The 123295-nt window shown below is 38.4% G+C and overlaps 5 protein-coding genes and 1 long non-coding RNA gene across 17 annotated transcripts; 3 read left to right on the top strand and 3 right to left on the bottom strand.

Moving 5' to 3' along the window:
• Positions 1-39: 39 nt before the first annotated feature.
• slc7a2 (solute carrier family 7 member 2) lies at positions 40-23347 on the bottom strand. Of its 2 annotated transcripts, none has more exons than XM_088344374.1 (12): positions 23205-23347; positions 18568-18945; positions 18341-18496; positions 17890-18055; positions 15977-16113; positions 15614-15836; positions 13369-13508; positions 10409-10511; positions 7159-7373; positions 6919-7085; positions 5111-5219; positions 40-2777 (listed from the first exon to the last, which is right to left on the bottom strand). In XM_088344374.1, the coding sequence occupies exons 2-12, from the start codon at positions 18935-18937 to the stop codon at positions 2614-2616; spliced, it is 1950 nt and encodes a 649-aa protein (XP_088200500.1). In that variant the 5' UTR covers positions 18938-18945; positions 23205-23347; the 3' UTR covers positions 40-2613. The 2 variants fall into 2 exon arrangements, with proteins under 2 accessions (XP_088200500.1, XP_088200501.1); XM_088344375.1 differs by lacking the exon at positions 13369-13508 and adding an exon at positions 12129-12265.
• Positions 23348-31898: 8551 nt separating this feature from the next.
• Positions 31899-33976, bottom strand: LOC148359184 (uncharacterized). The gene is made up of 5 exons (XR_015851377.1): positions 33896-33976; positions 32595-32663; positions 32278-32347; positions 32089-32149; positions 31899-32016 (listed from the first exon to the last, which is right to left on the bottom strand). It is a non-coding gene; the product is annotated as an uncharacterized LOC148359184 (long non-coding RNA).
• Positions 33977-34485: 509 nt separating this feature from the next.
• LOC148359183 (phosphatidylinositol-3-phosphate phosphatase MTMR7-like) lies at positions 34486-63789 on the top strand. Of its 6 annotated transcripts, none has more exons than XM_088344367.1 (15): positions 34486-34632; positions 36438-36560; positions 37899-38061; positions 41815-41972; positions 42064-42192; positions 47909-48043; positions 48243-48375; positions 50650-50759; positions 52238-52363; positions 54186-54235; positions 54313-54513; positions 54590-54724; positions 57875-58001; positions 58069-58327; positions 62384-63789. In XM_088344367.1, the coding sequence occupies exons 1-15, from the start codon at positions 34495-34497 to the stop codon at positions 62392-62394; spliced, it is 1998 nt and encodes a 665-aa protein (XP_088200493.1). In that variant the 5' UTR covers positions 34486-34494; the 3' UTR covers positions 62395-63789. The 6 variants fall into 6 exon arrangements, with proteins under 6 accessions (XP_088200493.1, XP_088200496.1, XP_088200492.1 ...); XM_088344370.1 differs by adding an exon at positions 35268-35487 and having other exon boundaries at positions 58069-63789; XM_088344371.1 differs by lacking the exon at positions 34486-34632 and adding exons at positions 34931-35164; positions 35268-35487 and having other exon boundaries at positions 58069-63789.
• Positions 63790-66137: 2348 nt separating this feature from the next.
• cnot7 (CCR4-NOT transcription complex, subunit 7) lies at positions 66138-74208 on the top strand. 2 transcript variants are annotated; one of them, XM_088344365.1, is made up of 7 exons: positions 66138-66209; positions 66758-66881; positions 68486-68679; positions 68788-68949; positions 70382-70526; positions 70620-70730; positions 72482-74208. In XM_088344365.1, the coding sequence occupies exons 2-7, from the start codon at positions 66765-66767 to the stop codon at positions 72614-72616; spliced, it is 864 nt and encodes a 287-aa protein (XP_088200491.1). In that variant the 5' UTR covers positions 66138-66209; positions 66758-66764; the 3' UTR covers positions 72617-74208. The 2 variants fall into 2 exon arrangements, with proteins under 2 accessions (XP_088200491.1, XP_088200490.1); XM_088344364.1 differs by having other exon boundaries at positions 66161-66347.
• On the bottom strand, positions 74088-104705 carry zdhhc2 (zDHHC palmitoyltransferase 2). 5 transcript variants are annotated; one of them, XM_088344359.1, is made up of 14 exons: positions 104386-104705; positions 99369-99395; positions 97536-97630; positions 94927-95047; positions 93873-93942; positions 93772-93804; positions 93220-93340; positions 93060-93098; positions 92772-92904; positions 82196-82322; positions 79195-79281; positions 76932-77047; positions 76792-76851; positions 74088-75880 (listed from the first exon to the last, which is right to left on the bottom strand). In XM_088344359.1, exons 1-13 carry the CDS (start codon positions 104510-104512, stop codon positions 76811-76813), a joined length of 1137 nt encoding a protein of 378 aa, XP_088200485.1. In that variant the 5' UTR covers positions 104513-104705; the 3' UTR covers positions 74088-75880; positions 76792-76810. The 5 variants fall into 5 exon arrangements, with proteins under 5 accessions (XP_088200485.1, XP_088200486.1, XP_088200489.1 ...); XM_088344360.1 differs by having other exon boundaries at positions 76932-77044; XM_088344363.1 differs by lacking the exon at positions 79195-79281.
• An 8105-nt stretch (positions 104706-112810) lies between these two features.
• eif4ebp3l (eukaryotic translation initiation factor 4E binding protein 3, like) lies at positions 112811-118749 on the top strand. The gene is made up of 3 exons (XM_088344358.1): positions 112811-113262; positions 116684-116857; positions 118188-118749. The coding sequence occupies exons 1-3, from the start codon at positions 113136-113138 to the stop codon at positions 118214-118216; spliced, it is 330 nt and encodes a 109-aa protein (XP_088200484.1). The 5' UTR covers positions 112811-113135; the 3' UTR covers positions 118217-118749.
• Positions 118750-123295: the final 4546 nt, after the last annotated feature.

Here is a 123295-nt window from a genome sequence, read left to right as displayed (position 1 = left end):
TATTTTGTGAAAAAAAAAAAACACAACACCCAACTGTCATTTGTGTATAAACTCTGTTTCTTTAATTCCCTTAAATAAAAGATGTGTTAATAGGACAAAGCATTATTAAAGTATTTAAAAATACAAATCAAACACAATTAAAGTAAGACTTAATGACATGGTTCATCATGACTGTAAAAGTTGAAATACAAAAAAAATGCTGTTAAGACTCAACAACAAAGAATAAAAACTCATAACACTGAAATTAAGTTTGTCTTTTTTTTAAAATTACATGAGTCAACACATGTATGCTTTCTAAACTAATACTGCAATCTAAAAAAAATATTTGCATGGCGCAACATGAAGAAAATAAAAACAAGCATAAAAAGTGCTTTAAACTAATTCACTTATCACAGTTTTGGACACATTTTGCTTTGGAATTGTCAGTGTTTCTGTGGTCATAGTGTGAAGCAGGTGTCCCTAATGTTGTCACCTACAGCACAAAACCTAAAAATAAGCTATGCAGTGACGTGCAGCAGTCAGGGGAGGCAAGTGAAGCAGTGCCTCACCTGTCATCAAAGAAATATAAAATTAGAAATGTATCAAATGGTTTTGTTGTTCACTGTTTAAGTTCTTTCTCCTTTAGCTTCACCAATTTTTTATTTTAATTTTTCAAAATCACTGAATTTTTTTGTTATGAATGTTATGAAAAAATAGTTTTGGTCCTATATTTTCGATACATAAGGCGCACCGGATTATAAGGCGCTACAATGGGAACGTCGACAAAACAGTCAGATAGTTCAGTCAAACTTATTACCCACTTAACATTCCGAAAGCTTGCAAAGAAGCAAATACGTGTCTCAGACATGCACGGAAACAGTGTCTGTACGATGTCACCAATCACTCAAATGCATCGTTCCAAATATCTTTCGGAAGGTTAAGGTCTTGGGATTCAAAAAATGCCAAACATTTCTCAGTTTCCATTTTGTTTTTTGCTGGCCACTGTGTGGACAGCAAAGTAAGAATTTTATTGTGCAGGGAAACAGGGTTCTTTACTGTCCATATGGCAATAAACACTTTGAATTGAATTTAGTTTAAAAATAGACTCATCACAGAAACATCAAGATCGTTCTAAAACAAGATACCGGGAAAATATAAAGCCGCATAGCTCACCTAAGTTCTCTTGCAGCCATCACGTTCAATAATGATACGTAACCATGGTCTTCTTACAACCGTGAGTGGAGTAAATCCAGGAGAGTAAAATATTTACAAATACAGAATAGTAAAAAATGTTTTCTCTATGCCGTAGTGCAACCCAAAGTGTGATTCACATTCATCTTTTTCGGCCAATTGCAGGCTTTGTTTCGCCCCTTGAGCCTATGCGAGCCTGTAAATGATAAAAAGGATCCGCCCCCTTTACCTCCGAATAACTTTAGCCAATAGTGACTGATTCAAATGATGATTGACACATTGGTTAGGAAATGAAACGCCGGTATATAAATCCTAGTATACACCACGGACTACTTCGCCTTCGGGGGGAAATCTTTGCAAGACTTTGCGACTTAATATTGATCCATATATAAGGCGCACTGTATTCTAAGGCACATGTTCAGCTTTTGAAAAAAATAAAGGCTTTTAGGTGCGCCTTATAGTGCGGAAAATATGTTACTTACTAATCTGATACAGGGTACTGATAACTCACTAACTAACTTCTTTTAATACATGACATTTCCCCTACTCAAAACAAGATCAATCATTTAAAAGAGATTATTGTATGGTGCAGCATATTATTACTTTTAATTGCATTCTATTATTTGACTCCACCTGAGCATCTCTTTGTCACATCAGCCACTTTCAAAATTAAAAAAAAGGAGCATGTATCAGCGTGATGTCAACACGCACGTTGTATCTTATCCAGTAACTTGCAATCAGGGGAGGCTATAGTATGTATACTATGAATACAATTGCTATGTTGCGTATTATAGTGCTGTTTAGCTGCAGATGCAGAGTGAGGCAAACAATTCTCTTGCCTCATGGCAAATTGTGATAGTGAGACCAAGAATTATGTTTTGGCGCACACCTCAGCCCAAAATAATAAAATTTGTGATAGTTTCAGCAAAGAAACAAGCCATCTAGATATTTTTTTTTCTCATAGCATGGACTTTTTTCGACTACACATATATTTGTTTTATTCAAAAAGAGTCGTGTATAGAATTTGTTGATAAACATGTTTTTCAATGCTACAGTTTATCCATTACTTTCTTGCTCTGCCAAACGAATGACGAATAAAATGAAACTTCAATATTTGTAAAGCTATGTCTCATTCAGGTATGAACTTCACCACATGCCACTGATGTTATGTGGCATAAAATGAAGAGAGGAATTAAAATCATAATTAAAATAAATGTAACAAGTAACATCCTATAAAAGAATCATCTCCGTTTTAACGAAAGTTTAATTTTTGGAAAGTCACTCCAGTGTCATACTGTGGGCATGGTTGTCATGTGACCACTGATGCTAAAATACTGACTTGATGTTTGTAGACTGCATGTAATAAGGCCCGCGTTGATGGAAGTTCCCCAACTTTGCCTTCCTGTCTGCGTTTCGCTTTAAAGTCTGTTGACACTCGAACTTTCAGAAGTGACTGGTCTTTTCTGGGTGGATGAACTGCTCTCGCTGATTGTTAGCTGTGTTATAGGCGGTGCACGCCTGCTTGGTGCTACTGCCGCTTTTGTCCTGGATGAAACGATGGCGCTCCACGCTGTGCCGCATACCATAACCAAAGTAGATCAAGAAGCCTGGCACAAGAAATATAAATTGATATTGTCACTGGCAGGACAAAGGCTAAATCCCTGATCAGACCCCCTACGACCGAAAAGGAGAATTCCGCAAACCAACTGGCAGTGATTCATTCTTTAATTATTATTTGAAGGACATCATAGGGGCATCAAAAGTTATGCCGAATTTATTTTTACATGTACAAAAGTGACTTTTCTTATTTTATTTTGAAAATGTCCTTAAAATTCCCAAAAATGAACGGCCAATTTTAATATCAGGTAGTGGTTAAAGCAATGTTTCTCAACCCATTTTGAGCCAAGGCAGAATTTTTCCCCTTAAAAATTCTCAGGGCACACTGACTGTCAAAATATTTAAAAATGAATTTCATGTTGTTGTTTTTTTAAACCATGTTGGCCAAATTGAATGTATGAAGGTTTTCTTATCATTTGTGTTCATCCTTTTAGATAATATTTGTTTTGTTTTTATTTCTATTCATAATATTTTTACAGTAATTTTCATTTAATATATTTTTTGGAACGTTTTCCTACAAAAATGACAAACATACAATGAAAAACTGAGCAAAAATTATCTGTCAGTGGAACAAAACAATGATGTTCTAGGAGAACCCAGGAGATCTCCAATGTGGTGCCCTTATGTATCAGAGTGCCCCCTAAAGACAGTTGAGGAGCCAACAGACCTATTTTCTAGTAAAATGATTTTTTTGGGGGGGTTGATGAGTTCATTTTATTCTACTTTCAATAATTAACGTTATAACAACATAGGGGTATTATGATAAGTTGTTATTTTAGAAACATATGAAACTGGAGCCCTTTGCACTAATTAGTAACAAAAAGTAGCTATCTGCTTGAAAAGCATTTGAGACCCCTGTTTTAAACTTTTTATTTAGAGTTAAACAAAATACAATAATAATTCTGATTAAAATAAACAAAATCAACTGATGGGCACTGCATCTTGGGAAGTCCCACATGCATGCCCAAATTTGCCGACACTCGCCGCATTGACACCTTGCACCATCCGCCTTCAAGTGGAGACGTATGATAATCGTGAAAAAACGTTAAGTTTCTACTTCGCGGATTTTGCCTATCGAGGGTCCTTTTTGGATCGCAACCCCCGCGAATAATAAAGAATACTGTTATACATAATGTCCTTGTAATTAAGCACTACCGACCTCACATTTTCTCTGCTCTATTTTTACATATGCACGCTTGCATGTGTGTGTTGTGGGTGTAAGGTGAGCGGATTAGAGGACACCATGACAGTAAAGGACACCATGATAAAATTAAATTATGGAGTTTTGCAAAGTATTGGCGCATGGATAGAATTTAAGGTTCCTGACCCATCACCAGTTGTGTCTTATGTGTGTGCAATACACAAAAAATGATCAGCTGTTATTCACTTCCATAAAGGTGAACTCATTTTATTAAATTTTCATTTTTGAGTGAAATGGTAAATTTTCTGCATTTATATAGCACTCTTTAAGTCACTGAAATCAAGTTTTCAAACTGCTAAAATTATTTTCAATATTTTTTTTTATTTCTACAGGTTAACTGTTTCATACAATCGAATGACGCATGACCTTTTGTCTTTTATTTCAATGAGCAATTGTCCATAAACAATTCAGAGAGCTCCTTTATTCAACATTGAAACCCTGTAACCATGAATCAATTTCCGTCATCTTAATTTGCTGAAATGAAACAACGGAAAGGCAGCACGGCGGCGCACTGGTTAGCGCATGTGCGGCACAGTTCAAGTCTTGGGAACCTCCTGCGTGGGTTCAAATCCAGCTCCAGACTTCCTGTGCGGAGTTTGTATGTTCTCCCCGTGCTTGCGTGGGTTTCCTCCGGGCACTCCGGTTTCCTCCCACATTCCAAAAACATGCATTTCAGGTGAATTGGCCGGTCCAAATTGTCCCTAGGTATGAATGAGCGAGTGAGTTGTCTGTCCCCGTGTGCCCTGCGATTGGCTGGCAACCAGTTCAGGGTGTCCCCTGCCCACTGCCCGATGATTGCTGGGATGGGCTCCAGCACCCCTGCGACCCTACTGAGGATAAGCGGTGTAGCTGATGAGATGAGATGAAACAACGGAACCTATGAAAATGAATTTACCTACATATAAACCTTAAAACATACTAACTGAAAAAATATAAGCTTTTCCTTTTTATGCGGGGTGCGAGTAAACAAATAATTTGCTTGATGAAGCTCAGAAATGCGCACAAAGTAAAAGCATTTATGCCAAAGACGGACGATTTTTAAATGTTGTTACAAAATTTAAAAAAAAAGCAACATTCTGGAAAAAAATTCATGTGGTTATTTCTAAGGACCGAGAGACTTACCTATCGCCATCCACACGGAGAAACGTATCCAGGTGTCTCCACTCAACTGAACCATCAGGTAAATATTCACAAATATGCTCAGAATGGGCAGAAATGGCAACAAGGGAACCTGTTTGGAGAAATACATTTCCACACCATAACACTTGATAGTCAGTGTTGGGATTAACGCCATTATTAATAGCACCTTTATCAATAACACCGTTACTTAACACCAGTGACCGGGTAATATAACTTATTATTTTTTCTGCTGTTACACCTCTTGCACCTCCCATGTTTCCACAGGCTTCACATTTAAATCACCCAACACGGGCATACTCTCCATACCATCGATCGCCTCGAATCTCACTTCTCTCCCATCCTCCACATTTAGCAACTCCTCAAAATACTCTGCCCATCTCGTCCTGACTGCACTACCGCTAACCAGCAATCTACTATCCTTATCTTTCACTTTCTCTTCCTTTCCAGACTCACTGTTTCTTACTCTTTTCACTTCATTCCAGAACACTTTTCTCCTTTCCACAAAGTTCACTCCTATTTTTCGACACCATTCATCATTTGCTTTCCTTTTTGCTGCTTCCACTGCCGCTTTTACCAACCTTTTCTTTACTTTATATCTTTCATACGCATCGCCACTCTTATCATGCAGCCACTCCTCAAAGGCACGTCTCTTTTCTGTCACAGCCTCTGATACCTCATCATTCCACCATTCACTTCCTTTCCTAATACCTCGACCAACTTTTCTCATTCCACATACTTCTTTTGCACTCCTCAACACTTCCTTTTTAAATCACTTCCATTCAATTTCCACATTCTCCATTTCTCTTCTACTAATCCGTTCATACTCTTCCCTTATCCTCTTTTTAAACTCTCTTTCCTTTTCTGCCTTCTTCAACTCTGACATTTTCACCTCTTTCCTCACACTCTTCTTATAACTAGCCCTCCATGATCCATCTATTCTCAGTTTTCCTTCTACATAAAAATGATCAGACATACCACTAATTTCACCTCTGTAAACATGCACATCCAACAATCTACTTAACATCCCTTTCTTAACCACTATATAATCCATTAGTGCTCTGTCCACCATCTCTGACAAAGGTATACTTATTCACGTCCCTCTTTTTAAACAATGTATTTCCAATCACCAACTCATTTTCCACGCGTAACTCAATCAATTTCTTCCCACTCTCATTTCTTTATGGTACTCCATATCTACCAATCATATTTTCAACCGTTCCATCACCCACTCTAGAATTCAGGTCACCTAGTATTACCACTTTCCACCCCTATAGCTCACCCTATCATAATAATCCTGGGGCTTGGCTAGTGTTTTTGCGTGTTTACAGTTTTTTGTTCATCATAAAGTGTCTCAACAGTGAACATACATTGTTTAACTTCCCAAGACCTGGCGTCCACATGTGTGGAAATAAATGCACATCAAACAAGAAGCTCAGGTCTTTGGAGGTTAATGAGCCTCCATATACAGGATTCAATGGAGACGTACAGCCAAAAAACAGGGTCTGTTGGTGTAACACGGTGACTGCAAACTGTAGTTGAGATACAATGTTGCTTTGGCTTGGCATATAGTAAGATTAGAATGCCTTAGAGAATGTTTGCATGTCAATTTGATCTCCGAGCCAGAAATACTTATGAAAAGAGCCATATCTGTCTGGTTCTCAACCCCTGGTGAGAACATCCAACCAAGTCAATTGGAGCCCTCCAGTATGTCTGACCGATACCATTGAGACGTCAAAATAAACTATCAATATGCCTTTGTGTTGCACAACTTTTGGACTGCCGGCACTTACCATGAAGGAAACCTTGTGAGTGGTCTGCGGCTGTCTGCAAATGACACCAACGCAACAACAAAAGGCGAGGATGCATGCCACAAGCGCCACCAGAATCCAAACTTGGATAGCGACAATGGAGTCGATGAAATAAGTGGTCAGGTAGCTGATCACGCACACCAGTAGCACTGTGTTTACACAAACATTTTTTTTTAAATGAAAAATGAGACCGGGCATTGCATTTTGCTGCGTGTAGCCTACCTAACACGCAAATGAAAATGTTGACGGCACTGGACGATTGCTCGGAGGGGGCGCATGGTGGGTGCAGAACTGCTTGCAGAACTGAGCCCTCCGCCTTCAGCGTGTTGAGGTGGGACTCGGATTCGGTCAGTTCGCACTCGGCTTCCTCAGAAGACAGACGGTCCCTTGTGCAGATGCTTCCCCCTCGCCGCTGCAGAACGCCGTCTGGCTGATACCTACGGGTCAACATTTTTAGATTAGCATTGGCATTTGCAATGATAGAAACAGACAGTAATCATTGCAGTGTCAATTTGAGTGTTTGTTTGACAACCAAGACAAGTTGAACCTTGCCCCTTGCCCAAAGGCAGCTGGGGTCACTGCCTTCTTCAAGAGTTTAGTGCAGCGGTCGCCAACCTTTTCTGTGCCACCGACCAATTTAATATTTGGCGATACTGTCGAGACCAGGCCCAATTTTAGCATTTATAAAATTAACCTCACGATAATAATGAGACAACAAGGGATTTAGATTACACAGAAGAAGGTATTCGATTTCATATCATTATGAAAGTATTTTTACTCATGGTACCACATTGTACAACGGTCTTTTGGCGGACCTCTTTACCATGAAGCTCCATTACGTCACACAACGTGGTGCCGTGAAAAAATAGTGTAATGACGAGATAAAAATCTAATGCCTTTTCCTTTGTCATCTACAATCCTAATGTACAAGCGGTTAGGAATGGGCGTTTTCGGGTTCGATTCCTGTTTCATCCAATGCTGAGTTCGAGTGGTCACTGGTTTTTTTTCAACTGATGAATGACAAGCAAAATACATGTATTTACACAGTACATGCATTTTCAAAATACTCCTAAGTGGATGAATTTGTATTTACGTGACATAACACGAGGCTCACATACAGGGAGCTTTCATGTCTGCCTTTTTGATTCTCATGGTATAAACAAACCACAATCCAAAAACCTTATACCGGTAGATAAAAAGATTGATTGATTGATTGATTGATTGGTTGATTAAATGATTGATTGACATTTTTATTTTTTTTCCCACTGGTCATCATATACAAGGTTACAATAAGTTGAAAATCAACATCTTGAAAATTGATAATCAATTTTCATAAAGAAAGGAATAAAGGCCAGGGAGGAAAAAGCAGAAGCTTTTCACATTGTTTTTGTCATGCAATGAGACCTAAACAAGGCATTTGTAGTAAAATCGATCCCGTCTCATCATCACACAAGAGAAATAATAGTATAAGTAAAATCTAGATGTTTAGCATATGTCGATTTCATGTTTGCCTTTACGTCTCCCCCTCATTTTTGATTGTTTGGGTTAAAATTTGGTATTTGTTTAATATCTGGTCAAAACTTAATCTTGATCCGATGAAACCTGTATAGCTGGTCTGTCAGGAATTAGTTTCCATTTTGATGTTAAGGACCTCGAACTTGTCGATTAATTTGTTGTAGAAGTCAGCTTTCAGCTTTTCCAAGGCGTTTTCAAGGGTGGTGGTCTATTTGGTGAATCTGTTGGCCAGGAGGGCATCACGGCATAGAAGTAGGACCAAGTGCACCAGTCTGATCTCCAACAAGTTGGTCGGACATTTCTTCAGCCGTGTGCTCAAATTCCACATAAAAACACCAGCACAAACTTCTCCGATGAGAGTAAGGAACAAGAGTTTCACGTCCTCAACATCTTCAATGTTGAGTTAGGTTAAACACAGGGATTTCCAAATATTCCCTGAATCTTAATTTTACCTGCTAGGGTACATGCCCTTTGGGCAAGGTCTTTCATTACTTTCAGCTCTCCTAGTAGAATAGATCCTATCAATTCTACTGAATGCCCAACTAATAAATTCCACTTGGCAGCAGTAACTTGAGATGTGAGGCAAACTTTGTAAGTCTGTGGGTCAATTTTCTGCGCTCTGTGCAGCGGTCAGCGCAGATGTATCATACCAGTGATAAGACGTTATGTATATTGGTCTGGGTTCAACAATAACATTTTGTGTGTGTTTAATCAGGTTTACCCTTAATAAAATACACTCTGTTGTATAAAATAGACAGTATCAGGCTTTTAACCTTGTTTGGGTTTATATAATGATTAAGTAATGATGAGCCAAATAATTTGTAATCACTCGCTTTTATGAAATCATTTTGCTCATTGAAGGATTATTTTACTCGTCTTAAAAAAAACGACTTGGGTCGTTAGGTGGGTGGATCCCTTAACTACTAGGATTCTGGGGGCGCCAATTTCTGTGGTGTGTCTTGGGCAAGTAACGCCTGGTGGCGCTCATCCCTCTCAAGGCCAACAAATGTTTCCGACTGGTCTCAAACCCAGAACTTAGGCGAATATGTTAACCACTTTACTACAGAAACACTACATACAACATCACAGAATTGATTTTAAAATATTGTAAGATATAATATTTTAACTATATTTTTATATTACTTGAGAAATGAGTTGAACAATTGCACTCTTTTCTATTTATTTTTTTTTCTTGCTGTGTTTCCGCACCTGTAAAAATCATTTATTAATGAGCAGAATTATCCATGATCTACTATCTGCACTGGGTTTGATCACTTTGAGTCACCGTAATTTGTATTAATTTATTCCTACATTAAGCGTTCAAAAATTACAAACTGTCCCTTTCACACAATTTATTGAAATTTCACAATGCATTTGATTTTATTATGCTTACAGAAAATGGTATGGAATCACAGAATCCATGTAAAGCGGTAAATTACATCACAGTGGTTCAGCTCCCAAATAAAAGCCAATCATAAGCTTTAGAAAACAGGTGGGCTGCAATTGGTTGTTGCTCAGCCATATGTTACAGTATATCATTTTGGCTAGTTAGAAAACGACTGTCGTTGATAACGTTTCTAAGTGTGGCTGTTTCAGCAAAGGAGACATTTACACAAATAAAATAAGGTGACCCCTAAAAATGTTTCTTTCGAGAAAAACTATCTTCCTTGGCATTATTAATCTGGATAATAAAAGTTATTTAGTACTAGAGCACTGAGTAAACACTTCCTCAGACAGCCCTTTCACATGGGGACAGCAGTGACATTCACAGCCTCTTACATCACAAGTTGTCCCTTAACAAAATAAACATACCTGTGACTTGTCGAGCAGAAAATATTTGACCGAAAAGTTTGTTGTTTGTTTAGATTGCAAATGTGGTCTGTGCATCCCTTTGAGACTTCTTGTGATTAAGGCTATACAAATAAACATGACTTGACTTGACTTGAAATGTGCCCACCTGAGAATCAGTACGCACACAGCAACCAGCGAGTAGGCCAGCAGAGTCCCAATAGACATCATGTCAACCAAAGCTTTTAGGTCAAACAGGAAGGCCATGGCCGCTAAACAGCAAGGAAAGAAAACAGCACATTTCATGTCAAAAAATATTATTAGTCATAGATAACAACACGTGCTCGTGTACAAATTTGACCCAAAACGGCAAATTACAACAAACACCTTAATACAACAAAACCACACATTTACAGACTTTGTTCAACATGCAGACGTTTAAACTTTAAAAATGCAAAACATTTCGTTGAGAATTATTTAAACCAGCTGGCATCATCTCCACATTGGGTGGCGTCTGATTTGTTTGTTGCTGCATGGAATTGATATCGTTTTTTTACTGCCATGATGCAGCAGAATTGATACTAAAGCATTTGCAGGGGTAAATTCTCAGGTTGCACTCAAAGATAAGACAGGGAACCATTTCCATTGGCTGTGAATGAAACCAGCTGTTTATGACCACTATGGTGCAAATTGTCTGTTTTGGACTATTCTAAGCTGAGTGTGTTGGGGTGGGCAGCCAAATCAGAGTCCCACCAGTCAACATGAGCCTACTGTCATTATTAAAGACTACATAATATACATGTGGATATTCTCAACACAATCAACACTATTACAACTTGACTTAGATTCAGCAGTAAGACTTTTAGGTGACTTGGGCAACGGTAACAGCGGCACACAGTCTAAATAGAAACTATTTTCGCGGTGGCACACCCAGCCTCACCCCGGCGGGTCACCTCAGCTGCCGCCTAGCAGATGGCTTAGAACTGATGCAGACCAGGGAATGTGAATGTTTAATTAAAACAAAGCATCGTAAGAGCACATGGGATGGGATTTCTGCCCAATGCTCTGAATGACAAAGTGAAGACATTCAGTGAAGCGCAGATAAATGGCAGGAGTAACTAAAAAATCAGCTTAATATGACGTCACAGTTTCCGGCCCAATAAGAATAATATACCCAACCTGCTGTCACACTACAATATTCAATCAGCCGACACACTTGAGCATTTAAGGATGATGATTTTTTTTTAAAGTAACAGAATCAATTTTTGATCTCTTATCTATCACATTGACATGTGGGGAAGGAATGGGAGAGGTTAAGATTAGTCGCAGGGCTCAGCACGTGTACAGGCTATTGTGATTGAACAGGCTTCGATATTTTACTCAGCAGAGTACAGTAGAGGTTTTTTTTGTCGCACTGCTGTGTATATGTTAATGCCAATTGAATTAATATTGATTGCTACGCTAGTTTATTAAGATTGACGGCTGCGTACACAGTCAGCAAACAAGTGTCTTAACTGTAGCACAATGTGTTAATTTTCTCTACTAGACAATTTTTAAAGTAATGTACATCAATTAGTCAATTTATATTGCTGTTTAAGTTTATTTTTTTCCATCAATTTTTGCATGCGGCTTTTAATTAGGTGCGCTCTTTAGTCCAGAATTTTAGCTACATTCAAAAGAGTAAAAATTCTGCCATTAGGGTAAGACTTTCTCCTGGTGTATTCTGTAAATATCTGAGACGGAAAAGTCTCCTGTTTCCAGTTTAGTGGTTTTTTATACATGCACTCCAGGAAACAAACACAAACATGCAGCCACCACCACGGACACAGCATGACGATTTGAAGGCGGACAAATTTAGCAACGTGCGTCCCTGGTTCTTCGCTGCTTACCCGCGGTGGTACCAGCCGCCATTGTGGCAGCCACGGGTGACTGCCGCTTACTCACTTTGGACATAAATTTGAACAGAATGCCATCTCGTGCCATGGCAAAGAGAATGCGTGGTAGGGGGAACATGGCGCCCAATAGGCTATGAAGAAGAGGGTTCATGGTTAAGTGGAGGACATGGACCAAAAGACACATTTCACCGGCACAAGTGTGAAAGCATTTGGATGAAAACAAAATGTAAAATATGGAATCAAAATTCGCACACATACACGACCGTTCGAAAGTTTGGGGTCACCCAGGCAATTTAGTGTTTTCCATGAAAAAGTCACACTTTTATTTATCAAATGAGTTATCCAATGTCTGTGTTCTTTTGCCTACATTCATGTCTTCCTTTTATAGGCCAGTCTCTGATATGCCGTTTTCTTTGCCGCTCTGCCTCGAAGACTAGCGCCTCAGAGTCACCTCATCACTGTAGATGTTGACACTGGTGTTTTGCGGGTATTATTTTGGAAAACCGCTAGTTAGCAACCTGTAAGGCGTCTATTTCTCAAACTAAAGATTCTAATGTGCTTGTTATTTCTCTTGATTGTGCAGTGACACTTTTCTTTCCACTCTGGTTTGTGCTGTTCTTTGAAGCTAGTAGAACACGTTGTAGGAGACCTTCGTTTTTTTGGGCAATTTTTCAAAACGAATAGCCTTCATTTCATAGAACAAGAATGAACTGTTTAGTTTCACATAAAAGTTTTATTTTTTTTACCTTTCTGAAAGTTTAATCACACCCCCATAAGTGATGCTCCAGATACTCGTCTAGCTCAAAGGAAAGTCTTTTTTGTACCTTCTCTAACCAGCTTAACTGTTTTCAGCTGTGCTAACATAATTGCAAAAATGTTTTCTTATCCATTATTCTTATAATGCAATTAGCAAACACTATGCACCATTAGAACACTGTAGTTTTGGTTGCTCATACCTATGTAGATCTTGACCAAAAAAACAGACATTCATTGCTAATATGGTCATTTACCATGTTAACAATGTTTGGGGTGGATTTCCGATCAGTTTAATGTTATCTTCATGCCAAAAACTGTTTTTCCATCAAGAATAAGAATATTTCTAAGCAACCCAAAACCTTTGAACAATAGTGTCTACCGTGCCTGGTTTGTGGGGCTGACAGGTTGTGTTCTTAGTTTACGGCTAGCGTCTTTCACAGTTGATTGGTGGAAAAGCTGGACACTGCCCGACTCTCACCTGCTACTACACTGGAGCTCATAGTGGCAATAAGGGGTGTCTTCGTCTTAGGATTGATTCGGGCTAAGGCTTTGAAAAGCACCCCGTCCTCTGCCATAGCATAGATTATACGAGGCATAGGGAAAATGGAGCCCAGCAGGCTGCATGAGATGAGACAGCAGAAACATGCAAGACCAACACGTTAGTCCAAAAGCACACACAGGAAACACAATCACATCTTTGCAGTGGGAGGGTGTGCTTTTCTTTTCTGATTGTCTCTACAAATATCACCAATTAGGTGGAGGGAAAGCGCCAATTGATGCTATTCTTAAAATAACATTTTACTGTACTTGAAGACAACACCAATCGATTAACTCAATAGACCCCAAATATTAACATTGCCAAGGACCAAATTTGTACAAGGGCGTAGTTTTGGCATGGACGTAGGGGACCCGTCCACACCTATATTGAGCAATCATTGTTTTGCCCCCACAAATATTTTGTGATCACTTAATAAAGAATATCCAAACCAAAACTACGCAGTGCACATCCCATAACATGAATGTAAAGGACAATCAGTCAATTCCAACCAGAAGATTAATTGATAAAAAATTATAATCACCTTGAACCACCACAAAAAAATGAGAAAAAAATTCACGATGGGCTTCAGAAGGGTTTGCCATTTTGTTCCAGGGCCTTCATCAGACTCAGACTTATTTATGATCATGTATTTATTTTGCCTTGCTTATAAATGTTGACTTAGAGGATTCAATTCATTTTTGAAGGTGTCTGGACTCCCAACCGTTTAGGAACGAAGAGCTAATTCTCGGCTGAGGCTTAGTGCTAATTTGTTCCAGTTTGATGTACATTTCTGAAATAACAAATATATTCAAGTAGTGCCTATATTTATCCATATAAGATATGATAATTATATTGTTTTGTGATTATTATGATTCACTATTAATAATAAAATAACAATAATTATTCATTATAACTGTTATAATTATGCAGATAACAATAATATTAATAAGAACAAAGATAAAAATAACAGTAACAATAACAGTAACAATAATAATAATAATAATAATAATTATTATTATTTTTAATTAATGTTAATATCTACATTACAAAAGGAGAGGGGATAGACAACGTACATAAGCTGCCAACAAAAATAAAACACCCACCATAAAAAAACGGAGTCAGTTACGAGAGTAATAATTTGAATAATTCTAAAAAAATGCTAAATGGCAACCCTTGTTTTATTTTAGGTTTTCATATTTCGTGAATAATACGTTCTTGTGATGCGCAATTTTTGAAAGTGGTTCTCATTCTACTTTGGGTTCTGTTTTTATGGTAATGCTTGGCATATAATGTAATGTTATGAGATGTCCCTCACTTTCACAGTCAGAGATGCATTGGTGAAAAGCAAAAGTGGCTTTTTTTTTTTTAATGTAAGTTTTTTCGAATGATTGGATTGAAACTCTCCCTCCTACCTCACAGATTTGTACTTTTATTATCAAACCTAAGGAATTCAACATTGAGCATGCCAAATGTGATGCCGGTGTGCCTTTTTAATAATCATTCTAACTTAAATAGGAAACTTGGTTAAAAGACTTACAAATTGGGCAGAAATTAAATTTTGCAATAGAGGAAATCTGCATTATTCAACTACACTATACATGCATATTTTTGTAATTACCATATTTTCTATATGACCACATTACTATAAGGCGCGCTGGATTATAAGTATTAATGTATTAAAAACATTTTTTAAAAAAATCAAACAACATTATTATATCTGGTGCCACCATTAAAATGAATTACTTAATTCAGAAAGGCGTACTGTATGCAGTGTCTTTTAACTGCAACTATGCATTTACAATTTTATCCACTGTAATTTCTTGTTTATAAGGCGCACTTTCAATTTTCTGGCTAATTTTTTTGGGGTAAACCTTAGAGTCCGAAAAATGCGGTATATTTATACAGTAACTATATGCATTATATGTACTGGTAATAACACATTTACAACGCACACCTGTATACATACAAATATAGCACTGTTTGCACATCAGATGCAAAATTCAGAGCCAAACCCGCCGTTATTTGAAAGGTAAACATGAATGGTAATTTAGATTTCTCCCAGTCATTTCAACTTAAATGTAAAAAAATTTCACCCATAACATGCCATTTAGTGGAATATATTTCAACAGCAAGATGACCAGCATGCACACTCACAAAATTGGAGGGGGAAAAGTCCATTACTTACCTGGTAGACAGTGCACATAGTGAACCTACAGCAACCACATATTTGGCAGGGCTCCATCCCACATATTCAAAAGCCATGGGTAGAGGGCTTTTCTCATCCAACAGGTAGTAAGGCATCATGAGTGTGAGCGCGGCCGACACACCGAAGTAAGCCAGGAAACACACAGTCAATGAGACCACAATGCCGATGGGGATTGCCCGCTGAGGGTTTCTTACTTCTTCACCTGCGGTGGCAAACAACAAAAACAGTCTCGATAAATCGTGCAACAAGTACTTTCGTGTACAAACCTTAAAAACGACTTATGAGGCAATTTGGCACTAAAACTGTCAACCAACAACTGAGAACCCATGGCCAAACTCTTACCTGTCGTGGCAATGCAATCAAAGCCAACAAAAGCATAGAAGCAAGTGGCAGCTCCAGCCAAAGTCCCACTGAAGCCGTATGGCATGAATCCTCCAACCCCATAGCCACTGGTCACGTTGCCTACCACTGATAAGTTCCTAGAAAATACAGTGATGTAATTATAAAACATTAAATACTCGGGGTACTGTGCTTTAGATTAGAAAATAATCAAACAACATTTGTACTTGGTGGCACGCACTGAGATAAAGTACTTTGGGGACGAATGGTATATTGCTTGCAATAGAGAATCAGTGTTGTTGTTTGCCCGCGTCCCTGCGTCCCTGCGTCCTACACGCATAATTTTTGCTGGGGACGCATTGTGTCAAATCAACGTGCGTCCCCGGGGCGCAACTTTTTTGACACCAAATCGTCATTGTTACCCGGTTACTTTTTTTTTTTTTTTAAGATTTACCGCACTCCAAGCTTTTCGTCAGGCAGATCCACCATTGCTGTTTTGGTCTCGCGCCGATCTCAACTAACAAGATCTCGTTGCTTTGAGATGACGTCATTGTTTTGGTTCGTTGTCGAGTGAAAGAGAAGTATGCCTCCGTAAAAACAGTTGGTATTAGGTGCAAATCAACAAAAAATTGGTAATTTCTTCAGTGTCTGTAATAAGTCGAAACATAATACAGAAAGTGGTAACAACAGCAATAATTCCGGCACGAAAAAACGGCGGAGAAATTCTTCAGAATACCGCGAAGGCAAGGAAAACATGTGTTTTGAAGCGAATGATTAGACGAAAGATAAACAAAAGAATACTCCTAGCAAGAAAAGGACTTTTCTGCCAAAATGGAATCAATTATATTCCTGGTTACGCTGTGAGGAGGATGATAATGGAGGCTACATGTTCTGTGATGCGTGCACCCAGCGTGACAAAAAAACTGGATTGCATAAATCATTTCGCAAGACGAACTTTCAGAAAAGCACATTGGATCGGTACCACGACAATGAAAACCACAAATTAGCTATGGAAATTCGGTTGCTGCAATTGGACCTAGAGAAGGCATTAAAACTGGCGGGACAGCAAACCACGAAGAATATATGAACTGAAAAATCTGAAGGGATTAAAACTGCATGAATATATAGACTAATACTTCAGCAACATTATTTTGTATAATGTACAATATTTTTGTGAACTGAAAAATTTGAAGTGATAACTGCTTTGTATTACCAATTAATTGTGATGATTAAAACTGAATGAATATATAGATCTATATATTTATATATTTGTCGCCGATTTAAAATTTCAACATCGATAACACAAAATTTTGGGGACCCATAGATTTTTGAGCATGCGAGTCCCCGCGGACCCATCACTTTCCAGAGGTAAAATGAACACTAGAGAATACGTATAATGCCAAAGTGGTTGTTTTGACAATTATTGAGTGCTTGTGCACTGTGGTTCTCTATTTGACTATTGAACACTTGCAAAGAAGATTGCTTACAATGCCGGGTTAAGTTAGTTTGACTGGTATTGAGCGCTTGCACACCGCATCATTGTCACTGTCTGACAATCTTATTGCGGTTCTTTGATTTCCCACACCCTTCAGTGTCAATCTACTTTTTGTAATCTGGCAGATTTAGATAAAAAGAGAGTTCTCGAGAGGTCCTAAAACAGGCTGGAGATCTTAAATCTTAAGAATTTTGTCTTGTTCTCTCTTGTTCTCTTTGCAAGCTCAAAATTAATTGATGTATTCTACTCATATTTTGAATGTCTCTTAAACTATAAACTTATCAAAGGGCAATGGGGCAAATACCTCAGCATTACCTGGGGTCAATTTGTTTAGGTCTTTTTTGGTACATTTAGATGACATATATACATTGATTTCCTCAGTGAATTGAGAAAAAAATGTCAAACTTAAGGTAATAATGACCTGGTAAGAATAGTGGCATTTACAAGAGATTGCTCAGTTATCTTCCAGTTGTTTGCATTTCCCTTGACAAAGCCAGAGACGATGACGAAGAGCAAGACAAGAACATTGACTGAAGTGAAGACTTTATTAACCCAGGCGGACTCCTTCACTCCAAAGGAGAGGAGACCTGCATGAGCACAAATGAAGCACATTTTAATTCAATTTAATTCAATTTACATATGTTGCTTTTGCACTTTTTGGGTCGGAGGAAATGCAGATGTCTGATGATTACATGCTCATTAAGTCAGTTATGGCATCTTTTCTGGTATTGTCGAATATAAATATGTGTGATGGATGGTGCATGTTAAACACACACCAAGAAAAAACTAGTTGAAAAGACGTAAAAAAAACAACATACTCATAGTTTGATTTGTGTGTATCATCTGGTTGATGAGAAAATACATTTTCTTACCAGACAGCAGTAAAATCAGACAGACTGCAAAGAAATCGGGATACTGAGCAAGGCCAGGAAAGTTCATGCTGAAGTAAGTTTTACAGAATACTTCAATATGTCCTCCTGTTATCTCATCAAATGTTCCGCTCCAAGCTCGGGCTACTGAGGAAGTACCTGAGAAAAACAAAAAAACAAAACAGGAATTATGTACACCATACAAACATAAATATGTGTCAGTTACTCACCAATCACATAGGAAAGAATCAAGTTCCAACCGGTGATGAAGGCCCAAATCTCTCCTACAGTCACATAACTGTAAAGGTAAGCAGAGCCGGTCTTTGGGACACGAGCTCCAAATTCAGCGTAACAAAGGCCAGCCATGACAGAGGCCAGGGCAGCAATGAGGAAGGATATTACGATGCTGGGTCCTGAGTCCCCTTTCGCCACTTCTCCGGCCAGGACATAGACACCCGCTCCCAGGGTGCTTCCCACGCCAAGTGCGATCAGGTCCACAGTTCCCAGGCATCGGCAGAGTTTGGACTCCTCTAAACTGCTGAGGTCAACCAACTTTCGGCGTACCAGGGAACGGCCAAATGATAGCACATGCTCGAACATGTCGACGCCTGTTGAGAAAATATAAGTCCAGTAATTGCTCAATCTATGGCAGAATACTCTTCGTGGTATTGCTACTTTACAAATTTTCATCGTGCATTGTGTTTTGCATTCTCATTGGCTGAACAGTCGCCCTATCCCTATTCTGCCCGCGTCTGCCTGTTCGACAATAACGTTGCGGTCAAAGCTGTACAGGTACGAACAAAAGCTTGATGAACCTACATTCACGGTTCAGGAACCCCTTATCCACCCAGGTCATAGGGGCACCAATTCCTGTCGTGTTTCTTGGGCGAGTACAGCCTGGCGGCGGCCATTTTTCTCCGGGCTGTTTTTATTGGATAGGGGTTAGCACCCCCCACATGACACAGAACTGTTTTCCATGGTTACCAGTAGCAAGAGAGGCCTCTGGATCTGACTCAGATACAGGACCTTCATCATCTGGTCGCTGTTGTTTTTTTTGGTGTAAAGCATCATCCAGCTCATCGAAAATGAGTCCGATCTTGGCATTAACGGGCAGTAACTTGTGTGACAGATCCTAAATCACTGGTGGAAAACTCTTTTCTTTCGAAATTTAGCATATGCACATTTTGTTCATATTCAGATAGTACAATACGTAAAATATCACTGCTGGTATATCATTGAAAAGTATTTAGAAACATTGCATTATCCAATCCAAAGCGCGTTTGGGAAATTTATAATAGACCTATGATATACAGTATATTTTTATTTTGCAGAAATTCACTTGTTTTGCGGGTTATGGAACGGATTAACTGTGATAATAGGGCGAATCAGAGAATCTTTTAATCGAAAATAAATACTTTACTCTTGGATGTTTGAAAATAGCACTTTAGCTTGACAACAGCTCAATAGTTAGTCATATAACGTATGCAGAAATATAGAACAACAAAAGCACCTTATAATTTGACAGTACTAAATGTGTTTGTGAAAAAAAAAACTTTTTTAAAGTACAGTACTTTTACTTGTTTACTAAATGTTTGAGTTTGTAATTTGGGTTTGTTGTTTGGTTTCAATGTATAAACAAGTATTCAAGAAACAAACTAATAAAGGTTTATACTTTGGGGTTTTGACTATCCCAGGAACTTTTTAGAATACAACCCCCGCAAAAAACGAGGGATTACTGTAATTAGTTACACTCGAAATTTGCCAGCAACTGATGGATTTCAAAGGTACTTTCCCAGAATAAGGTACAGTTTGGAATGCTACCAGCCTTGCAGGGCCAAATCAATTGTGTTGTGGAACAGATCGGTCCATTCAAAGGACTGCATTCACTCACTGAGTATGAATGCATCACTTTGACCCAGCATTCACATTTCAGTGATGCTCATTATAAATGAAACTATAGTAGGCCAGATACCAGTAGTGTGTACAGATAGAAACTACTTGGTGATTGAAATCGTTTCACTTTTAACACTGAAAAAAACACTAGGAAGTTTGAATTTTCCATTGTTCTTTAAAATTGCACCAATTGCAGTTGGGAAAAAAGCTTGTTTTCTAGCATAAATTTATATTGTTTATCTTAATTTTTCATTTACTTTAAACCTGATGTGTAATATTCAAAGAGATTCAATGTTTCTAAAAAACAAAAACAAAAAAAAGGTAAAAAATTGCGTACTCCATTTTTTTTTCATTCAAATGTGCACTTTTATAAGAATTTACTCAAAGCACCCTATACACACCCAAATATCTAATAAAAAGTAGGACTGTTCAACACCTCCTTTTTTTCTAGACCGGTAACAATGCGTGTACTTGCAACTTTTTTAGAAGTATTTCTCCAAAAGCAAACACAAATATATCAAGATAGAGCAAATAACATTGAGGTTAAATGTGAAGAATATAGAAAGCTAAAATATGTTTTCTTAGATAATTGATATTTTCACCAGCTCTTCTTTTTAAATACTTTATTAAACAGAACTTCCAAACAAATTTTCCACAGCAATGTTGCAGTAACATTTAAAACAGCCTGTACAAACAAGCCAAATTAAAGGAAGTCTAAATAAACATGCCAGAAGGTGGAATAGTTACATAGAATACCAAAATGTTTACAGATATAATAAATTGTAATGGCCCTCTGATTTATTGGAAAGCTTTAAAGACAAAATGTACTATTTAGAGAGGCACTTGAGAATATTTGATCACTAAATGTTTTTGTAGTGCAGTTCGCCCATCACGCGAAATTTCCCCAGTTCGCGACGGGTGGAACATGTGTTGGCCTGGAGAGGGACGCCTGTGTACAGGCTGTACTTGCCCAAGACACATCACGGGAAATGGTACTCCTACAACCCTAGTGCTAAAGGGATCCAACCAACCAAATGTTGTTGTATTGTGTGATACTACCGAAAGCGAGAGCCACAAAGCACAAGGAAAAATATGAACAACGGAGACTTTAAGTGGCCAAACTAAATAATTTCTTTCTTGTGTTTCTTGCCTATTCTTCTAAAAGATTTTGCATTTTTCAACGGGTACCCTAAGCAGCAAGTTGGCAGACAATTATGTCAGCTCCCTCCTGGTGAACCTCACATTATGTAAAAAAATACAAAATTTTAAACCTTATGAGTATTTTAAAGAATGCATTTTGTATGATTGGTTATGTATTATTGAATATTATTCACATTTCTATTGTTGTTTTTTTTTAAATAAATTAAGTCTTTTTTACCAGTAGGGAGAGCTCAATAACTTCAAAGTTGATAAAATAATAAATCCCAAATGTGAAATGCCACTTGTTAATGTAAAATTTAGCTATAATGATTCACACCAGAAACTTCTGACCAAGGTGTAGTGCTAAAATAAACACGTTACAGTTTCAGGATCTGCAAAACGCAACGTACATTTTACATTGATGTGTTTGTTAATTTTTTTGCAAGGGTAAATCATATCAATTATTTTAAATAAAATTCCTCACACTGTTTTTTGCAGTTGGGTAACAAACAGACTGTATCCAGTCAATCAATTGTACATATTTTCTCCAGAAATCCTTGACGAGCACATCAAGAATGTCAGTCATATGTGCCCTCCGTTATGGTGGCAGGTACCAAAATCAATAGCAGTTGCTGATATCTGGAAATATGGACTGGTATCAGCCTGTTACCAATACCTGTTGGAACACTGTTCAATACGGAAGACAGTATACATTTTTTCTTCTTAGAGTTAATTTACACATTTTTTGCGAGCATTCATAAAATGATTAATCTCTGTAGCAGAACCATTATAAATAGATTTGGAGCATGATGGCTCATTTCCATGACAATATCAACAAGTTTATGCAGAAAAAAGACTGTAAAGTACAACTTTTTTTAAAAAATCTTGTTTTTTATTGGACTTACATTTTTGGCAGATTTTTCTTTATCTTTAAAATTAACCTGCCAAGGATCTCTTTACTCACAATTTGTGTTTAAAGCATTCATATTCGTACAGCTTACATTTATATTCATATAGCTTTTTATACACCTCACCTGGATTTTGAAAAGAGAACAGTGTTAAACATTAAAATAGATTGAAAAAAAAACATAATTTCTGGACGATGAGGCTCACTGGATTATATAGCACACCATCCAAAACCGTACCTTGTGAGATAATTTTGTCAAATGAGGCACAGGAAATCGAAACTATTCTTAGACCTAGGTTGCATCGAAAGAAAGCTCAGAAAAAGGTATTTGATAGAAAATAATTTTTATGAAATGTGGTATCACCACTAAAATACATTTTTACTTAAGACACATTGTTTGAACTTTTCAACACGTTTTTATTTTGCATTTTCAAGATTTTTTGTTGTTGAAAAAGATCAATAAAAGAACATTTTAGAGAAACAAGTATTCCATTATCTAAAACTAAATAAAGGTCACGTGTGTTATAGTCATACTTTGAAGAACAATAGTTTATATTTCAAAGCAATGCCAAAATCTTTGTATTCTCTGAAGAGCAAGATGACGCTTAATACGGAAAAACAACAGCAAACAGATTATGGAGGTGCTTTATCTGAGTAAGATCCGGGGGCTTCTCCTGCTATTCGTAACCATGTGCCCAGGATGTACTTGCCCAAGAGACACCAAAGGAAGTGGTGCACCGACAACCTTGGTGGCTAAGGGATCTGTGAACCCTGAATTTAAGTATGCATCTTCAATTTAATATATTATATTTCCCGGTCTATGAAGAGCACTGTACTATTAGGGGCACTTTTTTAATTGAACATTTTGGAGGTTATTGTCCCAAAATATTTTTTTATCTATCAAATTGATCAAATATATGCTCCTACCTGGTATTGATTTAACAATGATAGTTCCGAATTTTGAAGAAAGAACAAAAATTTGAATTCTTCCGCATGGAAAAGTCACTGATCTGTTACAGTCCGACTGACGATCCCTTGTGTCTCAGCCTGAAGTTGTGACTGTGTACTGACATCAAATTCACATCACTGACTGCAAACCACAGAGCAGGTTTTTACTCCTCCCCTCTCTTTTTAGTACTTCTTCTTAGGATCAACCCATTTATGTCCTGCAGAGTCCTGTCCTCATTCCTCATTTCCATGCTTGTCATTTAGAATATTCACACAATGCAACACAAGTTTTCTAAAGTGCAGAAAAAAGTTGGCGCGAAAGCTGTTATTCGAGTTTAAAGAAGGCCTACGGTTCAAATGCAGATGCTTAGCAAGCACTGATAAGTGACTTGACAAACAATGTATCAAATGTTTGTGTTTACCCAGTGCAGGCAAGAGGAGTGCTGCTAAAAGCATAGCAGCTTGTTGGTCACTGAGGGATGGGAAAGAAACATTTAAGGGGAATAAAAAATGGATGCCAGGTATGGCTTAATGTTCATTAAGCTATTGGACAAGTGGAAGTAAATTATTCACGTCAAATTTTCTCAACAGTGTCAATTTTGGGAATTACATTTTTGGAGAGAAAGTGAAGTCTTACTGCAGGGATGTCAAACTCACTTTGGCTCTGGGGCCAGATACAGACTTTCTTTTCTCAAGCGGGCTGGGTCAGAACAAGAATGTCAACTTAAAATTTTCAGTTTACCGTAGTTTTTCAATATTATGCTTTTATCAGTTAGCCCACTTTTGTAGCTAACCACACATAGTGTGATCATGGATGACAAGCGATCTTTTCTAGGTATAACACATTTTTCACAAAAAAAATGGGAAAAAAACAGATTCAGGTTTGATGTTACAGTTGAATGAATGCAGTTATACACCTGAACCATGCTATACAAACTCAAGGGGAGCTATGAAGGAATATATAAGGCTTGGTTCACACTGCAAAGCTAAATGGTAATTTCTGATATTTTGGGTGAAACACAATGTTTTTGAGGGATGGTTCCCAATTCCAACTAAATCCGACTTGTATGCAACTGTATGAATGCCACAACTAATTCGCATGCGCAGAGGAGGAAATGTGACGTCACTCGCACAACACTTGTGTTTGCGGAAGTACTCCTGGATGTTAATAGCAGAGCGTTCCCCCCACCCAATTAATAATTCAATCTAAACCTCACTTTTCCTCCATTGAATGCTGTCCTAGTATGTGACTTAGATGTAAATAGTCAAGTCAAGTCATGTTTATTTACAGTTCACCATTTTTGTCATCTGCTGCAATGTCACTCTCTGTCCAGGAGAAAGTAGTGCTGAGCAGTCGATTTTGACTCTCACTCATAGGCTTGAAAGGGAAGTGGAGACCGTCTGTGTTGCTGCTGGTAGACAAATACATAAAGAACAAAGTCAAGTCATGTTTATTTGTAGAGCCCCTAATCACAAGCAGTCTAAAAGGGCTACACAGACCATGGATTATCGCAAACTCCAGACTTATTACACCATACCCTGATCTAAAACCTTCAAGAGGGCAAGGAAGAACTCAAAAACCTCAGCATGAGGGAAATGAAGAAACCTTAAGAAGGTTAAGGATGTCATGCAATCTACAGTGTGACAAATACAAATCTTTTTCCAATAGTATTTTTATTGGTGGGCTCTGTCTTTTTCTGCTACTCATTAAATGCAGAACATATATCACAAGTCCTCTAACTGCTGAACATTCATGCATCACTCATGTTAAATAGTTTTAAATACCACTAGATGATACTATCTCTTTATTAATGAGCACAAGCTGTCATGGCCAGCATGGTCACCGTGGCCACGCCCCCTTGGCACTGGCTGGAGCAGATCGTCTAATTTGCGTGTGGGCTTCTTAAGGGTGGGTTGTGGGTATTGCGGGTTGCTGGTTCATTGCATTTTCTGTTCTGCATTTTCTGTTCTGTTTTGCTCTGTCCTGTTTTGTTTGATTCGGAGGAAACCTGTGTTTGCACGTTTTGAGAAAAAGCCTGTTTTGTGAGTATCCCTAGTCTTAGTTCCTGTTTGCTTGTAAGCCTGTTTTTGTTTTGTTTTGTCCCTGAGTGTTGGACGACTTTTATTTCCTTAATAAAAGTTACTGATCGTTACGTGATTGAGTTCATCCTTCCTGCCCCCTGCCTCCGATCCGGTCCGGTCCCCTGACACAAGCAACATGATAGGAATACAGAAGTGTTCATCTTCCATTGATAGGGGAAATCATGACACAACGTGTTTTCGTCCGCCGTGGTTGTTGAATTCCCTGCCTCTTTGCGCCTGGTTAAAGGCAGAATAGTGACGTCTACCATCTATCGATGATGTGCAGGTCACATGAATGCGCCTTGACCGATCAGATAGAAATCACATACCAAAATATCAGATGTGAGTGGGACTTAGGACCACATATGAAAGTGGCCAGGGTCTGGTATGTTTCATTCAGACAGACTTTAACAGATCGGAGACAGGTCGTGTCAGTGCAAAAAATCACACTGGTTTGAAAGGAATAAAAAAGAAATACACACAGTTTTAGTAGTGCGTGTGCAATAACAATAGAATATATGAAATCAAACTAAGAGGCTGGGCCTACAAAAGCTGATCATATATCCTTCACTGCCCTTTAGTTTGCATTCATCCCAACAATCATAAATTTGATAGAAATTACCTAAAGACTCGCTTCTTTTTTTGACATACTCAGAAATGTATGGCGTGCTGGACTAAGTCAAGTCATGTTTATCTATATAGCCCTTAATCACAAGGAGTCTGGGAGGGCTGCACAGACCACAGATTATTGCAAACTACATACTATTATTACACCACCCCCTGATCTAAAACTTACATGAGGGCAATGAAAAGCTTAAAACCACAACATGAGGAAAATGAAGAAACCTTGAGGAGGGACCACACATGAGGTGATCCCCCTTCCAGGATGACCAGGCTTCAATGGATGTTGCAATAACAAACAATACACAGATATTGTCAACATGAAATAAAGATCATTCAAATGTTCTAGAATAAAAGTGTGTTTTAAGCCTAGATCTAAACAGTTCCACTGAGGTTGCAGATCTAAACTCAAAGAGCAGAGCATTCCACAGCACCGGGGCGCGAATTGGAATTTTGGGATCACTAGAAGACAATCATTTTAAGAGCAAAGACTCCAGACTAAGTCATCCAACAGGCCAAATCCAGCCTGCGGGCTGTGTGTTAGACATCTAAGGTATCAAGTGACAAATTTGCTTGATTACAATCGTAAATTTTATCATTGAAAACAAAATTAAGAATTTATACCTTAGCGTCTCCTTCTTCCAAAAATATGTTTGGGTATACCTTCACTTGAGTCATAACCTCAGCAAGAACAGGCTGCGGAATATGTGTGACAACACTGATACTAGACCTTAAATCACTGGGTGAAAACTATTTTGTTTTCATTTTACAACACCCATTGCATCATTTGTGGCTACTATATTTTTGTTTTTATGACAAAATAAAAGCTCTCTGGGTCATTATCTGATATATAGCACTTGAGCCTGTAAAAAAGGTGATTGTTCTTTGGTTTTGGTGTATAGTATAGTGTTTTAATGTATAATCACGGTTCACGGTTAACAGATCCAATGATGACACAACTCTGGACAGCCTTGCATAATTCTTGTAGAAAATTTAAGGTTTTACTTGAGAGATTTTGCCTATTAAGGATTTATTTTGGAACCTAACCCCCGCGATGAATGGAGGGATCGCTGTATTTAAGTGAAGCATGGAAATGGTCACCCACCACTCACCTTCTGTTACCAAGGAACAGTCAAAAAGTATCGGGTGCTCTACCTATTTTGTTGTTGACTTGCACTAATTGTGTGAAGCCAATTGAATTCATTTGCCCACCGATCGCTGAGCTTGAAAAACGGGGATATGGTCAACAGATTGAGTGCTGTTCACTTTGGTGCGCAAATGTAAACACCTCGACGTACTGCTCGCTCCAATTAACATCGGTATTATCTGTAAATGCTCAAGTAAACTTTTACCAACATGGTAGATGTTAATTTCTTTTTCAAAAAAAGGACAACTGAAATCAAAGTAAACACATCACTATTCCTAAATGTATACAGTACAAACTCCCTAAAATAATTCTCTAGATATTAGAGATATGCGATAGTGTTCATTTTTCTATCAATTTGATCAAAGTAAATACATGGTAGTATCGATCTATACCGATCTCATACTTTGGAAATGGCATCACAATCGATAAGTTGAATCTTTCTGTCATGGTTGCCATGGCGCCCAATTGGCCGCGCCCGTGTGTGTCAGGTTGCCGTGGTGCCCAATTGGCCCCGCCCGTGTGTGCCACGGTTGCCGTGGTGCCCAATTGGCCCCACCCGTGTGGTGCCAGCTGCAGCTCATTGAGAGATTGACTTTCTGTTTATATAAAGCACAGCGCTCTCTTGCTTCGGGGTCAGCCCATCAAACGAACTTCTTCCCCACAAGACATGAGTTCTGACTTGGTCCAGTTTTCCTGTGATATCTCCATTGTTCCCGTTTATTGTTGTCCTGTTTAATTTCAGGTTCCAGTTTGGTTTCCGTCTGTTTTTGTCCTGTTTATTATTTTCTCCAGTTTTTCGTGCCTTGGGAATTTTCCACTAACTTCTGTGTTCCGCCCCTTTGGTATGTAAATGATTGTCAGACACTTTGAATGGGCATTTTTGACATCATCACAGCCTCTTTCTGTACTCACAAGCCCCAATGTGTTCTGTTGTATTTATTTTGTTTGTTGTATTGCAATATAAACATCAGACTTCACCACCAGCCCTTGTTTTTAACCATCTCGTCTCGCTACCCATATGTTGAGGAAGGAAAAGTCTGTTCTTCATTGGCTAAGGTCAAAACAAAGAACTAACAAGGGTTTTAGGGGCGAGTCTTAGCTCATGTGATCAAGTCAACCTGCTGAAAAGGAGACGCAAGACAATTAAGAAACCTTCCAAATAAAAAAAAAACCTGCACACATGGTCATTACAGCAGAGCTATACATCAAAAATAATCCGAATACCTGCTGTACTTTATGAATTGAGATAGGAAAGTATCCACAAAGTATTTTTCAATATCAGCAGGGTAGCCCGCAGACATTATCTGTACCTAAGTTAATTCTTTTTTTATTAAGTGGGATGAAGTCTTTATCTGTACATTTGTTTTTCTTTATTTTTCTCATTGCAATGCTGAAAATGATTTCCTGTATTTATATAGGTCACTCCTGGAGGGGGGATAGAAATTCAAATGAACACTATTGAAAGGCGTTTTGCCATTTGGCATTCACATTAGACCCATGGCATGTAGAGACATCTAGGGGAGCAAGTCTCCAGTGGGTAAAATATTTACTTTTTTGTAAAACATTGGAGCATGTACGTATTGAAGTTTGAAATCAGTTTTAGTATACACGCATTTTGAAATTTGTTCGACTTTTATGATTTAAAATCTTCGCAACAATGATAAAATTCGCCCTATGCTGTCTCAGTCGGATGCGGAGATTATAATTCACGCGTTTGTTACCTCCCGTCTCGATTACTCTAATGCACTACTCTCCGGTCTCCCGAAGTCTAAAATCAAGAGACTTCAGCTGGTACAAAATGCTGCAGCGAGGCTTTTAACTAAGACAAGAAAATTTGATCACAATACCCCGATTTTAGCTAACCTGCATTGGCTCCCTGTTAGCTTAAGATGTGATTTTAAGGTTCTGTTGGTAGTATACAAAATCATGCACAGACTTGCTCCCTCATATCTTTCAGATTTAATTTCCTCCTATGTTCCGGTCCGGAGCCTTCGCTCTGAAAATGCTGGTCTACTAGTGATCCTAAGAGCCAAGAAGAGATCCGCAGGTTCGAGAGCATTCTCCATTCGGGCCCCAGTGCTGTAGAATGCTATTCCCCCTGAGATTCGCTCTGCAACCTCGGTGGAACTGTTTAAATCTAAGCTTAAATACACTTTTATTCTATAGCATATAAATAACCTATATTTTATGTTGACAATGTCTGTGTATTATTTGCTCTCATGTAGGTTTTAGCTCAGGGGATGGTGTCATAATAGTCTGTGGTTTGCAATCATCTGTGGTCTGTGCGCCCCTTTGAGACTCTTTGTGATTAAGGGCTATACAAATAAACATGACTTGACTTGAAAAGATGTTTTTCGATACTGACACTTTTTGCTTAGAGACGTCATGATCATTGGACAATTGAACCCCCTTGCGTTAGTTTGAACGATTGCAAAATGTTTTGAAAATAAATTCAGAAAGTGCAAATTGTGTAAACAATCCAATGTAAAAAAAACATTTAACACTCTAAAAAACATACTTTTACTTATGGACAAAATGGGTCAAACCCCAAAAAGCAGCAATGTAACAAAAATACAAATAATGTATACCAATGTTAACTCAATAATTGAAGCCCCCTCAATTGCACAATATTTTGAATATAAAGTATTGTTGGAGAAAAAGAGTGCACACACAATTTGATAACATTTGAAAGATATATAGTATGTATAATCTTACGATTCACTAACAACATTATTATCGTGATTGTTTAAATGAGATGACAGTATTGATCCCAGGACAATAGTATCGATCCAGTGCAAGTACTCGCTCAGCATTCTTAATATGGATAGTTGGATCGACCCACCCTTATCACACACTACAACTGTTAAAAATGAAATAAAAAATGTTGCAACAAAAAGATTGTCACTACTTCTCCATACTATGATGCTGATATGTCATCGTGCAATTGCTTAAATAGACTTTACACACCAATGCAATCACAGAACGCCAACAAACCACATTTATTCAAATATTTGTAGGATAATTTGTTTATTTCTTTATTTACTAAAGTGCCAGATGAGAGATCTGTTTTAAGTAAATGAAAGTCGTTTTAGATTCATGTAGGTCATTTAATGTAGGTCATGTTTGTCTAAGATTACCGCTGGCTAGGTTAGCGCACCCAATAACCAACTGAATGGGGATTTATGACATTACAACCCCAAGATAATTAAATATTTGTTTTAGGTGCTCACTCAACTCTACTCTCTTTTCCTTTCTTGACCTTTTACACATGACACAATATTTCCTAAATTTCCTGGTGATGCAACAAATACTGATCATAAAACATGTTCTGTCAGCAAGCTCAGACTGTTAATTCTGAATCCCATAATATGCTTATGTCAGCAGGTACAAGGTGTTACGTAATCGAAGCACAGACTTAAAAGAATACTGTAATCTTTGACCACTAGTTGTCACTATATTGTGCAGTGCAACCAAAAACTAGTGCTACAAAGAAGAATATAAATTATGGAGATGCAAAGTGACCTGACTGGACTATGTTTCTTTTCATTTTTTTGCCTAGCTTTTTGCAAGGTTTTTGTTTTTCGGGTACTCTTAGCAGCAAAATAAGAGACAAACGTGTCAGTTCCCTTTAGGTGAGGCTCATGTTTTGTCAATTAATTCCAATTTCTTGACCTACATGTATTTTAAAGAAAATGCATGTTTATTGCAGAGTCTAATTTAATTGATAAAATGACTAGCTGTCGCTGTCCTTCGCAGTAAGCTTTAGTGAGTGGACACATGGACTTTTGCGCCTGCCCAACTGTCTGACTGACAGCATTCAAAACCATATCACAGTTCCGGACACATACAGTCATGCCCACCCAAAACACACACACACACACACACACACACACACACACACACACACACACACACACACACACACACACACACACACACACACACACACACACACACACACACACCTCCATAACCCTGCTCCTGACAGTATTTACTGTGTGTTGTCTGCTACAGAACACATCACACAATGAAAATCTGCAAAGTAAAGGCGAAAAGTAAAACCCAATACAGCAAGGGATTACTGTACATTGTATTCACTTCACTGGCAGAGTCAGGGCAAGAGAGAAGTCAAGATAGATCTCAATATAAAAACTTTCCTCTCAGTTTTTATTTTCCGTTGTGGTTTTTTAATTTCAAATAAGTGTAAAAAATAAAGGTCCACCCTTAAAATGGTTGAAATTAGTGAGGCAAACCTGTCAACCCCAAAATAGATGTGACACAAATGTGCACAGGACAAACTAGAAAATCAGGCTTTTATTTTTTTTTTGCAGGGAGGTTTTATTACAGAGTGTTGAAAATTCCTTCACTTATCTAATTTTTGTGCATGGTCTTGTTGATGATCCTTGTTTTAGTTCCATTATTCATGTCAAATGTTCGTACTAGGACTGCAAGGCGCTTGCCAAATTTCTCATTTTGATGACTCGATCATGCCTTTGTTCTCATCGCCCCTCTGCACTAGATTTTTTTGACTTTGCAAGATGTAAATCTATCTGTTTTTCTTTTCTTAGCTCTTGTTTTTGCAATGTTTCAACTCATAAATCTATACCTCCATGTCCACTTTACGACAAAGCACTAAAATAATCACAAAAATGAACAAATAACAGATCCTCGCAAAATCTCTTGTGATTTAGGAGATTTTGTGGACAATGGCTGTCAAGAGGTGTCTGACAGACCCAAATTCAGAACAACAAGTAGACAGAATACAAGGAACGTGATCAAACCCCAATATGGGGCGTTTATTTAACAACAACAAAAAATACTTTACTGGGGGAGATAGGAGTGTGGGACCGGACCTGCTGAGGAGGAAAACTTGAGAGGGAGTCTAGGGGTGTTGAAAATCTTGAAAGGGTACCTTTAAAACGATTGCAGAGGTAGCAGCGCCTGCGAAAGAGAGGTAACTGAAGAAGGCTGGGAGGGTAAGCTTGAAATTTTGAGAGGAAGATTTGGGAGTACCTTTAAAAAGGTGGTTGGAGTGGGAGGTCTTGGAGTGGGTGAACTTGGAGCGAGCAGGTAACTGAAGAAGGAAGTGGTGGGAGAAGTTTGTAGTCTTGGAAAGTGAATGTCTTCAGGAATCAAAACGTATATGCAGCAAGAGGGGGGAGTATTTATTATAGAGGTGGCAAATTGTCTGATTGGAATTACCTGAGGAGACGAATAGTGAAGGGGACTGGAAAATGGGGTAATGCTGCTATCTTTGGAGAAATAGAGGGACCTTTGATAAAATGAAATAAATTTTATTCATGATAAAATAATATGATATCATATTGAAATATTTTCACAAACATTTGTATAAATTATAATAAAATGATAAGGGTTCCCCTATTGGTAAACTTCATTCATAATAAAAACATTATTTATTAGAATAGTAAGAAAAACAGATTAACTATAATGTAAACATGCAGTTTTTAATTCACATAGGTAGATAAATGTCTATTTATTTTATATAACATGAGCCTCACCTAGAGCTGACAAAATTGTCCATCATGTTGCTGCTACAAGTGCTCAAAAACCGAAAACCCCTCAAAAGGCTGAGAAAAATACAAGAAGAAAATGGAGCTGAATGATCACTTTGAGTCTGCGTAGTTCGGGTTCTTCTTTGTGCTTTTTAAACATTCCTATCCAGTTGCATGACACAATACAGCAACATCTAGTGGTTAAATCATACACACTGTCCCTTAAGGGGGGCCTTCGTTTTGTCCATCATGTAAATACTGAATAAAATAATGTTTGACACCCTAAAATCTCAAATGTTAGTGACACACTTAAACCCTCAAATATTAGTTTGTTGTTGATGCACTAAAATTAAGCATGCCAATCACACTCTAAAGACAGGGTCTCAATGGCCAGATGCAGCCCGCAGAATGATTTTGTGAGGCCCCCGCCTTGATATTGGAGTGTAATGTAAGAGTATCGATTAGAGGTAAAGTCGGGCCTAAAAATTCAGCCCAACCCGACCCGAGTCGCGAGTATATAAACCTGTACCCGCCCAAACCCGACAGATTAACTTGATTTGATAAAGGAGCCAGAAATAAACCCGAAGATATAATTGACCGCAAAGTAAACAGGAAGCTTTACTTCGGCCGTGGATACTCTAGCAACGAACTGTACGTTGCTGCTGAACCACGCAGTTTGGGGTGTACTTGGGGCCGAGTCCCTCAAATCAAGTGTGCAGTGCAGAAATGAACGGTTTGGCGCTAACGTGCGACGTGCAGCAAACAAAAGTGAAACTGAACAAAATGGCACCGAAAAAAGAATCAATTATGAAGATTACAAGCTGGAAACTGTGAGAAGTTTGGCCAAAAAGCAGAACTTTTGTGAGAGCTGGCAAGAAGCAGAAATGACGTCTGACGTGAGGGAGGTGGAGGGAGCAAGCAGCGCCTCTTCTACCCCAACACAAAGGAGGAATTTTGGGGGGGATTTACTCATTTTGAGTTAAACTGATTGCCCCGCGACTGGCTGGCAACCAGTTCGGGGTGTCTCCTGCCCACTGCCCAAAGATAACTGGGCATCCCCACGACCCCACTGAGGATAAGCGGTCAAGATAATGGATGGATAGAGTTATACTGATAGTTTGGTTAGCATTTTCTTTAGCAAAATAATAACTTGAGTAAAATTAAGTGCATGCTGTGTAGATCCTCCATGAGGGGAAAAAAGGGGGAAGCCCGACCGGTACGACTTAATGATTGACATTTTAAGTCTTAACCCGGCCAGAAATTGTGGCCGGGTTCGGTTCTGGTTTGGGCCCAGGCCAAGATCTTACCCCTAGTATGGATCCTCCCTTCAGAGAGTAGATCATCGTTGCGGTAGAACTGAAGGAAAGTAGATGCACCTAACACATAACCTTTGGTGAAAATGAAAGAATGAAAGGCTAGAGACATACATCATAATCGGAATTATTATAATTACATTTCTAGACTCACATATGTACTCGTTCTTGATTGGTTTATTTAATTTGTATTATTTATCTATTTTCTTTCTAATCCTCAATTATTTTAAGAACTTATTTTCTATTTTACAAAAATAAATTTGATAACAAATGTATTTTTTTTATCAGGGCTTGTGTAAGCGGCACCCAAGAAAATCGAGTTTGAGACCCCTGCTTTAAAGCTAGAAAAACTTGTGTTACACAGAAGAAAAAAATGTCTAATATTCTGACAGTGCAACATATTCAATGTTTATCTTCTTCCACACCATATACCTGCAAGCGCAATCGTTTACATTTAATCGTTCACTGTGCATTGTGTCTAAAGTCTTCGCTTGCGTACACTCAAAACCGAATAAAGGGTTTTTATTACCCTCTGCTGGTTATGTTTAGAATTAACTTTGGTTGGGAAAAAAATCAGAGCACTGGTGTTCTCAATGGAAAACGTTTTCCATTTGTGTGAAATCAATGTTACTGCACTTCCCAATACAACAATGTCTCCTCATAAATTGCTCCTCATATTTATGTACTCTGAGAGACAACAAACTGCTACCTTTTGGAAGAAAACGGCGCAGGTATCAAACATATTTGATTATTCCTTTAATGTGGAGGGACAGAGGGAAACTGCCAGATTGTTTGAAACGTTGTCCCGAGTCAATCACGCTGCGGTCTAAGTTGTTCTCGTACATACAACAGATTGACAAATCTACATTCTTTTCAATTTCGAGTTTTTCTAACCCAAAAGGAATAAGAATATGATTTCTATCGCCGACATAGTTAAACTTCTCTACATGCTAAAGGTGAAAAAGAACCCTTGTTGTGCCCTTAGCACAACACCTGTGCTTGGAATCAAATGGATTGAACCATTTCAAGGCAGTAGAGTATTTCCGACGCTGAGACGTTTTACTTTTAAATATATTTTAGTGTGTGTGAGTGTTTTATCATATTTAAGCCTGTCCTGTTGTTTGAGCTTGAACACACCTAAATACAGGCTGTTTACACCCATGAACGTATTCATTATTTTAACTAAATTAACCTGTAATTTAATAATATATATTTTTTCTGTTACTGTATCAGAATGCATTCACATTTTTTAATCGTAAAAAGGTAACGCTGTTACTTGTATTCCGTTATTCCCCAGACCTTGTGTCTTGCGGCACTTGTTTTATTTGGCCCTTGCCTCTATTTGACCATGTCACTTTTGTTCCAGAAAGGGGGCCTTAGGACCTGGAGGAGCTCCCTTCCACAGCACATCATAATGGCTATATGCTAGTCAAGTGTTTATGGTTGTTTACCGGAGCCCCACCGGCGTCGCCTTCTCTACTGAACAGAACCTTTGTGCTCCGTTTTGATATTGTCTGTAAAATAAATTGTCACCTTGCTCATGTTGTGCTTTACACATTCCAATGGAGCACATCCGACTTCCCAAGGTAACGCCAAATTTGAAGGAGTAACCATTTCTGCAGTGCACCTTGCTGTCACTTCTCACTCGTTCTGTATATTTTATTATTTTTATTGTAATATATATATATATATATATATATATATATATATATATATATATTACAATATGTGGTGTGGAATATGAAAATTTCAAAGTCATATAGCATGATGGTTTGGGAAGCGTTTCAGTGCTAAACGTTTATCAGTGCAAGTCAATCCACTCGTATGCAAATGACGTCATCCGTGGTTTGCTTTTGAATGAATGATTAAATGGCCTTTTATTTTCATTATCCAAGTGCAACAAAATTGGAGGGCTTTTTTCAGTGGCAGTAACAAGGTTTGATTCTTGACAAGGCTTGAACTTTTGTGTGTTTTCAAGGATTTAAAAGTGCTTGAATTATGGGTGAACTTCTTGTCAATGTTTGAAATTGTTTCCATGTTTCTCAACAAGTCGCAGGCATTGCATTCTGGAGGCTTGGCTTTGCCATTGAATTTCTTTTTCCCTTGTAATTAACGGCAGCTGGCATTATCTTGTATTGTCTCATGAAGCGCCCAAGATGGCAGGTGCATACTACACCTAAACAGGATACTGTAAAAAGTGTACGAGTGCAAGCGATATGGATAAATTATGGAGATTTTTTAAGGAATATGCAAACATTTAAGGTAGCATTTCCCAGTGCTAAATAATACTTCCTGCAACTGAAAATGTAAGCTACATATTACAGTCATCAATAACGGTAAAATACACAATATATCAATGATATATAATAAATGTAAGCGTATTTACAGTGGCAGTTGTCTAGAACATTATGCTCATTAACATTGTGGATTGAAGTTCAAGGTGGGAATGGCATTTGGGAAGAAGTTGTTTCTCATACTGTTGGTTCTTGCTCAGATTGAGGAACGGTTTTTGATGACACGTATCTGCTTCCACTAGGTAGAGAAGGTCAAGCTTCTCGACAGAGTGTTCACTAAAAGGAGCAGAGTGGGCACCCTCTATCTTACAGCCACCCACAGCATCTTTGTGGAGAGTGAAGGTGACATGCGCAATGAAACATGGGTAAGTAAATGATGCTTGGTTTCCTGATAGGACCAGATCTGTATTTCAAAGGGGAATTAGAATTTGAATTGTCTTTGTTGTCATGGATAACCAGTGCTGAGCTTGTTACTGAGAAAATAAGGAATTACCGGAGTTACAGTAACTCGTTAATTCAATTAAAATGTTATTCAATTACCCCCAGATCACTGACACTAAAAAATAGCGTGTTACTCTGAAAGTAGCAAATTATTTATTACAAATTGCAGTATATACCCAGATAGACGTAGACCCTGGCTAAAATTTTAAAATAGCCACATAATAAAATAAATAGAACAAAACATGTACACCAACTTGTTGAATCGGTGAACCCTTCATATTTCTTGTGTAATCTTGGGAGCTTGCAAACGAACACTTAGCTGAGACCCTCCATATCCATTTTGTCTATGGGCTTCAAAGCACTCGATGATTTCCTCTTTAGTTGCTGAGTACTGGCAAATACATCTATATTTCCTGGCTTGAAGAATTGCAAAACATTTTTTCAAATTAAGAGACAAAAATAAACCACTCTTTTACCATAAATTTTGTGCTCACATCTGCCCCATCGATTGAGTTGGTTTGTTGTACCTGTATAAGACATGCCCTCCCTCCTACCATTCGCTACTGGTGACACACAATCAAACCTGTTCATTTAAGCTGACCTCCTGGTTGCAATATTTTAATTTATAGTTTTAAATACAGGTTAGATGTGAGTATATATGGAGAGACAGCAAAGGAAGAGGAAAAAAGGTTCCTATCCCTTTTGGCAGTGGACTTCACGGCGGTTGTTCTCATCCAGACGACAGGGATGGAGGAACCACAGGCTCTCCAAGCCTCATAGCTCTGGGGTGGCCTGGCCGCACGTCCTGGCCCGCTTCACATCTTTATAATACAGATGGAGAGTCTGGTCATTGAAAGATAAATTAATTATGGGTCTTTTAAGGTGTTGGCAGAGTCAGTGGTTGGAAAGGGGTTAGGGGAAATGGATTTGTGGCAGTGTAGTTCCTTACAGGAAGAAACTGTCTCTTAGCCTGTTAGCCCTTGTTTTAAGGGACCTTTTAGCGCCTACCAGAGAGCAGCAGGTCAAAGAGTTGCTGGTCGGGGTGAAAGGAGTCCTTCATAATGTTGTTTACTTTGCTGCAGTATTGCAACTGGGCACTGTCTTTCAGACCGGGCAGAGAGCAGCAAATGATTTTCTGTTCTGTGTTGTTAACTCTCCATGTTTTGCCTCTCTGCTGTCGTGCTCCCGGCATACAATGATTACATTAGTCTAAAAAAAACTAACAATATGTTTAATTGTTTATGTTTTATTTGTTTTGCAAGTTGCTTCACAGTCTGATATTCAGTGTGGAGAGAAAAGGGACCACGCCTGCTGGATGTCCTCTTCTTATACGATGCAAAAACTTCCAGGTGCTTCAATTTGTCATACCTAAGGAGCAAGAGTGCCAGGATGTCCACGTGTCCCTACAGCGTCTCTCCCAACCTGGTGATTTGCTTACTTCATGTGTTTTTGATTTATTAGAGGGTCATTGTGTAGTATTTTGCCCCTCCTTGTGGTAAAAAAACACTTCATTTATTTAAAGAAAAATACAATATTAATTAGAATAATAAGCAAAAATGCATAACAATGCATTTTTTTTAATACTATACGTTTGAGAATTATTTATTTATTTTACATAACATAAGGGGTGACATGGCAGATGCTCACATGATTTTCCTGCCATATTGCTGCAATGGATAACCCAAAAGCCCTGTGAAAAAGGTTGGGGAAAAAATCTGAAGGAAAATAGTGCAGTTTGGACACTTTAAGTCTATGTAGTTTGTATTTGAATTTCTGTGTGCTTTTGTAGCACTCAATTTTGGTTGCACTACACGTACAGCAGCATTGAGTTGTCTAATATTACACAATGTGCCTGTAATGCCACAGTGTGTGAAAATATATTTTTTTAATCTTATGGAATACATTTTTTAAATGAGTAACTAAAATAACCACCTGCTATAAAGATGTTTTTTTAAAATTTTGCTGGTTACTTTTCTTATTTTACTAGAAAAAAATGATCAAAATTATCTGCCAGTTTAATAGTCCAGATTTAATACTCTACCAAATAATCTTACCCCATTGTCAGAAAATGTTCATTTTAAGTGAACATTTTTTAAAATTTTAAGATACCGTACTTTCCGTGTTGTAAAAGTATTCGTCATATACTGTATTTCTTATAGATAAGACGCTCTGAACTATAAGGTGCATAGGATTAAAACAACAATAAGAGCCATATAACTCACGCACATTTTATACACTTTCGGTATTCATTAGTACAATGATTGATCAGTTGAAAAATGACGCTGACCATAATCACAAAACATTGTATGTAACGGGAATCAAACCCAGGTCGCGGTGGTGAGAGGGCTGCAATCCAACCATTAGATCACCAGTGACATTTATATTTCTTTTTTTGGTCTAAAATTAAAGAATTTAAAGTAATTGGTTTTGTGACGCTCAGGTATAAAGCAAGGTAATAAATGATATTAAAAAATAAAATATTTTAATATTTTATTTAAGTTCTAAATTTGATAAAATGCATTAAAGATATAAATGCAATACCTGTCACTAAATTTAAACATGTTGGAGCTGTCAGAGGAGGGGTCAGAACCAGAACTCATGGCTAGGATAGTTCAAACCTCAGCCATACTTGCCAGACTTAAACCCATCTGGAGGGACAAGAACACAGCAGTGAAATCAAAGATCAGACTCATGCAAGCCCTGGTTACTTCCATCTTCTCTACGCTTGCAAGACCTAGACTTTCACAGCAAGACTGGAAAAGAAAATCCAGGCCATTGAGATATGATGCTACAGGAAACTTCTAGGCATCAGCTACTTAGCTCATGTGATAAACAAAAAGGTGCGCAATGCCATCAGAGGGCACATTGGCCCTACGAAGACCAGTTGTCAACTGTGCGCAACTTCAGTGGTATGGTCACGTCACAAGATCATCAGGACTGACCAAGATAATTCTCCAGGGCACAGTCCAAGGAGGCAGGAGGAGAGGAAGATCTAAAAAAACTGGGCCGCCAACCCTAGGGATTGGACTGGTGCCAACTTTGCCACGGCCTTAAAACAGGCCAGGAACCTCTACAGTGGAGAAAGCTGTCCAGAGTTGCGTCCTCATTGGTGCCCCTATCGCCCATGAGGTTAAGGGATCTGTGAACAGCTAGATCAGAAGGTTTGGGATTTTTTTCCGTTAAATTTGATTTTAAAAAGCTTGCTAAGTAAAATAAATAATACAAATATGGGGAAAAAAAGCAGGTAAAGAAGAACATAAAGCTATTCGAATGTTGGGGTCACTGGGGACAAGAGTGGCACCAAATCAACACATTTTCATTAGTAGTGCTTTTTTTAACCATTTTATACATAAGGAATTACCATTAGATCTTTCCATTGAGTGTCTTTACATTACTCTATTTAGGGGCCCGGTCACACAGCCGTTTGCATCTGTATCGAGGCTGAATCACGGCCAGAAATTTCTGCCTGTGAAGCGGACGTTATTAAACGCTTTGAGATCGCCATACAGACGAGATACAGCAGTGCTTTACACGCGGTCGGAAATTCACACGCGGTTGGCAGCGCGAAAAAGTTTTGCGCTGCTTAAAACTTTAGGGCCCGGTCACACAGCCTTTCACGGGCGTATCGAGGCTGGATTATGGCCAGAAATTTCTGCTCGTAAAGCAGACGCTGTTGGACACTTTGAGATCGCCATATAGACGAGATACAGCAGTGCTTTACTCGCGGTCGGAAATTCACACGCGGCTGGCCGCGCGAAAAAGTTTTGCGCTGCTCAAAACTTTAGACCACGTGTTAACCGCGGGCGGCACACGAGGTAATGACGCGGAAATGACGCGGAACGACGTGATACGGCCGCGGCCAGGGCATGGTTACACATGGGTAGGACGCGAAATTTCAGCGGGTAATCGTGGGTGGAGCACGGTCATAGCATGTTCTGCGCCTGTATCGCGGTGTTATTACGTGAAATTAGCGTGTTACGCGTGTGACGGTCAAACGCCTTTCTCCGCGTATATACAGCGCGATTTGCCGAGCACACGTCAGTTGTGCTCAAGACGTCAAGGGGTGAAAATGGATCCCCGTCACCGTAGTGACCTCGTCTTAATCCATTTTTATTTCTTGACATTTATTTTCATTTCATAACAAGATAATAAAATAAAAATGAAAAACTATTACAATAATAACATATTGGCTTCTTCGGTGCCATAGCTTGAAATCTTGATCTTCACGGGACTGTGTCTTGAGCGGTTATGATTTCTACAGCCCGGTGTTATGCCGAGAATTGCATCCCTGCTGAGATTTGCATCCCCTCGCTACTACAACCACTTTTACCTCGTTTTATCTCACTTTTACATCAGTTTTAGGGAATATAATGGCGAACATATAACCAAATCCACTTCGTCTTGCATTTGTTGAGAATGTAATACAACTTAAACCATTCCGTCTTTGTTTTTGTTGTGAACGTAATCGAACGGTAATGCACACCGTATATAAATCACTTTTGAGAACTGTTATGCACTCTACCGTAAAGCTTATTATGCAGAAATAAGCTTTATGGTAGAGTGCATAACAGTTTCAATACGAGCGATTTGAAAAGAAAAAGGCAAAATAAACATGTTACCTGCTCAAAAGTGATTTGTATACGGCGTGCATTACCGTTCGATTACATTCACAACAAATATAAAGACGGAATGGTTTAAGTTGTATTACATTCCCAACAAATGCAAGACGAAGTGGTTTTGGTTATATGTTCGCCATTAAATTCCCTAAAAGTGATATAAAAGTTAGATAAAACGAAGTAAAAGTGGTTGTAGTAGCGAGGGGATGCAAATCTCGGCAAGGATGCATTTCTCGGCATAACGCCGGCTCGGCAGCTTTTATACCCGTGGTCCACACGAGAAAATGACGTGGAAATGACGCGATGAGGAAGCGGAACAGTCGCCGGCGTCTGTTTTGCGGGCATACCACAGATGAACAGCGGGTTGGCCAATTTTGCACATTTTCCATCGCGGGCAACCATGGGCAAAAAAAACCGCAAAATTTTACCCGCGATACAGACGCAAACGGCTGTGTGACCGGGCCCTAAGTAGCACTGGGTTATAAATGTGTTTGTCTATATATATATATTTTTTAAGAATATAAGATTTTGTTTCTCAAGCCAGAATATTTCAACTATTTAGAGCGCTACAACGAGCTGTACTGCTTTTCTTACAAACCAAACCTTGAAGAAATGGAGCGACGGCAAGAGTGGGACTTTTTGGACCTCCGAGCTGAGTACAGCAGAATGGGAATCCCGAATTCTCTGTGGAAACGCTCCTCTATCAACCAGCACTATAAGGTCAGCATGTTCTGAGATCTCAGTGAGCAAGCACGTGAGTCTCAGATTCATGTGTAACTTGCGACAATCCAGGTTTTATTTATTTTTGTAGGTGAGTGACACTTACCCCGCTGAACTCTTCGTCCCAGAGTCAACAACTCCATCAGTCATCACAGGAAGCTCCAAGTTCAGGAGCAGAGGACGATTTCCTGCTCTTGCATACTACTACAAAAAAAATCATGTAAGTTGATGCTTTCCGTGTGATCCTTTGTAATTATTTTTTATTTTGACAAGCGGGACAAAGTTTGCTTTGGCTTTCTGAGTAAATACATATTTTCTTAGTTAAATAAGAAGTCCCATATGTCTATTAAGATAAACCATCTCATAATTGCTCAATTTTAATGTTCATAAATCATTGTATTGCCCTTAAAACAAGATTTGGGAGTGTTTTATGAGGTCAACTTCCCAGGGTAGTGCGTTAAGCCCAAAACAATCCTTCAGTCTGCAGGGAGGACTGAGTAATTCTTGCTCTTGTCCCCTGTGGCGAATAAATTGAGATATGGGAAGATATTTCTTCTTTATATTGCTACACATGTCTTGTATTTGTCCCCAAGGTGTCCAAACTTTATCCTTTGAGGGCTGTAAAAAAATTATGGACACAAGGGTCACTCTTATTTATTGATGTATTCTTTTAAAGATAGAAATGTCTTAACGTAATCCCCCGCAATATCAAGGTTTACTTTTCACTGTTTTGCTACTTCACTGATTTGCATTGTGTTCTGTATTATGATTGACTAAAATGGCTTCCCGCTTATTATTTGAGAGTACTGTAGTTATCTGTGGCACGGGGACGCGGAAGTGGCACGCAAGCGCACGCTAAATGCGGCGGGTCCTAAAATGCCGTATTTTGAAGTCGAGTCGAAGTTTTTGTTTTGTTTGCTCAATAATTGAACTGAGTTTTTGATTTATTCGATATGGCGCCTCGAAAGGCAGTTTCTAAACCATGTTTTTGCGGTGCCGTGGACCATGGAGCGATGATTCAATGTAGCCACTGCAAGCACTACATTGATTACGAGTGCTCTGGGTTGTCAGTTCAGGACCTAAGCCTCGCGATTCAAGATAAGCAAGCTACTTACATCTGCAAGTCCTGCGTCCCCGGCTTATCCGCTGATGATAAGGATTCTTACGCCTCTCTGAGTAGCTCTGGAACGGTGTCACCTACGTGGATAGCACTCCAGTGCCTTTATCCGGGTTGTCTGGGCCGTGCGGTGCCCTGAACTCTGCTGATTTGGTCTCCACTGTCCGTGAAACCGTGAAGGCCATGGTACCAACTCTGGTCCGAGAGATTATGACGCAGATGATGCCAGAAGTTGCCAGAATGTCGACTAGCCTAATAGAGGAAATGCTAGCAAAGGAGGCTAGGAAGCATAATCTCGTGGTGGTTGGAGCAAAGACACATCGAGAAAATGGTTGAAGCTGTTCAGGATACCCAGCTCTTTCAGGAAGTCGCCGAAGCAGTTCCGGGAGTAGAGAAACAGGACATTCTGGAGGCTTTTCGTGATCGAAGGCCGAGGAATGATGGTAAACCCAGGATTGTGAAGATCCGATTCCGGAATACAAGATCAAGGCTGGCGTTTATCCGTGGATTCAATCGGGTGAAAAGTACCTTTCCGACGTTGTCTTCTGGATTTGACACCAAAAGAAAGGGAACGCGACAGGGAACTACAGGACGAACTTAAGCGCCGTCGGGACGAAGGTGAAGTAAACATTATTATACGGGACGGGAAAATTATTGTCAAGCCGGGAAATGCCTAAGGTCGCCTTCGCCTTTATTGAACAGCCCCTTGATTAATCTCATTAATGCCCAATGTTTGACTTCTAAGGCAGATGACTTGGTCTCGTACATCAATTTCTACACCCCTGATATTTTGGCAATTACAGAAACTTGGTACTCCGCTGGTGACACAGGGCCAACTATAGCAAAATATCATACCATTAGAACTGACCGAAAAAATGCTCAACATGGAGGAGTTTTGCTCATGATTTCTGATGGTATATCTGTGTTTTCTGTCGCTAATTATCAATTCGATAGAATTGAGTTATTGAGTTGTGATATTCTTATTTCTGGGGTGAAGCTGAGAATAGTGCTTGTATATTGCTCTGGTCTGAGCTCTTTTCAGGCCAACGTCGCTATGTTCGAACATCTGAATTCTATTTTTAATACTAAATTGCAAATTCTACTTATGGGTGAATTTAACTTTCCTGACCTTCACCACAGTTTTCTTCAAAATTCTGATACTAATCTAACTTCAATGTTCAAAAACTTGGTTTCAAATGCAGGTTTCTTTCAGCATGTCGATAAACCAACCAGGTGGTCCAACGTATTAGACCTTGTGTTTTCTACTGACAGATATCTGATTAAAAACATTGACGTTGGGCAGAGTTTCTCTACCAGTGATCACGATTCTGTTACTTTCCAACTTAACCTGGCTCTTAAAAAAGACACCACTGCTCAGAATTACATAAATTTTAAAGACTGTGATCTACATGGCATGAGATACTTTCTGTCCAGTGTCAACTGTTATCTCTTTTTTGATAATTGTGGGAATATTGAAGAAATATGGGCAATTTTTAAATCTGTTGTTTACACTTTGATATCGGTATACGTACCCTCAGTTGCTGTTACACCTCACGTCAACCGGGATATAGCTGAATTGCATAGGCGAAAGCAGTTTATTCACAAGCTTTATAAATGTGATCAGTTGGCATACTTGGAAAGTTATCAAGATGCTTCAAGGGAATTGCGGAGGGCCATCAGGCAGGAAAGGGTGGCTGAGGAAAATAAAGTTTTAGAGGCTACTAATACTCGTAAATTCTTTTCATACATCAACCGTAAACTAATTTCTAGGGCATCTATTCCCAACCTGAAGTTATCTGACGGTACCGTTGCTACTGATGATGTTGATAATGTCCGTATATTAAATGATCAGTATGCCAGTGTTTTTGGTCGTGACAATGGTGTTTCACCCGACTTTCCCAGCAGAACTTCAGCTGTTCTGAATTCTGTGGAACTTTCAAAGGAGTTAATTCATAAATACTTGATAAAACTTCCCAGCAAATTTTCAGCCGGCCCTGACAAAATTCCAAATTTCTTGCTTAAAAAGCTAGCTGACTTTTTATGTGAACCATTATTTTACCTGTTTTCTAGATCTTTTGAGGATTCAGAGCTGCCTGAGGACTGGCTCAGTGCTATTGTCATACCCATTTTTAAAGGGGGGAGCACAACAAGTGCAGCCAACTATAGACCAGTTAGTTTGACGAGCTGCGTCTGTAAAGTGTTTGAGAAAATTATCTCAGATGCCATATGGAAATTTATACAGGAGCACAATCTTTTTACGTTTAAGCAACATGGGTTTTGGTCCGGACATTGTACCATGACTAACTTGATAGCTCATTTGAATAATATTACCAGTATGTTTTTTGTTCACGATATGGCTGGTCATGTTGTTTACTTAGACTTTTGCAAGGCTTTTGATAAAGTGTCTCATGACAAGCTTTTACAAAAATTGAAATGCTATGGTATTAGTGGAAAACTGCTTGAATGGATAACTGCATATTTGTCAAATCGTAAACAATGCGTAAAAATTAATGATGTTCTTTCAGCCTGGTCGGAAGTTTGTAGTGGGGTACCGCAGGGCTCAGTACTAGGACCATTATTATTTCTGTTTTTTGTGAACAACCTACCTGAGGCCATTCAAAGTAGTGACATCTCAATTTTTGCCGATGATGCTAAACTGTCGGCTTTCTTACCAAAAACCCAGGTTGCAGGAACAATTGATTCTCTCCAAAATGACATTAAATCAGTTTTTCTTTGGTCCGAACAGTGGCAACTGCAACTGTCATCTCATAAATGCTTAGCACAGTCGTTTTTTCATGGTTCTGTTCCGCTGTATAACATTAATGATCATGATTTGCATGTTGTTACTGAACATAAGGATCTGGGTGTCACTCTTACTTCAAACCTAAAGTTTATCACGCATATCGCCAAAATTACCAACAAAGCCAATAACATAGCATCAAACATTTACAGACACTTTTACAACAAGAACCCAGCATTCTTAGTTCGAATGTTTTGCGTTTATGTTAGACCCGGGTTAGAATATAATAGTGTTGTGTGGAACCCTTACTTACTCAAGGACATAAACCTACTGGAATGAGTTCAACGACGGTATACGAAGCGGATACCTGGGATGCACAACTTGTCATATCCGGAAAGACTACAAAGACTGAACTTGGACTTTTTGGAGCTCCGCAGAATTCGATTTGATTTAATTTTTTTGTTCAAAGTACTGCATGGAATGATCGATGTGCCTTTTGATCAATTTTTTGAGTTCTGTCGTGTTGATGGTTTACGTGGTCACAGATATAAGTTACGGGTGCCTAGACCTACCAGCAACTTGCATGGAAACTTTATTTCTTTCAGGATACCAAAAATTTGGAATTTTTTGCCTGACCGGGTTATTAGTGCAAATACGGTGCAAACCTTTAAGCAAAGGTTGGTAGAAATAGATCTGTCAAATTTTCTTAGGGGAGGGGGGCGTAAGGTGACCATATTTGGCCATGCTCACTCTCAGCATTAGTTTTTTTTGTGTCGTGTTTTGATTAATGTATCCAACAATACCTTCAATAAACATTTCATTTCATATCTGTGAAAAAAAGCTTATACAGTACTTGTATTAGTCAAACAAAGGCTTGAGCCTGTGGGAAGGTTTTTTTCGGTTTCAGTTAAAATAGAGTATTCAATTGTATAATAATTGCAAAAAATAAAGGTTTTTACTTCATGGATTTTGTCTGTCACAGTTTTTGGAACATAACCTTCGCAATAAACAAGGGATTAATTAGTGATTACAATGTAGCGAAAACTGTTCGGAGTGACATGGATGTAGCACTTGAGAAAACACAGTACAAAAATACTTTTTAAATGTTTTTTATTATATAGATAGATAGATAGATACTTTATTCTTATAGGATATATATATATATATATATATATATATATATATATATATATATATATAGGTTATATTTTCAAGGTAAGCCTTGTTGACTGGCTTAAGTAGTAGTAAATCATAAAAAAAGTGCAATGATATAACAGCAGTGTTCTCCAATCTCTACAATTCGTTTCTGACATCGTAAATATAGTGTAATAAAGACGTAAGATATAATTCCCTTTGTATTTAATCTGCGTCACAGATGGTATAATGGTTAGGTTTCAGCGCCTTCACTGCAGTGCCCTCGGTTCGATTCTTGTTGCATACAATGTTTTGCGCTTTTGGTCTGCAATGTATTCAATTGATCATTGCACAAATACGGTAGTATACCGTAAAACCTCATACCACCACACACAAATAAATACCTTATGTATTTTATCCACATCTACGGCGCACCGGGTTATAAGGCATACTTTTATAAGGCCAATTGGGGATTTTAGATGCGTCTTATAGTCCAGAATATTTATCTATCTACCTGGGCCATATCCCTCAAGAGGGGTGACCGACAGCAAGACAAACACATACAGTAACGAATAAAATAAAAAGAAAATAAAGAGAAAATAAAAGGGGAAAAAATAGCAAAAAACACACACGCATTTTCTGGGGACCATGGCCAACCCAAATGCCCAAACACCCAAACTAGTTAGGCACCTCGGCACCCAAGTTGGTCATGCTTTTGTCCCTCCAGAATATACATCACATAAATTATAATTTTTGTGTTGGGGGAAGATAGTCCTTAAACAATTGTAAGCAATCAACTTCTTGGGTGTTATTGAATGGTGTGGGCCAAAAAAGTAGCTATAAATGGCCCCTGGGCCATAGTTTGGATACCTCTAATTCAAAGTCCGAACTGATATATAAGACCTCAGTGTAATTGAACCCTCCACATGAACGGCCTCCTCCCAGGCGAGCATCTGCCGAAGCAGCCAACCCCTTTCGGGCTTCAAAGCTCGTTGTCCAGAGGATGAACAGATGCTGGAGGCCATTCTGAGGTCCAATCCCCGCAGCGACTTCATGTATGTGGTGGACACCAGGCCCAAGGTGAGCCCCGTCATGCAGTATTGTGGTGTGTGTTCAGGTGGGCTTTATTTTTCAAACACAAATTTTTGCAGCTGTATATGTTCTTAGATAAAACAGTCCGAATAATAGTGGTGTCAGTGTTATGTAACTTGGTTTGTTTCAATCATTCAAAAACAAACTACAAACTAATCTTCTCACAATGAGCTGAATGTCTTTCCAGTTAAATGCAATGGCAAATCGAGCAGCAGGAAAGGGCTATGAGAATGAAGAGAACTATTCCCACATTAAATTCCAGTTCCTCGCCATTGAGAACATCCACGTGATGAGGAACAGCCAGCAGAAATTGCTTGAAGGTACAATGATAAACGATTACATGCAGAGAATAGTCCTACTGGAAGTAGACTTTGGATTTTTGAACCATTTTTTGATGAACCCCGGTACGTTGTGCTATGACGGAATGCGACGCCCTAGGCACCCGCCAAATGCCCCTGACCACTAAATCCCGTCGATTAGGCAAGCGCGGGACGCAGAGAAGAAATTGTCCCGGGGTGGTATGTTCAATTACTATTTTAATGTGTTTTTAGTGTTTTCTAGCTGTTTGAGGTTATCCTGGATTCCTTTGCGAGACCGGGAATGGATTATAACTGGTTTTCAGTTATTCGGTAGTGATGAAACTGGCCCGAGATTCTATTTACAAGCATGATCCAGGAAGTCATTGATCTCGTATGTAGAGTTGTCACTGTACTGTTTACAATTAATTTACGTTGTTCCAAAAATCAGAATCCTGATCCCAGTTGAACTATTCCCTGCATGAAAATGTAATCACTGTTTCTGAAACTTTTCATCACTTCAGTGTTAGAAAAAAAAAATGTTTGGCATCATCTTTTGAACTCATTTCACATTTCTACAGTACAACATTAGCTGCTTGGGCCAGACTGAGCTGTGCTGCTATTAGGCTTCAGATTGAGCCCACAGGGGAATTTCTGGGTATTGTGCTGGGGTGATACCAGGGAGACTTTGAATCATCTGGGTTTTATTTCTGAGCTATTTTGGTTTTCCTGGAGTGCGCATTCTCTGACCCACCCCCACATAAAAACTAAGGCCGTGAGAATAATGTGATTCTTATACTGAAAAGTCGGAGCTGCTGGCCACTTCTTATAATGGTTTGCCTCCTGGCAGTTCGGGGTAGTCTTAAAATGTTATGACAAATACTTTGCCCCACAGAAACTGCTTGTATGGCTGATCGCATACTTAAATACAATTTTGAATCCTCCCCTGCTCCCCCACAGTTAATACCCACACAAATCACCACTAGTGAAAATTATTATCACCCACTGCCTGTATCTGAATTGCTAGCGTTCATTTTACATTTACAGTTTTAAAATATAATATATTTACAAAAATAAAGTTACATGTAGTTGGAAAATTATGATCTATATAATATTGATAGAAACAAGTACGTTCTACTAGTATATCTATGGAGGAATATAACATTTGATCAAAATAAACTCTATCCATACCTTAACTTGTGTCAAATTAATGGAAGCTTCTACCAAGTTCTGGAATGTCTCATGAGACGAAAGCCTCCAGCATAACCAACCTCCCCTGACTTTTGGTAAATTAGAGTAACTCTGAAAAATCAATACAAAAGGTAAATACGTGTTAAAAATGATTTGCTTTTTTTGTTGTTGTAAAAAAGCCATCCCCTAGGTCTGTTTACACCCTTTTTGTTTAAATAACAGTCACTAATGGACGCAAGTGACAACAGCATGTCAATTATGCAATTTCGCATCCAACCTAACTCCAAATTCATCAAAGGTTACAATTTCTGGCCGCACGGAGAAAAAAAACATTTCCTTTGAAAAGTCTCTGTATCCCTTCTGTTGCATCCATCGTACCTTTTTCAGAAGAGGGATAGGGGAAGCAAGAAGCATGGCTTGCTTTTGCCGTGTTTCTTGGCTGGGCAGACGAGGCTGTGGCTTTCAGCCTTCTCGGTCCCCAGCCAGGGGAGGTCAAAATACAAATATCAGATAAATGTGCATTTTTCCAACACTCGTATGTTATTTTACTTAACATGAGGCTCACCTCGAGAAAGCTTACATGATTGTCCGCCATCTTGCTGTTCCGAATATCCCGAAAAACCAAATAGCTTATGAAGAACTGGGCAAAAAAATGAGAAGTAAATTGAATGGTTTGGTCATCTGAGTTTTCGTAGTTTGTATTCTTCATTGTACTTTTTAGCACTCATTTTGGGTTGCTACATCTACAACAGGGACATCTACCGGTCAAATACTTCAGTGTCCCTCCAGTGAATTATATGAATGTATGCTGATTTATTTATTCCTTCATTTATTTCAGCATTCGTTTTCACTTGTGTACATGTTCCTCTCAGGACCCTACAATTGGTTTATTATTATTTTTCTGTTGTTGTTCAAAACAACCAGGAAAGTGAGATCAAATTGATCCAAGTAATGGAACGGTTGACTACTTTCAGTTTCTTTTTTTTTTTTTTTTTCCTTTTTTTAACTAAAGTGTGGTTTTGAAACAATATTGTGCAAGGAGTCCATCTCCCAAAAAAAAAATTCTTCGTGTTTCCTGTGTCTGAGATAGCTGTCTTGTGAATGCAGTGTGTGAGCTGCGTTCCCCTTCAATGTCTGACTTCCTGGAGGGTCTGCAGAACTCGGGCTGGCTGAAGCACATCAAAGCTGTTTTGGATGCTGGCCTCTTCATTGCCAAGGTCAGTCTGCGGATTTATCCCTGCTAGCTTCTTCTCGACTATTCCAAATATTAGCTTTTTCCTGTGTTTTGATGCTGTGCTGAGTTGATAAATGATGTTGTGCAATAACCAAGGTAATCATCATATATGAATAAACTGTGCTAAACTCATCAATTGCTGAAGTCAAAACAGACCACAGTCTTTTTGTGCCGTACGGATGCTGCGGTGTAACGTCATCACCCTTTAACAGCGGTGGCCAATTACGCCCTGAGAGCCAAACCTCAAGTCATGTTTAATTGTATAGCCCTTAATCACAAAAAGTTTCAAAGGGCTGCATAGACCGCAATTACAACACCCCCTGGTCAGAAAACCAAGGACAAACTCAAAGACCTCAGGATAAGTAAAAGAAAGAAACCTTGAGAAGTGGTGGCACATGATGGGATCCCCCTTTCAAGATGACCAGGCTGCGATAGATGTTACAAGGGCATCAATCGACAATACACAGACATCATCATAACATATCAATAATAACAGAATGTCCACTTGACAGTTTCCTGCCCCAAACTTTTGACAGATGCACTAGGTTCTGGATGATTGTGTACATCAGGTCCAAGTGCTGGTACGATAGCTCATAATGCATGCACCGTGCAACAAGCAAGCTCGTCTTTCTCCCGCTACGACAAGAGAAGAGGAGTATGAGGTTAACATCACTGATAAGATATGAAATGTAAGTGTGCCTTATGCCTAGATTTAAACACTTCCACCTAGGTTGCAGATCGTATCCCAGACGGAAGAGCATTCCACAGGGCCCAAATGGAGAACCCTCATACATGCTGATTTCCTCTTGGCTCTTACAATTACTAGTAGACCAGCATTTTCCAAGCAAAGGCTCTGAGCAGGAACATGGCGGGATTAAAAAATGGGCTTTTTAATCCGGCCTGCCAGACATAGTAATGAAAAGTATTACAGATAAAAATGTGTTGTTGTTTTGGTCCCATGTCCCTATGTGCCCCTTTGTACTTGTCTGGAGTCTATTTTTCATAAAACTTAATTGTGTACTACGCCACTATTCAGATAATGGAAATGTCATGACTCATTTTTTTCTGTATTTGCAGATACTTTTAATCATATTTTTTTGTTATCAAATGTTGTAAAAAAATTTGCATTTTGATTTTTCTCAACATATATTATCAAATTTAGTGCTTAAAACAGAAATAAACCTGTAAATTTGCTTCAATTATGATTGTTTCATAACCATTTTGATGAAAAGGTTTATTGATAAATAAATATTACAAAAAAAAAAAAGAATATCTGTTTGCTCATCCATTATCAAGGTTTCAGATCAAGAGTCTGAATGGGCAAATACAAAAAAATAAAACTAATCATTTTTTTCCTTGGTGCCCATCCCCCTTGCCAAGTTCTTTAACCCAATGCGGCCAGCGATTCCCCCCCCAAAATTGCCCACCCTTGTTCTAAAATCATGCACATGTGCGTTACAGTCCGTGGCAGAAGACGGTGTCAGTGTCCTGGTCCACTGTTCGGACGGTTGGGACCGGACTGCTCAGGTGTGCTCTGTGGCGTGTGTGCTGATGGATCCGTACTACCGAACCATCAAAGGACTCATGGTACAGAGTGACTCTGAAATAGACGTGCTGTATATGCATTTCTGATGTGAAGTATCCATCTAACCAAGTGTTTCACAACCAGTTGATCCTGAATGGTTTATACAAATCCATAGTTGTTTGCTGGATGTTGAGTATCCATGCTATCTTTCATTGACACATAACGCATTATAAACAAATGTTGTTGATGAAAACATTTGAGTTTAATCCAAAATAAGTAACTATATGAATAAATGCAAAGCAAATATTGTCTTATAAGGACATTGTGTATTATTTAGTGCCTCTTAGTGGTAAAAAACATCATTCATTTAAAAAAATGTATAGATTTAAATCGTTAACAAAAATACATAAACAATTATATAGACTTGCATTTCTTTAAATACACGAAGGTCTAGAAATGTGTTTCTATTCTACATAACATAAGGCTCATCTAGCCGGATATTACATGATTGTCGGCCATCTTGCTACTAAGAGTACTCGCAAAAACCAAAATCCTTGTGAAAGAAGGTGCAAAAAGTTAGAAGAAAAATTGTGTGGTTTTGTTACGCGTAGTCTCCGTAGTTTTTATTATTCGTAGTGTTTTGTAGCACTCTGTTTCCGTTGCCCTGTGTGACATTAGATGATTTGATACAATTTATGAAATAAAAATAATGCCATATCCTGTTTCCCATATCAACAAATATACCACTTTAAACAGTCTCCCTCCCGCAATTTTTTTAATATAAATAATGGTTTCCAAACAATGTGCAAGCAGAGTTCTTTTGTAAAAATGTCACAAACTACTTAAAACAAGGATACTGATGTATTAACCTTCAGGTTGAGGGCTCTAGGCAAAGAGAATTGCGTGTGTGCATAGCTCCACCAACCCTTGCCGCCCACCCAATCAAATTGTTCTGTGTGATTGGCGTGCGTTTCTGGGTGTTTACTTTTTCTTTTGAGAGTTTTCATCATAAAGTGTCAAAACAATAAACATAGGTTGTTAAATGAGCCACCTTGACACTTGGATGAACCTTGACTGTGAACTATAGTTGAGAATATGCTCTTTAAATACTGGACCAAACCATTGACTATATTAGCAATATGTTGGCTATGATCTGAGAGTGCCGGTCTTCTGGTGATCCCAAGAGCAAAGAAGTGTTCTGCTGGTTCAAAAGCGTTCTCTATCCGGGCACCGGTGCTGTGGAATGCTCTTCCCCCTGAGATCAGATCTGCAACCTCAGTGGAAACGTTTAAATCTAAGCTTAAAACTCACTTCTACTCCATAGCATATGTAAAACCTACTCTTCTCATCGGCTGAAAAATAGTCTGTGTAATATAGTGTAATAACCTGTAAAGCCCTTTGAGGCTCTTCGTGATTTAGGGCTATACAAATAAAAATGACTTGACTTGACTATGTGCGCACTTGATGTGACTTTGCGCTTATATCAGGATTGGAATGCTTTAGACGAGATTTGTGTGAGGATGATTTTATCTCCGAGCCATATGTACTCATATAAATAGCCACATCTAGCTCACGAGCCATAGATTGCCGACCCTTGCTCTAGGTGATTCTTGTGCTATGTCGAATAAATACAAAATTTCTCGACTTATGAGTATTTAAACATATGCACGTTTAATTTTTAGTTTGTGTATTTTTTACTTAATTCAATCAATATTGTTTTTTAGATTAATTATATTTTTTACCACACTGGTTGCTAGATAATACACAATGCCCCTTAAAGAAACATTGGACAAACTGCCAAGCAGCCATCAAATTTGTAGGGGCTCGAAAGTGTTTATTTTCAAATGTACTTAACACAACTTCGAGCTACTGTTTTGCACTTAGGTTCTCATCCAGAAAGACTGGGTTGCATTTGGCCACAAGTTTTCTCACAGGTTTGATCGATGATCAGTTTCTTGGCATGATGCTTTTAATGTTGAGGTCCGTCCAACACACCTTCACTTCCTTTTAGATGCAAGCACCTAAGTGGGGACCCGAAAGAAGTGTCTCCTGTTATTGATCAGTTCTTGGAGTGTGTGTGGCAACTGATGGAGCAGTTTCCTTGTGCCTTTGAATTCAATGAGCGGTTTTTAATCACCATTCACAGTCACATATACTCTTGCCAGTATGGCAACTTTATTGGAACCAATCAGCGGGAAAGACTAGAACTCCGGTAAGCTTTATTCCTCCTGTATTTTACTCTTTGCACATTTGACCATTTTTACTACATTTTATTGTATGTGGAATAGGCTTTCTGAAAGGACTCACTCCCTGTGGCATTATTTGTGGTCAAACCGTGCCGACTACACCAACCTCTTGTACAGACCAGACCACATCCAGACACAGGGAGTTCTTCGGCCATCTACTGCTCCCTGTTGGTTCAAGTATGGCAGAACATTTTTAAACGTTGCCTAAACAAATCAGTCGTTATCCACAGACTGGCAGAAAACCTTTACAGTGCTGACATCTTTAACGAAAACATGAGTAATACCCGTCAAGCTCAGCCAATTGCTCCCCGTATTAATGATTGCAATTACCTGATATTATTTTATAAAAAACCTTACAAAAACAACGTGACGCCTATTTACTCACAGCAAGACAGACTAAGTAGATTAAAAACACAAATAATTTGTGTAACAAGCTTATTTTATTTACCAATTAAACAACACAAACAATTCTTTCAGCATCTTTCTTAGTTTTTTTTACCTACTTGTAGGACATTTAATGTTGCTCGTTATACGTAGCAGTGCAAGATTTTGCAGACTTCATCTTCATTAGCAATCTAGGATGATTTATCATCTACTATCAGTGAATGAGACGATCCGGATTACAGCCGAAATAGGCAAGACAAGATATGTTGTTTATTAAAAAAATCCCCGGACAAATATTGTTATACCGTGTACACAATTTGTAATGATCAGGTTAACTGGCCAATGGGCCCTAGGTGTGAATGAGCAAGTGAGTTGTCTGTCTCTGTTGGCCCTACAACTGGCTGGCAACCGGTTCAGGATGTCCCATGCCCACTGAAGTTACAGACAAAAGCTTCAATTTATCGGTGCCTTTCAACACTGCAATCTATTATTTAAAACAAAGATTTGAGGTAATCAAAACAAATTGACCATCCCCCCATTTATGTATCATGTAAAACATGTTTGTGTTATTTGTGCAAAACAAGGCAGGCAGGCACGCAGAATTAAATTGAGTCAAATAAGTTACAGTAGTTCATCAATCCGCTATTCTCCCACATTGGGTCATTTATGACCCAAAGTTTTAAAAATATTTAGGACGAGTGGTGTGTTTCAAGATTTTAAGGATAAAGTGTGCCTCAACTCCAAAAAGGTTGGCAAGCACTGCTCTTGCTTAGCGAGTGATTACAGTAATCCCTTGCTATATTGTGGTTTGCTTTTTGCAATTTTGCTATTTCATGGATTTTCATCGTGCATTGCGTTATGCATTCTGATTGCTAAACAGTTGCCCCGCCCTTATTTGCCTGTGTCTGCATGCATGCCAATGATGTTGTAGTCTGAGTTGTACACTAACACAAAACAACTTTACAAACCTACATTGTACCAGCTCAGTAGCCTAGATGGTAAGGCGCCCGCTTTGAGACTGGGAGGTCGGTGGTTCGCGCCCCGGCCGAGTCATTCCTAAGACTTAAAAAGTGGTCGGCGGCGCCCTCTGTTGGCTGCGGCTGCATCGGCTCGCTACAACGGGTCAGGTGCAATCGACATTTCGTTCTGTGTACATTGTTACACAGAATGACAATACAAGGAAATTATTGTTATTATTATTATTATTATTACAAATCCTTTTCAATTTCAAGTCTCTCTAAAAGCCACCATGTCAACAAAACGCTCTGGACTGAAAAAAGAACCAAAAGGCAGAGCAAGATGCTTTCTATCGCCAAGAAATTTTGAATTCTCTACCTGCTAAACTTGCTCTGGAGCTGCATGCAGCTCTTTAGCGCTCCATAATGGCTTGCTCGCGATTTTTCGACAACGTTTTATAATTGAAAAGTATGTGGTTTCTGTAGGACAAACAGGAGGCATTCTTAATATTTTACAACGACTATAGATGTATACAGTATCTGTTTCCTTCCTTATAAGGCGTTTATTTTTTAAGGCTCCAGACATTATATATATATATATATATATATATATATATATATATATATACATATACAGTGCATCCGGAAAGTATTCACAGCACTTCACTTTTTCCAAATTTTGTTATGTTACAGCCTCATTCCAAATTGTATTAATTTAATCTCTTATCTCAAAATTCTACACAAAATACTCCATTATGACAATGTGAAAACGTTTTTTTTACTTTTTTTGAATTTATTAAAAATAGAAATCACATTTACATAAGTATTCACAGCCTTTGCCATGAAGCTCAAAATTGAGCTCAGGTGCATCTTTTTTCCACTGATCATCCTTGAGATATTTCTACAGCTTAATTGGAGTCCACCTGCAGTAAATTCAGTTGATTGGACATGATTTGGAAAGGCACACACCTGTCTATATAAGGTCCCACAGTTGAGTGTGCATGTCAGAGCACAAACACCAAGCATGTAGTCAAAAGAACTGTCTGTAGACCTGCGGGACAGGATTGTCTTGACGCACAAATCTGGGGAAGGATACAGAAAAATTTCCGCTGCTTTGAAGGTCCCAATGAGCACAGTGGCCTCCGTTATTCGTAAATGGAAGACATTTGGAACCTTCAGGACTCATCCTAGTGCTGGCCGGCCTTCTAAACTGAGCGATCGGGGAAGAAGGGCCTTAGTCAGGGAGGTAACCAAGAACCCAATGGTCACTCTGTCAGAGCTCCAGCATTCCTCTGTGGAGAGAGGAGAGCCTTCCAGATGGACAACCATCTCTGCAGCAATCCACCAATCAGTCTTGTATGGTAGAGTGGCCAGAGTCCGGACTTGAATCCGATCGAACATCTCTGGAGAGATCTGAAAATGGCTGTGCACAAACGTCTCTCATCCAACCTGATTGAGCTTGAGACTTATTGCAAAGAAGAATGGGCAAAACTGCCTAAAAATAGGTGTGCTAAACTTGTGGGATCATATTCAAAAATACTTGAGCCTGTATTTGCTGCCAAAGGTGGATCAACAAAGTATTAAGCAAAGGCTGTGAATACTTATGTAAATTTGATTTCTTAGTTTTCTATTTTCAGTAAATTAAAAAAAAGTTAAAAAAAAAAAAAACGTTTTCACATTGTCATAATGGAGTATTTTGTGTAGAATTTTGAGATAAGAAATTAAATTAATACAATTTGGAATGGGGCTGTAACATAACAAAATGTGGAAAAAGTGAAGCGCTGTGAATACTTTCCGGATGCACTGTATATACATATATATACAGAGAGAGGGAGAGAGAGAGAGATGGTCCAACGTGGCTTTTATTTAATAAATAAATGTTTCTACTTAATGCGTTTTAACCATCGCGGTACCTTTTTTGAATGCAACCCTCGTTAAAAACGAGGCATTACTGTATTATTGTTGTTGGATTTGCTGTTCTGTGTAGATTCTGGAGAGGGTTATACAACCGTTTTGACCGTGGGATGCATCCTCGACAGTCTGTAGACGATTACCTGCGAGCCATACAAGAGGAAAACAATCAGTTAGAGGAACTGCTCGCCTCACATAAACGGGTGAAAAGTTTTAGCAATATCTTGATAGCTTCAATCAGTGTTAAATATTCCTTTTTATGATTATTAGAAAATTTCCAAACTGGAGGAAAAGCAAGTGTGGAAATCTAACTCTAAAGCAGCCACCTTTGATAAGAGCCCCACAGCCTGGGTTTTGGGTAAAGATCTGGGACTGGCAAACACCCCTCAAGACTACACATCAAGCTTCCTGACCAGCAGCCCCTGTCACCTCAAGATTCCACACAGCAGCGGCTTGACACTCTCACCTCAAGACCTAAACAAAACATTGGACTCTAGTATCCACTCCAACGGCAGCGGCCTGGAATCTGGTATAGCAGACCTCAGCTCCCGGTTGCCTTTTAGTGAAGGGAGTATCAAAGACTCTGACGATGCTGCTAACTCAGTTTCTTAAAGGCCTGGATGGCAGGGGTCGGGAACCTTTTTGACTCAAAGAGCTAGGAAAGTAAAATTTTTCGAATTTTTCCGGGGAGAGCTACGTCATATATACTACTGTTCAAAAGTCACCCAGACAATTTTAAACTTTCTATGAAAAGGTAACACTTATTTACCAAATGAGTTGTCCGATGTCTGTGTTCTTTTCCCCATATGATTTTTTTCCTTTTGTTGGCCAGTCTCTATATACGGCTTTTTTGTTGTCACTCTGCCCTGACGGCCAGCAACTTGGAGTCACCTCTTCACTGTAGATGTTGAACTGGTGTTTTGCTGGTACTATTTAACCAACCTGCTAGTTGAGGACCTGTAAGACATTGATTTCTCACACTCTCGTACAAACTAGACGGATGTACTTTTCATTTTGCCACCTTTTTTCTACTGTGGTTAGAGCCTGTTTGTGCTTTTCTCTGGAAGGAGTATTAAACAATGTTGAAGGAGATCTTGAGTTTCTTGGCGATTTCTCGCATGTAAAAGCTTTCCTTTATTAGAACAAGAACAGACTGTCTAGTTTCACACGAAAGTTCTTCATATGGCCCTTCTGAAAGTTTAATCACACCCACAAATGTTAACTCAAAGGAATGTAATTTCTATAGCGTTTCCAACCAGCTAAACTGTTCCAGCTCTGTCAACACCAATGCACAATATTTTTTGAAACATCATTATTACAACACTAGAGATGTGGTTGCTAGAAAGAGCCTCTAAGCGCCTACTTGGATATTGTATGAAAAGCGTTAAACATATAAGGGGTATATTTTTGATTACTTTTTTTTCGTCAGCTTTTCCTTAGAAAAAAGACATTTCAAAGAAACCCCTGAACTTTTGAACAGTAGTGTATTTTGAAACAAAATTCAACAAAAACACAAAACCTGCTCTCCAGACAAAAGCTTGTTAAGCGCATTTTATTTCACGATGTGACCTTTGAGTATATGATAAAAACTATGAAATAATTATTTCTGAGCCTGTGTCCAGTATCAACAAATATACCACTTTAAATTTTTCTCCATCCTATAATTTTGCTCCGTCCCAAAGGTGCGGTGTTCATCTGAGTGGGTCCGGAAAAAGTTTAAAGTTAAGTTTTTTCTCTATCAGGTATCTGTTAACAATGCCCAGCTAAGTTTAAAGAGCTATTTTCTATTGCGCCCACCTGCTTTTATCTTACTTTTATCAGACCTGTTCGAGGCAGAACACGTAAGGTTCGAGGAAAGGCTGCTCGGGGCAGTGCTGGAAAGTAACGTCATGCTCGTCGCAGCAGTTTTTTTTTTTAATTTGTCAGTGAAGCATGAAAATTGTGAAAGTAATTAAAAGCCTGCTTCTTGTAACGTCTCAACGGCAACCAAACCCCCTAAGAAATATGAGAAGAGAGTATTCGAGCACATGAGAAATTCACGTACAGTACTTGCACGTGCATCGTGAACTAGCTTATTAAGGCTGCAATCATGTCTTTAAGCAAAGAGATGGCGGCAGAGAGTAATTCTGTATAACTCTTTTAAAATCGTAGATGCTCATTTTGACTGTCATTTTTTTTTTTTTTTGAAAAAAATTTTTCAAAACAAGATGCAAGCAGACTTATTATCTAAAAATGTCACAATTTACTGTAAATGAGGATACGGGTGTATTTACCTACAGCTGATTGGGTGAGCAATTGTGGTGGGTAGTCAATCAAATTGCTCTCGGTACATGGCCAGTATTTTCGGGTGTTAATGTTTGTTCTGTGGGCTTTCATCATAAAGTGTCTCAGCAGTGAAAAGACATGAGCTTCCATACACAGTATTCAAGACGTGCAGCCAAAACAAAACAGAAACTGTTGGTGTAACACCATGACTGTAAATTGTAGTTGGAACTCTGCCCTATATAATCCGTACCGAACCATGCAAAGACTGTGTTGCTTTGGTTTCGCATATACCAAAGTTGGAATGCATCAGAGAAAATTAGCATGACCATATTTTATCTCCGAGCCGGATGTACTCATGAAAAGAGATAAATCTGGCGTGTGAGCCATATGTTCCCGACTCCTGCTGTAAGGGAAGGTAGTTGCTTCAAGTGTCCGTGCTGCCACTAAACAACCACTACCTATGTATGCACTAAAAATTAGCAAATTTCCATCCAAACAGTTGTTTAGCATGTGATGTGGTGTGATGGTGGCACCTATCTGCAACAAGCAAGGTCAACTTTGTTCACTTTGGTTGACAACATTTTACTTGAAGGGTTTAATTGCCTCTTGTCTGGAATGTTTGGGGTCATCTTATACTGTTGTGCAGACAGTTAAAATATTTCATTGTGTGCTCTCTGTGCCATTTTGATGGGCCATTTCCCACTCCAAAAACACAATAAGCCTTACATATTCCATTCAAACACATCAATTCCATGAAGCCAGATCACTTTTACAGAAAGGGCTTTACTCATTTTATGTATGGAGGATATAGAGCAGGATGAGCACCCAATGGAAAGCACACTGAATAAATCAATTGAGAAATGTATTTAGTTAGGTAATCCTAATATTAACCAAAAGACACATTTGAACAATAGTCCCTCCATTGAGATAAACAACTTGAAATTTGATCACAGAATGAATGTGTTCAATATAACTTTAAATTGGAGGTACAGGACCATGTTGTTCAGCTCTGTATTTATTACAGGGTTTGTACAGCTGTTTGAAATCCTTAAAAATGCTTGAATTGTATTGCTTTCAAGGATTGAAAATTGCTTACGTTTTGGGTGAAATGCTTGTAAATGCGGAAAGTTGTTGCCACATTTCCTAACAAGTCTTTGAAATTACATTGACACTGCTCTGGCTTGGCTTTGCTGTTGCATGTCTTATTCCTTTTGTGATGAACTGCAGCTAGCATTAGTTTGTACAGCATTTCCCTCTGTGTCATCTCCCTCTACGGGTTGCGCCCAAGAGGATCGATAGATTCATTCTACACCAAAATAGGGCACTCTGAAATGTGTATTAGTGCAATTATTGACATTTATAATGAACTATGCATAAATATAAAGTCGTGTTTCCCAGTGGTGAATTGGAAATAACTTCCTGAGACTGAAAATGTAAGCTACATATTACTGTAAATTTTACCCAACACCAATACTGCCGTCCCCCGCCCCCTTCCTGATTTCTGTGTTTTCTTGCATATTTACCACTCACAAAGGATTCAGATCATCGAACGAATTTTAATATGACACAGAAAACTCAAGGAATTACAAACTGCAGTTTTAAAAAATTAACTTATCTGGCCCTATGTGGAAAAGTAATTGGCCCCTAAACCTTATACTAAATTGGGCCACTTTTGGTAGCAATAACAGAAATAAAAGTTGCGATAATTGGTAATGAGTCTTTCACATCGCTGTAGAGTAATTTTGGCCCACTCGTCTTTGCAAAATCATTTCAAATCTGCCATGTTGGGGGGTTTCTAGCAGGAACTGCCCGTTAAAGGTCACACAACAGCATCTCAATAAGACTTAAATCCAGACTTTGAATTGGCCACTCCAGGAATTTCATTCAGTTTTTTGAGCCATTCAGAGATGGACTTGCAGGCATGTTTCACATCATTGTGTATGATCCAAAAGAGCTTGAGTGTGAGGACAAGAACTGATCGACGGGCGATCTAGTAAACACCAGAATACATTATTCTGTCAACCACAGAAAGTTGTCCTGGTCCTTAGGCTGCAGTGCAGCCTCAGACCATCACACTGCCACCACCATGCTTTACTGTTGGCATCATGTTCTTTTTGTCAAATGGAACGGGCTAAACACATTCAAAAAGTTTAATTTTTGACTCATTAGTCACCAGAATGTTTCTCCAAAAGTCTTGAGGAAAATTAAGACGTGTTTTGGCAAATATCAGACAACTCTTTGTGTTCTTTTGTGACAGCAGTGGTTTTTGCCTGGTAACTCTCCCATGAATGCCATTTTGACCAGTGTCTCTTTTTTATAGTGGAGTTATGAACACTGACCTCAACTGAGACCAGCAAAGCCTGCAGTTCCTTGGATGTTTTTTGAGGTTCTTTTGTATCTTCCTGCATGAGCCCCCGTCACACTCTTGGACTAATCTTAGTTGGTCGACCGATTCTGCGAACGATTGCCACTTTTCCCAATTACTTTTTCACATAGGGCCATATAGGCTTCAATGGTGCCTTAATAAATGGAATTAACATTTCAAAACTGCATTTTGTATTTCATTGGGTCGTCTCTGAGTGATATTAAAATTGGTATGATGATCCAAAACCGTTGTGATAAATGTAAAAAAAAAAAAACATTCAGGAAGGGGGCAATTACTTTTTCAAGGCACTGTATATGGGGAGAGGTTTTTCTCAAAACAATATATTTGCGATTTACTCAAGATCTAAAAATCACACGTCTTGATAAATGCACACGCAAGGTTAAAAATTGCATATATATATATATATATATATATATATATATCTTTGGCTGTGCAAATGACATGTTTTTTTTCTTATAATTGAATGGGAGAAAGTAGAATATTGGCTTTAAATTTTTTTATAGGGGTTTAGTTTAGTCATGAAAAAGGGGTACGACTCTGTTTTTTAGAAAAGCGACAGTGAGTGAAATAGTAAGCACCAGCCTCAGAGATATTAAACATATCTTATTTTTCAAGCTTAACGACGGTCGCATCCCCAACTTTGGTGCATTACCGCCCCAAAGGGATGAGCACCACCAGGCTTAACTAACCCAAGACACACCACAGCAAATGGTCACCCTACGACCCAAGTGGTTAAAGGATACATCACACTCGGATAAACCCATACACCACTAACATACTCCATTGACCCTGCCTCCTCTACCCTGCTCCTAAAAATTATATTAAAAAAATACTCGAACTTCTTAAACATTGTAAAATAATCCTTTGTTGGGACATGTTACTCATGTCCAACAATCCTTTTAGCTGTATTCCCTTTACTCCTTCTACAAGCCACTTCATCTTCTCCCTCTTCATTTCATACCTCCTTGGACTCTTACATGCTGCATTGATTTTTCATTCTTCACATAACCCAGTGTTATGTTTCCCTTGCATTAAACATATTTTGTAAATATGAGCTCTGCACAGTGACAGTGGATGAAGACGGTTGAGAGAACTTCCCATGTGATAGTGTCATATTTATGTCTGCAAGTCAGGTGTATTAATAAATCCTGCCATTGAACACTGCTGCGTTTAAATATACATATATTTGTATTCATACTTATTGTGTTTTGCACGGATGGAATTTATTATGAATAATGGAAAAGTATTTTGAGTCAAATTATCTTGTCTACAGATTTACTTGTGGGAATGGAAGCTCATTTTGGTTGTATTGTGCTGCCTTGTTCAATTCTGAAGTTGTGTTTATTGTCACTTGTTGAATAAAATAATGTATTGCTTTTCCCTGTGTTTTTCTTAAAAAGATATTATGATCATGAATGATTCGATGGCAACAACTTCAATAACCTGTTTTGTCCGCCGACTTGTTTAATTCAGGAAGAGCGTTAGCAAGCTTGATCAATTTCTGAAAATGATTCTGCAAGTCCGTACCATATTTAAATATATTTAATCTACCATTTAGGGCCACAACACACAATGCTGCATACAGTATTATCAGTGTGAATCAAAACTGATATAGTATATGGTGTGTTACTACCTTATTCCGCTACTCATTAAATGCAGATCACAATGTTCCCTGACATTTGATCAACACTGCATCATTTTCGTTGTGACATACAACTCTCGATCTGCCAGTAACAAATTCAGCAGGTGGGCAAGTTCACATTTACCTACAAAGTACAATTGAATACAGTTATCTTCAGGTCAAATCAGGTCAGCATGCATATACGCACATATTAGGTTGTGTGTCACCAGTACCGAATGACAGGCAGTGTGTGGCTTATACAAGAACAACAGACCAACGGAAAATAAATACTGCATATATAAGCACAGAAATTACTGTAAATGCGCGCAGAATTTTGGTAATTTTATTTGTAAAATTATTTTTGTAATACACTACGCCTGGAGAAAAAAAATGACAGTGCCGGGAAATGGAGAAGGGGATATTCGAGTTGTTTGAAGCCAGGACACAAAATTGATATGGTGTGTCTCAGCTAAGTGTTTGTTTGCAAGATCTCCAGATTATACAAGCCAAGGAATGTGAAGGGTTCACTGCTTCCGAAGGTTGGTGTACACCCATCCATCCGTCCAATATCTGCACCACTTATTCTCAGTAGGGTCGCGGGGGTGCTGGAGCCTATCCCAGCTATCTTCGGGCAGTGGGCAGGGGACACCCTGAACTGGTTGCCAGCCAATCGCAGGGCACATAGAGACAGACAACTCACTTGCTCATTGACACGTAGGGACATTTTGACCCGGTCAATTAGCCTGAAATGGATGTTTTGGGAATGGTTGGTCAACACGTTTTCCCCCATTTATTTATGAATGTGGCTATTTTAAAGCATTTTAGGTTGTCTGCTTCTTTCTGACTAAAGACGGTATTTGATAACTAGATGGCCACTTGCGGAGTGACGCGATTCTTTTTGTTGTCAGTAATCTAGGGGGTAACTGAGTTACTTTTTAAATTAAGTAACTAGTGTTAGGAATTAAATGTTAAAATATACCGTTTACCAAATTGTTCAAATTAGTTTTCTGACTCCATTAACCAAACACAACCTACATTCACCTAACAATGCGCGCTCGTTTCTTGATGTGAAAAGATGGACAAGAGACCGGCATTTCCACACGCGGGCAGATTTAATTTCTTAAATAATTTAGCTAAGTGAACTTCATCGAATATATGGCTGAATTAGTGTTGCTCGAGTCTCTGTCAAGCCTCCTCTCTCGATCTTCTGCTTCCTCCTCGGCCCACGTTTTTTCCGCAAGCTGGTGTGCCGGCTCCTTCTATGGGCGTGCCAATGAAAGCCCCCACGTGGAGTCCACCTCCTCGTCTCGATGTCTGGAGAAACTCAAAACAACACTGAGCGTTTATCAAAACAATGCCTGATGTCCTTCGTCAGAGTCCTGTTATCAAAATTCCCCAGCCAAAACATTCAAAATTTGGAACAGCGTGACCCGAAGCCCACTCAGTGAAAATCTTCAATGCACTAAAATAAATAAATAAATAAAATAAAACACAGCTGAAGTTTCATAATTATAAGTAAATAAATGAAAAAGTTATAAATGAAGAAATTATACAAGTACTACTATATATGGTCAAATCCTCCAATGCAAAGTTTGTATGTTCTCACTGTGCTTGCGTGGAAATCATCTGGGCACTCTGGTTTCCACCCACATTCCCAAAACTTGCATGTCAGATTAATATGCCGGTCCAATTTGTCCCTAGGTGTGAATGAGCGAGTGATTTGTCTGTGTACCATGCAGCCAGTTCAGGGTGTCCCCTACCCACTGCCCGAAGATAGCTGGGATGGGCTCCAGCACCCCCGTGACTCTACTGAGGATAAGGAGTGCAGATAATTGACTAAATATGGGCAGTGACATATTTCAATATTTCAAAATAACAAATGGAAACAAAAGTGTAAAATAAATAAATGTTTTCATTGAAGATATATAAATAAGTAAATGAAATTTGAAAAAATATATAAATATAAATATATTATGAGCAATGTTAACAGTATTATTATTGCGCATAAATAATTTTCATCTCTGGCCAACGAAAACCAGTACAGTATTCTCAAAAAATGCACGTGACCATCGTACGCACGCTGCGTAGCACTCTACGTGATGACGACACGCACTGGTTTGGCTATGATGGCATCTGCAGGTTAACATCAATCCAATGCCGAATTTTAGACCATTTAAAAAGTTACGGGGTAAACCCACGGCACAGTAACTAAGTTTAATTTAAGATTTTGAGGTATTACACGCTTAAAACACACACAGTCGCACGTTTTGGGGAAGGGTAAGTTCATGTAGCTTCACAGAGTCAGTGCGTATGAGAGATGAGTGTGAGCGTGTGTGGCTGAGTCTTGCTCCAAACTTGCCTTCTGACGTTAACACACGCTTATTTTTCTTTCATGTGACAGCTGTAAACATAAAAAACATGCACCAGAGTTAACTGTCTTGCAAAAGTTAGCAGCAGCTTAGTGTGAAACCTGCTAACCGCTAGTTATTAGCCCAGTGTTTTTGCAAGCTAGCAGCCAGCTCCGTACAGTACAGTCAGCTGCACTCCACAGTGTTGCTTCACTTTGAAATAAGATTAGCAATCTACTTAAAGTTTCCCTATTGACCGTCAACTGATGGACGAACGATAATTACTTTGTTAATATCTATGCATCTGTTAGCATTCTAAAAACTGGATGTATTTTTCAGTGGCACTATGCCCGCTGCTACTGTGGATCACAGCCAAAGAATATGTGAGGTATGGGCCGACAACTTGGAGGAGGAGTTAAAGAGAATAAGACATATCATTCGAAAATACAACTATATCGCCATGGTGAGTGATACTTTTAAGTGTTGTGAAAAGAACATGTGGCATCCTTTGTAGTACAGCTTCAATTGATGATTTTTTAATAAGTAAACTAGTCACCGACTATTAAATCGATAAGTCTTGGGGTTAGTAAAAAAGCGACCCTCTTGCGCTTCCTAGTGGTTCCCTGGTGCTTTTCAAAAATGCTCGATAATGGAAATGTATTGGGTTTCTTTTGGACAAACGAGACACAAGCGCTCCTAAGATTTTCCTAAATATATTAGTATGTTTTGCCTTCCTCATAAGCATTATACAAAGCTTTTAATTTTTTTTGCGGCTCCAAACTGATTAGTTTTCTGACTACGCCATTATGTGGATATAAAAATCTTTATCGTGCTTTGTCCATGCAATCAAACTGTGAGGTGTAAAATATTCTCGGAATATACAAAAAATATATTTGAAAAGTGTTTAGAGCGTAAGAGTGTATCATTAGTCTGTGTTACTTTGTGCTTTTCCAACAAGGGAAAAAGTGAAATAAGGAGGTAAAATCAATTGCTTCTTATTTTTTACATTTTTTTCCATAGTCGTTGCACCGATGCAGTTTCCTTTTTGCAGAGAATTCCACTTGCTTTTGAAGAACTGTCACATGGCACGGATGAAGCATAGATTTGTGATAGCAATTTTAACAAATGGAAGTGCATATATCTGTGATTTCCACTACTAAAGGGGAGTTTTAACTATGGGGGCGTTTTTTTGTCTGTTCGATTTCAAACCACACTCAAAGCTAGCAAATAATATTTTGAATCAGTCAAGAGGTACACTAGCTTTGCCGGACCTTAAACGTCACAGCTTACGTCATCAACACACATTTCGACTTGCGGTTTCATGAACCACTCATCTTGAATACTCGGCACATGCTTCAGGAATTAGAACCAAGGAGCTCATCACTAAAGGTTATTGTTTCCCAAATTTAAGATGAAGTTGATGTAATTGTATGGAAAATGACAATAAACACAAGAAACATGCTTAAAATGAAAAATACATCTTTTATTGAACATACTACAGATTTGTACAAAAAATAAACACAAACATGAAACCAACTGGGCACATTGTTTGGTCAGTAGAGACATGAATCATGCATTTAATCTAATACGATTGTCAGGCATAGTCTGGCATGATGCTCAAGCTCACTTATAGCGAAATACGCGCGTATAAAGTGTACAATGATATCAATGCCATCAAAACAATATTGGCTTTAACGTTTCTTAAATCTTACCGAGGCGAATCAGACTTGTTCAATTGTCCGATATGCTCTTAATGGTTCGGTTGTCATATAGCTACTGACATTTTACGCAAGTAGCCTTTTTATTGCCCGTATCTAGGCTAAAATGCTACTAAACTTAAGTTTTGGTACACATACTTGATGTAGAGACCCCCATTTCTGTATGTTTGTTACTGCTCAAGATGCTACTGCACATGAGTGACTCATGTAGAGATACCTCTCTCTTTTGGAATAACGTGTCTGGTGACAATAGTCGACAATTAATTGTCAACTATTTCTATTATCGTTTTTTTTTTTTCGACTAATGTTTGCAGCCCTACTTCGTAGTTAACAATTTTGCATTCTACAGGACACAGAATTCCCAGGTGTAGTAGCCAGACCGATAGGAGAATTCCGTAGCAACGCTGATTATCAGTACCAGTTGATGCGCTGCAATGTGGACTTGCTCAAGATCATTCAGCTTGGTCTCACTTTTACAAATGAGCAAGGAGAATATCCTCCAGGAACATCAACTTGGCAGTTCAATTTTAAGTTTAACCTCACGTAAGATGAGTTCCCTGTCTCTTTAATGTACTATATTCAATTATTAAATGGTTCCTGTGCTGAAATTAAAGTTAAATCACCGTTACATGTTCTGAATTTCCTATTCAGTGAGGATATGTACGCACAGGACTCTATTGAGCTCTTGACAACTGCTGGAATTCAATTCAAGAAGCTAGAGGATGACGGCATCGAGGCGCTGGACTTTGCCGAGCTGTTGATGACCTCAGGATTGGTACTGTGTGATGGAATCATTTGGCTGTCATTTCACAGGTAGGCAGTCATTAGTGTTGATCCCTTTCTCTCCTGTCTTGTCTGACAGAACCAGGGGCCTTAATATTATGTTCAATAGTATGTTGCATCTGCGCTGATGAATGTGAACATGACATCTATCCGGAGCTTTTTCTAGTTTACCATATACTCACAGGTTTGAAATAGTAAGATTAATATATCATTGGTAGTTAGAATGTAGATTTTTTTTCATTCAAAAGCCAAATTGCAAATGGAAAGATAGGAATACACAGAGCTGCCTAAAAGTCTCACATATCATTTAACACAAAATTTTCATCATTATATGTCATTATTTTGTTCTGTAATATTAGGAATGTCCTCAAGGTGGCCAATGCTTTAATTTCCCACTAACTCTTATCTGTACAAGCATACACCCAAATGGCGCCCTCAAAATCAAACTAGTAAGAGAGCGCTTCCCCCCCTTTTTTTTAACAGAAGTTAAAAGGTGGGAATTTGAGTTAATCCCCCTTCCAGGATGATCAGGCTGCAACGGGTGTTGCAATCCACAGACATTGTCAACATAAATATAGGTCATTCATAAGCTATTGAATATAAGTGAGTTTTAAGCTTTGCCGATCAAATTTCAGAAGGCAGAGCATTCCACTGCACGATAGTCATTTTGCTTTTGGAGTAGAGCTAAGATCTTATCCCTAGCCTGAAATCATTGCGTTTGGGTTCAGGCCTAGCTTCTCCCTTATACTGACTTTTTTCTGTTTTTTATTTTTATACATGCCATAAACACTAGGCAATGAAGTAACTGATTGTTTACGTTGTATCCCTGTGTGGTTTTTTTTTTGGTGTCTTTTGTCTAGGGAACTTGTGAAAAAGGTGTTGAATGAAATTAAAGGTAAAAATTTATACACATATATATATATATATATATATATATAAGCAAAGCATACTTATTAACATATGAAGCATTGGCTATGAAACAATTGTTACTATTAAGAAACGAGCATTGATAAGCATCCATCCATCCATTATCTGCACCGCTTGTCCTCAGTAGGGAGGCGGGGGTGCTGGAGCCCATCCCAGCCATCTCCGGGCAGTGGGGAGGGGACACCCTGAGCTGGTTGCCAGCCAGTCGCAGGGCACACAGAGACAGACAATTCGCTGGCTCATTCACACCTAGGGACAATTCTGACCGGCCAATTAACCTGACATGCAATTATTTTGGAATGTGGGAGGAAACCGGAGTACCCGGAGGAAACCCACGCAAGCACGGGAAGAACATGCAAACTTCACACAGGGGGTTCGAACCCACAAACTCAGAACTGTGCCGCACATGCGCTAACCACTGCGCTGCCGTGCTGCCCCATAGACAAGCAGACAACAACTATTGATATTTGGATAATTTTTTCCCTCAAAACAACGTAACTATTACTGTTCACCTCTCATAATGTGCGTATTACAGTGGCTACGACTTTGGATACTTGATCAAAGTTCTCTCCAATGCCAAACTGCCTGAGGAAGAGATTGATTTTTTTGAGCTTGTCCGCTTGTACTTCCCAGTCATCTATGATGTCAAGTACCTCATGAAGAGCTGCAAAATTCTCAAGGTGCACAACATGCTTCAACCCCTTCTTTAGTGTAACACTTGGTTTTAACCTGGGCTGTGGCTGATACAGGATTATCGCATTGTGTGTATTCAGGGTGGACTTCAGGAAGTAGCTGAGCAACTGGAGCTGGAGAGGATCGGCCCCCAACATCAAGCAGGCTCCGATTCTTTACTCACAGGCATGGCTTTCTTTAAGATGAGGGAGGTAGGTACTCTTATAAAAAGCTTGCTTTAAATCTGTTTATTTAACCGTGCAGTATGTTTGACGCCTTCGATTAGAAATACAAACCTAATTATAACTACATTCACTCATTCATTTCTATTGATACAACAGTGAAGGGGCCCCTGCCATCTCGGGCTGCATGATTTGGAGTCTCCAAATGGCCACTTTTGAAAATGCCTATGCATACCCTTAGAAAAAATTGCAAAATACTATTGTTTAGATTTTCAGATTGTGATTAAATTTGACCAGGGAAGACCTCATTCAGCTAAGATGCCCATGCTGCACTCATCTACAGGCATGTGATTGAAAAAATCAGGCATGAATAAAAGCTTACCATTTCTGTGTGTTCCAACTTGCATTGTTAAATGTTAGTAGCACTTGTAGGGATTATTTCAGTTGTGGACAAAACTTGAGATTGTTAACTTTCAGAAGAGACCAAAACCATTTAGATTTTCTAACTGGTTCAACAACAGCACTCATTTTACCGTGGGCACGTCTTGGATTGACATTTTCCGTGAATTTCACAGCATGATTAAAATGTTAAATCTAAGTAAACAGAGCTCTCTTCTGGGGAGCTTTGTCAGGGTTGCCGTCTATATATCCTTGGACAAAAAACGCACAGTTAGGCGATTACACAATCGCACTACGTCACGTTGCAATGTCGGTTACATTTCGGTTAATTGTGCTGCCCTACCACCATTCAACTTGCACATAATACAATGGGGGACTGATCCTGCAACTGTAGAAATAAATATATGAATAGGTAAATGTCTATAATTATATGGCGTCAAAGTAAACAAACACAAACAAAATTCTCCAAATACTTGAATATTTGACATAATTACGATTTACTCATTTTGTCATTTGTTTTGTCATGTATTCATTTATTATGGTATTAATGTGTTGTGTATTTTGTGTTATGATCAATCACAACAAAAAGTTTTTCAAATGAGTGGGCGGTGAAACTAGCAGATCTTTTCACCTGTTGGTTGATTGTTGTAGTATTCGATAAAGTGAAAAGCTCAGGCAACTGTACTTCGTGAATGCATATCGCAGCTGCTATTAACAAAAAGAATATTACATTTTTGTTAAGTTTTGTTTTTGTATGAATGTAATTTTTTTATAACACGATGCACTAGGACAGGGGTGGCCAACCCGGTCCTCAAGAGCCGCATGTCCTGCATGTTTTGGAGGTTTCTCAGGTGATGCAAATTTTAAGATTGTTTGCAAGCTGTGTGGGAGCTTGATAATGACCCAGGTGATTGGTATCACCTGTATTTGAACAGAGAAACTCCAAAAACATGCAGGACATGCGGCTCTTGAGGACCGGGTTTGCCACCCCTGCACTAGGACAATCTACAAAGTATCAAAACTGCAAAAAGTACATCGAGATAGAGCAAGGGATTTACAGTACAACTTTTTGAAATAGCAGCAATATGAGAAATTGGATAGGCCTACTTTACTTTTTTCCCTCGTGTATTGCAGAGGTATCGGGTCCGAGACTGAATCAGTTTGATGGTACAAATAAAATCTATAATGTTTTTCCTCCTGGCCTTGCCCTTTAGATATTATATTACATATTATATTTTAACCCAATGCAAATTAAAAAGTTTGCTCTCCTTTGGTTCGGATATTGAAATAATCTTGACAAATCTGAATTAGTTTTTAAAATCCCGTTCTTGTCACTTTTTTTTGTTTTGGATTGTCCCTCTGTCTCCATGTGTTTCCATCAGATGTTCTTCGAGGATCATATTGACAACGCAAAGTACTGCGGCCACCTTTATGGTCTGGGTTCTGGATCAGCCTACGTCCAGAACGGAACCTCGAACGCTTACGAAGAAGAAGCTAACAAGCAGCAGCAGTCTTGACACCGAACTCTGACGACCGGTTGACTGGAACGATTAATCCTGAGGAATCGCGTCATCCAGCCCAGCCGTTTGTCATAGGTTCTGCTTGTCTCAGACAACCGAAACGATTACTGATCGTAAAAAAGTAGCAGTTTGCCTCAAACGGATCAAAGCTGTTGCTGGTTTGAGTAGGAGAACAAAAAAAGGGGGGTTTATTTTTACTAAAATGTTGAGTAGAATCATTTTGCACTTTAAAGCTCTAACTTGATTTTATATGGGAAGTACGTGTTTGACGTTTTCTGTTCGTTGACGCTTTCTCCATGTTCACGTTGGGTCATTTTGCCACATTCAGCCTTAAAACCAATGGCATTGTTTTAATGTTATCATGTCTGTTATGAAAAATGATGCATGCTTCCTTGCTAACTTACCACACTGGACCTAATTGCCTCAAATTTAAAAAGTGAGCTAGTGCATGCTAGCGTTCTTGCAATTCTGTGCTTTCTTTGGCATTTTATTTTCACCCAACACCCCTAAGTCTATAATTCGCCATCATACATGCAGTCAAGTTTGGATTCCCATGCATGTAAACACTATTACTTGGCTAATCTTTGCAGTCATACTCGTCTCCAACTAGAAACGTAGAAAAAATACCAGATATAGTACATACACTAGTATAAGCTTTCCCAAGATTTGAGTACGTTTGTTTTATGGAACGTATGTTTTTCTGTGGTTTAGTTTTAATATTATAATAAGAAAAAGGAAAATACCTTAGCTCTCTGAAAAAAAAGATTACCATGCATCCAAATTGGGTTTGTCAGTGTTTCGGTGAGATTTTTTTTTCATGTTGGTGTTTCTTTCCCGCTCTAACATGCTGCATAGGGGAGACACAGGTTCTAAAAGATGCGTTGTTGACTACAAATCTAAGTGTCTTATGGTATGAACAGTGCAGATATAGTCTACACCCCCGGTTCGAATGCCAGTTTTCTAATATTTAAGAACAAAAGAGCAAGACATGTTATTAAACAAATTTCCATATCGCGACCTATACCCTGTTTAACTGGAGGAAACAATAAACTGATTATGTAGAAGACAACCTTTTCAAAATCGCCTTGTGTGTTTGCATTACCCAGTTACATTCAAACATATATAATAATGTTCACTTTTATCAAATTGGGTTGCACTAGTTACAGCTTATTTTTATGGTGGCAACGTTTTTATAACAAGAATCTGGAATTCGAACCGCGATGTGTAGACGTTCTAAAGACTAGTTAACTTGTAACATCAGTTCAGTGTGTGTCATGTTGATGACTGATGGTTTTGGTTCCTCGCTTTTGGTGTCCTTGACGCCATTAGGAAACGAGTATGCAACATACTGTTGAGGGTGGGTTTTAGAGGATTTTCTAAAATAAAGGCTCAAAGCTTTTTCTAATGGAGAAAGAAATGTGTTCTTGGCTGTCTTAATATTTGTACCTTGGTAAGTCACACAGGGGAAAAGTTGACAAGTACATTGTCTTTATTCCAGTGCTGCAAATATCACAAAAATATCACATTTCCTCTCTGCATTAAGAATACAAAAATAAAGGATGGGGTGGAAAGTACAGGACAAAAAATGTCTTACATTCTTCAAATTTTGTGTGATTTAATTAGCATACAAAAAGTAATCCGTTAACCCTATTTGAAATGTGAAAGCCTACAAAGCAAGTTTCACTTAAAGGTTGAATTTCTCAACCTTCAATGAATATCCAACTTCAATAGTTGGTAAAGTTTGTTCAGCTTGCTGTTTTGTGAATTTTAGCTTTACAAATGAAAAAATAAAAACCATGAAACATTTACTTTCATTCAGTATTCGTTAAAACTGCAGTATAGTTCTTTAACAGTTGGATTACTTTCTGTGAGCAAGCAATCTCTTTTTTTGCAAAAAAAAGCCAAAGTCCAGATGTTTTATTACACTGTTGTATAAGATGCATCACAACCAGTCCCCTCATAGTCAATAGATTAAAATTTATTGTCTGACTTGTTAAACTATTTGTTTCTGGAAGAATAAATGTATTCATAACATGAAAGGAACATCATATAAACCAGTGTTTCTCAACTGGTAGATTGCTGATTTCTGTAGGTCGCGAGCTTTTTCTTTTGCAAAAAATTGCTAAAAAAAAATCAAAATGACGGGGTCAGTTGCACTCCTTACCAATAGATGGCGATAATGCCATGCAAATGTGGGATGATACCTGCCATTTAACACCACACAGAAAGACCGGCGATAAAGATTGTTTACATATGACACTGTTTATCACTGTTAGTGGGGACCAAAACCTCTTGCAATATGGGAAAGTCCATTAAGTGCCACCTCCCATTTTTAACATGTGCTCTTCTGGGCCTTAATCGCAGCAACAGTTGACCAGAGATAAAGGAATGCGGCTGCATGGGTGACGTTCATTTTAAGCAGAATGCACAGGACAAAGCCGCCAAGCACGACACAAATTTGCTCTCTGTCCTTGATCTCAGCAATACTCAATTAGGGATTGCGGGTTACGGCCACAACTATGCATTTCATTTTAGAAGGGCCGGACTAGCATGCCTCCTGACGAATATGCGCTCCGAAGATCCCTGCTCTCAGCAATATACAATCAGAAATAATGGATTGCGGCCCTATGAGTGCAGTTCACTTCTTGGTGGACAGAACAACATATGAGCTGCCAGGCTCAACAAAAATGTTGTACTTTTTCATTTCATGTTTGTCCATGTTGAATCTATTACAAATTGGCCGCAGCTACTGAAGTATTTTGGATGCATTAAATGCACAGCAAATTGAGCATTAAAGGGAATATGATGACTTAAAGTAATTTTGATTTTGCTGATCATTTTGTTAAACCGAGCGGCACAGTTCTGAAATCCTGGGTTCAAAACCAGCTACCAGTGTGGGTTAGCTCTGGGCTCCCTGGTTTCTCCCACATTCAAAAAACATGTATGGCAGGTTATTGGTGAATCCAAAATTGTCCCTGGGTATGAGTGTGCATATGTATGGTTGTCTGTCTCTGTGTGCCCTGTGACTGGATATCCCAACCAAAGCACCCCCCAAAAAGTATAGCATTTTTAAGACTATTACTTATTGAAGGACAGGATAGTCTTAAATATGATACAAAAATCAAAATGAAAAAAAATGTGAACAACGCAGCATCGGAAATACTCCACTCCCTTGAAATGGTTCAGTCCATTTGATTTCAAGCACCACTCTCGTCCCCCTCACCGCTGCTCTTTCGCTTTAGTAGTGTTCTCTGTAGACTCCTGTGTAATACAGTGAAAATATTTTATACAGTGGTTATTTTGAAAAACTATTTTAGCACCAAATACCATGAGATTAGTATTGTCATGGATGTCAGTCATCTTAAAATAGTCTTTTATAGCATTATCAAATAAAATAATTCTATTCTATTCTTCTTCTATCAACAGATATCAGTACTTTTTTTAGCTGCATTGTATCGTGGTAATAGTGATCCTGCTAACCACAAAGTGTAATGTGATGTACACAAATGGGAAGTGACACTCCTGAACAGTGTTGAATGATCTTAAATCTCTTTAAAGACGCAGTGTGTAATATTTGACCACTAGATGGCACTGTATTGTCCATTGCGAACAAAAACCAGTGCCACAGAGCACAGCGTACCAGCAAGTTGCCAGAAAAGCGTGGCGGTGACCTTTAGGTAGGGTTTCCACTATAAAGAAGAAATACAAATTTCTTCACCTATGATTTTCATAAAAATTAACATTGGTATGATATGTAATGTGCCCTTCTAGCATTCAAATCAATGTTTTTTTAACTGAATGAGTTCTTTTGTAACACTTGGAGGTACTAAATATTACACACCGTCCCTTCAAGTGAAATGAAAAAAAAAAAAATCAAATCAAATTTATTTGTCTGCTCTGCTGTTGCTTCCATGTCTGTCCCTACTTACTTACACCAAAAGCACAGTGAGATCATCGGGATGCAATTCAGCAATTATCACATTCTTTTGTGAAACTTTGCAACCTTAGAGAGGGAATCGTATTAATAATTCTGACTTTCTAATTAATCTTCTTTGTCCAGACTTAAGCGAAGTAAAGCATTAATGTCTCCATCCAAGAGCTAACAGACCTAGGGGTGAAACATTTTTAATCGTGTGTATAAAATTCCTTCATATATTTCATTTTACACTTACCGATAGGAGATCCGTGTCCCTATACCTCATTTTCTGTGGTCAACAGTGGATTGTTAGTGCCTGAACAAATGGGTGTCAGTCATCGTAAAGTAGTCTTTTATAGCATGATCAAATAAAATAAATTGTGTAGCACAGTTCACCATTTTTGTCATCTGCTGCAATGTCACTCTCTGTCCAGGAGGCAGTAGTGCTGAGCAGTCGACTTTGACTCTCCCTCAAAGGCTTGAAAGGGAAGTGGAGACCTTCTGTGTTGCTGCTGGTAGACAAATACATAAAGAACAAAGTCAAGTCATGTTTATTTGTAGAGCCCTTAATCACAAGAAGTCTCAAAGGGCTGCACAGACCATAGATTATTGAAAACTTCAGACTATTTTGTCACCATACCCTGATCTTAAACCTACATGAGGGCAAGGAAAAACTCAAAAACTTCAACATGAGGAAAATGAAGAAACCTTAAAAATGGGTCGCACGAGAGGTTATCCCCCTACCAGGGGGACTAGGCTGCAATGGATGTTGCAAGGGCATCCTTACCATATGAACTCACATCCAAGCCATATTTAAAACTATAAAACTAAATCCTGAAATCATGGATCAGTCTATACGCTCATATTTGGATGTGTGTCACCAGTATTGAATGGTAGGCAGCACGTGGGGGAGTGGGCGTGGCTTATAAAGGAACCGTAACTGTTCCAGTGTTTCTCAAGCTTTTTTGAGCCAATGCACATTTTATTTCATTAACGAATCTTGAGGCACAGTCCACTTAAAAAGCAAACAACAGTTTTGCAAAATATTTCTTATCTTAGTTTTTTTTTTTTTCAAGAAAAACAAAAATAAGACTTAAAATGAACCGGAATATCCGCCAATTTTTCAGGTTTTCTTTTTAGTAAAATAAGAAAATGATTCTACAAATCAGCAAAATATGTGCAAGATTTTTATTTTTTTTGATGTATGTATGTAGTTATTTATTTGCATTGTAATTGTAAACATTGTCATTGGATAAAATAATGTATTCTATATATTTCACTGTACTATTTCGTAAGCAGATAATTCGATTATAAAAAGTCAAATAACTAATAATCTGCTACCACGTACTGATATGGATGAATGTTAGTTACAGTGGCTTGCGAAACTATTTGCCCCCCTTGAACTTTGTGACCTTTTGCCACATTTCAGACTTCCAACCTCAAGATACAAAACTAATTTCTTGTGAAACATCAAGAATAAGTGGGACACAATCATGAAGTGGTATACACTTTATTGGATATTTTAAACTTTTTTAACAAATAAAAAAAGAAAATGTGGGTGTGCAAAATTATTCAGCCGCATTGAGCTAATACTTTGTAGCACCACCTTTTGCTGCGATTACAGCTGCAAGTCGCTTGGGGTATGTCTCTATCAATTTTGCACATCGAGAAACTGATATTTTTGCCCATTCCTCCCTGCAAAACAGCTCGAGCTCAGTGAGGTTGGATGGAAAGCGTTTGTGAACAGCAGTTGTCAGTTATTTCCACAGATTCTCAATTGGATTGACGTCCGGACTTTGACTTGGCCATTCCAACACCTTGATATGTTTTTTTTGGTGAAGATGGTTAAAATTGTTGGGAAGATTGATGGAGTCAAATAGAGGACCATTCTGGAAGAAAACCTGATGGAGTCCGCAAAAGACCTGAGACTGGGACGGAGATTTGTCTTCCATCAAGACAATGATCCAAAAAATAAATCAAAAGCTACAATGGAATGGTTCACCAAAAAAAAAACATATCAAGGTGTTAGAATGGCCAAGTCAAAGTCCAGACGTCAATCCAATTGAGAATCTGTGGAAAGAACTGACAACTGCTGTTCACAAACGCTTTCCATCCAACCTCACTGAGCTCGAGCTGTTCTGCAGGGGGGAATGGGCAAAAATATCAGTTTCTCGATGTGCAAAATTGATAGAGACACACCCCAAGCGACTTGCAGCTGTAGTCGCAGCAAAAGGTGGTGCTACAAAGTATTAGCTCAATGCGGCTGAATAATTTTGCAAACCTACTTTTTGTTTTCTTATTTGTTAAAACTGTTTAAAATATCCAATAAAGTGTGTTCCACTTCATGATTGTGTCCCACTTATTGTTAATTCTTCACAATAAATTACAGTTTTATATCTTGATGTTCGAAGTCTGAAATGTGGCAAAAGGTCACAAAGTTCAAGGGGGCCAAATAGTTTTGCAAGCCACTGTACTTAGCTGATAACTTGAAGCAAGCAACAATACTGAAAAATGCATGCTTTTTTGCAAACTAGTGTTGATTGGCACACTGCTTAAATAACATTGTAATAATGAATTTTAGTCATCCCCTCAAAATAAAGAAGTGATAGTAAATCCATTTTTGTTTCAGTATGGAATTTTGCCGTTGTTTTGTGCGTACCTCTTAGCTGCTCGGTTGTAGCTAGAGGGGGACAGCTCAGGGTCAATGTTCACCAGGCAAGTCGGGAAGGAGCAACCATCCCCTAAACTGTACATTTGAGAAGGATAACACATCAATAAATACTGTGTGAACATGATTGAAACATTATATATGATTTATTTTTGGATGTGAATAACGTATCTTCCGAACAGGCTATACATTGTGCCATTGGGATTATTAGAATTAGGCCTACCGAAACTCAAGAAGTCAAGTTTTTTCAGTCCTTATTTTAGCTTTAAAAGTGGCTTCAAAGGACATTGAGAAATACAATTTCAATTCAGTAAAATGTCTGGCAAATAAATCAAAGTACTTGCTGTTCTCATGCATGTATGCCTGTTAGGGGCAGTATGAAAGCATTAGACCACATGTCAAATTCAAAGCTCTAGGGCAGGGGTGGCGAACACGTGGCTCTAGAGCCGCATGTGGCTCTTGGCCAATAAGAATGCGGCTCTTTGCCTCATCATATTTTCTATATACTGTGGCTCTTTGCCTTGTTTCATGTTTTAGTTTTTTTTGTGTGTGTATTGAGGGTGGACACTTTCCTTGAAATCAACACAAGAACAATACTATATTGTAAGGAGAGGAGTGGGTTATGGGAAATAATATGTCTTTAATTAAGTGTGTTTGTGTGTGTCTGTCTGTCATGGCAGGTCAGTGCGTGGTGTGGCTCTTTGACTCTCACAGTTAAAAATTTCGGCTCTTTGTGTCAAACTTATTCCCCACCCCTGCTCATTTTCATTGGCGCCTGAGATAATCTTGATTTATTATTGTATCATACAACAGGAATCATGTATTTTTTCCCACTGTTTTTAGTTTTAGTACGAGTTGTTAATGTCCCGTGTTTTCGGATCATGTGACCATTCAATAGGGCAATTACAAAAACAAACACATGTTTACTACTATGTCAAAAGAAAACGCAAAAGTGGGCTGCTTCACGTAGAATGTGAATCCTATATTACTAGACAACAGCACAAAGGCAAACATACTGTGAAGAATAGTGCCATATTGCAACACGGACTTGTAAGTCGTCTTTCTGTGTTTTTGTTATTGGCGGGTGCCGTGGTAATGGACAAAATTGCATTCCTTGTTATTGTTCCTCTAGGAATAAAACTAGTTGTCTTTCTGTGGTTTTGTCAGTGGAGGCTTTAGTGGTAAAGGAACAAATTGCATTTACTTGTTATCGTCGATGCTACAATAAAAAAATGTAGCGTTTTTGATCGATAACTTCCACTGCTTTAAGACACAAATGTACAAACTGATTACCGTATTTTCTGCACTATAAGGCGCACCGTGTTATAAGGCGCACCTTCAATGAATGATATATTTTTCAACTTTTTCCATACATAAGGCGCACCCCATTATAAGGCGCTATAAGTGCATGCTGGTTTAAGATCAGGTAATTGTGCAATTTTGTATTTGTAATCCTGTGCAGTCCTTCGAGACATTTTTGTGATTAAGGTCGTCATAAATAAATGTGACTTAACTTGACTTGGCTACAGTAGAGGATGTAGTTACGTTATGCAACCGTTAGATGGTGCCGCGTTAAAGGGAATGTCAACAAAACAGTCAGATAGGTCAGTCAAACTTTATTAATAGGTAACAAACAAGCTTTCCACAACTCCATTCACTCCCAAAATGAATAAACAGCCATTTTATTATTTTCTCTGAGGTAAAGCATTTTCGTGACACATCTTTAAACAACAGCAAGGCATAACATTTTACTTTTCCTCCATTTAGTCAACACGCAAAAAAACCTCTGATACTGTTATGGTAAATTAGTAATATAGTGACACTCGTAATGTGCAAAAACAACAAGTGCAAAACAATAACAGTAAAGCAATAACATGATAACTGTAAAATGTAAAACGCTGTAGTGGGTTTTACATAATTCACCCATGGAACCATTGTTCAGTTAGCGAGTTCCTTGGGGGACTTTTAATTCTGCCGGCTTGAGCCACTCTCGTGTTTGATTCATTATTGTTGAACTCTCTCGCTGCTGCTCTATTCCCGTGTTCTACTGCGTGACTGATCGCCTTGAGTTTAAACTCTGCGTTGTAAGCGTGTCTCTTAATAGTAGCCATTTCAGGGTCTTTATACAAACGCACTAATAAAAGAGAATCGTTGTTTAATATTTCCCAGTATGCACAGCACACTTCTTCTTTTACGCGAAAAATGGAGTTGGTGGCTGCTTACCGTAAGTTGCGAGACCTTGTAATTCAATTTGGTCTGCAGGGGGGAATTGATCCATATATAAGGCGCACCGGATTATAAGGCGCATAGTCAGCTTTTTAAAAAAAAATCAGATTTTATGTGCGCCTTATAGTGCGGAAAATACGGTACATGATTTGTAGGTGAATATGTTCAAATAGCATTAGTATGTCGGAAATATTGAATAAAGTACTGTCATAATTTATGTGAATAATGTTGGCAAACACATGGATTAATTTCTCCATCCTATGTCTTTCCAGACATCACGACCGTGTTTTGTATTTAGAGTGCATGCGCTGTGGAAAAGAGCATCTCACCGTTTTCCTCGGGGTCGCCATGGGAAAAAAGGGATAAGCCGCACTGTATTTAAGGCTGCCGTGTTTAAAATTTAGCAAAAAAAGTACAGACTCGCTCCGGAATTGATGATATTAGTCAAGGCAAGGCAAGTCACATTTATTTGTATATTTGTTGTTATTGTTATTGAAAGTACAACAGTTTTCAAGGCCGATCTCATAATTATACTTTAATTTGCTATACCAGGTCGCGGAGATATAGGGAGACATTTAACCGTTTCGTAGTACAGAAAAGGTTGGGGAGCACTGGTCTATAAGACAAAAGGATTTGTTGGATTCCAAGTTGGAGATCACCATGTACAAGATGCATTCACAGTTGGCAAATGACAGCAACTTGTGGATGATTTGCATGTGACATGGGAAAGCTGAGAGATGTTTTTCTAAACCGTAATGTAACTTACCTGGAGAAAATTGGAAAAGGCCAGTATTTGGCTTCATCACCAAATACTTGACGGAAGTTCTTACTGGAGCCCAGGCTGAATCCATTCTTATCAGTGCCATGACGAAACACTGGTGAACGGACAGCCTCTGAAAGGACGGAAATGGAGAAGAACATTCTAAAATTGTCTTACAAATACAAGCAGTGGTTAAGAACGTTCTGGCTACCAGTTACAAGACAATGACCGTGAATAATTCACCTTGAATGAATGAATAAAACTTTATTTAGAACATGAAAAAAAAAACGAGATGTCAAAAAACAAAAACAATGTGAATGTAACATGTCTGAAAAGGGATAGGAAGAAGTATTGCTTACTTGATCCTACCCTGCTTCCCTATTAAATGTGTCTTATATATTTGGACATAGTTTGAGCTCATCCTGTAATTTGTTCCAAAGTTTGACTTCACATACAGACACACACATATGTTTCCTGGTGGTTCTCCCTGGTTGAATCGTGAAATTACCACATCCCCTCAATTTATAGCTTCCTTCTTTTCACATAAATAATTTTCCATGTTTTCTGGCAGTACCTCTTTGTTAACTTTAAATAGCAGTTGTGAAGTGGAAAACTCCACGAGATCATAGTTTTAATAATTTGTACTGCAGAAATAGACTATTGGTATGACCACAGTATCCTCCCTTTTCTAATTATTGCCCCAGACTTCAGCACAGTATGTTAAATATGGCATAGCTAGAAAACGATACAATAAATACAATGCATTTTAGTTTAAAAAAATGGCTTGGTTTATAATTGAAATGCTTTTAGATACCTAAGTTTGTATGTGTCTGATGTGTGTTTTCCAGTTTAATTTACTGTCTATTGTAACTACTAAAAATTGTATTTCTGATACACTGTCTATGGCAACACCATCCATTTTCACAGCCAGGTCTAGATTTTCCTTGTGATTACCTAAGAATATCACTTTAATTTTGTTTACATTTAAAGATGCGACTGGCTGGCAACCAGTTCAGGGTGTCCCCTGCCCACTGCCCGAAGATGGCTGAGATGGGCTCCAGCACCACCGTGACTCTACTGAGGATAAGCGGTGCTGATAATGGATGGATGGATATTTGCAATCCGCCATGCCTTGGGGAAAATAGAAACGGTCTTGGAGAAGGATGTCTTCTCTTGGTTTGAAACCCAGAGATAAAATGAATATGAAGTGTCTGGGCGAAGTGTTCGTTTGCAAGCTCGCAAAATTGCAAAATCCAAAAATATGAAGGATTCCCTACTTCCACAGGTTGTTGTACACGTTTTGTTCTACTTCTTTTTTTAAACGTTGCAGATAATGGATGGATCATTAATATTCATCAATTTTTTTAGTTTACCTAATACACTATTATTATTTATTACTATATCAATATAATTATCATTGGAATAGAAAATGTTTGCATTTGCATATATGACTAATTTTAATAGTTTTGAAACATTAAAAATATCGTTAATTTGTAAATTGAAAAACTTTGGACCCAGGACCGAACCCTGTGGTACTCTGCAACAGATGTCCAAGTATCCAGATGTCAACTCGACCATTTCAAATATTGCTGCCTACCAGACAAATAACTTTGAATCCATTCCAAAGCCACACCTCTGATGCTGTAACATTCCAGTTTTTTAAATAATATATTACGATTAATGGTATCAAAATCTTTTTTTAGGTCAATAATATCCCAGCTGTGTATCTCCTCTTTTCTATGCTATTGGTAATTTATTGGTCATTGATGTTTATCTGTTTTCCCTAAATCCATATTGACTTTTTTTATTCAATTAATGCTTATCTATATTTTTTTCTAGTATATTCTAATAGAGTTTATCTAATATTTAAGAGAACTCAGGAAGCAGATATACCGGTCTGTAGTTTGTGAAAATGTGTTTGTTTCCATTTTTGTATATTGGTATTTGCTATTTTCATTGTATTTGGAAATTCCCCTGTTTGTAATGACAGATCACATGAAAAGGTTAATGGTGTCACAATGCTATGTAAGATCTGCTTGACTAATAGCAAATCTATGTCAAAACAGTCAGTAGACGTTTTATTTCCAGTTGTTTACCACGTTTAATAACTCTGGTTCGGTTACGCCACACAAAAACATTGTCTTTGGGTTTATTTTTATCAGTCACTTGAATTGTTTTCTACTGCACTTGGGTATATTTGCAGCTAGTTGAGGTCCAACATTTACAAAACACCTATTAAAAGCTTCCACAATTTGACTTAAAATATAATTGTCCCCGTTGATTTCAGTGAAATAGATTTGATAGGCATTACTTACATGATTACCTTTTATCATGGTATTTAATATTCCCCAAATACCATTAATATTGCTTTTATTCTTATGCAATAAATAGGTATACTATGATTTCTTACTAGCTTTAATATGCCTGTCAATTTGTTTTTATATGTCTTATAATGGGATACAGCTTCCGTAGTTTTTAGTTTAAAAAAATAATTCTATATAAAGTGTTTTTCTTTTTGCAAGCATTGTATAAACTCAGTTATCCATGGATGCTTGACTGATTATTGTTAATATTCATTTGTCTCATTGGACTATTTTTATTATACTGTGCATTTCCCCCAAAAATATCAAACGCACTATCTACATTGTCTGTACCATATATTGTATTGCAGTTGCGTTTAATTACGTTTTCATTAAATGATTTAATAGTCCCTTCAGTTCTTACTCGTTTGTAAATATATTCTACAGTTGATTCCTGACTAGTAACCTTATCATCATATATTGTAAATACTGGCGGGTGGTCGGAAATATCACAGACCAATAATCCACTAATGTGAGCACATTCAATATTATTTGTAAATATATTGTCAATAAGTGTTGCACTGTAATTCTACTTGGTCTCAAAATATCTGGGTATTAACTCATGCTGTAAATTCTGTTAATATAATCATCAGTGGTTTTATGGTTGTTTGGATTCATCAGACCAATGTTGAAATCTCCACAGATAAATAGTGTTTTGTTGCTTATTGCTGAATATGTTTTTTCAGCCCAATTTGTGAAACTTTCCAGACTTGAGCCCGGTGATCTGTATACACAACTGACTATAATATTTTTCAATTTTTCATTTATAATTTTCTAATGTTACACATTCAAGTAAATCATTCATTGCCATTGACATGTTTTGTATCATTTTGAATTAGAATGTCTTGTGCAAGTATATATCGACTTCTCCTCCTGTTTTGTTTGATCTAATGACGTAGTTTACATTTTCTAATTATAATCCTTTAACTGAAAATCGACTCTCTTTTCACCATTGGACCAGGTTTCAGAAACTGTAATAATACTAAATGGGTTCTCAAACTGCTGCAAGTATTCTGTAATTGCTCCAAATTTTGCATTCATACTTTTACTGTTTAGGTGAATTATAGAATAGAATAGAATAGAATATACCTTTATTGTCATTGTTACAAAATGGGTTAACATATTGTGACAACGAAATTGGGCATGACACTCCAGTTTTACACCTTCACAGTGAGGTATACAATGAATTCAACATATTTTTCTTTAGTCTGAATTTTAACCAACATCATCCTTTTTTAATGTATATGAGAAAATAGAAATAAAAAACAATAATGAGTATAAAAACGGGTACAATATACCTGCAAATGGATGAGTCACAACATTAGACTTTCTGCTGGCTTTGATCTCTACAGGGGGAATTAATATTTTTAGTAAAACAGAAACAAAACGAAAATAAACCTAAACAGCTTGACAATATCAATCACATTACTGTGCATGTTGAGAGATTTGTCAACTGGGGTTATAATGTTTAAAATTAACTTCTTTTGTGGAGCACCATAAGATGTGTCTTACCATTGCAGTTCTCTCTGGTAAGACTGCCAACAAACCCCGCCTCCCGGTCACATGTCAGAAGCCAAAACCAAACCCCACCCCATACCAGCAGATAGCACTGTTGGACTCATCATTGCAGGACATTTACCAAAAACTATACACATATTTCAGCAGGAATTTCAATAAAACAAAAGTTATTATTACACCCGTTACATACACCCCCCTGAAATTCTGCTAAATATGGGGGTGCTACACTAAACAGAAAAAAATCACATGCCAAAAAGGCAAATACTGATGAAAAAAGGACACGAAAACTGGTACAGTATTACAAGGAACAAACTGAAGTGCAGGGATGAATAAAGTATCCATCCATCCATCCATCCATCTATCTATCTATCTATCTATCTATCTATCTATCTATCTATCTATCTATCTATCTATCTATCTATCTATCTATCTATCTATCTATCTATCTATCTATCTATCTATCTATCTATCTATCTATCTATCTATCTATCTATCTATCTATCTATCTATCTATCTATCTATCTATCTATCTATCTATCTATCTATCTATCTATCTATCTATCTATCTATCTATCTATCTATCTATCTATCTATCTATCTATCTATCTATCTATCTATCTATCTATCTATCTATCTATCTATCTATCTATCTATCTATCTATCTATCTATCTATCTATCTATCTATCTATCTATCTATCTATCTATCTATCTATCTATCTATCTATCTATCTATCTATCTATCTATCTATCTATCTATCTATCTATCTATCTATCTATCTATCTATCTATCTATCTATCTATCTATCTATCTATCTATCTATCTATCTATCTATCTATCTATCTATCTATCTATCTATCTATCTATCTATCTATCTATCTATCTATCTATCTATCTATCTATCTATCTATCTATCTATCTATCTATCTATCTATCTATCTATCTATCTATCTATCTATCTATCTATCTATCTATCTATCTATCTATCTATCTATCTATCTATCTATCTATCTATCTATCTATCTATCTATCTATCTATCTATCTATCTATCTATCTATCTATCTATCTATCTATCTATCTATCTATCTATCTATCTATCTATCTATCTATCTATCTATCTATCTATCTATCTATCTATCTATCTATCTATCTATCTATCTATCTATCTATCTATCTATCTATCTATCTATCTATCTATCTATCTATCTATCTATCTATCTATCTATCTATCTATCTATCTATCTATCTATCTATCTATCTATCTATCTATCTATCTATCTATCTATCTATCTATCTATCTATCTATCTATCTATCTATCTATCTATCTATCTATCTATCTATCTATCTATCTATCTATCTATCTATCTATCTATCTATCTATCTATCTATCTATCTATCTATCTATCTATCTCAGTTCTAAAACTCTCCCAAAAAGGAGTGTGGAAAGAAAGGAGGCAATCAAACTCCTAACTAAGCACAGACTCAAAGATGCCTGAAATATAAAACATTGTTCCTGTAGTTTCAAGTGCTCACATAGGCACAATTTTTGTTTCTTGCTCAAGCTTTGTTACTCAAACTGAAAGTGCATCTCTAAAGAACCTAAACAAGGAACTAGCAGATATTGCAGACACAGAGTTGTCACCTACAAACTGGTCATTCATCTGACAAATAAAACGACTGGGAGGCTTGATGGACTGGCGGACCCTAAAATCATAACGGCTAGGTTGAGTACAAATAACCTGAGCTTGAGGGTCTGGGACAGTCAAGTCTAAACAGTCAGTATCAGGGGAGACAGTGTCCGGGTGGTCAGTGTTCAATGGGGTCTTGTCTGGGAGGACAGTGTCTGGTGGGCCCATACCCAAAGGGATCATGTTTTCAGAGCACCGTGGTGGGCTTTCCGTATTGTCACTTGCAGTATGATCAACATCTTGTTCGGGGATGTGCTGACTTCCTTGACTGGATGTATCGACTGTGAGAGAGTCAGACTGGACATCAGATCTGCTGCCTAGTGAGTTATCCTCCACCTCTGAAAGAACTTGCTCATCACCTGACTGTATCACCCAGTTTATTGTACGGACATCACTGCCTTCGACTGCGTCAGGTAAATCAGGACATACATCACTTCCGTGCATATCAGTATCACCCCCTAAGTGTTCAGATTCGCTGGCCAGATCTTCCTCACAGGGCAAGAAGCTAACAGAGAGCAGCAAATTCCTGTGAACTACCTTCTCTTTGCCCGTCAGGCAATCCTTGACTCTATAGACATTGAGATCAGGCTTGACTGATATGACTTAATACGGGGTCGACTCCCACTTATCTGCAACCTTGCGTTTCCCTGGGACACCTCTGTTGGCAATCAACACCCGGTCTCCCACGACGAGGGGTGATCCTTTGGCCCTACGGTTGTACAGCTTGGCATGGCGAGTCTGTTCTCTGAGAGTATTCCTCCGTACAATCTGAGCAGCTTCATGTAGATCCTTCTTCAGATGGGTTACAAAGTCAGAGTAGCTGACAACAGCATCATTGGTACTAGCATGTTGAAACATGACATCGACAGGGAGACGAGGGATCCTCCCAAACACTAGGTAGAACGGTGCAAACCCTGTTGTCTCATGCTCTGTGCAGTTATAGCAGAAGGTAAGCTGCTGCAGCATTTGTGGCCACTTTGCTTTGGGCTGAGGGGGAAGGGCTCCGATCATATCTCCCAATGTTCGGTTAAATCGTTCTGCGATACCATTTCCCATGGGGTGGTACGGAGTTGTATGGGATTTCTGCACCCGAGCCATCTCTAGAAGCTCTTCGATCAGTTTGCTCTCAAAATTGGCTCCCTGATCAGAGTGGATACGCCGAGGGAAACCATAGACAAGAAAGAAATCCTGCCACAGACAGCGAGCAACTTGTTTGGCGGTTTGATTCCTGCAAGGGAAGGCGTGCGCCGTCTTGGAGAAATGATCAGTTACGACCAGGCCATCTACAGACTTGTTATCTTGCTCAGCAGTCCAAAAGTCTACACAGACCAACTCCATAGGCTCAGAGGTGACTATGTTCTTGAGTGGTGCACGGTTGTGTGGTTCCGGTGTTTTCCCTACTATACAGCGCTGACAGGATTTGACATAGTTCACAACATCACGTTCCATGCCATTCCAGAAGAATCGTTGCCTCACCAGAGACAGAGTACGGTTCTGGCCTTGGTGACCTGCTGAGTCATGTAAACTGTGGCCATGCGAGGATCTTTCCTTATTTTGTAGAGCATGCCATTCGGTATGGTGAGTCTGCTCCAATGCTTCAGTAGTTTCATCACACTTGGCGACTCGACAGCTCTCTCACGCCTGGTAGGTCTCTTGTGTCTATGCACAAAGTACATGGTTCTGCTTATTGTGTTGTCCTGTTCTTGTAAACCAACAAGCTGACTCTGTGGGAGTGCCGTTGACTGATCTTCCTTCTGCAGAAGATTGAAGTTAGCATCCGTTCCCATCACTTGACCCACGCCGCCAGTGGACTGAGCACTGAGGACAGCAGCAACTTCTTCTGATGTCACAGAACCATTCGTGCCTGGTGGAACTGCCCTTTTCACTGACTCATCTGAAGTCTCAGCACTCTCGTCTACAACAGCGTGACAATTGTTGGATACTCTGAACACCTCTTGCACAGTACTGTTGTTCACTCCGTTGACCTGGTCCAACAGTGAGGTATAGGGCTCGGTAACAAGGCGATGACCCACACATGACCGTACAAATGGCTCACGGCTCAGAGCGTCGGCTACGATGTTCTTTGGGCCGGCAATGTACTTCAGGTCAAAGTTGTATGCAGCTCTTCGCTATCCACCGCTGTTCACACGCATCAAGTCTTGGTTTGGTCAAAATGTATGTCAGCGGGTTATTGTCGGTCCACATGGTAAAGTGTCTTCCTTTCAACCAATGGCTCAATTTATCACATACCGCCCATTTCAAGGCAAGAAATTCGAGCCTGTGTGCAGGGTAGTTGAGCTGGGAGCGAGAGAGCGTTTTACTTGCAAAGGCGACTGGTCTGGCTACTTTTCCACCAGGTGGCAGCTGTGACAGGACTGCTCCAATCCCATCGAAGGATGCGTCGACAGCCAGAATAAACGGCGCATCAAAATCTGGGTGGGCCAGAGTGACACCTGTCACGAGGTCGTACTTCAGTGTTTCAAATGCGTTGTGGCATGCATCGGACCAATCTGCAGGCATCAGCTTCACTTGACCTTTCCTCATTAGTTTGCGGGCTCTCTTGCGCTTATGCTGGGCACCAGATTCAGATGTGAGCCTGAACAGAGGTTTTGCCTTCGCAGAACATGCTTCAATGAAGCTTTGGTAATACATCACCATGCCTAGAAAAGATCTGATTTTACTAGGGCATGGCGTCTTGCCGTCAGACTCCATTAAGTCAGCGGCTTGTACGTCATTTATCGCTCTCACCTTCTCGGGATCAGTCCGAATTCCATCCTCACTGATGACATGCCCAAGAAATTTCACAGTCCGTCTGAGGAAAAAACACTTTTTGGGTGCGAGCTTGAGGTTGTGTTCCTTGAGGCAAGTAAACACCATCTGCAGGCGTAGGAGTGCAACTTCCTCTGTGGGGGCAAACACCATCAGATCGTCGAGGTAACATAATAGGCTCATGAAATTCTGATCAACGAATATCGACATCATCATCCTCATAAATGTTGCTGGGCTGTTGCAAAGTCCCTGAGGGAGCCGGTTGTACTCGTGAAGCCCGAAGGGTGATGAGGAAACCGTGTACTTTTTGTCATCAGGGTGCAAGGGGACATTGTAGTAGCCTGACGTCAGGTCCATCGTGGAGAAAAAGGCATTTCCCCCAAGTGCGGCTAAAGCATCAACTTGATGCGGTAGTGGGTAGGCATCCTTTATGGTTCTCGCATGAAGCCTTCTAAAATCAGTACATGCCCTTATTTCTTCTTCTGCTCGTGTCAGCTCGCCCGTCAGTCGACTACACTAATTAGCCTAGCTTCCCTCCACGCCACGGCTTGAAATCTCTCCTCACAGCGAAAACCACCTTGCACGCGGAAAAAGCCAAAGCCAAAAGTAGGCGTGAACAAAAAAAAAAACAAGAAAGGAAAAATAAAGGTTCTCAAAGTAGTCCTCGGTTACTCCAAAAAAATTTGCACGAATACCGACCACCAAACCGGAACCGCAACCTTCTCCACGTAATCATACAAACCACTGGTTATTAAGTCTTTTACTGACAATAACGCTCATAGCCTGATGGTAACTGATTATGGTGAAGTTATTGTGCATTTGTGACAAATATTGAACATTAAAAGGACTTTATAGTTCAGTATAGTATTTTCTTTGCTTCAGAGAGTCTTCTCATCTAAGGGGAAATGAACAATTCAAACTCGCCAACCCCTTGTCCCGAAAAGATTAGCTGCATTTTCCTTTTGGCAATGTTGGGACTAATGCGTTCCAAAGGAACACAAATAGTTTTCCCCTAACCGGAACCGTCACGCATTATTGATTAAGTTTTTAACTCTACTGCCATTGCTTCATGGTGCATTACTACATTACCCCGCAACTCTATAAATGCAGATCATTAATTATAGGTCCTATGATTGTTGAAATCTTTTGCTTCTTCCATTATCCCAGACATCCCTTGATCGAGTAGAGCCACTCCCTTGAAGGGTTTTAATATTTACCTACAAAATGCAACTGAATACTGTTTCACTGACACTGAGCTCAGAGTACAAGGACACTAAATTTATCCTCATATAAATAATCTCCCTCTCTATATAATCGCATCAAACTAAATTTACAACTATAAAGTCAAATATTGAAATCAGGGAGTCAGCTTGGATGCGGTGGTTGTGATGTGGTTGTGTGTCACGAGTAGCGAATTGTGGTTAGCACGTAGGGAGAAGCTGTGGCTTATACAAGAACAAGAAACTAACTGTAAATCAATGAGGCAAACGTACGCACAGAACGGTAAAAGTGTGCTTAATTTTGGTCTTTTCATTTGTAAAAGGATTTTGAAAAACACCATTACTGGAGAAAAAGAAAACATCTTGGACAATAGCTAAAATGGAGAAGGAGATTTCTGAGTGGTTTGAAGCCCAGAGACTAAATGGATATGGAGTGTCTCGGCCACGTGTTTGTCTGCAAGTTCTCAAGATTGCACGAGCCAAGAATTATGAAGGCTTTACTGCTTCCACAGGGAACACATATTTTTTTCCTTTTTCTTTTATTATGTGGCAATTTTTAAACTATTTAAGAGGGTCGGATTCTTCGCGAGTATATACGGTACTTTGTAACTAAATAGTTACTTTCAGAGTAACGCACTACTTTTTGGTGTCAGTAATCTGGGCGTAACTTGATTATTTTTTTATATGAAGTAACTAGTAACTAATAACTTAGTTTCAGTAACACACCCAAAACTGCCGTTTAGTGTTATGACCAAATCTGTTTTATGTTCCCCTTTTTTGTGTGTCCCCCTTGAAGTGTTTGATATCCCCATACCTGCAACTGAACTGGAGAAAGCCAGATGAGACTCAAAACTTTTGGTGATCGCATATCCTCTAGAGTTGAAATTGATTTCTATTTTCTCTTATTGTAGCTTTTATTTAGAATCAAGGTAATAGACTAAACAATAACCAGATGCTCACACAACTTCAATGAGACGGCACACATTTTTTAGATCGGAATTGGGGAAGTTGACAGAGTGCACCTACCAAGAGTGGATCTGTTCTTGGAGACAAGCCAGCAGTGATAGATGAAAAGGGAAGCGAGGCTGACGGAGAACATGGCGGCAGAGAAGAAGAGGAAAAGAATGTGGAATTTGGCCTGAGTTTTTGGAAAGCCGTTCTGTAGGGAAAAGCAATACAAGTGACAAAGGGCAGATGCTAACCATTGGTCTAAAAATACTACATGTACTTAGGGAGCTACGTAGCTATGCTGGAGTTGAGTGAGAGAGCTACATTACTTGCTAGCAAATTTTAATAAACATCTAAAAAGGTTACCAGGTATTCTTTGAGACGAAAATGGGCTTTACCACCAGCCTTGTGGAAGAAAATGTACAGTACATGTTTGTTATCACCAAGCCACCGACCAACAACTAAGTTTATTTTCTACTTTTATTTATTCTTTTAACTAGTAGATGTCATTAAGATACACACTTACCATCCAAAATTTTATGAAGTATTGAAGATCTGTAGCTGTTATAAAAAGGCAGTAAAGAAGGGAATATGCCAAAAACAGCATGAAGGACTTGTAGTTGGAGAAACCCACACAATTGTTCACCCTAAAGGATAACATAAAACAGTAGCTTGAAAAAAATAACCATTTTTTTTTTCGGTTTTTATTAAACTCTCAACTTAGTTATATTCATATTTTTTGCAAACAAGTAATACAACAAGGTTAAACATAACAACCCCACATTAACACTTGGAATTGAGTGTCATAGTTAAGTTTTTTTAGCGGACAAAAAATGTAGAAAAGTGTTACAGTGTTTGCTTGTTTATTGCTGGAATTATGTTCCGAAACAATAACTGAATTGTGAAATGAGCACAGAACTTTAACAACATTTGTTTACAAGACCCAGAGTCTAAACTTGGAAAAGGAAATTTGTCAATGATATGCACTTTAAGTTTGACTATGTGTAAATTTGAGTTTGTATACTGTAATGATCCAAACCTGAGCTATTTCAATGACAGATAACTCAGATGTACCTACCAGGGACAGTGATGATCCATCTTTAATATACACCTGAAACAGAATGAATAATCACTAGCATCAGTTCACCTTTTTTTCCATGCAGGAAATTATGGACGTACTTATCGCAAACCGAACAATGGTGACATCGATCAGGCTTCAGCAGCTGGCAGCGGTCACAGTAACGGATTGCTGAGAAAAAGACGATTTCATCAAAGCGGCCTCAACTCTGGCCTGCAGGCATCTTATCATCTCATTAGATTAATGAATGCATATAAATTTGTCTCAATTTTGGTTCTTCTTGGTGGATCGATTTTCAGACTCTTCATCTGTAAGTAGTAGGCAGGAGAGGCAATAAGGATTTCAGTCAAAAGACCTAATGATATTTTTATTTTAGTGGTCAACGTGAGGTATACTCAGTGTATGTACTGCAACACAATTAACTTTTTTCTGTAACGGGTACTGTAACGCATAATTCGTTAAATTTTGTGACTACTGTCTTTACTATATGGTGCGTTATTGCCTTATTCAGCTTCTCATGAAATGTAGATCATGTATTCCAATATTCTCTAACTGCTGAATACTCCTACATCACTCACCTTGTCAGATGCAACCCTCGATCCGGCAGGAACATCATTTGAAGGGTGTGCGTTTTTATATTTACATAAAAAGTATAACAAAACAAAGTTATGGTACTTAATCACACAGACCATGAGGGTGCCAAATTTTCCTCATGGAGATATTCTCCCTACTGTATATTCACGCTTCTAAGCCAATTCTACAACCATAAAAAAAAGAAAAAATTAGTTTATATGCACATATTTGGTTGTGTGTCAGGCAGTAGCGAATGGTAGGTAGCGCGTTGCGTGGAATGGGGGGTGGCTTACACACAAGAACAACAAAACACCCGGAAATCAATGGGGCAAACGTAAGCATAGAATTCACAATTAACGTGTGCTGAGTTTTGGTATTTTTGTTTGTAAAATGACTTTTGCAATACACACCTGGAGAAAAAAAAACATTGGACAGTACCCACAAATGGTGAAGGAGAGAGTGGTTTGAAGCCCAGAAACAAAATGGGTATAGAGCGTCTGAGCTAAGTGTTTGTTTCCAAGCTCTCAAGATTGCACAAGTCAAACACGTTTCCATATGAGCAACCCGAGTGCACAAGCATACCTCCAGAGTTAGTGCGTGTGTAGATAGGCAGCTCCTTAGCTATTCTCCTCAGGATCTCCTGCTGCGACTCGCCCCGGTCTTCACGCTCCAGCAGCTCCTTGTCCGAGTAGGACAGGCAGAACTTTGTCCAACCAGATGCACATGCAATACAAAACAAAGCTGTCTGATGTTAGAATACTCTAAAATGTCAGTGCATATATAGTCATACTTATAAGTTTTATTCAGATATATCGATTTGACTATTCTGAATAATTACATTATTCATTTTGTTATAGTTAATACCATTCATGGTTAAATGTGTATTTTAGCGAAAAATGTACTTGTGGTTTATGTCTGGACCTTTGCCAGATCAGTTTCAAAGTCCAATGAATGGGTTTATCAGCCCACGGTTGAAGATAAGTTCACTTGGAAAATTTTAATAAAAACATTTTTTTTTAAATAAACAGTGAAGAAAATAAGTATTTGAACACCCTGTTATTTTGCTATTTCTCCCACTTAGAAATCATTGAGGGTTCTGAAATTTTCATCATAGGTGCATGTCCACTGTGAAAGAGATAAACTAAAAAGAAAAATCCAGAAATCTCAATGCATGCTTTTTTAACGATTTATTTGTGTGATATAGCTGCAAATAAGTATTTGAACACTTGAGAAAATGAATGTTAATATTTGGTACAGTAGCCTTTGTTTGCTATTACAGAGGTCAAACGTTTCCTGTAGTCTTTCATCAGGTTTCCACACACTGCAGGAGGGATCTTGGCCACCTCCTCGACACAGACCTTCTTTAGATCAGTCAGGTTTTTGGACTGTTGCTGGGAAACACGGAGTTTGAGCTCCATCCAAAGATTTTCGAATGTGTTCAGGTCTGTAGGCTGGCAGGGCCATGCTAGAACCTTGATATGCTTCTTACGGAGCCACTCCTTGGTTTTCCTTGCTGTGTGCTTCAGGTTGTTGTGTTGGAAGACCCAGCCACGACCCATATTCAATGCTCTGACTGAGGGAGGGAGTTTGTTTCCCAAAATCTAACAATACAGTCACTTTAATGCAGTGCACTCGTCCCATGTGCAGAAAAGCTATTAGCACAAGCACCCCCAAAGAATGATGCTACCACCCCATGCTTCACAGTAGGGATGGATGTTCTTCGGATTGTACTCTTCATTCTTCTTCCTCCAAACACACTTGGTGGAATTATGACCCGAAAGTTGTATTTTGGTCTCATCTGACCACAAAACTTTCCCCCATGACTCCACTGTATCATCCAAATGGTCATATACAGACTTAAGATGGGCGTTGACATGTCCTGGTTTAAGCAGGGGAACCTTTCGTGCCATGCATGATTTCAAATCATGATATGTTAGTGTATTATCTCCAGTAACCTTAGAAACGGTGGTCCCAGCTCATTTTAGGTCATTGACCAACTCCTGTCATGTTGTTCCGGGCTGATTCCTCACCTATTTTAGAATCATTGAGACCCAACGAGGTGATATCTTGCATGAAACCCCACTTTAATTGAGATTGACCGTCATGTTTAATGCAAAAAAACAACCCTTCTGAACAAGCTCTAATGCATTTTGAGTTTTTAATGTGATACAATTTAGTGCTTTAAAAACAAGCTATTACTGTAAATTACTTCGTTTTAATTAGTTTTTTTGTTTTCATTTATGAACAAATGCATTTATTTATAAATTTAATGTTTCAAAACCATTTAGATGTAGTCCAATAAATCATTTTTAAAAAGTTTGTTGATAAACAAATATAAAGTAAAATATAACGTGTGCATGTAATTGCCTACTTTTTGTTTTGTCCTCATGTATTGCAAAACTATCGGATTTGATGCTGTATACAAAAAAATAAATCAATTAATCTATCAATCAATCAGTCATCTTCTATCCTCATGGCCCACCCGCTCTGGAAAATTTAGGAAACCTGATATGGCCTGCGACTCAAAAGTTTTGTTCACCCTGGCCTAGAGGGTGATGCAGTCCCAGCATACACTTACCCAATCAAAACTTATCATACATGACGATTCAAAAGACCATTATAAATATGTATGCTGCAGTGAGGCGTAGTGTATTTCATACCTGGCTTTCAGTGATGTGTCATTCACAAACAAACTGACTCTATAAGAAAGCTCTTAGAAGTGAATGACAGAATGTCAATGAATGTTATTGTATTGTGATCGTTGTAAAGGCGAGCAAATCAAAACTTGGTGGGACTCTCTAATTTTTATTCTCAGTTTTTCTATTAGACGAGATTTGTTGAGGCACAAAATAAACAATGCAAAACTGCCACTTTGAGAGTACTGGAGTAACAAATTAAATGCCATTGGACTTTAAAACTCTATTGAAACTTGGCTGGCAGGGAATCATCTTTATTTAGCATATTTTTGTCTACAAATGCCCAATGGGTTCTTTTTCTCCTGCATGCAAGAAAGCTAAATTAGAGTGGTCACGCCAAGAGTGCATCCGAGTGCACTTCTTGGCACTTCTTTTGGAAATACCCTGAGTCCCAAATGTAGCACTTAATCAAACGCTGAGGCCGCCATCTACCTCAGCACATCCCACAATGCATCTGCTCACATTTTCAATAAAGCTGTGCATCATTTGACTTACCTCCCTTAGAGGGTTCATAGGCTTGGTGAAGATAGTTTGCCAGTAAGCCCAAATAAACATGATGAAGATGACATGGTACACCAGTAAATAGACGACTGAAAAGGGGTACAAAAATGCAATTATTAGAACAGAGATGCCAAAATTAGTCTGGCTCAGGGCTGAATCCAGACTTTGTGTTCACGCGGGCTGGATCAGTAAAAGAATGTCAAGTCACAAATTTTAGCTTTGTTTTCCAGTATTCGGTAAAACTACAAAAGCAGGTAAAAATAACGTGAAATAGGACATGTTATACTTAAAATAAGAAATATTTTTTGGCCAATAGGGTAAGATTTTTGGCTGGGAGTTTGCACTACTAAAAACAAATTCTTACACCATTTGCAAAACATTTGATACAATTTATTTTGAGTCAAATGTTGCTTATCTTTAGAGAATTGCTGTTTTCTTCTGTCATACTACAATATGCAATTGTCTCATGTAGTTGACAGTAGATCAGTTTGCTACCTATTCACCAAACATGTGGAAGGTGCCCGGTATGAGACTGGGTGGACACGTATGTTGGCCTGGAGAGGGATGGGCGCCACCATGCTGCACTTGCCCAAAACACACCACAGGATATGGTGCCCCTACAACCCTAGTGGTTAAGGGACCCAACCAACCAACCAACCAACCAACCAACCAACCAACCAACCAACCATCTTCTATCAAGTTGAGAAACAAAATGCTTAAAATGAGCAAAACAATGTACCATTTACTATTTAAGATAACTGTACTTGTTGTAAATACAAATTCAAGTCAAGTCAAGTCAAGTCATTTTTATTTGTATAGCCCTTAATCACAATAAGTCTCTAAGGGCAAATGCCCTTCTTTAACCAGTAAAACAAGTTTAAATTATTTAAATGTTTGCAGTGCTTTATGAAAATACTTTGAGATAATCCTGATACTGTTTTCGACAATTACTTTTCATAAAAATCTTGAAGCCAAGTTTTTTTATACTACTAGGGGGTGCTAAATATTACATACTGTCCCTTTCACTATCTCTCTAGGTAACCAATAGCTCTAAAGCTACTGTTTACTCTGTGCGGATGTCACTTGTTCAAATGGACAGTGTGTAATATTTAACTATTTCAAAGTGAATGACTTAAGTATTCTTCTGTAGACTTCTGTGCCCTGTGACTGGCTGGCAACCAGTTCAGGGTGTCCCCTGCCCACTGCCCGAAGATGGCTGGGATGGGCTCCAGCACCCCCGCGACCCTACTGAGCATAAACGGTGCAGATAATGGATGGATAATAGACTTCAGTATTGGTTTTAGTTAAAAACCTTCATGATTCGTGGAGTCACCAATGTCAAACTGATGATATTCGAACAGGGACAACTTTGTTGAAATACCTGCTTTTGCAAAGACCTGCATTTATTTATTGTTAGACCCGATATGGCTCTGTAAATTTTATATGATACTTGGACCGGAATGTTTTCCAAGTTTTTTCCAAGTGATAACGTGGAGAGAAAACCCTACATCCGAATCAACAACAACAAAAACAGTAAGAGCATCAGAAGTGAAGTTTTAACTCTGTAACTTTTTCACATCTCCTGAATTACTAAATTATTCAGAAGGAATGAGCTCTTAAAGCCATAGAAAACAACATATTCCACTTGAACCGTTTCAGTGAGGTTATTAAAAAGTATTTCAAGAAACAGATAAGAAAGACATTTAGAAATGTCCCAATGAACGTGAAATCCACTCAAACACTCCAAAACTGGATTAAACTCAACATCTGATGCAAAAAAGTTCAATAATTCTTGTTGATTTTTATACATTTTAATGATACACTTACCCTTTTCCCACGTTTCTTCAATTGATACTGCAAAATGAAAGAAAGAAATTCATGTAAAAAAGACGGTGGTCTTACTTAATATCAGATCATTTGATAAATAAATTGTTAAATTTTAACAAATTGTTATAAAAGGTCAAGTAGAAAATACATCTACAGTGTTTTCTTGTTGTTCTCATTTTACAGTATTTAACTTTTGCGACCCTCATAAGGATTAATGGTTGAGAAAATGGACAGACCGACAACATTTTACTGTATATCGTAATCCATTATAGATAAAACAAAGTACAGCAACTTGCTCCATACCTTTGAGAATACTTTAAACTTGATAATAACTACATTATGTACTGACATGGGAATTATGTATATTAAATGCAAATACTGTGAACTGGCCCATTTGTGCCGCCTGGGCCAATTGTGACAACCCAGAATGATAGTTTGAGGCTCCACCTGTTAGTTCAAAAGTTGAAAGTTTAATGTAAATGTAGCCAACACAAACAATGGATTAATTTATGACTGATAAATTCATTTTCACATTAAATATTTTGGGGGGTTTTAGATCTTTTATTTATATTTTATTTATATTTATTTTATTTTCATAACTGAGAACATTGGTTTATCAAAACTTTTTTGGGGAATATCACTAAGACCTGTACTCCAATGCCCCCTCAAGATATTTGAGTCTGAGACCCCTGCTGTAATAGGGTCCGATTCCCGTAGGGAGATTATGTCAGGAACGAGGAACGGAGACGGGAACCCAATTGCGTTAGTTTCTTAGTTTTATTTGAAAAGAGACGAAAGCTGGCACCCACGATCCAGTGATCGTTGATTGTGGGGAGCAGGTCGCTCGGGACGCGGAAGTGGCACTTCTCTGGCGAGCGATAGCGGTGTCGAAGAGGGAAAAGCAGGTCGGGTTACCGGGGCGCAGTAGCAGAGACGTGATCAAACGGAAACAGGTCGAAGCCAGGTCGAAAATTGGCGTCACCTCAAGGTAACAGATTCTCTTTGAATTATATACAAACAAACTTTGTGCAAGTGAACTGTCGTGTACAGTATATCACAAAAGTGAGTATACTAACATTTCTGCAGATATTTCATTATAATGATTAGTAGAACACCACTGAAGAAACATCGCTTGGACACAATGAAAAAAAGTATGTAATCAAAGGCCATGGCTTGCTGGAAAGATATCCTCTGGTCTGATGTGACAAAGATACTTTTATTTGGTTCAGATCGTGTGAAGCATATGTCTGGGGAAACCAGGGGAGGAGTACAAATATATTTGTGTCGTGCCTAAAGTCAAGCATGGAGTTGGGAATGTCATGGTACGGGGCTGCTTGAGTGCAAATGGAATTGGGGAGTTACGTTTCATTAAGAGAAACACTAACTCAAGGATGTACTGTGAAAAACAGGAGCAGAAAATGGGTCCCAGGGCAATGTTCCAGCCTGACAATGACGCCAAATTCAGTCCTTAAATGATAAAGGCATTTCTAAAGAGGCTAAGGTTAAAAGGGATGGACGGGCCAAGCATGTCTCCAGATCTAAATCAAATCGAACATTTTCAAGGCATCCTCAAGCAGAAGGTCACAAATATCTCCCAGCTTAGTCATATTTTCATGGAGGAGTGGAAGAGCATTCCAGCGGCAACTTTTGAGGCTCTGGTGAATTCCACAGCTTGGAGGGTTCTGCAAAATCATGGTGGCCACACAATATATTGAACTTAAGGAACTTTTACTAAAGGTACTAACTTTTGTTGCCAGGGGTTTAGCTACTAATGGATATATTTTTAGTTGTTTGACTGAAAAACTAAATTTACACTGCTATATAAGCTTTACACAGACTACTTTTCATTATGTCAAAGCGATGTTTCTTCAGTGTTGTTTGATTAAACATCTTGATGAAATCTCTGCAGAGATGCGAGGGGTGTACTCACTTTTGTGACACACTGTATCTCTATGGCTCTATCTTACGATTACATGGCCTGAATGTTCAAAGGCAGATGTTGGTTGCTTTAAAGTGGGTCAGCAGCAGATTGCTTGACGTGAATTATATAAACCCGACAATGGGATTAACTGAGCCGCTGAACGAGAGTGTCAGCTGATATGAGTCCAACACAACTGTCTCTGTGTTTGTCTGCTGTACCACATGCTATCTGCCGCCCTGTCCCCTTGATCCCGATCCATCACAGTTCTGCAAGTTGATCCGCTGGTTGAGTACATGCTTTTTGTTATCATACCGCGGTAGCCCGTGGATATATAATGTCACCCTGCCCTTGAAGCCTGTCATCTTCAAATTCAGGAAATGCCACCCCGGAAATGGTTAGTCTAGGTCAGGGTTTGAGTTTTTTTCCACTTTTTAAAGGGAGATTGGATCTAAATTGATGATGTGTTTTCTTTTTTATTATTGTTTTCCAATCTTCAACTGCAGCTGCAAGTAATGCGGACAATACTTGCAGGGGGCTGTTTTTTCAACATTATACAGGACACTTCTCACCCTGCCCACCACGTCTTTGGTCCCTTAAAACAACGACTAAAAAGCTCTGAAACAGTTTCTTCCTTAAATCCATCACCACTCTAAACAAGAACAAATGTATATATTGCCAATTAAATTGAAAAATGGTACTCTATATAATTGCCCAATTTTGGAATAGTTGTTGCTGCTGCAAAACAGAAATTCACTACTTTTCATTGCACAATTAATACAACTTAGGCTGGTCCCCTAACACTACCTACTAAAATGTTTGCTTAGTTATCCTAAAATATTTTGTCTCATTTTCCTCTTTAAGTCTTTATTATGTGTTTATCCTGGAGTGCCATTTCTAATCTTGTTGCAAACATTGATAACCACATTGTTATCAATGATAATAAAGACATTTACCGGTACATGCATTTATACAGTACAGACATTATATGTATATATTGTAAAATAAGAACACTAAATCATTTTTCAAGCTGCTTATAGCTCACTGGAGCCTATCTAAGCTGACTTTGGGCAGGGAACACCGTGATCAAGTTTCAGCCAATCGCAAGGCCCACATAGACATAGAACCAATCACTCACGCACTAATTCTTAGGGACAATTTTCGACTCACCAATAGGCCTACAGTGCATGTTTTTGGTACATGGAAGGAAACATGGGTGCCCAGAGAAATCCCACATAGGTATGGGGACAGAATGCAAACTTCACTCAGGAAGACTGGTTGCTGGAATTGAACCTAGGACCTCTGAGCTATGAGCCAGACACGTCAACCAGACACGCAACATGCCACTAAAATAAATTTAATATATTCTATAATATTTGAAAATTGGCAAATATCAATAATGGAACAAAAAAAAAACACTTTAGAATTGTATTACCATACATGCCAACCTTTTGACATTAAACAGTGGTAGATGTTATTGCACAATCTATTTTAAAATGCAAAACACGATATGTCTCCGGAATATTTCAAAACAAACAAACAAACAGCATGTTTTTGTGTAAAACCAGAAGTGGAAAACGTACTAAAACGGAAATGTAATGTGATAATTGGAGCTGTTTATTCATGCACACCAACTTAGTCTAGCTTTAAGATAAAGCAACGGCAGACTAAAAAAACTAATCTTGAATCAAGATTTTGTTTGTTTAATGTTGAATAAAAAACAGTAGATTTTTTTTTTCAATCAGTAAGCGTTTTAAGGGTATAAAAGTAGTAGTCTAACATGTAAAACCGTAGTGTGGTTGACTGTGTATTAACCAATGTTACCCCCAATTTTTAGCCAGACATTTACTTGTGTGAAGCTGCAAGCGTTGCAGAAAAAAACATGTAAAAATGGAGGATTTTTTTTTCTTTTATGAAAGCCCGATTTTACATACTATAATGTGTATTTAAAAACTCCAATTGGCCATAGATTTTAAAGTGCGCCTTATATATTTAACATAGGAAATGCATACAGTGTTTATAAGTGTTCGTTACTACACTATGTTTTACATAATACTACCATATTCGTGCAGTGATTGATCAATCGATAAACATAGCTGATTTTCAGACAGAATTGTACACGAGAGGATTCAAACTCAGGTAGTGGTGGTGAGAGCACCAACAGTACCTTTTGATCACCACTGATACAGTTGACATATGAAAAGGTAGTACAACTTATCTCATAATCTCACTATTTTACTCATGATGAATTGAATGAACGGAGAAAATAAAAAGTATTTCAGCAAATTAATATACCTGCTTCTTTACGTATGTATAGATATTAAACTGCAACGCTTTTTGACAGAAGAAGCGGAGAGACTGTTTTACTTATCTGAATGCAGAACAAAATGAACTATTCAAATTTGTGTTTCTGGCACGGTAAAAAACGTGTGATAATAAGATGAAATTGAACACCTACTTGCATGACTACTGTATCACTGTTGGTCTAGAGGTAAAGTGTCGGTGCTCTAAAAATGTGATTCAGGTTCAATTCCTATAAATACAGTGTTTTGCAATTTTGGTCAGCAATACTTAAACTGATCAATCATGCACTAAAATATACTGTAAGCGTATAAAGAGCTTTTACAACTGTCTCAATTTTGTGCATTGTACATGACAAAAGACTATCTTTTGGGGGTGCCTTATAATCATGTGTGCCTTAAAGTGCTGAAAATACGGTATTCTTTTTTCTGCCTTTATTTTTGCAATTTTCCCAGTGTTCAGGTCAGTAGTATAGTGGAGATTGGGATATTCTCTGCACCCTAACAATTATTCTCCAGAACACAGAGTAAACACTAGACAGGCCTTGCTACGTGATAGTCAATGCATAACACTGCACTTGTAAGATTTTAGATGATTAATTAGCATTAGGATGGCAGTAAGTCTTTAAGAGGTTTAGAGGGAAGTAGGGAGGTATATGAATGTAATGTCAAAAAAACATCATCTCAAAGTAAATCAAGATGGTGACGAATCCACAATATTTATTGAAAATATTGAATATATTAAAAATAAATACAAGCAGTCACACCCCCTTCTATGTGCACCCCCCCAGACACTTACCCAAACAAAGCTGCACAACGTAGGCATAATATGACCAAGCCACTATGAGTGCGATGAAGAGGACCGGTATCCAGTACAGAACTCTCTTGCAGCCTCGCTTGACATGACGTGAACCTGAAGGTGCCATAGTCTAGTAGCGGATCATGTCCGAACTGGGTTCACCTGGGTCCGTACGTGCTGCGTGCTTGCGTGTTTACTCGCTATTGTGCACGTGCGTGTCGCTCTCTTCCGGAGGACCGTCAACGCATCGTCTCTTCAGATGTGATCGGCCTCATCGAACCCAAGAATTCCCCCACCCACCATGTGATGCTGCAGCGTGATCAGCCAAACTCAGACACTACATACTATGAGACAACAGTAGCTCCGCCCCCAAGTAAGCCCCGCCCCCTCGCAGGTTGCCATGACAGCTGCAGGATGCTTCCAGGCTGGCAACCTTTTTTCTACCTATTCCGGATAGGATGGGTTCGCTAAGTTCATGTGCGGACATAAATGGGAAGGACTGTCGCAGCTAAGAAGTAGAACATTCACGTGATATTATAATTATTAATATTTATAAAGTATAGAGTATTTTTTAATTGAGGTAGAGGACCGGTGGAACCTGGAGCTGCATTTACGAGAAAACAATAAAATAAGTGCTGCTACCATGTGGTTAATATTTAGTGCAAGCCATGCATTAAATCAGGGGTGGGAAACTTTTGAATCACAAGGTTTATCGGGTTAAAAAAATTGTCTAATGGGCCAGGAGAGGAAAAAAATATTGCTTTTATTTTTAGTATTTACCAATACAGTCTCAAATCTGATAACCTGGCAGTTCATTAAAGGAAAAGGATAATGTAGGCCTATCCCATTTTTTCTTATATCGTCACAGACATTTCAAAAAGACGCATCTCTGTTTTTGGGGGCCATTTTGCGCATTATATTCAGGCAAAAAAAAAGAAAGAAAAATAATTGTGTCTTTCAAGAATAGTAGCGATGATAAGCATTATTTAATAAACATACATGCAGACATTTACAAGTATGTTACATATCCTTCTTTTGTTTATAGATGAACCATTTAAAGCAAAGTAATACAATATTTTTCCCATTGCATTTGATAAATTATTTGATAAATTAATTAAATAAATACATGATACAACTAGTAAGTAAAGATAAATGTAGCCAGATTTTTGTATGTTTGGGAAGTTTGGGACATTTTCATTAATAGTACTTTCTCTTACCATTTTATACATTTTATCATCATATTTTTAGCATTTTTTTACGCTGGCCAGATTGAAAAGATTGACAAGATTCAAGTGGCCCCCGGGTTGTGGTTTAGCCTCCCCTGCTTTAAATGATAATAGTAATCATAACAATAAGAACAAAAATAAGAATGACAATAAAAAAAATTGTGAGTTTCAGTTTTGTTTTTGAGACCTGAAAACAAAAATATTAGAAACTTAAAAGAGAAGAGTAAGATAATAAACTGTTATGGACCGACTGAGCATTAATTCTTCTCAGGGGGAAAACGTTTGAGAACAATTCCAAAAAGGTGCTGCCACACTGAGGTTGATATAAGTAGTGTCATCCATTAAATGATAATGTATTTTTTTAACGTTTGATTTGTTTTTGTTTTCAATGTGTAACATAGCTAATCACATGAGAGCAATTTAACAGTTGACCCCAAGTTTCACACCTAACATCTCCTAAATCCAAAAATGGTAATTTGAGCTAATACTCAGTAATCTTGACGCCAATATTTTCATAAACATACTTAAAAGGACTAACGGGCTCAGATACATTTCTTGCCCAGGGCCATCACCAAACCTAAACAAGAGCACAGGACTGTGCAAAAATATATATCATGCCTTTGTATACAAATATGGGTACTCCCATCTTATTTATTGAATTTGGAATTATGTTGATGCCAAATGTCATTGTCCTTCTTTTTCATAGCAATATTGTTCTGAGTCGAGTCTCTAAGCACTATTGTGTAAATAGGTTCCTCCTTATTTTTTTTTCTGGAGTGGCATATCTAATGATGATGTAAACAATGTTCACTACGATGTTATCAATGACAGTAAAGACAATTCTATGTCTTATTATGATAAATTCATAGTTTGGTAGACACTTCAAATAAAGAGAGAATACAAAGTTGCATTTAGAACTGGCAAGGAAAACCGTAAAGGAAAAAGCTCTCAGATCATTTAAAAATCTGAGCCTTGCTGCAAATTTCGGTCAAGCTGGATAATGTAAAGGCTGGAGGCAATACTTTTAACGACTTAGCATCATTGGGTAGTATAATAGTCGATCAGAACTGTACCCCTTGAATGATTTTATACATTTGACTATAAAGGATTTTGTACGATCAAGTACAAATTACATTTAAATGCAAAAGATATTCACTGGCTGAGCTGTGGGGCGAGGTCAATGCAACCTAGTGGAGAATGATGTTTACAGGAACAGCGGGGAACTGGGACAAAGGGCTGATAAGATAATCAGCACTTTTGACGCAGAGGGGCCCTGGTGATGTATAAATGCTCTGGGATGTTTTGACCATTTCAGACATCGAGGCGAGGTGTTTGGAGCCACGTTGGGGCTTTCCTGGCATGGCCATGGGAGGAGCCAGCACACCAGCTTGCAGAAAAAAACGTGGGCCGGGGAAGGAAGCAGAAGATCGAGAGAGGAGGCTTGACAGAGACTCGAGCGACACTAATTCGGCCATATTGGATGGAATTCACTTAGTTAAATTATTTAAGAAATTAAATCTGCCCCGTGTGGAAATGTCGGTCTCTTGTTCATTTTTCCATCAAGAAACGAGCGTGCATTGTTAGGTAAATATAGGTTGTGTTTGGTTGACGGAGTCAGATAACTAATTCGAACAATTTGGTAAACGGTACATTTTAACATTTAATTCCTAACACTAGTTACTTAATTTAAAAAGTAACTCAGTTACCCCCTAGATTACTGACAACAAAAAGAATTGCGTCACTCCGCAAGTGGCCATCTAGTTATCAAATACCGTCTTTAGTCAGAAAGAAGCAGACAACCTAAAATGCTTTAAAATAGCCACATTCATAAATAAATGGGGAAAATATTAATATTAAATTCCTAACAATTTTGGTGACCCCGACGTGATTTGAATGGGGAAAAGACTTTGAGAGACCTCAGGAAAAGAATCACAGAGTTCAACCTGATAAATTAGACATCGCAAATTGCAACCTGTTTATCCTCTGGTGGACACGTTCTTTAAGGTAAGCACAATATTTGTTATTTAAAGTATACATTCAGCACAATTGGAAGATTACTAAATCAAACGGAGGAACACGGCAGTAATTTGTTTGGATATTGTATAAAAATGGATTATGGTAAGGTGTAAAACCTGGGATTTACTTACTGCTGGAATAGGAAGGTTTCGGTACCATTTCATGGACCCACTGAAATACGAAGGTTCTGGCACTATTTCGTGGTTTGGTAGGAAAGTGTAAAATTTGGTATACTTCCTACATGAATAGTGTGGTAATATTTGTGGTTCTGATACGGTGTAAAATTTGGTATTTCCGTATCAAAGCCAATTAAATTGCAACAAAGCAACAAAAAAAGTTGTATTTTGTCATTTAGAGTGTGAAAGTTGAAGCGGTGTGGCTGTGATACAATTTGGACTGTCTTGTAGAAAATGTGGCCAAGACACACGGGGAAGATCGGCAGATGGGTGGATTGTTTAGGAGAAGAAGACTAGGATCGAGTCTCAGATAAATTTGTGAAAAAAATAAATAAATAAGGTGGAAAAAAAGTGAATAAATAATAAAAGTGATCAAAAGTTGTTTATTTAGAAGGGAAATTGAGCCAGGGTACACGTTTCAATTTAAAGACAAATTTAGAAATTCAAAAGAAACCTAAATAACCAAATTTTGTTAAATTAATTAGAAGTTCGTTTGTCTGAGCCCTGTGTATGTCTTATTTGTTATGTTTATCGTATGTAACCTATCCTGTCTTATCCTATCTTTTTTTTTTCACGTGTTTGTGTTTGTGTGTGCCCTACTCGTCAAAAAGAAAGAAAAAAAACGGCTCGGAAAATTGTGCTTTCAAACATCAAAAAAACGTTTCAAAAGAGCTGAGATTGATTAAAGAGCGATAACGAAGAGGAATTGATAGAACATATGGTAAGGAGTCGGAAAAATTTGATTTTTTTTTAGAAATTGTGTTTCAACATAGGGGTGCTCAGCATAGGGAGTGCGGGCCACAAGTGGTCCCAAAGATATATATTTTTTTTGCGGTCCGATTTTTTTTTTTTAGTTGTTTTAGTTGAAAATCAAAAAATTAAGGAGTGAGAAGGTTAGGAAAAACATGAGTGAGTGATTTTGGATGCATTAATTCAAGAAAATGCCAGATTAATACCAAAAAAGATCAAATATTCCTGTTTTTACTTCAGAATTGGTAAATTAAGGACTGGGAAGAGTAGGAAAAATCTAATTGAGTGAATTGGAATATACTGATTTGAGATAACGGCATTTTCATACAAAAATATTGAAAAATCGTTAATAAATACTTTATTTTCAATGAATATGGAGGAAAATGTATTGATTGGAATACAAATGAGTAAGATAACTCGTTGCAGATCAATATACGTAATTTTCACATTAAATAGGTGAAGCTAAAGTAGTAGATTTAATTGGTTTGAAGGAAAAATTAAAATTAAGTGAGTTCAACTTTAATAGCGTCGATTGGGACAAATAATTGCAATTTTCAACATTGAACTGTGTTAAATCTAGATGAACAAAATGAAGAAAATTTATTATTTGGTTCAAACCATGGACAAAACAGTATGAATTTGATGGGAATCTTAGAAGGCTAGCGGTTAATAGGAGGAGAATAAAGAGCCTGTCACGGTTGCCATGGCGCCCAGTTGGTCCCAGCTGGGTGGCGCCGGGTTCTTTCGCGGTTGCCACGGCACCCAATTGGCCCCGCCCATGGACACCGGCTGAGACACGTTGACTGATTGCTCCTTGGGAGTACTTAAACGCGGTCCTTTGAGCCGTTAGTTGTCTGAGCGTCTGTGAGATTCCTGCAAGACTCCTGTTAAACTCTGTGTAAAATGTCTAGTTCTGTGAATTTGCCTGTGTTTGATCCTATTTTATTTTTGGCCTGATCTGTTTGTTTTTTGACAACTTTTCTTGTTCGGATTTGAATCCACTTCTGCGACCATCGATTCCCTGATCGAGTGTGCGCGCATTTCTCCTCTTCCTAATAAATTGTGAGTATGTTACGCTATTGGGTTCTAAATTCTGTTTCCTGCCCTGGTCTGTGACAGAGCCAGTGTGGGAGGACGCGTGAGGAAGGAATGTTATGTTGAGAATGGATTGTTGGCAGAGCAGGTAGGGAAGTCACAAATACAGAAAGGTAAGAGTAAGTGAGAGAAAGTTAGCAGAAAGAGGCAAGGAGCATAAAAGAAGGAAAGAAAGAAAGGGAAAAATTATGAAAGGAGGAAAGAGAAAAGAGAAACAGGGAGAGACTCGCAGCACTGTAAGAGACAGCTTAGCGTTAGTCTCAAAGGAGGACTTAGAAAAAGAGGAAATTAAGACAGGTAGAAGAAAGAACCGGTAAGTGAAAAAGCAGGATCTAGGGCCTAGATGGGCCTAGATTCTAGGCTGACATTGAGGGGATATTGGGTTCGATAGAGTTATTAACAGAACCACAGGATGACCAGTCAGATTAAAGAGAAGGAGAAGGAGAAGGATTCCAGACAGGTAACCGCAAAAGAGGTGAGTAAATGAGAAGAAGAATGATATTAAATTGTTATTAAAATGTAATATGTGGAAAACAGAAAGAATTTGCACGCAAAAGAGTAAGTGATCAGAATAATTTCAAATAACCCAAAACTTTAAAATGAGTTTGAAAAAAAATGAAAATAACGACTTATCAACAGAGGAAAAGAAAAGCGAGATTGAAAATTATTAATAACATGGCTGTTCTGTTTCAAGAAACGAGCGTGCATTGTTAGGTGAATGTAGGTTGTGTTTGGTTAATGGAGTCAGATAACTAATTCGAACCATTTGGTAAACGGTACATTTTAATACTAAATTCCTAACACCCTGCACGTTAGAATTGTAATTATCTGTATTTATTACTTTAAAAATCTGAAGGCAACTGAGGACAGTATTCTGGCACATCAACTAGTGGTTGCTAGATCTTTGGCTTTTGCACATTTTAAGTTTTGAACTGTTGTCAGACTCTGTGTCTAATGAAGTGCTTTTTTATTACTCAGATAACATACAATTATTTTGGGTGTAATTGTGCCCATGTTATAATACAAGTGTCGTGATTGCTAACTCGAGTCACCTGGAGCAATCACGTGGACGCCCTCTGATTGGCTTATGTTCCCTTCTTAAGCATGCTACGCCCAGACCTCTTCGTCTGAGGATTACGTTTGTACCCTGTATGACTCTCTCGATTACCTGTTCGGTCTTGATCTGTTTACCTGCCTCCGATCCGACCTGCTTCCGTCCCACGCTACGATCTTCTCTCCAGCCCTGGTAAACTTGACCTGCTAGACTTCCACACTCCGATTGGCTACGTGTTCCGAAGCTGTCTTCACGGCTTCGCTGCTGACGTCCGACAGCCATCGCGTCTCCCGCTAGCCCTGTACGCTTCCCTAAATAAAGAACTGTAACGAACGCTCTGGGGTTTCCTGTTCTGTTCTGGTCCTTCTGACATCAAGGAAGCCACATACAATTGTGTCTTCTGGCACAGTGTACATACAGTATACCCCTGTTTACAAAATCTTGATTGTGATTCATAAAATCGTAAATTGATCCTTTTAATAGATGACAAAATGCTTATGAAGTATTATTTGACTTTGAAAACCTGTATTTTATTTTACAACCTTAATGAGTTTCTTACGTGAATTTAGCGTTTACAGTGTCACAAGACCGGACCAGATCGGAGGCAGGAAGGGTGAACTCATTCGCGTTAACGATCAGTAACTTTTATTAAGGAAATAAAAGTCGTCCAACACTCAGGGACAAAAACAAAAACAGGCTTACAGGCAAACGGGAACTCAGACAAGAATTACTCACAAAACAGGCTTTTACTCAGAACGGGCAAACACAGGTTTCCTCAAGGCAAACAGAACGGATTAATGCAGAACAGAAAACGCAATGAACCAGCACCCGGCAATCCCCAAAACCCGCCCTTAAGAAGCACACACGCAAATTAGATAGATAGATAGATAGATAGATACTTTGTTCATCCCCGAAGGGAAATTCACATTAGACGATCTGCTACAGCCGGTGCCCAGGGGGCGGGGCCAGCCGGTCACCACGGCGACCATGCTGGACATGACATACAGGGTATTGAAATGTATTTTTCTTACATTTACAAAATACCAGACTTAATCCACTTTTGGGTCCAACGAGAAAAATTTTAATTGACATATAACACAATCATTATTGTAATGTCTGTTGCTTTTGTTGCTGTTTTATGTGTTTACACACTCAACTGCGCACAGCGGGTGATGAAACCGGAGGGCTGCTTTGGTTCTAGACCCCCATGAGAAAGAAGGGACGCCGCCCCAAATAGGACGATCATTAGGACGGACTGTGTAGGGTCATTGAGCAGGTGGGGGAGGTAGTGTATCGCGTGGCAGTTCACCCTAGGGGCATGCGGGTTGCCCTGCATTGGGACAGACTGGCTCCATACTGGTGCTTTTGAGGCAGGGCCTGCTCCGCCTAATGTTTCAGGACTCTCTGTGCCCTGCGACTGGCTGGCAACCAGTACAGGGTGTCCTCTGCCCACTGCCCGAAGATACCTTGGATGGGCTCCAGCACCCCCGCGACCCTACTGAGGATAAGCGGTGCAGATAATGGATGGATACCCTTTCACCTATCAGGCGAATGTGCTAACCACGGTACTACAGAAACACATTTTCTTGGATATTTATTGGGATACTGTACTTCATATCTCACCTCCACTCATTGATATGGCAACAATGTCATGTAGTGACATTGAGCAGTCACTTCATGGGTATTGTAGCCGACGGGCATATGATAAATGTAGTTTCAGGTCAAAGCACTCTTTCAACTCATTTTGTAGACGCTCAGACATTGTAAGCTCTCACAGGGCACCTAATGATGCGGTAGGCCTCGTTTGACCCATAGACCACGAGTTTGACACTTGTGTTTCTAAGGATTGGAATGAGCATTTATGCTAAGATCACCATTTAACCATTCAAGTTCTATAAATTCTAACCTTGGATTGCCTTTGAATCTGTTGCACACATTGAGGCTTAATTCTGTGCTAATTCTGGTTCGAATTTGTTTATTTAACTTTTTATTTACTTATGTAATTGATTGCAAAAATGCAACCATTCACACCGGATGCAAATTCCAACATAAAAGGAGCGCTTGTTTCTTCTCACCCGCTGCCTGTTTCGAACCAGTGACCGCCCAACCAGGCCGCCCTTATTCTCAAAACGACCCATTCTTCTTTGCTTGGCTGCACGTGCCTCCAAGAGCGGAGTACAAAAACATCACGAGTGTGTGCTTGAAATACAGCACATGGTCGGATCTGGCAGCTGCGATTATAAGTGGACACGACCTGAGGCCGACTTCGGAGCTCGGTTAACAACCTAAAACGTCGAAGCTTTCCCCGTGCGACTTCTCGAAGCCTTCAAATATTAGCGTGCATTCGCCGACAAGGAATATTGCAAAGTTTGAGGGCGTTTCGAACGAATTAATCTAGTCAATCCTGCAGACTGGGTCACACAAAAAGCTAAAATGTCGACTAATCAAGTGAAGAGCTGCCCCATCCCCACCAGGGTTCTTACTCTTAAAGATTGGTCTCAACTTCCCGATTGCTACAGCCAGACTCCCGGTGGGACACTTTTCTCCACTACACCCGGTGGTAAGCGTAAACGTTTTCTCGGTGAATGATCCTAAATATTAGGTGACCTTCTAAACTTCGATAATTCATCTCGCCAGTGGAACAGACGACATAAAAAATCTACAAAAACATAACAAAAGAACCATGTTATCGCGAGATGTTGCAAATGAACACGTTGACATTTCAACGTGTCTATCATCGCGCATGTGCCTCCAACTCATAATTACGCAGTTTTGAATGTACAAGAAGAATCTCTTCAAGTTCCAATGCATGCATGTCATTTGATGCAAAGCGTTCTATTAATAGGTCAACAAGGTCCGTGTTAAGTTCATCGTGTGTTGTACGCAGATAAATGTCAATATGTTAGAGGGTAGGGTTGAGAAATACTGTACCATTACAGCGTTTCTATGTATTGCAAACTGAAGTGAATTGTCGCTTTTCACTAATGTTTTGATTTCCATTAACATAATAAATGCTAATGAAATTTTATTTGCCACCCCGGTTTACGATGTTAAAAAAACTAGGATACAATCAAAATATAAAGAATTTGTAGATACAAAAAGGAGAAAAACCTACATATATTCTGTTTGTTGTTTATATACTTAAAGGGACAGTGTTATTGGTGCCTCCTAGTGGTACAGAAAACTAAATCAGTAATTCCAAATATCTAATTGAAGTCCTATACATACAAATATAGAAAGTTTAATAAATCGATTTAACTGTATTTACAAATAACAATATAAATAAAAGAAAATGTAAAGATATTTCCGTAAATGCTTTTATTATTTATCAATTGTGTATTTGTATAAGTATTAATTATCTTTTATATTGAAGTATTAATGTTTTAAGAATCCCCAAATCAGTCATCCATGACGTTCAGGTTTTGCACACTCACGCCGAGTATTTAGGTTAGTTTCTTCTCAGTCCACCTGGCTCACATCCTAGTGCTGGAGGTCCTGGCCTGGTCGCCTCTGTAGATCGGGGAATCCCGATGATGCTCTGTGCTATCTTGCTGGCCACTGCTTTTTCCTTGCCCTGATGTAAGTTTTAGATCATACGGTGTAATACTAGTCTGTAGTTTGGTAGTCTTTGGTCTGTGCAGCCCTTTGAGACTCTTTCTGATTAAGGGCTATACTAATAAACATTACTTGACCTAATATAAAAAAAACATTGATATGAATAATGGGCAAAATAACATGAATAATCATACCGATGTTAGTTTATGAATATTCATATTTGTATTTTGTATATTTGAATCAATACCTAGTAGTCACCGCCATGTTTGTTTAGCATCTTGCTATGCTGTGCTAATTTGGCTGGTTTTCGTTTGCATTAGACAATACAGTGCCCTCTAGTGGTCAAATCTTACACAATGTACCTTTAAAAAATGTGCGTCTGAGTGTAATTAACGTGCATTCTGCTGCAACCTACAGCTTATTATCAAATAAAAATTTATTTGTGTAGCACTTTTTAGACACCAAAATGCTGTACAAACACATTCAAACATATGTACTATAAAAACCTTAAAACTAGTAAAAACATCTTAAAAATTAATCATTAAACACACAGGGAGCCAATGCAACAATATTAAAACTTGTATCGTGAGATCCCACAGGCTAGCACATGTGTTGCTGAATTTTGCAACAGCTGACCTATATTTTTTGGGGACATTCCGAGAGCAGGGAACTACAATAACCCAAACGGCATGAGATTGGAGTTAGCGTCAGCAACTCCACGCATGACTAGGAGAGAATCGGGCTGAGTCAGGCAATATTTATGAAACAATAAAAAAAACAATTACAGGTATGCAGTTAAGGGGCTCTTTTTCTTTTGTCTCATATTTAAGATTGATCCTTGGGCTATTTATTTCAAATGCACACAACACTAGAAAACTGGGTGTTATTATCTAATCATTCAATTGGATGTCGTTCCAATACTGTATAAGTAAAATAACAGTGCTGTCTTTTCCATTTATTTTTTTCTATCCGGCATCAATTGGATAAAGCATGCAGAGACCACACTATCACAACGAGTTTGTGGGCTTGAAGGAATTGTGATTTTCCACGATTTGTATTACTTGAAATGTAAAGAATTAGGACTAAAACTAAGATTGATCCAGTCGAAGAACCAACCTTTTCCAAATTTACACTACGTTGTTTATTTGGATTTAATAACAACAAATACATGACATTCAGAATGTATATAGTCTTCAGTTATTGGATTGGATAATATAAGTTTTCAAAGTGGTATTGAAAGTGAGAACGTTTGATCCAGACTACAAATAAAATGTCCTAGTTGGGCACCATGGCCAATTGTTTCTGCTGGTGTAAACATAACTTCTACAATACCACCCACATTTTGTTTACCACGCTGTGCCTGTACAGTTAAAGTGATTGCAAAACAGGTTGGAGGCTGTCCTACTCTATGTTGAAGTTAAAGAGAACAACTTGCTAAAGTGATACAAAATATTGAAAAGTAACAAACATGTGCACAGCAAACAAATGAAATGCCACTCACAGCTTCAAATCAAAACTTGTGTACAAAAAATGCTGCAGTGCTGAAGGAGAAAGTTTCCTAGAAAGCCTTTTTATTTTTTTTGTGGTCATCGTCCTTGACAAAGTCCTCCGAGCACAGTTCTTGCGTAACATGTTTTTACCCCCAAGTAGAAAGTCTCATCAGATGTACAAAGTAAGTTTGTCAACAACTCCCCCACTAATAAAGTAGCTGCTCTCGAGCCTGATATGTCAAACACCACACAACAATTTATGGCTCAGCTTGTTGGAACTTGGCCCAAGTCCAAACCTTTACAGGCTGCAAACATGTTAGTACTATTTTATGATGTTTTACACATTAAGAAATACATGCTCAAAGTTTTTGTTTATAGTGTTTATCCTTACTGGAAATGCTAAAAATGAGCCTTAGATGGACGCATGTGGCTTTAATATGGAGAGATATTAAAAGGGAATGTTATGTACTCTGTTTTCCTAGAAGTCATTGCAGGGACTCCTCCCCTCTGCACTCACATGTACTTACACACACATATTTTCTCCCAATAGGAGTTTGGATCCATTTTTACTTAATAGAACTGTGAAATTCCTAGTTTGAATAAGAGAATGAAAAGACCCATTTTACTTTGCTACAGAAACAATGAAAGACATTCCAAGCCACACAGTTTTACTGCAGTCTCCATCATTAAAACAAGTCATAATCTGCATGGTTGCTGCTTGTAAAAGACTCAAAATAACTCACTGCTTATACAAATAACCCCACATTCACACTTAAAAAGCATCTCTACTCTTTAATAAAATGGTGCTAATACTATGCATGTCTTATTGCAAAGTAGGGGGGAGGGGTCTGCCAACGATATGCAGGGTTGGATGTTATAAGCTGTGAAGTAAACGTATATATTGCACTACGTAATTCTGTCCATATCTACCCATAGGTACCCGCATTATCTACGACCGAAAGTTTCTCCTGGATTGCAGAAACTCCCCTCTGGCACGCACACCACCATGTTGTCTCCCCCAAATCCCTGGGGTGACGTGCCCGGCCAACCATCCTGTGAGCAAACTGCAAGATGTTAAAGAAGAGGTTGAAGAGGAAGAAAAGGACGCAGGTAACTTTTGCACATCCCCAAAAAGCTCTGTGTACGATAAACTCGGTGGAGGTCAATTTAGAGATTTTTACAATTTGTGTAGCTAGCAGTATGTTCTGATTTTTGTGCCAATTTGATCAAATGCTAACTTTAACGTCAGGTAAGCACACTATTGTTTAAGTTGTGAAGTTGCATAATTCTGCTAAATTTGTGTGTGTTCTATAGTCTTAGATTACCATTGTGTTTGCTATAATTCAACAATATCAATGCCCCTCTTGTTTTTAGTTTAAAAAAATAATGTTGTCTAGTGATTTAAATACATACTAACACTACCGTTTTATGCATTAGACTACAGCTTTTCCCCTCAAAACGACTTCCAATTAAAAAAAAATCTACCACTTTTTTCAATTATATACAGCAACAAAGTCTCGACTCAAAACTAGTATTTCAGTCTACGGCTGTTTTGACGTGAACTTTAAATAAAATCTGCCCCGACGATTGCATGTGATTTGTTTTAGTAAAAAAATACCACTTCCGGTTTTAAACAAGTACACGTTTTTGTTTTTAATATTCTGGAGACAGATTGTGTTTTAAGCATAAAGATGGAGTGCACCATAGAAATACTGCATTTGAATGTCAAAAGGTTGGCATATATGTAAATATCTAATCACATTTTTCTCCCTCTTGGGGAACCCCATACTTAATCCAGTATGCAAATAATAAATGTCTGTTTCTGTTGTTGTTGTGTTTTTTTTTTTTTATTATTACAGAAATGTTATCACTGTTACCGTCATGTGGGGCGAAAACTTTTTTTTTTCTTCAAGGTCTAAATCATCCTTCAATTGTCAAATAATTACTTAAACTACTTCCCGCCTACTAAGCATAGCTATTCACTAATGCTATTGCCCCCTACAGTAACCCCAGATGTGTTGGCAGTAGCGGCATGTTCTTCTATTGTTTTGTTAATGTTATTCTAATGTTTTGTTAATTGTGCGATAATAAAAAAAAACCTAAGGTGTTCAAACTAGGTTATTAATAATAAAGGGGTTATTTGGCACAATTTTATATAATAACCTTGATAAACATCAACATAAAAACCTTCATTGGCGTACTTATTTACTTGGAGCTGTGACAGACTGCACAACTTAAATAGTCAAATAAGGGTTTGGTCCTTTTTTTTTTTTTTTTTTTTTTTTTTGTGTGTCAGCATTTTCAGCTGCTGTGTTGGCCACATGCTACTTTTTATCCTTTTTCTCCCAGTCAACTGTTGTTGAATTAATAAGGGGTGCAGTATGTTTTCTGTGGTTTTCTTACATGGACGTGTTTTTATGTTTTTTGTTTTGCCGAGCAGATGACAACCAGTTCGAGATGGACATCTGAGCTCCTGTTTTACCTCCTATGGAGAGTCATCTATCCAAACACCTCCATGGTCGGTACAGACCAAAAAGTGTTGCCTTCAAGCTGTTTTGCTTGTTTTTTTTTTTGTTTTTTTTTGTTTTTTAATGGAATAACTGCTTTTTTTCTGGAACCAAAAACAATGAAAGCTAGAAACGTAGGGTTTTCTTTGACCCTTGTAACGTGTTAAAACTAAACATGTTACCTGATGGGTTACTTGCTCGTTTAAGCATCAACATGATTTAAAAGGAAAATACATGATTTAACTTTTTATATATTTTGTATATATCATCACAATGTTTTACATAGTTTATTTTTTTTAAGTTGGGGAAAGACTACAATCAGCCTTTTTACTGTGGATTATTTTGGGGAGGTAGATTTCCCCTATTATAGAAGGCACTGTACATTTGTCACAAAGTGTCTACTTTTTTAGGGGTCAAAGTTTACTGAAAATCTCCTGTTTTTCTGGAGGATGGGATTAAATGTGAATAATTCCAAATAAAGGCTGCTAAAATGTCTTAAGTTTTTGTGTGCATTTCTTTTCCATATACAGTGTATGAACTTGTGTGATTGTTTGCAGTTTAGTTTCTGATAAGCATAAAACAACTTGGACCACCATACTTGGGCCACGTAAACCTTAATGTAACATGCTGAGCAAGGTTTGGTGTTACATAACTGTTATGTATGTACTGTATGTATGTATGCATGCAAGTTGTTTTCTTCACTCCTGGTGGTGACACCTGAACCTGAATTACTCACCAGCCATTACAGTAGGTTCACATGCTTAGTGGCATTTAAATAATATTTCATATATATATACGGCATTAAGTTATGCTATGATCACTTTTTTTATTGTTTACATGAAGGGTATTTTACTGTCAGTTGATTTCCCTCACTTATAATACCATTGGTGTTCTACCAATATAATATCAGCTGGTAATATTTGGGAGTGGAGTGGTTGTGGTCATCCACAGATTAGAAGAGGGGGTTGATTTAAGGAATGAGGGCAGCTGCAGCCTAAAGGATGTAAAAAAGGACATTGCTGTGTAGGAAGAGCTCACCTATTTTTTTTTTTTTTTTTTTTTTTACCCATTCTAATCATACAAAACTTTCTTGAGATTTTTCTGACAAAGAGGTGACATTATTTGGTAGGTGATGAACTGTAGCTCTATTTACAATTGACATCACGGTAAGAAACTGGTGCGTTTCAAAATGTAGATGAACTGATGCATGGTTGGTCAGTATGCACAGCTGTTCTTGTGCCATGTTTTTGAAGAACTGCAATGCATTTTCAAACAAGTACATATAATAATATAATTTCCTTGTATTGTCATTCTGTGTAACAATGTACACAGAACGAAATGTCGATTGCACCTGACCCGCTGTAGCGAGCCGATGCAGCCGCAGCCAACAGAGGGCGCCGCCGACCACTTTTTAAGTCTTAGGAATGACTCGGCCGGGGCGCGAACCACCGACCTCCCAGTCTCAAAGCGGGCGCCTTACCATCTAGGCTACTGAGCATGCCTTAACAGTTCAAATTGTGTGCATATTGGGGGCACATTGCATGAAAAGTAAACATGAATTTGCCTGTCTGCAAATAATGGAACTTGTTTTTTGGAGCCACGTGGTAAGATTGGATTCTTTGGATTTAGCTTGCAGTTTGTTTTGTGCAGTGTGCTGTTCACCTACATGTGCTGTTTGGACAAGTGTATGGGAATGCACGTGAGACCAAAATCAGGTGACTGGTAGCTGACAATTAAGGAGGCACATCATTTTGGAGGCTTTGGACATTTTAAAATTCCTATTAAAAAAAAGAAGTCTTATGATTCACTCCCCTGTCTGAGAATTCCGGCACAGTCAAGCTCTTCAACTCGAGGCCAAGCAATCATGCTAATATGATTATAAACGCTGGTACTGTTAACTAAATTTCTTTCTTTGCCCATGCTTGTGATAGTGATTTAGTGAAGCTCTTTTGAAAAACTTAACAATGACAAAGTAGTCAAACGCCTGAAATATAACTTTGAAAAAAAACTAAAATGCCAGAGCTTTTTCCTTGGGATATTTCAAAATTCAAACGGCAGATTTGTTCTGAAAAAGCACAGTGAATCCAGCATAAAATTTAACTGGTTGCTCTGCCGGGGACAGGTGTGGTTTTTGTCTGCAAAGTGTTGTACGGATGGGAATTATAGCCAACAAATAACTTTTTCTATATGAGAAAAGGCATTTTAAGGTAAGTTATGATCCATAAATGTGCAGTGAGGTTTGCATCTGGTGAGGTACAGTCAGATTTACAATTAAATCTAACCACTTCTTATTTAGCAGCAGAAAGCAATATATAAACTGTTGGTTAGTTGGATCCCTTGTATATAAACTGTAGCATAGGAGAAAGTGTTGTATTTAAAGTCTATGTGTTGTTCCTTTTGAATAAAAACATCTATAGATAAATATTTGAAATTTACAGAATGCTTACAGCACTTGGAAAACCCGTTTAGTGTGATTGCAGTTTCAGAAACGTGATTCAATGAGGAAAAGGGAGTTGATTTTGAATTAAATGATTATAATTTGAACTATGTAAATAGAACAAACAAAATAGGAGGAGTAGCTATATATGTGCACAAAAGATTTAAATCTAAGATAATATATGTCATTTGTCATCGATGATTTACTTGAATGACCTACAATAGAAATTATAAATGAAAAACGAATAGATATTATAGTCAGTTGTGTATATAGATCAACGGGCTCAAATCTTGAAACCTTTACAAACTGGGCTGAAAAATCATATTCAACAACCGGCAACAAAACACTATTCATCTGTGGAGATTTAAACATAGATCTAATTAATCTAAACAAACATAAAAACATTGATGACTATATTAATTCAATGTACAGAATGAGTTTGTACCCAACTACAGTGCATCCGGAAAGTATTTACAGCGCTTCACTTTTTCCACATTTTGTTATGTTACAGCCTCATTCCAAATTGTATTAATTTAATCTCTTATCTGAAAATTCTACACAAAATACTCTATTATGAAAATGTGATTTTTTTTTTTTAACTTTTTTTGAATTTATTAAAAATAGAAGACTAAGAAATCACATTTACATAAATATTCACAGCCTTTGCTTAATACTTTGTTTATCCACCTTTGGCAGCAAATACAGCCTCAAGTATTTTTGAATATGATCCCACTAGTTTAGCACACCTGTCTTTAGGCAGTTTTGCCCATTCTTCTTTGCAATAAGTCTCAAGCTCAATCAGGTTGGATGGGAGACGTTTGTGCACAGCCATTTTCAGATCTCTCCAGAGATGTTCGATCTGATTCAAATCTGGACTCTGGCTGGGCCACTCCAGGACATCTTTTGAGATCTTGGCTGTGTGCTTTGGGTCATTGTCCTGCTGAAAAATGAACCTTCGCCCCAGCCTGAGGTCAAGAGCGCTCTGGAGCAGGTTTTCATCCAGGATATCTCTATATATTGCTGCATTCATTTTTCCTTCTATCCTGACTAGTCTGCCAGTTCCTGCTGCTGAAAAACATCCCCACAGCATGATGCTGCCACCACCAAGCTTCACTGTAGGGATGGTATTGGCCTGGTGATGAGCGGTGCCTGGTTTCTTCCAAACATGGCGCCTGGTATTCACACCAAAGAGTTCAATCTTTGTCTCATCAGACCAGAGAATTTGGTTTCTCATGGTCTGAGAGTCATTCAGGTGCTTTTGGGCAAATTCCAGACGGGCTTCCATGTTCTTTTTACTAAGGAGTGGCTTTCGTCTGGCCACTCTACTATACAGGCCTTATTGGTGGATTGCTGAAGAGATGGTTGTCCTTCTGGGAGGCTCTCCTCTCTCCACAGAGGAACGCTGGAGCTCTGACAGAGTGACCATCGGGTTCTTGTTCACCTCCCTGACTAAGGCCCTTCTTCCCCGATCGCTCAGTTTAGAAGGCCGGCCAGCTCTAGGAAGAGTCCTGGTGGTTTCAAATGTCTTCCATTTACGAATAATGGAGGCCACTGTGCTCATTGGGACCTTCAAAGCAGCAGAAATTTTTCTGTATCCTTACCCATATTTGTGCCTCAAGACAATCCTGTCTCGCAGGTCTACAGACAGTTCTTTTGACTTCATGCTTGGTGTTTGTGCTCTGACATGCACACTCAACTGTGGGACCTTATAAAGACAGGTGTGTGCCTTTCCAAATCATGTCCAATCAACTGAATTTACTGCAGGTGGACTCCAATTAAGCTGTAGAAAGATCTCAAGGATGATCAGTGGAAAAAAAGATGCACCTGAGATCAATTTTGAGCTTCATGGCAAAGGCTGTGAATACTTATGTAAATGTGATTTATTACTTTTCTATTTTTAATAAATTCATAAAAAGTAAAAAAAAAAACTTTTTCACATTGTCATAATGGAGTATTTTGTGTAGAATTTTGAGATAAGAGATTAAATTAATACAATTTGGAATGAGGCTGTAACATAACAAACTGTGGAAAAAGTGAAGCGCTGTGAATACTTTCCGGATGCACTGTATATTAAGGCCTAGTAGGATCACTTCACACAGTGCAACACTCATTGACAATATATTTACAAATATTATTGAATTTACAAACGTCAGCGGATTACTCATTTGTGCCTTTTCTGATCACCTACCAGTATTTACAGTGTATGACGAAAAGGTTACTAGACAAGAATCAACTATGGAATATGTTTACAAACAAGATAGAACTGAAGAGACTTATATCCTCCTATGAGGACTTAGTTAAACAAAACTGGAATGCTATATTTGGTACAGATGATGTGGATCGTGCGTTTGACATATTTTTGGAAATATTCCCCAACAAGTATAACAAAAACTGTCCAATGAGACGAATTAATATTAAGAATAAATCTGTAAAGCATCCATGGATAACTAAGGGTTTGTATAATGCTTGTAAGAAAAAAAACACCTTTATATAGAAAATGTATTGAACTAAGAACTGAGGAAGCCGAATGCCGATATAAAACATATAAAAACAAATTGACAGCAATATTAAGAGCGAGCAAGAAATCATATTACAGTATACCAA

The sequence above is a fragment of the Urocampus carinirostris genome, chromosome 9 (genome assembly GCF_059441175.1).
Source record: "Urocampus carinirostris isolate Australia breed hairy pipefish chromosome 9, RoL_Ucar_1.0, whole genome shotgun sequence".
Taxonomy (NCBI): Eukaryota; Metazoa; Chordata; class Actinopteri; order Syngnathiformes; family Syngnathidae; genus Urocampus; species Urocampus carinirostris.
This window is presented reverse-complemented; position numbering and strand designations above follow the sequence as displayed.

Bases quoted from the DNA above. Each gene is read 5' to 3' on its own strand.
- LOC148359183 (XM_088344366.1), top strand. From the start codon at position 34,495: ATGGAAAACGTTTTCCATTTGTGTGAAATCAATGTTACTGCACTTCCC. The intron at 42,193-47,908 runs GTAAGTTGATGC...GCCTCCTCCCAG, and splicing joins ACTACTACAAAAAAAATCAT to GCGAGCATCTGCCGAAGCAG. The intron at 54,236-54,312 runs GTTTGATCGATG...ACTTCCTTTTAG, and splicing joins GGCCACAAGTTTTCTCACAG to ATGCAAGCACCTAAGTGGGG.
- slc7a2 (XM_088344374.1), bottom strand. From the start codon at position 18,937: ATGTTCGAGCATGTGCTATCATTTGGCCGTTCCCTGGTACGCCGAAAG. The intron at 18,497-18,567 runs GTGAGTAACTGA...TGTTTTTCTCAG, and splicing joins GATTCTTTCCTATGTGATTG to GTACTTCCTCAGTAGCCCGA. The intron at 2,778-5,110 runs GTAAGTCTCTCG...TTCTTGTGCCAG, and splicing joins CTCCGTGTGGATGGCGATAG to GCTTCTTGATCTACTTTGGT.
- zdhhc2 (XM_088344359.1), bottom strand. From the start codon at position 104,512: ATGGCACCTTCAGGTTCACGTCATGTCAAGCGAGGCTGCAAGAGAGTT. The intron at 79,282-82,195 runs GTAAGTTACATT...TCAAATGTACAG, and splicing joins CCTTTTCCAATTTTCTCCAG to TTTAGGGGATGGTTGCTCCT. The intron at 77,048-79,194 runs GTACGCACAAAA...TTTGTCTACCAG, and splicing joins TACAACCGAGCAGCTAAGAG to CAGCAACACAGAAGGTCTCC.
- cnot7 (XM_088344365.1), top strand. From the start codon at position 66,765: ATGCCCGCTGCTACTGTGGATCACAGCCAAAGAATATGTGAGGTATGG. The intron at 68,680-68,787 runs GTAAGATGAGTT...TTTCCTATTCAG, and splicing joins AATTTTAAGTTTAACCTCAC to TGAGGATATGTACGCACAGG. The intron at 68,950-70,381 runs GTAGGCAGTCAT...TGCGTATTACAG, and splicing joins ATTTGGCTGTCATTTCACAG to TGGCTACGACTTTGGATACT.
- eif4ebp3l (XM_088344358.1), top strand. From the start codon at position 113,136: ATGTCGACTAATCAAGTGAAGAGCTGCCCCATCCCCACCAGGGTTCTT. The intron at 113,263-116,683 runs GTAAGCGTAAAC...ATCTACCCATAG, and splicing joins TTTCTCCACTACACCCGGTG to GTACCCGCATTATCTACGAC. The intron at 116,858-118,187 runs GTAACTTTTGCA...TTTGCCGAGCAG, and splicing joins AGAGGAAGAAAAGGACGCAG to ATGACAACCAGTTCGAGATG.